Genomic DNA, 138,927 nt, shown 5'->3' on the forward strand with positions numbered 1-138,927 from the left:
TGTTGCGCTTTTTCTTTTCCAAAATATAAAGCAAAAAATACAATAATAATTATCAAAATCAAACTTGATATTTTATTTTGTTTTATTATATCCATTATTTGCTTAATACAACTTTTTTTCTCGCTATTATTCTCCATTTTTTATTATTAATTCCTTTTTTTTAGCTTATACCAATATATATATTTGTTTTTATTCGTATTTAAACGGTTTTAATTATTGTATTTAGATGAACTGTAAAAAAAAATGCAACCACTGCTATGCTCGATTTAATCCCTACATTGCCAACGAATAGGAAGACATATGGAAATGCAAGCATCATTATTTGTTTCTCCTTTCGCTCGACAGAGAAAATCTAATACCGCTCAAGGAAATAACTAAACTTTTAGACGATACAAACAACGATCGAAACACAAACATCGGCGAAAGAGAAATCGAAAGCGCTATCGCTGTTTTTCTTCAAACAGCTGTAAACATTACCGATTTTGTCGATCGATTGAGATGTTGTGCATATCTATGGGGTGTATCAGAACAAATTAAAAATAAATTTAATTTTATCACAAATTCGACAGCATTTAAACGATTACAAAAAATACGATTTTAATATACATTGTAAATATTTATTCTTTTATAAACCAATATTCGTAATGAACAGGTTTTATTCTATTTATTCGTTTTTTCTCTTTCATCTTTTTCCACCATCTTCTTAATCTTTTAAATGGATTTTTAATCGTCATATCTCGATGTATTGATCGATGAAACGTTTGTTGATGTTGTAGAACTTGGTATCACTACAAACTTTTTTTTACTAGGTGATAATTTGTCTAAAGCTTTCTTCACCAAATATCTACAAGCACTTTCGGTAAACGCCAATGGAAGAGGTGATAATATTTCAACAGCTTTGTTGGTTAATTCACCTCCTCCTCTCTGTCTTTTTCTTTTTGTCGCTTTTTTTTTTTCGTTGTTTTATTGTTTAATCCGTTTCCACGATAAGGATAAGGAGGCATGTATCTTCTTCCGCTCATTTTTTTTTTTCAAAATTTATTCTATTAACTAATATATATTATAACTTTATTTATTATTTAGCATCATTATTTTATCTATTTTTAACGGTGTTTTTTTTCTTCAATTAGAGCGCTCAAATTAATTTATTTAATACCTTCTTTTTATATATAGATTTTTTTTTAAAAAAAATAAAAATATGGTTCTTGTTATCCATTTCTCAAAAGATCGAACGATCTGTCAACCGACACTTCTCGAAATTGATCAACTTCCAAATGGTTTGGTTTTTTTTGTTGATGATGAATCGCCACGAATTTCTGAATAATAATAATGTGTAGCTTCATATAACGAATCATCTAACACTTCTTCCCACAACATTTTCAAAGAAAAATTAATATTATATTAATTAATTGAATATATAATATATATTAATCTATTTATATTCTCACCTATATTTATATATTATTCTTTCTTTAACAGATACTATTACAAATGTTATATAAAAGCATTATTTTCATCATTTTTAAACGGTGTTTTTTCATTATTTTACTAACACGTCCGCATATATATTATTCCTTACTTACCCCCGGTTTTTCTTTTGTTTACTTTTCTCTGCAATCTGATTGGTCAATTTTTCTTTTGTTTACTTTTCTCTGCAATCTGATTGGTCGGTTGGTTTTTTTGTTTACTTTTCTCTGCAATCTGATTGGTCGGTTTGTGACCCCCCGCAACGTTTTGTTTACTTAAGGGCCGTCGTTTGTTTACTTAAAGGCCGTTTTCTCTATATATACCGGTGCGAACGTTAATCTGTCATTTGGGCGAAAGCCCCAAAGGAGATCGGACGGCGAAGCTCTACTCAAATTTTTTCCAAAATGGCGTCGAAGGAAGGTAACTTTGTTGTTCATTTTATTTTTTCTTTATTTGTAAAAATGCGCGGTTTAGTGTCTTTGGGGACTGGAAACTAGTAATTTCTCAGAGAATTTCCCTAGTAAAAGTGTGCATTTTTAGTATATTTTAACGGTGTTTTTTTCATTATTTTACACGGTGTTTTTTACATTATTTTACACGGTATTTATTACGTTTTTAAACGGTGTTTTTTTATTATATATTTTATATATATATTTGTTAAATGCATATTTTATTCATTTTTTTCATTTTTCTATAATGGAAGCTGTTTCTGATGTATTTTTATTTTTCAGCTATTCTCTATTCATACATTTGTATACAGAGGATGAAAATGGGCACTTGAGGCGGTCCCTGCATTCTGATTGGTTGTTTCAAATTCATCACGTGATCATGACGTTGTCGTTCCAATCGCATCATCGATGACGTCATCATGTCGTCACGTTCATGGATGAAACAATCATGTTGGGGAGTCGTGCTTGCACGACGACACAACGTGATTGGTGAAATTCATGAACGTGACGACATGATGACGTCATCGATGATGCGATTGGAACGATAACGTCATGATCACGTGATGAATTTGAAACAACCAATCAAAATGCAGGGACCGCCTCAAGTGCCCATTTTCATACTCTGTATACACATCATCAATGGTATTGATAAAATCTAACCCATTTTGGGACCGTCTCTCTAAGCTTGTCAAAAGAATTGAATTTCCTTCCAACGTGATCGGAAAGCTAGAAAGTGATGAAGCTCCATTGTCTGTATGATTACTTTGGTGAAATGTACAATTCATATATAGACGATAAAGACATACAACAAAAAGTGCAATCTCGCCTCGATTTTCTCTTTACACCAGGTATTGGAATAGCTTTCATATTAACGCCCTAAAATTGAATTCGCCAAAAAGATCAAATCTGAAATTGCTGACACTGCTGAGGATGAATTGATTCCTTTTATAGGAGAAATGGCTGCTCTGCCTGAGAGAAGAAAGGAAACAATATTCATGATGAACGCGCTAAATTATTGGAACATTATCGGTTGCGATAAATATCCTGATCTTTACGAAATTGTTAAGCCTATTAACGGAATGATCTGCTCATCGGCTACAGCAGAATGAGCTTCATCGACCTTTCAATTTATTCACTCGCGACTAAGTAATTGTCTTACGAATGAGAGAATTGAAAAGCTGGTATTCTTGTATACCAATAGCGTGCTGATGGACACAAATGACAAGACTGATTACATTCTTGAAGAAGGTGCAATTCTCTACGGCGCCAGCATATTTTTTTTATTACTGCAAGAATCTTTGAAAACTCCTATTGTTACTAATCACTGAATTAATAATAAAGTTAAAATATTACTTAAAACATTTTTTAAGTTGAAAACTTTTTTTCTTGATTTCAAAAAATCGACTGCAAAGCAGTAAATTTTGTCGGCGCCGACGTCTGCCCAGACGTCGGCGCAGACAAATTACACTGTCTGCGCAGACAGTCCGAACCCTAGCAAAAAATGATAAAATTGCGTGTGTCTTTTCAGATTTTCTTTCAACCCTTGCATGGTGGTCTCAATTTTGTTGGAATTTACAGTCAAATTTTCGATGAGTGAGTTCGAATTGAATAAAGCGGCGTTTTCAAAATCGACGATGCAGGAAAGAAAAGGTATTTGTTATTTAAAGAAATAATGACTTCCAAAACTGTCGAAACAAGACAGGTGATCTTTGTCTATTCTCATCAACAAACGCCAGTGTTCTAATGGAACATGTTTTACAAGAGGATTTATGGAAATTCTGCTTGATATATGTTGACAACATAATCATATTTCCCTCTAGATTTAAAGAACAACTTCAACATAATGGTAAAGTATTTCAAAGACTTGCAGAAGCAAACTTAAAAATGAAGGCTAGCAATTGCAGTTTTGCACAAGAATGAGGCACCTTTTTCGGACAGATTGTAACTAGGGATGGTATAAAACCAAACCAAGAAAATTTATCTGCTGTAGAAAGTTAATCGATACTAAAAAATGTAAAAGAAACATTCAAAAGATTATGCCGCAGACTTATTAAGAATTTTAGTAGAATTGCTGTATCTCTTTACAACCTCACTAGGTTAGGAATCAAATTTCAATAGGATGAAAATTGTCAAGAAGCTTTTTGATATTTTAAAACAAAGAGTTGTAGAGGAACCTTTATTAGTCTTTCCAGATTTTACTCAAAAGTTAATTCTCACAACTCATGCTAGTGCATAAGTTGTGATTACCATTAATCGAAGTAGTCAAAGAGTATGCTAAAACTGTTTTGGCACTGTTGTAGACCACTCCTAGACGCACATATTGTTCAAATTAAGATTTATCAAAAACAAATGATGAAAGAATGGGAGACACTTTTCTTTATTCTACAAGAAATGACAAAACTATAACACTAGGTGATCTCTACGTTTCCCAATACTGCTTCGAAATGGATACACCCTGATGTCGTTGTACTAGTACGTACCGTACGTGACGTCTTGCAGCTAGAATAGCGCAAGAACATATCTAATTATATGGATGACAACTAATCCACTATTGTTAAATGATGAATAATAAAAGTATACGAGTAACAAGTATCCGACTATGGATGCTAAGGCAAATATCACGACCCTGCTAGTTTTCTAGTGGTAACCATAGTATTTTTATTATTTTAGCAAAACTTATTTGTAAAAATTTACAAAAAGTAGATGGCCGAAGAAGAACCATTAGTAGCACACGTCAAGAAAATGCGAGAAATAGCAAAGAAAAAGAATTCGTTTCTAGTCGACATAAAAGCAATACGTGTCAACAACCATGATTTTGTAAAAGAAATGGGAATAATGGACATAAGAACTGATACTTATTTCTCAAAACATTTCTTTCCAAGTGAAGATTTTCGAAAACTTTTAGAAAAGAACAAGAAATTACTTAAATTTTGTTTTAATAATGTTCATGGTCTCACTCATTTTCCACGACCTACTACGGAACAACAAACATTCCTCTCTTGTAGTCACGCACCAAGTTACCTTTTTGGAGAATACTCTACCATCTATTACAAAGGAGGACATAAGAAAGGAATTTATGCAACAATTAGGATTAAAATGTTTTGACTTAGAACAAATACATCTACAGTAAGATACTTAACACCGAAATTACCCATTAAAAAAAATTAGTGACATTTACCATCAATACTCTGTACCCACGAAATACAACGGTAAACAACATTAAGAATTACAGAAATTTGTTCACTGTCCGTTAACAGAAGTATACATTATGAAACAAGAAAATTTACAATTAGGGTACTTAACTATAGACAGGACAAATAAATGACAATGACAAGCAGTATTTAATGTGAAATGCAATGTTGAGGTTTAAATTAGTTAATCGAGTTTTGCATTTCACCTTTTTAAAACTTAACTTTTCTCAAGGCACTTTTTCAGATTTTAGACCCAGCTACTCAGTGCCTACACCATATTATTTTTGAGATGATTTGTCTATTTTTTTTCATTTTTTACATTACATTTTCCAGATTTATATTTAAGTATCTGTAAGGGGTAATATATTTTCATAGTATTATTAAGAAACTTAATTGAAGTATATTTAATTGAAGAATATGTAATTGAAGTATATATGTAATTGAAAGTATATGCACGATATTATAATATTGGAGTGTTTAAGAATATATTTACATGGTTTAAAAATATTTATTGAAAACGCGAATCAAGTTTGCTCAAACATTCTCGAAACTTACACGAATAGAAGACAGGCAATGCGAATTCCAAATCTCGAAACCTAGAAGAACAACAATGTAAACTTCAAATCTCGAAGCTTACAAGAATAGAAGACAGACAATACCAACATCAAAGTTCGAAAATTTAGATCTTGATAATCGATACGATAAGCAGTACACACACACCACACGTAAGAACTAACCCTGTAGTCAAAAATCAAGGGACGATTTTTTTCGAAGAATGGAGCTATGTGAGGAGGGAAGATGAGAAAATGGTAAACATTTTATATAAACTTTACCCAACTCAAACACGTTACATTTGAACGAAGAAAAGAGCGAGTCAACCAAAAAAAATACCATGTGGACACAGCGTGTCTAATGGCATAAAAACTGTTTTCGCAAACACGACTTGAAACACAATAATATGATTTTAAGTAGTTAAGTTCTAGAATGTTCTGTATTCTGATATAAAGACAAATATAAAGAAAATTAGTAAAACTTGTTTTAAAGAATACCATGATTCAGAAGTTGAAACAAAAGTACCGAACGAACTTGAAGAAAAAGAAATCAATTGTCTGGCCGAGAATTCAAAATAACACCTGGGGACAGATAGGAAAGGAACGGTTGATAAAATCATTTAGATTTTTTTTAGGGAAGATTTTGATAAAGTGTCTTTATTTTAAAGATAGTTTTGAAGATGTATTAAGAAAGAGTTATGAAAGATTTTAAAAAGGATTTTAAGAGAAAGAAAAAGTTATAAGAGATTTTAAAGAGAAATTTAAGAAAAAAAACTAATAGATTTTAAGAGATTATATGAGAAAAGAATTTTAAGAGATTTTGAAAGAAGAATTTAAGAGAAAAGAGTTTTAAGATATTTTAAAAGAGGATTTTATGAGAAAAGGATTTTTGAAGATTTAAAGAGAATTTAATGAAAAGAATTTATGGAGAATTTAAAGAGAAACTTATGAGAGGATTGTTAAGGAAACATATTTGAGTAATGAGTTAATATTAAGAGAAAATGTATATTGATGAGAAATAATTGAAGATATTTTTTAAGAAAAATATGTAAGAGAAGAAATACCAGTCGTTAGTATTTTTATATTTATTCGCATTTTGATGAAGGCAATATTATTATTAATACTTTCATTATCGCTTTATGCATTAACAATTGTTATTAAAAAGTCTGATGCTCCTATCGCGCTTCTACCATATCTGAGTTGCACACTGACAGTCCTACCTCACATTCGCGCTACCATTACACTCACATCACATTTACCATCATACTTATCTGCGTCAAGCTACTTACATCACTTAAAGAATTGCATAACATAGTAATGAATTAAACAAAAATCCCCGCTCCTTACAATATTCTTTGTAATGAATTTTAGCTCCTAGGTGAATAAAAAATCCTTTTGTTGGTTTAACCTCATTTAAACAAAGTCAACACTTTGCCGTTCTATCATGTTCACATCTATACCGTGTTTTGTCTGAAACTGAAAAAGCCCCAACAAGGAGTACAAATCCTCATTTCTTTCTCATCTATCAGAAATTGTTCTATTTGCTTATTGTTTTTACGTTTTGAGTATTTCTTTTCCATTTTTCTATTACAACAACTGTTATTAAAATTACAATGTTTAAAAATTTACCCCTAGTTGATGATTGCTTAATGGTTTAAAGCTAAATATATACTCGCAATAGAAAAGTTTGAGTATTGATATTTACAGTCCTCCAGCCAATTCCTTGCAGACCGCCTACTCCACTTGAGTTTTTCTCCCCTTTGAAGAGCGGGTGAAAAAAAGAAAAGTATCAGTTTAATACAAGTGAACCGGCATAGACAAGCTTCACTCGATATTAGCCATTAGACCGAGAAGCCAAAGTTTTATAATTTGTAGCATCTAAAGCGCTCTGCGTCATGACACTCTCAGTGCTAATAAATGGTTAAACTGTATCCACTTGCTTGTAGTTGCTCAAATGGTTACAATTTAAAAATTTTGTTGTAATTGCAAAAAAATTTTAAAATTGCATCAATGTGATTATGGTCGCTCACATGGTAGATTATTTTGCCATTTTTCTATAAAAATTTAATAGTCGGATTTTTAACCACTCAAAAAAAACATCCTGGGGATGGGTTTTTACAGTTGGTTCATGGTCAAAAAAGAGGATGAGCCAGTTCCTGTCTTTTTATACTTGTCTTTTATCTTTTCTACATTCTACATTTTATGTCTTTTCTCTTTTCTACATTCATAAATTTATTCATTTTTTTATTCCTCTTACATCTTGTACAAGTTTTACTTTCCATTTTAACTAGCATAAATATTTTTTAATAAGAATATAAAAAAGTTGAACTTTATATGTTCTCTTCACACTTACAAGATAGTTACTATACACAGGTATAAAGGTAGATGACTACTACAGTCAACATTTAAAAGGTAAAGAAGTAAAGGGGTATTTTAAAAGAGAATGAGAAGATTATTAAAATGAGAATAGTGCTAATGTGGATGACACTTTAACCATGAGTGCAAACGTGGTAAGAGAATACTTTGAGTGACTTTTGGTTGCATACTATTATCTGTATTTACAAACATTAAATTAATATACTCGAGTTAAATATTTGAGAGTATTTATCAATTAAACGAGAAGAACTATAAGCGTCATTATGATTTAAAGTTCGGAATTATTTTATAGTTATTGTATTTAAAACTTGTTGTCAAGCTTTAGGTAGGTTTAAAGTATTAGAATAAAGTTGATGGGTTGTAAGGGCAACCCAACAACCTAATCATAAATACCCTAACGTTATCAAAAAAAAAAAACACATTCCCCAAAAACTAAATAAACCACCCTCCTAAACCCCCCCCCCCCCCCCTTACAAAATAGAGATTTATTTAAGTTGGTTTATATTTTGTTTAGAGATTTTATGCATGACTCCAACAAATAGCTTTTTTGGATTTCCATATATGTTAAGATTTCCATAAATAAATTATTGTAGTATTTAGAAATTATGTAACAATTGTGAGGAGGGAAGATGAAGAAAATTGTAAACATTATCTTTAAGTTTTACCCGACTCAAACACGCTACATTCGAACGAGGAAAAGAGTGAGTCAACCAAAAAAAACACCAGGTGGACACACATGTCTAATAACATGAAAAATGAATAAGTCACACCATTAATGATTAAAACTGTTTTCGCAAACACGATTAGAAATACAATGATGTTAGTTTAATTAGCAAAGTTCTCGAAAGTTCTGTAGCCTTGCAGAGACAAAGACTAATAAAAAAAGAAAACTTGTAAAACCTCTCATATAAATAAATGATTAAGCGAAAAAAAGAAGAAGAGTTAAAAATAACGAGTAAAAGGCGTACACATGGAGACTTATTCAACCGGTCATGATAAATAAATGATGAATGAGTAAGGCAACAAAAAACAACCAAAAACTATAAAAAAAGGGGAGACAGAAGAATTAGGGGAGAGGGAGACGAGAGGAAGACGAAGAGGACGAGAAGGAGAAGGAGGAGAAGAAGATTTTAAGAGAAAAGAGTTTAAAGAGATTTTGTGAAATTCTCCTTATAAGAGAATCTGATGAGAAAGTAATTTTAAGAGATATTAAAAAGGATATTAAGAGAAAAAGGATTTATGGAAAATTTAATGAGAAATTTATGAAAAGAATTTATGGAAAATTTAACGAGAAACTTATGAGAAGAATTAAAGGAGAATTTAAAAGAGAACTTTATGAGGAAAGTCGGTAAGAAAATATTTGAGTAACTTTCAATATGCGTTATTATGAGAATTAATGTATTGTTATTTGTATGAGTTAATATTAAGAGAATATATATATTGATGAGAAATAACTGATGCTCCTATCGCGCTTTTAAATTATTCTGCTTCACTCCATCCGCATCACCATCGTCAAATTAATCACAATAATAACATAGTTAACATAAAATATAAAAAAAGAATTAATAAAATCGGCCGCCCTCACTCTAGAGATTCCTACCGAGATCAACTTTATTCACTCATTTCTTCATAAATCAGTGAGATATTTGCACGGTTCACGCTCTAGACTCTTTCATTATAAACTATTTTCAAACATTTAAATAACTTATTTTTGAAACAAAAGGCGAAGAAAAAAAAAAAAATTTTTTTGTTTAAGAGAAGAAAAGAACAGAAAGAAAATTTTTAGAACAAACTGAAACACATTTAAAAAACATTTTAAACATTTTCTTCTTAACACCAAAAAAGTTATGGCGAGTCATTCAGGTTCAGCTCATAGTAACAATCCTAATGTTATATCACTATTTTACTCAAAAACACCATCTGCACCCAACTGTATCACACCGGACATTGAAGTTTTACCAATAGATAATTTTGATCGAGACTCTCTAGGACACAAGGAAAATGATAGGCGAGATGAGTATATTGATAAAATTATAAGTGAAAAGAAGATAGAAAAGGTTGTCAGAAAACTATTAAATTCCACGGCAAAACAAGAAGCCGAAGCTTCTTTGGTTAGACAAAAAGATGAGAGAAACACTCTTAATTGGTTAGAAAGAATTACAAGCTCATTAAGACCAACAATCGATAAGTCTAGTTTACCACAATTTAACGGAGGACCAGATGATGATGTAAAAGAATTTTTCCTTCAATTTAAGAGAACTGCCACATTTAACAAATGGGACAATAATGAACAACTTTGCGCTTTTCCACTTTGCTTAAACAAATCTGCTTCGATATTTTATGAATCCCTTCCAAACAAAATAAGGCAAAATTTACAATTAATACAACAAGCTTTTTAGGAGTTAATTCTAGTTTAAAGAGAAAACTTCTTTTAAGCTAACCGGAAACATAAACACAAGTAGTCAGAATTGCTAGAATGAATAATTCAGTTAACATTGATGATGACGCTCGCATAGTCGAAACCGTGATAAAAACCATGGCAAAATTACAAAGCCAGTCTGCTAAACATAACACTGTATCTTTTGCCGATAGCGACACACCACCCGAGGCTGCGTATAGTGCAACACCTGCGAATTTAGCTAATCCAGAAAATGCGACTAGAGAAGTAGCTAGGCTCAAAGAGGAGATCAGAAAGTTAAAGGTTGGACTACAGAGACAAAATAGTAGTAACTTTGGCCAAAATCAGGATTATAACCCAGCAACAGTAAATCAACCACCCTGCTTTATATGCAATAAGACGGGACATTTGGCAAGACAATGCAGACAAGAATATCAAGATCCTAGGATTCCACAAAGTAACAACTCGCGGAGAGTACGTTTGTGTATGTATCGACAACGATGTATTCATGTTTTGTCAAAAAAATTAACGACACATGCTATCACAACTTTCCTATTTCTATACCAAACGACAACACAACTCGATTCCTTAAAATATTTGATTGGCAAGTAGTTAGAACAAGTCCTATTACCTTGTGTAAAAATCGACCATCTGTAACTTATTTCAGAGACTATAGCAACCAATATTATATGATTACATCCGAAGGTGACGTTTCAACTTTTGCAATACAAGAAAGCTCTTTGAAAGAAACCGCAATGATAAAGTTAAAAGAAATTAGAGGATTTGACAAACGCCTTCTAACACCTGCACCACACTACCTGGAACCGTATACAATGCTAAATATTTTCACATACGTTCACGATGCAATGCAGGAGGTAAAACAACTTCAAACAGATCACGGTGATGGTAACGTTCTACTTGGCATTGGAAGAGCTTTAGGAGCAACCATTGAATCACTAGCTAAAGGAGGAAGTACCATCATAAAGGCAGTTGGTTCTGCTTTAAACGGCATATTAAACGGAGTTGGAAATTTAGACGAGAAGGTTGTCAGTAGCTTTGGTAAAGCAGCTTCCAATATCATACACGCCTCTGGTACAGCGATAAAAGATACCTCTACAGGAGTTGGAAATATTTTTCATGGCATATTAGGAGGAATAGGAGGAATCATAAAATGGATACTGATATTGTTCCTAATCATATCTCTTATATACTTAAATAAGGAACCCATAATGAAGTTTCTACGGAGAAAAACCAAAAATGGCCCTTCTATCGCCGTCCCGCGAATATTAAACATACCCGAAACAACGCAGAAAAACCAAATCAAACCTACTAAACCAACACCTGTAACACTCAAGGATGATAAGAAAGAAAGTAACGAAATGATCAATATACCTGAAACAAACCTACTTTCTATTTCAAAAATTAATTTAAAAGATGGCAGTTGCAGTGAAGTACTACAAGCAATGATCACAATACATAATGATGCGACACAATTCCAAGTAAAGGCATTGATCGACACAGGATCAGTAATAACCATAATCAGTAAAGACCTAGATAACAAATGATGAATCATTGATTTCTACAAACAAAAAATGAATATGTTTAATATCAGCATCTAATCATAGAATACCCATTATTGGAGAAGACGAAATTATTATTCAAATGACAGAGAAATCATTCCGTACCACAGTAGTTATTGCCTCTAACATACCACATGACATGATCCTTGGGTTACCCACACTAGTACAAATGAAAGTAAAAATAGATCTGGAAGAATCAATCTTAACTAGTTTCTCACAAACATGAAACATCATAAGCGATTCAGAGATTTCCAAACCTGAACCTTACAGAAACCGTATGAGTTTATTGTGTTTTACATTAAATAACACGAAAGTCAAAATCACCATGATACTAATGATGCTACTGATTGTTACTCTTATATCCAGCTTCATTACCTACCACTTTATGAGACCCATAAATTACAAGAACACTACCAAACAAGATTTGATAATTACTTCTGCTACAGGACATGTGATATTAAACACGAAGCTATATATCCACTCACACGCCAAACACAACTCCACCAAGGTGATAACAATATTTTTCAAAATACATCATGAACTCCAAAAACGACTTGGATTTCCACAACACCTAGTTTTAGGTTATGTACAAGACGAAAATAAACCAAAAACATTCACAGATGAAGATGCACACGACTCAATCAAACCTTTCACACACGCAAAATGTTGGATGACAACTGATCCACCATTTTCGAATGATGAATAATATAAGTATACGAGTAACAAGTATCCGACTACGGGTGCGCAGGCTTATATCACGACCCTGCTCATTGGCCAGTGATACTCTATTATTTTTGTTATTTTAGCAAGATTTAATTATAAAAATCTACAAAAGGAAAATGGCCGAAGAAGAACCATTAGCAACACACGCCAAGAAAATGCGAGAAAAAGCGAGGGAAAAGAATTCGTTTTTAATTGACGTAGAGGCAATACGTGTCAACAATCATGATTGTATCAGGGAAATAGGAATAATACATTTAAGAACTGATACTTATTTCTTTAAACATTTTGTTCCCTGTGAAGATTTTCATAAACTCTCGAATAAGGACAAGAAATCATATAAACTTTGTTTCAACAACATTCATGGCCTCACTTATGTTCCACAACCTACAACAGAGCAACGAACATTCCTCGCTTGTAGCGACGCACCGAGTTACCTTCTTAACCTAGTTGGAGAATACTCTACCATCTATTACAAAGGAGGACACTTAGAAAAGAAGTTATGCCAACAATTAGGTTTAAAATGTTTTAACTTTGAAGAAATGCATCTACAGTACGATACTTTTAAATTACCCATTCAAAAAGTTAGTAACATTTGCCATCTATACTCTATACCCTCAAAATACAACTGTAAACAACACAAAGAATTACAACAAAAATTCATTCACTGTCCGTTAACTGAGGTCTACATTTTTAAACAAGAACTTTTAGGGTATTTAACTATAGACAAAACAAACAAATGACAATAACAATGACGAACAGTATTTTGCATGAAATGCAGCATCGAGGTTTAAATTAGTTAATCGAGTTTTTGCATTTCACCTTTTTAAACTTAACTTTTCTCATTAATTGAAGTATATGTAATTGAAGTATATGTAATTGAAGTATATGTAATTGAAGTATATGTAATTGAAGTATATGAAGTATAAGAATGTGAGGTAGGACTGTCAGTGTGTAACGCAGACTTTTACCACGTCTGCGTTACACACTGACAGTCCTATCTCACATTCTATCACTCTCTATATTTGCGCTACCATTACACTTACATAGAACCACCACAGTCACATTTAATAATCACATTTAACATAAAAACAAATAAAAAGAAAAAAAGAATTAATAAAATCCGCCGCCCTCACACAATAATAAATAATATAATTCTTTTTTTTACATAAACAATTGAAAAACTAATTTAAAGTATTAGAAGCCTACGAGTGCGCCATAACACCATTGTATAAGCAAAATGCGCATAGTGTCAGAGATAGTCACGTCAATTACAAACATTGACGAGATATTACAATGACAAATTTTAAATAATACATGCTGAATGAAAAGTTTAGAAAGAACAATAAACTTTCCACCCCATCTTCCAGACTCTCCCAAAATACATTACTAAGCGATAGGTTTATTTGTATTTAGGTGAGATAGTATCTTGAGAGTTACGTTGTTTAAAGTAAAGCAAGAATGACCTTTATTATTTTAAGTGACATTTAACCCTTTAACAATTTTTGAAGTTAAAGGAATAGTAACCAAGCGGCATATTGAATTAGAAAGTTTGACCAGTAAATTGAAATCACAACTAAGGTGAAATATTTCGTAAAAGTTGATGATAGCTTAGGTAAACCGACAAACTATAACGTCAATATTCGATCAATATTTTTCAAAATTTACAATACTGAAACTGAACCCTTTTATCGGGCTTAAAACTTTTCGTTAACTTAAATGAAACATAAGTATTATTACTTATGACGTAGCGATAGCGATATTATGGCTAATGGTTAAACTATAAACTTATCACTGTAATAATAGCTATAGAAGGATGGAATTCATAATAAATTGAAAAACTTTACTCAAAAACTTAAATTAAACACATAACGCCATCGTCGTAGCAATAGCTTTATTAAGATAAAATATAGCATTAACGAACAGATCTTTACCCATTAGAACACACAGCTAATCTCAGCTATTATGGTGAAAACATCCACCTCAAATACACGCTGTTCAAGAAAATAAATTTACTTCTGAAATGTATCTTGCTATCTAAAACGTAATACGTTCCTAATATGGCCTCTGAGTTTAGTTTTTATTGAGCCTCGTACTGTAATCGACGTAGCGATATCAGTACTATGAAAAAACGTGGCTATTGATTGTTGTTTAAGGATGATTTTTGATTTGAATAAAAAGCACCCCTGGTTAGAACATTCGTATGTTATTGGCTTATTCAGACTTTTCTCATATTTGATTGGCTAGTTTCCGTGGGTGAGAAAAAAGTTTTCTTTTAATCATGACATCAAATCTGAAATTGGCAGGGGGTGAACAAATAATTCATACAAATTAACGCCTTCGGCTGCTTAAAATAAAATTTATTATTTCTTTAAAACGTTTTTTGTATAAAGAAAAAACTGCAATAAGTGAAACAGTGCAATTCCATCTGTTTTTTGTGTTTTTTTCATATTTCGTCATAAATTATTGAAAAGGCCCTTTATTAAAAATGACTCGAATTCTGCTTTTTGTTCATAATTTTATTTTTAATCGAAGAAACCGTATAAATATTTTGAAAGTTCAAACGAAAAAGTAGAAAATTTTTTTAAATAGATAGTTCTGAAATAACTAAATTAGCGTTGTAAGCGACATGAAAATACGTTGCTTAGAAAGTAGAAAAAAAGTTTTTTTTTTTTTCTTCTCTCCTTTGTTTGTTCAGCGTTATTAGTTTCATGAAAATATGCTGATAAGAAAAAGAAACAAAGCATTTTTTTCTCTTTTGTAAGGTCATCTGTTTAAACAAAATAGTAGTTAATAATAAATCAACAAACAGAAAAATCAAAGGTCGTTTGTTCTTTTCGCTTTTAAAAGATTTTTTTTTTTTTTTTTGGTTTTTTCTACTCCTTTTTGTTGAAAACCTTATTTTTTATATTTAAAGCTAAAATTGCTAACAAATGTTAAAAGATTTCTTGTTTTTTAATTTTTTAGTTAATGACCATGAAGTGATATATTATAGATGGAGTCAGAAGTATATATATGAATATTAAAGTCGGATAGAACCACGGTCTACCATTGTCTGTAACTCATTACCGCTCAAAGAAACACCGGATTTTCGATTCTACTTTTGAATCTCAAAATTTCAGTTTTTTATGCACCAAAGAATATTTCATCTCGTTCATGACAGACAACGTTTTTATTTTTATTTAACTTTTATGAAATTAACTTTTTGATTAAAAAAAAAAAAAATCATAGTTTTTAGAAAATATATTTTCCACTTATGGTAGCGGGTGGTAGATTGATGGTAGCGTGTGCTACTTACTATGTTAGTAATTACACTCTATCGATAAAAAGCATAAAACTTTCTAAATTCTATACAAATTTCATTTTACCGACAAAGTTGAAATTTTGTATATTTTTTTATGATTTTCCACTTTCAACTCAAATCTATATATCGATTTAACTCTAATCTAAGCAATAACAGAAAATCTTTTTTTTCGTAATTCAAAAATTTTAACCCTTTTCAAATAGTGAAACTCAAACGTTCCCCCAGTTTTTCTTTTTCAATTGTAACCTTTTTTTTTTTCTTTGGAAAAATTGAATACAATAAAGACGCTCTAAAGACAATAACATTTTTAACTTAAAACCGTGCTCATTAAATTTAATTGGTGAAGCTTTCATTTTTCATGTTTAAAAAAATTTAATTGCTGAAGCGTTCAGTTTTCGGAGATTTTCAAACAAAAAATGAGAAAAGAAGTTCCTTTGTAATCTCTTTGAATTCATCAAAATCAATAAAAGTATAAAAACAAAGAGCTTTCCTCCTAAATGAAAATGTAAGCGAAATGAATTAAAACGATTTCTTATTTAAATTCTTCTTGGAACCTACAACTTCTACAAGTTTCCCAAATTTTTAAGGGGAAGGAGGTTAAAGTTTTTGTCCCTCACTTGCATTTATTTAATTGATTTGCTCTGAATTTATTTCTATAAAGTATTAGTTTATCAGAGAAGAAAAAACAGGAGTTTATTGCTTTTGTTGTTAAGGGCCCAATAATGTTTATTCTAAAACAAGTTTTAAATTTAAAAAGTATTTAAAGAAACTTTTTTAAAAAAAAAAAGCAAACCAAAGGAAAAACATGAGTAGTAAGGATATTAAAACAAAAATCAATTTTAGCACTTGTACTGAATAAAAGAATATGCTCTTAAGTTATAACTAAAATTTTACTAATTACATAAATCACGATATGACATAACGATATGACATAATGATTAAATAAAAGACGATATGACATAATAATTAAATAAAAGACGATACGGCATAATAATTAAATAAAAGACGATATGATGTAAAAGACAATAATTTACAATACAATTAAGATAAATTGTTGTTTATATTATTTATTTACAATTTAAAAATAAGCTATTAGTTACAAAAGAAAAATAAAAACTCGTATTTAAAGATTCAGCTTGCAACAGACATGGATATTAAAACAACATCAAGCTTAACTGCAATCTAAACTGCCAAAACCACCAAAAAGATTAATTTAGTTTACGAGCCCACTTCGTAAAAACCTGTAAAGATGTGTAGAACCAGACTGTTACTGTTCTTAAGGGTTAAGAACCCTTTACGGTTAAGAAACCTTTGATAAAAACAGGGGTTTGATGTTGTTAAAACATAAAATAAAAATCTCATAAAATTAAACAAACAGCATTTTGATCTGAAGAAAAATGAAAAAAGAGGATCTGCTAAATATTTTGCAAATTAGAAAAATTTTGAGGATTACTTAAAGAAATTGTTTTGGGTCGACACCAAATTTGAAAAACATGATTTGAAGTGGGAGTATAAATGAACAGGTTGCTGTAGACTCGGAACTTTATACTTTCTGTTGTGATTTATCTATCACCTGATTTTTAAAACCAGGAAAACTAGAGCTGTTCATCACGCCCATTTTTTTTGCTAAAGCCGTTTACTTTCTGAATATGCAGCTTTTATCTTCTCAACTTGGATGGAGATTTGTCTTCGTAAGAGAAACCAAAATATTTATTATAATAAACATTTCAAAAATGAAAACAAGGTGATGAAAGAGGTAGAAAAAAAACCTCAATACTGACAAAGATCCACCAAGCTTACCCCCTTTGGTAGATAAGTTTTCTTATCTTATGTTTCGCTTTAGTGGGTTTAACAGAAGAATGGATGAAATACTGACTTTCACTTCCACCGTAGAACTGGCATACACAGTCTATTTTGAAAATTTTTTAAAAAATGCTGAGTATGCTAATTCTACGGTAATTTTTGAAAAATATTCCAATAACCTTATTCTTGTCAATGACAGAAAGAGCCGTCAGCATGATGCAGCAATATATTAATTGTTACAACAACGAAGACGAAAAACAAAACAGATTGGTGTCTGTGAACAATTTTCGTTCTGCTTTCAGGATCTCCGTTAAATCTCCACCGTTCCAAACCAAGAAAAGATTATTAGGTAGTCTTCCTTCTTTAGCGAAGGAACAGAACAAAAAAGACATGATTAAGGAGATAAATTCTAGAAAGAAGCTGAAACCTTTTCATACTATTTAAATCAAATATGCTTATATTTATCTATACCCTCGAAGAAAATTTTTTTTTAAGTATCTATGTTTGCCTTGCCTTCAAGACCCTTAAAGTAAGCTGTTTTGGGTCATTTTCAGGTCCTTTTTTTTCCGAATATGTACTTTGAGGACAATGAAAGAGATTTAATGATGGTGAAATTTTTTAGGAGTAAGTTTAAACATATTTGCTTCAAATCTAGAGGGTTTGATTTTTTAGATTTGAAAACTATTTTTCCTGAACATCCTAAATGTATAATCCCCCAAACTTTTTAAACTGTTATTGAAATCTCAAGTGTTACCTTTTTTTTTTTTTTTTTAATTGTTGCTAATTATTTCTTTCGTCAATCGGCATTTTGGGCAAACATTTAATGTTTACGGTAAGCGAAAGATACTATGACCCACGATGAGGAAATTAAAATATGTTTTAATTATGCGAACTTTGTTGTTACGTCATGCTAATATTAATTAACGTGCGTGTAAACTAATCTTATGTTGTTGTTTTCGTTTATTTCGCACGTGCTTCAAAAGTTTAAAAAAATGCATGAAAGTAAAAGTAAGTTTGTAAGTTTTTTTGTTAAAATAATTATAAGATTGGAAAGTAATATTAAAAAATGTTAAAGCGAGACGTCATTGACATTGACTGAGGGAAGAAAGTAAATAAAAATTAAATAAAAATTAATTAACTTTTTTGTTATTCACATTGCTAATCTGTTCTTAAAATATTAATCCTGCTGCTACTTGCCTTTTTATTTACAAAAGATAAAAAGGAAGTTTAACTTGCTATTGTATATCTTTATACTTAGTTTATTGCTAAATATTTGCTTAATTATATTTTTGAATTCATTTATTATTAGTATTTTCATGGTACAATATAATGGTATTACACATAGTACTACTTATTGTACAATGTAATATATCAATTTCAATATATTTTACTAATATACCATGGTATATAAATAAATTTAAATTGATAATTATATTGTTTGGTATAATGTCATTTGATACTGTTTATTGGTATTATTTAACAATATTTTTAATGGTTTATTGTTATTATTTAATATTATTTTTATATTAAATATATATACTGTATTATTCACTACAGTTCATTTTTATACAACCATAACGTTTATAAGCATATGCAGGCTCAGATTTTGATTTTAAAATAAGCATATTTAAGCATATTCTTGAACCATTTAAATGATTAACAAAAAATAAATTTAAATTTAAAAAATATGTTTTTTTAAATTTAACTATTTAAATCAACAAAATAAAACTTGTACATTTTTATGTTTTACAAAGCAACGACTTCATGAATTTCTAATTTAAATATAGCTTAAGTTTGGTTTGACTTTTTTTTTCCTTTTGTGAGTTAGAAGATGTTAATAACAGGAATTTTTTTATAGCTAAAAGAAAAAGTCATATATTTTTTTATGAAGATGAAAATGAGGCCTTGTGTTACATAAAACAACACGAACTAGAACGCACTGTTCGCTTTGTAGCATGGTTTACACCCAAGGGATTTGGTAACACAGGTTTGAACCTTTTTTTGATTTATTTAATATCAACTTTATGATGCAAATGTTTGAGTTGTCATAAAATTCTTTAACACAAACTTTTGAAAATAATTGAAAATAGTTGGAAAGGTAAATGAAATACATTATAAATTGAAAGTTTATAATGTATTTCATTAAGAAGAGCAAACGCAGTGATGAATTAAAAACTTTAAATGCCTTTTTCTCAGCTTTAAAATAATGTCTCTTACAATTACAATTAAGTTACAATTATTTTGCAGTTATTAATCTTGCTTCTCCTTAGGTAAGAAATTTTTTTAATTTAATTAAATAGTTCATGGCAGACTTCAGATTTCAACCTCAGAATTCAAACATCTTTTTTAAATTTTCTATAAATCAGAATTACTTTCTTTGATGTAAAAAATATGATGTAAATGAAAAAAGTGGCTTCAAAATATAATATTCCAATACATGCTAGTAAAAGTTATACTATAAGCTACTGCTCTAAATCGAACATTTACAGCAGTAGCTTATAGTAGCAACAATGCAATGACATTTAAATATTGTTAATATTTAAATGTCATTGTATTGTCAAACTTTATTTCAATTTCTTTGTATATGGTTCTTTGTAAAATGGTTCTACTTTACTAGAATTTACGAAGTGAATGTTTGAGTTATTAAGTGTTTACTGTAAATCCAATGTTTCTAATTGAAGTTTGGTTAACTTATTGTATCATTTTTTGTATAAGCGCTTTCAGTGTAAAGCAGACCGTGTCACATTTAGATGTACATAGTGAAAATCACAAAGTTTTATGGGAAAATGAAGGATTTTATGCAGACGTGTCTTTCATAGTTTTAGCACTGAAAGTTTTGGATTGTTCACATGGAACAGATCGCAATAATGCAAGAAAGAAAGCATACAAGATTAAAACAAAAGCAAAGGTAAACTCCATTGTTTATAACATGAATTCATAGTTTTAATAAAAAATATTTACCTTACTAAAGTATTGCTTGAATAATTTTAGAAAACTGAACACTCTTTTCAAAAAAGTTATTTTAGTGTGCAAGATACAAAAAAATTCCAATGTCCAGCACAAGTTTCTATGAAGGAAATTATACATTTCAAAGATTATAAGGTAATTTCTAAACAATTTACTCTAATTAATATAAATTTTTACTACTGTCAGCATGAAACAAGCATTATTTATGAATAATACTTATTCTATTTCATTTGTGCATTTGTACATCCATGTAGCAGGCATTAAAGCCCACAATTTTTGCCTTTCTCAATCTCTAACTCAAATAGTCAACTTTCCAACTCGTTTTCCAGACAACCCGAATCATCTTCCTTCTCTACTTGACTTATGTTATGTTTCTGATCCTAGTCAGTGCTCAGTTTCTCCTCACTCACCCTTAGGTGCTTCTGATCACTGTTTGATCTCTTTAAATCTATTATCTCATTCTTCTTCATCATCTAAATCCCCCTATCATCGCACCCTGTTGACAAATGTGCTTCTTACATAACTTCGTGGATTCAGGCTGGCATGGAATCTTTTATTCCCAATCAACAATTCCAAGTCAAACCTCACTCTTCTCCTTGGTTTTCCTCACATTGTGCTGCTACAATTGCCAACCGAAATCATTACTTCCATATCTATCAGCAAAGCAATTCTCCAGAAAACAGACGTCTGTTTTTTACTGCTAGAAACCATTGTAAAAAGGTTTTGTCTAACGCCAAAGCCTGCTATTCTCAGGTCATGAAATCTCGTATTTCATCACAAAAATTAGGCTCTTGTGACTTCTGGAGAATCTTTATTAGTATCAATAATAAGGGCAAATCTGTAGTTCCACCTCTTTTGTATGGTTCAGATTTTGTCACCTCACCTAAAGACAAAGCTGAATTGTTTGCTAAGAATTTTTCATCAATATTGACTTGATTCCACTAGTTACATTCTACCTGATATAGCCATCAAACTGGTTGATCCATTGCTTGGCATTCATATCACTCCAGCTTCTGTATCTAAAGTGATTTCCTGCTTAGACTCTTCTACTGCTTGTGGCCCGGAAAACATACCTGTTATAGTCTTGCAGAAGTGTTCTCCGGAGATGTCATTGATACTTTGAAAACTATTTAACAAGTGCTTATCAGAGTCTTGTTTTCCAGCCTGCTTGAAAGCAACATTTGTTATCCCTATTTTCAAAAATTCTGGAGAGCGATCTGATTTGTCCAACAACCGTCCATTAGTCTTCTTCCTATCATAAGCAAAGTTTTTGAATCTTTAATTAACAAACACTTAATCTCTCGACTTGAATCTAATAACTTACTTTCTGATCACCAATATGAATTTCGATCTTCTTGTTCAGTTACAATTACAGGTGATTTGCTAACAGTAATAACCGATAGGTTTTATCGGGCATTAGATAAAGGTGGAGAGGTTAAGGCCGTTGCTCTTGACATTTCTAAAGCATTGGCATGCTGGTCTTCTCCATAAGCTTTCTTCTTACAGTGTGTCTGGTGACATCTTTAAGATTATTGAATCCTTCCTTTCCAATCGTAGTATAAAAGTTGTCCTCGATGGACAGCACTCTTCTTCTTATTCTGTAACTTCAGGGGTTCCTCAAGGTTCAATCCTTGGCCCTATACTCTTTTTAATTTACATTAACGAACTTCCAGACATTCTCATATCTAAGGTAGCATTGTTTACTGATGATACTACTATTTATTCTTGTCATGATAAGAAGCCAACACTCTCTGATTGCTTGGAGGGGGCATTTGAGCTTGAAAAGGATCTCACTTCTTCTCCAGCATGGGGCTCACAGTGGCTGGTGAACTTTAATTCAGATAAAACTCTGTTTTTTTTAGCCAATCGTTATCTTAATAATTTAGATCTTCCTATATTTATGAACAGTAATGTACTCGATGAGTCATCTACCCTTTTCTTGAAACAATATCCAAGATTTTTTTATATGAATGAAAGAGCAAGTTGTTCAAATTTAAATTAGTTAATTTAATATTTATTTTTTGCTTTTATTTGGATGAATAAAGACATTACTGAATTTAATAATACTAATTTATCCAATCTAGGGTTTATATTGATGCTTTATAAAATCCTTCTAAACCAAATATTTTTATTATGTCTTTGTACAGTCGCTCTTATGTCTCGTCTAATCTGTTTTAACTAAATTTTGAATTAAAAAAAAATGAGTCTCTATAAAACCAAAGATTCAAATGCAGGAACTTCATAAAGTTACCCCGGAGTTTCCCAAACATAATGTAGAAATTAAAATAGATTAGACGCAACAAAAGAGTGGATGTATTAATTTTTGATGACAATATTTTTTTTACTAGAGTATGACAGTTGATTCTACTTTTTATACTTGGGTTAGCAATGTATATAAAAGTGGATTTAAATGCTTTATTGGTTGAAGATGCTGGTTTCAGAGGTGGTATTACTGTTTTTGACAACGTTTTACTTTTTTGATCTGCAGTATCCAGACGAATTGCGAGTAGTGTTTTCGTTACTTGAAAAAGTTTGTGGCATTCCAAAAACAATTAATAGTTCAATCGCAAATGATTTTTTTAGACAACTGAACATTTAGTTAAATTTATAAATAATCAAGATGCAATATAGTTTTTTTTTTTGATAGCATTTTTAGTTTTCTATGGGGTTTTATTTGATTTTGACTTATTTTTATTTTGATAAATTATCTGGGTTATGTAATAAAAAATAAAAAAGTTAAATATTTTTAGTAAAAAGTATAATCATTCATTTTATAAAATTTGTGTTTTTTTTTAATTTTAGTTTCTTTCTTTCTTTTAGGATAACAACTAAAAAAATATAAAGTTCCATTTTTCAAGTTTTAACTGATCACTCTTTATATTATGCATCTTTTGTTGTGGTGGTTTATATTTTATTGATAGTTAATACTAGGGGTGTCCCGGATAGCTTGTTTTAAATATCCGGCCGGATACCGGATAACCGGATATCTTAAAATTATCCGGCCGGATAATTTTTATTTACAAAACCTTTAACAGGTATTTTTTTAAGCCAATTATTCCAAAATATCATAACAGTAAAGATTCTAAAATGACAAGTTTTGTTTGGAAGCTTTTTAAAATAAATGATCCTTCTGAATCGATAGCAATTTGCATTCCATGTGGAAAGCAGATAAGCAGGGGATCTAATAATTCTGGTCAAAAATCGTTTTCTACAACTCCACTGCACAATCATGCCAAAAAGTTTCATTTAAAACTGTATGAAGAGGAAAGAGAAAATAATATTGAACCTTCAGCATCTTCAGTTCCACAAGAACGTTCAAAAGGTAGCATGCTAATTTTAAAGAAAATGTGTGAAATGAAAAAACAAATGTCTATTGAAGATAGTATTTCATCAAAAAAGATATGGGATATTAATAATGAAAAGTCAAAGCAAATACATAAAAAAATAGCCATGATGATCGCTTTAGATAACCAACCATTCAGTATTACTGAAGATGATGGATTTATTGGTTTAATGGCTCATTTACAGCCTAGGTATTTAATCCCAAGCAGACATTTTTTTTCAGAGAATGCTCTTCCTCAATTGTATGATGATATAAAGAAGAAAGTTTTTAATGAAATTACAAAAACACAGTCCATAAGTTTCACTTCTGATATTTGGACTTGTTCCTCATCTAATGAAACATTTATTTCTTTATCAGGACACTGGATAAAAAATACTTTTGAACGCAAACATGCTGTACTCTATGCTTCACATTTTCCAGAATCTCACACAGGAATAATTATAGCTGGGAAATCCATCAATATGTTAGAAAGCTGGGAAATTAATTCAAAAAGAAGACATCTTTTAGTTAAAGATGGTGCTGCAAACATGTCTCTAGGAAGTAAACTTGCTCAAATAACATCAGTTCATTGCACAATTCATTTATTACAGCTTGTGATTAAGGATGCAGTTTTATCCCAAAGATTAGTAATAGATTTGTTAGCTAAAGCACGTAGGATAGCAGGCCATTTTAATCATTCATCAAAGGCATGTACAGAATTTAAGTTATTACAACAACAACAAAATGAAACACCTCTACTTTTAGTGCATGATGTCCCCACTCGTTGGAATAGTGCATACTTAATGTTAGAACGACTTCAGAAACTTAAAAGAGCAGTTCAAATATATTTAGCTGATCATAATGAGCTGCCAACATTCACATCAAATGATTGGAAATTCATTGAAAGTCTATTGCATATTTTGAAACCTTTTTATGAACTTACTAAGTTTATGAGTTCTGATGTTTGTAGTTTGTCAACAGTTGTTCCAAATATATGTACTTTACAAAGATTTTTATCAAAAGTTGATCAAAAAGATGATACAGTTCAAATAACAAAACATCTTTTAGCATCTTTAAATAAGAGATTCTTTTCTCAAGATAATCTAGATATTACAAATGATGAGAGATATGTTTTATCCACCATTACTGATCCTCGCTACAAGCACAAATTTCTTCCTATTGATAAAAGAGAGCAAGCAAGATCAATGCTATTAGAGGCTGTAGTGAAAAATCAACGAAATAAAAATGAACTTTCACCAGAAGTTATTAATATTGCTACTTGTTCCAATAATTTAACACCAAGCGCCAAAAAAAAGAAAGTTGATTTGACAGAAAATGATTTTGATTCTTGCTTTTCAGAACTTGCGGAATATGAAGGAAATGGAGGTAAGAACTTTTTTCTGTTTGTAAGAAATTTTACAACAAACTTGTCGTTTAATAGTACTTAAAAACTAAATAAGAATATCAATTATTATTATTATTATTATCAAAAACTAAATAAGAATATCAATTTTTATTATTATTATTATTATCAAAATTCATTTAATTATTGTTTTATTATAACATATTACTGTATATTATCGACAACAGATGTTAGTGTTATATTTATTTAATACTTCTAAAAGTTATGAAAATTGCTTTGCCAATTTTATCTTATTTCATAAAATATACTTACAAAATTCCTATTTTGTAATTTCATTTGTAATTATTTTTCAGAAAATGATGGTCATATAAATTCAGATCAAGTCTCTCTTGTACAAGTTGCTCAAGAAGTTGATGTTTTCTTTAATCAATCTATTATAGATAAAAACAATGATGCTTTAAATTATTTGAAATATGAAGAAAAGTTTCCACTGCTAAAAGATTTAGCCCTTAAATTATTAGCACCACCAGCATCTTCTGTATTTTCAGAGAGATTGTTTTCTGAATATGGAAATATTTATGAGAAAAAGCGATCAAGGCTGTTACCTCAACGCGGAGAAATGTTGTTGTTTATACATCATAATGCAAATAAATTTACAAATGAGTGATAAAATTGTAGTTCTTGTGTACAGTTAGTTCTTAATTCAATTTGAATGATATTTTATTGAATCATTTTTTTAATTTCATTTAGAATAATTAATTATTAGATTATTCAAAAAGATGAACACATTAAAGTTTGTGTTCTAGGTTCTGTCATTCTGTCAATTACCAAAGGATTTGATCATGGTTAAATTGTGTATCTTTAAGACTGCAGCAATAGCTTATATAATTTTTTTTCTTATTATTTATAAACATGAAGTATCCGGTATAACCAACCGCATAATTTTATTATCCGGCCGGATACCGGATACCGGATAATATACAAATCCGGCCCGGATATCCGGCCGGATAACCTATCCGGGACACCCCTAGTTAATACATGCATTTTCTTGATGCTATATATCTATATTTTGATTGCGTTTGCACTTGTACTTTATACGAGAATTAAAATATATATTAGTACATTAAGTAAACGTACAATAGTAGTTATATAATAAAGTAAGGAAGTTTTACTCAATCCGCTGTCTTAAAATAAAGAAATACTCTCTATTATTCTTACAGGTATTTAATATTTTATTTCTTTATTAGAGGTAAGAGTCAGACATTCTTATTTTCTCTAGTAAAAGTATAAAAAATTAATAATTGTATGTTTGATGTTAGCTATAGGTGTCAACACCTCTGGACCAACCAATACCAAACTTGGCACAGGCACTAAGTAGGCCTGAGCGGTGGTTTTGACCAGGTTTGGGCCACCAGCGGCCCCTCCTAACCCTGAGAAACCCGCGCGAAGCGCCGGGTAATCCAGCTTGATTATATTAAGAAAATTATTACCTATTAATTTCCTTGTTTTAAGGCAAGAATTTTGCTTAAAAATTCGTTCCTTATTTTAAAGGATACTTTTCTAATGTCATATTTCAACTGGGCAAATAATCAACAAATTTTAAAACAACACATGTTAACTTTTTTTTTCTTAATTCAAACACTTAATATTATACTGATTATAAAAAATAATAACGTAAGATGGTAGCTGCTGCTATGGTAACCGATGAAAATAGCTGAAAAATACCAAAAAAAACTGGGTTTACTCTGTAAAAAAGGAAGGAAGAATTAGTAAAGAAGTGACAATGTAACTTAGCAAAACTGTTCTAAATGTGTAAATTTTTAAAAAAAGTATATATGATGAGTCTTAATAGATGAAACACAGTGTAAAGGGAAAAGAAATTGTTAAATGATTTTCTACTAATTTATCAATAACTTTTATTAATAATATTTTTATTTTATTAAAATTTTTTTTTATCTAAAAAAATAATTTTTTAATATAGTTGTTTACGCGTTTTGTTGTTTCATTTATATAAACGCAATTTAACGTTCATTTAACCACCACCCATATTTAAGGTAAATATGTTGTTGTTATTAGTTTCTTGTTTGCGCCTTGATTGTCGCAAAAATTCACGCAACGTTAATTAAAATTAGCATGACGTAACAACAAAGTTCGCATAATTAAAACATATTTTAATTTCCTCATCGTGGGTCATAGTATCTTTCGCTTACCAATGTTTACTTCTTAACTGAAATGCGTTGAGTTCTTAACTTAGCTGCAGCAAATATCTAACTTCTCCAAGAATACTAAATACAAACAAGAGTAGAAAATAATTATTCAAGAATACTCGTCTTGCATGAAGAATTTTTGCACCACCACCACCCTCCCCCCTCCCCCCCCCCCCCCATTTTTTTTTATAGTTGTTATAGAGAATTTTATGCTGATTAGGAATCCTATAAAAACATAGGTTTTAAAATCAATGAAAAGTGCTCTAACCTGAAGTTGAAAGTACAAAAATATACGACAAGTCCCTAATACTCACCATCTTTATATCAGAATTTATAACATTTAATTTAATTTGAATCTTAAAAAATATATTCTGTAAAATTTTTTATAAAATACATTCTACGAAACTTCACAATAATATGTATTCTCATTGCTGAGTCATCGTACTTTTGCTATATATTGTATTTTTGCTATGATTGAAATAGTGGCAGATGATTGAAATCAACTACAAGTTTTAACAGCAAACTACCTGCTTCTTAATGAAGGTTGCGTTAAATGTATCAAATATTTTGAGTAATGTGATTATTGTTTTATTGCTTTTTCTGTAATAACTGTTATTTTGAGAAGTTCTACTTTTTTGAAGTATTTCCATGGTTCAGAATTAAAGGTTTCTTGGCGTCCTATTTATACACATAATTTATTATGTTGCAGAAAATTTTTACCCTTTACACACAGCATTACTATAATAACTTAAGCTCTTAAAATGCCTAATAATTTATTTCTTTTCCTGTTTTTTTCAACAATAAACAGCTAAATTTTAAGTTTATGACAGTGCTGAACTATGACAGAAACAAAAGAAGAGGTTGCTGCACCACCAGACTCTTATGATTACAAGCGTTTACACAGCTATCCTTTACTAAGGGTAGGTATACATTCAAATAAATGTAAAAGTTCAGTCCTTTTTAAAAGTTTTCATTAGTTCTTATCAAAGTATTTAAATTTTTACTGTTAGTTTATTTCTTATCAAAGCACTCAGATATGAATGAAGAAATGCGAGCTGAAGCAATGGAGTTGTGTGTTACAGCCTGTGAAAAATTCCAAAATAATAATGAGGTATTGCAATAGTAGTTGATCTTTTACTTTAAAATTTCTATTCACATAAATCTTAAACAGGAAGTTGTTCTGAAGTATGTGGTTTAGTACTTACACAAAGTATAAAATTTTCTATGGAAATACTTCAAATCTATATTCTAGGTTTCCAAGAAAATGGTTTGATTCATTTAACAAAATTGAATAAAAGTTTTCTTTATAAGTAATTGCTTATTATGAATATAAATGATACATGATAAAATGATTGCATTTATATTACTATATCAGATTTTTTATAATTATTACAATAAACATCGCTTTACTCATTTACTTACTACATTTTTGTTGCTTATTAAAAAGAAACCTAACCTTAAAATCTGATCATTGAATATACACAAAATAAAAATTTTCTACTTCTTACCTCTTATTTAGAAAACAAATTTTTGATTAATGTTATAGAGATTCTTTTAGACATGATTATAATTCTTACTTTAAGGGTGTTGAAAAAATGTTGTGAAAGATAAATTTGCATGTTTTTGTTAGATAATAAAAATCTTTGGAATTACAATATTTTAATATTTTATTTTAAATCTTGTAAAATATTACAGGCTGCTGCTAAAATGATTAAAGAGAGTCTTGATAAGAAGTTTGGGGCATCTTGGCATTGTGTTGTTGGAGAGAGTTATGGGTATGAAATAACCCATGAGCTTAAAAATCTGTTGTACTTATTTTTTGCAGGGTCGACTGCTATAACACTGTGGAAATGTTCTTAAATTTTATTTGAATAGTTTCTGTACATAGAGTTTGATAATTTTGAGTTTAATTGATTTAAACATATTTATTTTAAAGTTATAGATGTTTATATTTCAAAGAAAATGTTAGATATTTTTTAAGCTATTTTTACACAAAAACATGTTGTAGATTTTTCTTATTGGATTTTTTTCCTTTTTGATTCTTTAAAAGTTAATCTTCATCATTTTATTTTAACATAAAAAATTATTTGCCCCAATAAAAATTTTTTAACTCATAATAACAGTTATCACTTGTTGCAAAATCTTCCATTATCTTTGCTCAAGATTTTATCTGTTTAAGAATTTTTTCGTGATAAAGTATCAACTTGTTATATAAATTCAGTGAATTGTTGCAGTCACCAAACTCTGATTGATCATTTACTTCAGTGTTTTTTTTACCTGAATAAAACACCAATTGTATTTTGCAATCTATGCATTAGTCATGACTAAACTTGTATAATTTGAAATTAGATTTTAAAGTTTTGCAATCAGTGCTGTCTCATCGCAAATGTGTCTGAAATGTTTTGTTTTCAAAATTTATCACATATTTTTTATTTCTCAATTTTTTGAAAAAATTTTTGAATTTCCAAAAAGTCATAATAGTTTAGAAAAAGATAGATTCCCCATAATTTGAATGAAGCCATCACTCCCGATGATCTTAAGGCGCTCCTGAAAAAATTCCTTTTACGTGGTTCGTGTTCTCAAATGTTATATCTATGCTTTTATAAACTATGCACCTATGCAATTTAAATAATTGTTTAAATACTAGATACCTAGTTATCTAAATAAATTATGAATATTTTTTCAGTAAAATGCCACTCAAGTACGCTTGAAAAACAAGATGCATGTTATCAGAGCAAATTTAACATTGTAATAAGGTACAAGAAATCTATCTGTTACAATCAACATTGTAATAAGGTACAAGAAATCTATCAAAGATATTGCTAAAGCCAAGAACATAATTGGTATATGACTTAATATAACAGACATAGAATATACAAAGACTCCTCGACATTAGCAGAGATAAATTATGATTTCTTTTTTTCTTTTTTTTTTAGTCACTTTTAAGTACACAAACTGGCAGATATTTACAATTCAGCAAAAAAAAACTCCTACTAGCACATTTAACTAAAGGTAGTAAGATCAAATATGGTCTTTTAAAAAAGTTCGAAAACTTTCCTTTAATATATATATATATATATATATATATATATATATATATATATATATGTATGTATGTATATACATAGGCGCCGAGTTCACGGGGGCAACAGGGGCAGTGACCCCCCCCCCAGAAATTTATACTAATTATATATAATCACGGATTATTACGGAGGCGAATAGATACTCTCGCCCTAATGATTATCTGTGATAATATATTATTAGTACAAGTTTCCAGGGGGGGCCACTGCCCCCGTGAACTCGGCGCCTCTATATATATATATATATATATATATATATATATATATATATATATATATATATATATATATATATATATATATAGAGTTACATATGAAATGGGAGTATCAACTGTAATGCAAACTCTTAGTTTAGTTGCTGCTAAGAAAAGAAAGCAGGTAGGACAAGCTGTATCAGAATGAGGAGAAATGTTTACATTTTGTGCTTAGTTGGAGCAACTGGCAATATATAATATAAAAGATAAAATAGTTAAATTTTAAAATAGGAATAAATAAAAAAATACTATAAACAAAAATGTATTTAAAAAAATACATAATTAAATAACTACTTAGAAATTTGGTTTTAAGAACATTTTAGTCTCTACGAACGAGAGTGTTAAAAGCGAAAATTCTAAATTATCTTACGCCGCCTAGCTGCATGTTTACCAAAACTAGAGTTATTGGTTATTTCAGCTTGTACTATATATTGCAAAACAAAGTAATTAGATAAAATAGTGTTTCATATTTACTACTAGAAATAAGTCTCAAATTAAGCCTGAATTACTCTCAAATTTTGAATAGCCTTAGCCTCTCTTCTCCCAATTCAAAATTTAAGACGCAAATTTTCTCCAGGACAATATATCTCTTGATTGATTCTATCAATTGGTCATTTAACATTACACCTGACACAGCATATTTGATTTTATGTCTGTTTTATACACAAAGTGTCGGATTTATATAAGCATTTAAAAGTTAGGTCATTGATAAAATGGGTAATTACCCAGCTAGCCAGCCCGTAAGGTACCCGGGTGGGTCCCAGCCGGGGCGCAGGACGGGGCCCGTACGGGTAATCCAGACGGATCCCGCCGGATTTTGTCCGCGGGATCCAGACGGGACCCGTCCGGGATATTTGCCAGAAAACGCAAACGGGACCCAGATGGTATTCAGAAGGGATAGCAAACAGAACCCGTTCGGAACCCAGCTGGTATTCAGCTGGGATAACCCACATGGATCCCACAAGGATCCCATGATTATTATACCCACATGGATCCCATGATTATTATATAATAATAAAAATATATAATAATAATGATTATTATTATTATTATTATTATTGTTATTATTATTATTATTATTATTATTATTATTATTATTATTATTATTATTATTATTATTATTATTATTATTATTATTATTACTATTATTATTATTATTATTATTATTATTATTATTATTATTATTATTATTATTATTATTATTATTATTGTTATTATTATTATCATTATTATTATTATTATTATTATTATTATCATTATTATTATTATTATTATTATTATTATTATTATTATTATTATTATTATTATTATTATTATTATTATTATTATTATTATTATTATTATTATTATTATTATTATTATTATTATTATTATTATTATTATTATTATTATTATTATTATTATTATTATTATTGTTAGTATTATTATTATTAGTATTAGTATTATTAGTATCATTATTGTTATTATTTTTATTATATTATTATTATTATTATTATTATTATTATCGCTATGTCACATTTCTAAGTCCTGTAGCTACATTGCTAGCAGATAAGATGCATTTTATTAATTGAAACAATAACACTACCACAAATAATTGCTAAAACTGAGAAGCGATTAACTATATGCAAGAGTCTATTGAAAAAAAAAAGCAATTACAAGTCATAAACTAAGAAGTTTTCAAAAAATGCACCAATATTATCATTTAACATACAAATATATTTACAGGCTGGACAAACCAGTAAAATGTATACAGTGCTTGAAAAACATATCACATTGTGTACTATTTTCAATAAATCATAACTTAGACCATGGCAAACAGTTTGTAAGCTCTTAACTGATGCTAGATCAAAAAACATTGTTCACTGTTTAACATTTGTAACTGCATCATCAGGAACTTGTATTACATTATTGACTTCTGTTGCATTCTTCCCTTTCGGTTTTCGGCTTCCTTCCCCACAATCCCGTGAATTTCAAAACCACGTAGAAAGTTACTTCTCAAGCATCTCCTTGGTTGTGTACTTAGTGGCAAAGTTCTGTTTAGCAGCACCTATATACATATACAACAATTATGTTGATGCCGCAGTATACATGTTAAATTATTATTATTACACCATTTAGCAAGTATTACTTTTCTGGGCTAAATGTTGTGATCTAAATAAATAACTCAAGATTAATATGTTGCTATTAAATGAGGGCATACAATTTTGAAGTGAATACTTACTAAACAAAATCTGAAAGTGTTGTAGTGCTCAAAATTTGATTTTGCTTCGTTGACCAATCAAGCTACACTGTTGCGCTTGCTTAGATGTCATTAAATAGGCCATGTTTTGCTTGATAGATTGTGTTACCTCTAAGTTCTACAATCGAACCAAGAATTAGCCAGAGAGAAACATTTGGGGTGTTAAATAAAGGAATACCATCAATATTTCTGTGAATTGTAAGCTGTGTAATATCAGATGAAATTGAAGATTTATTTAGGAACAAAGATAACCAGTTCTTTATTCCTATATAAAAATATTCACCACCAGCTACAGAAGCAGTAATAATGTTTCGATCAGTTCTAAGAAGTGTTCTAGCATCTTTAGGCAAACCTAAATTTGATTTTTACAAATTCTGAAGCAAATTATTTAAAACACTATGCTTTCCATTCGATGTTATCACTAGATTCTTCAAAACTAATGATAGAGTTAGTAAAAGGTAAATTTATATTGTCATCCGACCAGCATTAATTTTCGGGATTTTTAGGAGAAGACTCGAGTACAAAAGTATTTTTGACAATTGGATTTAGAAGAGTTAAACACTAAAATATTATTCAACAACTCGGATTCATTGCATGATACTTCTTTCACATTTCTTGCTATTTCAGCAGCAGTTTTTCTACGTTTTGTTCTGTCTGAACTCATAATAAGGTTACTTATATCTTTTTAATTTTACAAAATGTTTTTCTGTTATTTTACAAAATTAACAAGCAATAAATAGATAACAATATAATAACAAATAATATAAAAAAAGAACATGGGTAATAAAATCTTATAAGGTTATAAATATTCCCCAATTACCAAAATAGTTTTATTATTATAAATTAAATGAAGATAGATTTTATAAATTATATGCGATAAAATTTATTAACAACGTATGTTACTTTCTCGCGGCGAACGCAACGTTTCAACTCTACATTTTCTCTTCTAATAAGAAAACTCCCATCCACAAAAAATTCGCCTTCAATTTACACTTTACAAATCAACTCAAATATGTCCATAAAAATACCGCTCAAAGTTTGTTTATAAGATTTTAAGGAAACTGCGCAATGTCCACTCTGTAATTGCTTTCGCGCATAGTTTAATTACAGTATCTCAGACAACTAAAAACCAGTGTTTTCAACTTAATGTTTCAATCAATTTGCAAAAATCAACATAGAATTATTTATAAATAGTTATTGCAAACATAACGAAAACATAATGAACTTGAAATACCTAAAATACAGTTAGTAAAAAAATTATCCTCAAATATATTTTACTATAATCAAACAGTAAAAAAGTTATTCTTATCCGACAATCATAATTTGAAAACGGATAACTTTAAGGAAATATTTGGAAAATATATGCAAAAAAATATATACCAATATTTGAAAAAGAAACAACATTAAAGCGTAAAAGAAATATAATATTAACAAAATATCGCAAAAACTTTCACACAACAAAATGGCAATTTCAAACTTCATCCCTGAGGTAAATTCTAAAACAGTCGATATGTGGTGTTAACGCCCGGGAAAACCGTACGGTTCCCGTCTGACTCCCGGTACCATAACCCGGATAAAAACCATACCAGATCCCCGGTTCAATACCGTACGGGACCCGTCTGTATAGGCTAGCTGGGTAGTTTATTTGCTAAAAAAGGAAAGAAAGATAGGCTTTTCCTCTAATTTCCATTCCCTTTCCCTTACTATTCCAAACCTCTGACAATTGACTTTTAATATTTTTTTCCAATACTCCCTCCCTTTAAAAACAACTGTAAACAAAGTAAATGGATGGTTTAAAAACAATAAAATGACTTTGTTTAGCAACAGGATGCACAGGTTTTTTATATAACATGTTTTGTATTTAAAAATATTATTATGTATTTAACATAAATTCCTGGTGAACTAGAAGTTCACCAAGTAGCATTAAATGGATCTGCTGCATTATTGAAACATTCAGATTTGTATAAAGTTTGTTGAATGGCACCTTTCTCATTTGCATAATGGTTAGGGATTATGGTATAAAGCATTTATGTTTTCTTGTTCCAGGAATAGTTGAACAAGTAGCTTAACTCTCTTCTAATTTATAATTTGTACAAAGTAATATAATTGCATAGTTGGAAATCCTTGTACTGAATCCTGAGTTAAAAACTGTAATTTTCACTAATGTCTGGTAAAAAACTAAAAATCATTACATGGTTATGTGATTTTTAGATATTATAAATATGCTGTTTGATTTTCAAGCGTTTTCAATACAATTGTTGACAAGCTTTTTCATTACAATTGTCGCTGGAAGAGTTACTGCAACTAAATCACAGCTTTTGCTACCTGGGCAGTTATTGGAAGTGTGCAGAATGCAGTCTACCGTTTTGAGTTACATTCAAAAATCTCTGTAGTCTGAAATATTGTTTAAATAAAAATAACGTTTTCATTGCGACCCGTTTAGGAAAGGCTGCTCGACATTAAGGAAAGCGAAGTTTTCTCAGAACAAAAGGCTTATAAGAGCTCTGTTTGATAACTTTAAACTCATGGCTTGCAGAACCTTCCCTAAAGTGCATGTTAAATACGAGGACAAATTTAGTGACAACATGGGAGTTTTTTTTTTATTTAGGAAAAACATGTTCATTAAGACGTGATGGACTTTGAACGCCCAATTTATATTCAATTTAATGAGAGTTTGATGGACTCAACTTGGAGGCTAATATGAGAAAGTCCATACAACCACAGAAACAATATAAGAAAGCCCATACAACCACAGAATAAGTATGAGAAAGTCCAAACAACCGCAGAAATAATATTAATTTCTAACATTTTTTACTAAATCTGATACAAGAGTTGTTTATTTCAAAAAAAATCCCTTTCCAAAAAAAAATATACAAATTTACAACAAAAGTTTTTTTAATTTTAAATTCAAAGAAGGTAAAAAAAAAATATTCAACCTGAAACCTGATTGTTTTAAAAATAAATGTTTAAAAATGATGGTTAATAATTAAAGAAACCAATTAACTAGATAAACTTTTACTTTCAAATTGCCATCAATAGATTTAGCACGGAGATATAATTAACAATCGTCACCATTCAAACAGATTTTCTGATTAAATTTCTTTTTAAAGCTGTTATAAGAAGAGAGGTTAAATTCATCAGAGTAATAAAACATGTCGGTAGCCATAAACATCTTGTACATAATGCAATTGCCTTGCTTACCTTCAAAAACAGAGCTTTTGTTGTAAAGTTCTGGAAAAAAATAACTACACAAATACCATCCTTAATATATTTATTTTTTATTTCGCCAGAATATTAAAAAAATAACTAACGATGCATAAAAAGATCGGAGCAAGAAGTAGACGCAAATTTCTCATCACGGAACTCCGCTTTATATTAATTTATTGGAAGAACCGTTTTAAAATATAAAAAAATCGTAAAAAGATATTATCAGAAAACTTTGAAGAGTTAAAGTTAAACTTGGAGATTTATGAATAAATTCGAAAAAAAGATATATTTAAAAAAATATCAAAATCCAAGAAAAAAATTTAGTTTTTAAAAGCATTCAATTTTTTTTGGTTCATTCAAAAAATAAATTTCGATTCAATTTCAAATTAACTTCGCATAGTTTTCGTTCTCTCAGTGTTTAGAAAACTATATCACAAATATGGCCGTCGTTGCATTAAAAAAAAAAAAAAAAAAAAAAAAACATGAACAGCAAAAACTTAATGAACGTTAAGTTGTGCACCCGAGGTGTGTACTCTCCTTTATATATAATCCTGTAAATATGTTTTTGTTGCGCTAATCAAATCACGTTCAACTTATCGTGTTTGGATTGGTTAGTATTGTATTAACAATCAATGTTCCCCTTGGGAATATGTAAAAATATCTTGGTTATGTAAGCATCTTATTTTCTTGCTGTCAACTAACAAACAACAACAGACTCGAGCACTTCATCTACTACTGTCTGTAATCTATATCTTCTTTTTGTTTAATCATATTGTATATCAATATTTAAAATAAATAATTGAACTCGTTTCTTTTTATAAGTAAAACAGCAGTTTTTGCTTTCTACGAAGTTTTTTTGGTTTTATGTAATTAGTCATTGAGCAACCAATTTTACAGCTGGTTAAATGTTCTATTTACAAAAAAGAAAAGAAAAAGCCTTTTACTTTATTCAAAATCGGTTTGGTTTGATTAAAATGGCAATAATTTTAACGATTTTACTTAAAAGTTTTTCAATATAAAACTTTCAGGTGTTCATCAAGTAGCTCTCCTCAAAAGTTTATGGGTTTTCCCTATTTAATGGTGGTGTTATGGATATTTGGTAATTAAAAAGGTATATCATCAACTTTAATAAGTTTTACAAAAGGTTCGTTTAAATTCACCTACATTTATGAGTATTTTGTCGTTTTTAAACTATTCATTTTACTTACATTAAAATTATTTTAAAGAGTTTCGTATCGATCTTGTTTGCGAATTAAATATAACCAATTGAAAAACCAATAATTAAAACATTAGTACTCAACTCTTTAAATCTTCAAAAGGAGAAAATACTTTTTCTACACTTCACTATTCGTAAAAAATTCCGATAATTCACTGGATCTGTTAGGGCATTTTAATCATAAGTAGAGTGGTTTATTTATCAATAAGAAATGTAAGTAACGGTATTAAGCATCTCTTTAACTCCGAATACTTGATTTATCCACGTTAAAAACTCGAATATTTGATTTATCCACGTTAAAAACTCGTATGTACAACAACGTAACTAGTAACGTTCAACATAACAGTGATGAGACAGCATGTAAAATACAAATTGAAAAATATATTTATTAGCGATATTTTGTAGACTGCTTTCCACAACAAATTACACATTAGGACGCACTATTAAATAAAAGGAACGAAGGAACGGAATTTAAAAGCGGATAAAACTAGCAAACGTTAGAACCTATCCAAACGAAAATTAAAACGGAGGGGCTTCTGGTTCTGAAAGGTCTGAACTCATATCATCGTCGTCATCATCTACGTCGTCGTCATCATCGTCATCGTCAACAACATCACTATCATCTGAGTAGTCATTTATTAAGCAATCCTCGGGATCACTCGATGTATCACTTCCAGTGATTCGAAGAGATATTGTTGATCTGTAAAAGAATGAGAAGTATAACAGACTCTTTTCGGTTAACTATGAAATCATTCCAAAGCTTCGTAAAACCGGACTAACTGAATTAAGCCTTACACAAAACAAGAGAAAGATAGAAATAAATTACTTTTCGTTGAAAGACTTTTGATGATCCTAAAACAAAATGAATTTCTTTTTTAAAAAATTTAAGACTCCAAAAGGCAAAAGATGACGCAAAAGTACCACATTTGCAAAAAAACAAACAAACAAAAAAAAACAAAAACAAATCCAAACTTTTATAAAAATTAAGACGCATTCAGAGTTTTTCCCTGTATTTAACTTCAAAGTCAATGTAGAGCTAAAGTTTTGCTGTTGCTAAGTAGGAATAAAAAAGTGTCAAACATCATACATTATACACCCCTGATTTAGACGGAGCGGGAACATTACGGGCATTTTGAATCATATCGTTTGCTTTGTTAGGAAGATCAATCGCCAGACCAATTGCTGCGATATTTCGGACTATCTAAATAATAAACAACTTTACTGAAATGATTTTGTTAAATAAAAGATCAGACTGGTTAATATTTTAACAGCGTCATTGATTGTTTCTTTTGCAACAAATGAGAAAATAATTATTTTGTTGTAATTTTTTTCCTAAGCAATTTGGGGATGCTCATTAGAGAAATAAGCTTTTCTAGTACTGAGGTTTGACCGCGTACACGCATTCCTAGTTCTGAGATTTTACCACGTGCACGCGTTAAATTAACTATTCTATCAGTTACATTAGAGGTTTTCTTGCCAGAACATGTCTCTGAAGTATAAAACTTAATTTTTCGGATGCAGTTAGAGCACCAAATAGTATTTGGATTACATTTAGGGCGCCGAAGGACAATCCTGTTTTCTTTGAAAAAAAAAATTAAAAAAAAAAAAAAAACAACCAGAACGTAAACGTTTTTTACTTAAGTCCATTTATAACACTAAAATGTGATAACCATACGTTGGAATGCAAAAAAAGCTGCGTTTTGCGTTTGCGTTCCGAAATAAAAACTCACACGCAAACTCAAACGCATTTGAAGCAATTTATTGCGTTTAATTACGTAAACGTAAACGCAATTTACGCAAATAACTGCGTTTACGCACGCATTTAATATGCAACTTACTCATATAAAATGCGTTTAAAAACGTAACTCAAACGCAACTTACGCGTATAAATGCGTTTACAAACGGAACTCAAACGGAACGTACGCATATATATATATATATATATATATATATATATATATATATATATATATATATTCCGTATCATAAAATTTACAGTAAGAAAGATCGTGTATATATAGCATATATATGTACGATATATACTAAAGTTACTTACTTTGACTCAGTCTTCTCCCCCTTCGTTCGTTGCACCTTACAGTTTAATTTTTTCATTTCATTTTTTTTAACAATTGTTTTTATTCTCTTCTTTTGCTTTCTTATTTTTTCAAGTTTAGGATAGGGTGGGGCAAGATGTCCATAAAGTCAACATTATTAATTTACCTAGGTCTCACAAATGCGCAAGGGACTTGACTTTAAGAACATCTTGCTCCACTAAAATATACAGAAAATTAGTTGTATTATTTGTGTGATTGTAATAAAGAAATATTTGTTTTGTGGGTAATTTATTCCACAATATTCCAAGTATAAAAACTTTAAAACTCAATCAATAAAACTAGTTTATTTGCAATTAGCTGGTTTTGGATGAAGAAAAATGCCCTTTTATGTGGGGGGCAAAACGTCCTGTGATTATTTAGTGCTTAAAACTTTTAGGTAAGTTTATTTCTTTTGAAACAAAACATAAATAATTAAACTAAATATATACAGGGCGTTTTATACGTAAGAAAGATTGCTTAAAACGGGCAATTAACCACAAAAACACTATGTTATTGGTCAGCGCACGAGCACACTTTAAAAATTGCTTAAAACAAAGGAAAACTCATTTTCCGCTCACAAATTGAACACAATAATACTCAGTTGTATACGGTACTATTATTTTAACCAAAACTATTTTTAGAAAAAAGTATAGCTTAATACCTTTAACTAGCAAGCTCATTTCAATTATTATAAAAATCTGGCTATATTCACTCAATTTAAAAACATAATTCACTCATTTTAAAAGGAGCCATTATAATGAGAAATTAAATATCATTTTTAACAAATTTGATTAATAATTATTTTTTAAATTCGTTATAAAATGACCTAAATACATGTAAAACACGTAATAATTTGTTTTAAGGGATATGTCTAATGGCATTTCCTTATAGCTTAAGGAAGTTCCTATAGGCATTTCCTTATGGTATGCAGCTTATACATAAAAGTATTAAAAAAAATAGTTTAGGAAACAAAACCAAGTTTTACTAAATCGTTTCATAAATATCTAATTTAATATGACACATCAATCTCGCAAGAGTAAAATCTATCATGAGGATATCATAAAGTCTAGTTCAAAAAAGCGACATGAAGAAGATATATTGCAATCACAGCAGTTGCAATTGCAACCTTATTTATCTCAAAGTTCGTCTGCATCTAAATCTGGAGAAGCAATTTCAAAAAGAACAAGATCTGTAAATCCTACAAAAACGACGAAATCTACTATACAGACAACAAGTGCTGCGTTGACATCATTATCGGGAGAGTCTTCGAATAATACTTCAGTTTCCAATATTTCTATTCCTCCTATTCAGCAAGACCCGAGATTAAGGTTTCAGGGTTATAGTCTTTTGGCAAAATTATCTGAAGACTCGTGTAATTTGATAAAGAAAATGCAAGATTTTGGTCAAAGAAACATTTTTCCCAAAAAGAAGTTTATTGTAAATTTAACTGAACGGGTAATTAAATTACTTTTTCTTAGATTTAAAATGATATTAAGAACAATGTAGCGTATGATTTTTATTTATTTTAGGAGTATACTTCTTATCTTCATTTCACTACATCTGATACTCAAATAAATAAATCACAAAATGATGTTGAGTTTTTCTGCATATTGTGTAATCAAAAGTTTACTGCTCGTATTGGTCGAACATCCAACATTAAGAAGAATTTACAAAGAAAACATCATGACATTTTGGGTAAGTGGTTTGACTCATACGATACACTAAACAAATCAAATAAAAAGCGAAACGTGCTAGATGCCGATACTTTGAACGCTATGAAGTTCTTTATTACATCAAACTGCTCGATTAATGCATTTAATAATCCCTTTTTGAGGAAAATAGTCAAAGTTCCACTTCCTTGTGCAAAAAGTTTTAGAGAAAACTTGATACCAGAAACGATGGCAAAATTATCAAACATAATTAACGAAAAATTAGACGATGTCCTGGTTGTCACTTTATTTAGTGATATATGGACATCTCCTGAAATGTTGGACTTTATTGCAGTTGGTGCAACATTAACGAACAGTGATTTAAAAAAAGAAATCATCATTATTGGTATGGAACAGATGACGGGACTTCACAATGCAGAAAATATTAAATTAGGGATTGAAAAGATTATAAATACCTTTACCTTCAATAAATCAAAAATAAATGGTAATTTTTTTAAAACTTTATAGCTTTAATTACTGTAAATACAATGAATTTATAGATTACTTAAGTTATCTTTATTTAATAGCTATTACATGTGATGAAGGGAGCTCATTTGTCAGACTATTTAAGCAATTATTTGAAAAGTCTCAAGAAGATAGAGTTGAAGAGACGAAAGGAGGCGATAGTGCATTTGAAAATGATCCATTGCTGAACCAAGAGGTTGCCCTTTATATTGAAAAACCAGATAATGAGCAGCTAAAAATATGTGAAGATGAAGTCTTAAGTATTGAAATTCAAACCTCTGATGAACTTCTTGAAGTGCTATTAACTGAATCAAGGAAGCTTATTTTTACAAATGTTATTCAGTTAGCCAAAACAGCTGAGGATGTAAACATCACTTATGACTTTAACGAAGATAACGAATACGATCTTCATAGTGCTGAACTAATTAAAGATCTTGAAATTGAATTGGGAACATCGAAACTACCGCGGTTTTCTTGCGCAGCTCATAAAACAAACATCGCTGTACGAATCGCTATTAAGAAACAAGAATGGAGTTACAAGGAAATGGAAAAGAATTTGCTAACTTGTTAATTTCTTCTTTTAAATTAAAGTTTGAGTACGAACTTAACTCAGGAATTTATCAAGTAGCATCACTGTTGAATATCTCAAAGCTTAAATTGTGGTTCTTTAGACCTGATTGTCAATTTATTGTTAAAGGTATTTAGTTATAAGGTTTTATTAATTAATTAAGGCAAAGAAAAAGTTTTAAAATTTAGTTTAAAAAAGAGTTCTTCAAAACCTAATTTATAAGTTTAACTACTTTTATATATTAATTTATTATATTAAAGTTTGTATCGCAACCTAAAATTATTTAGGAGCAGTAGAAAAGCTACACGAAGTTCTGAAATTCTTTACACCACGTAATATTTATCAAAGTGCTTTAGAATCGCAACCAGGATGTGAGCTTACACAAGCGAAAGAACGATTGAGTTCAAATGATCAGCAAACTGATTCGCTCAGCGGATTTATGCTAGATGATAACTATTGCCCAGAAGCTCGGCAGCCTAATTTACAACTCTATTTACTTGAAATCGAAAAAGAAAAACTTTACTTTTTTAAGCAAATTGAAGAGAAAGGACTTGCTGTATCTGTGTATCCTTCTTATGATTTTTGGTTCAAAAATTCTAAAATGCCAATTTTACGAAATCTATTTGTCACCTTACTAAATATTCCATCATCAGCAGCTTTTATAGAGAGATATTTTAGTACTTCTGGTTTTGTATGTGAAAAGAGACGAGGCAACATGACTGCTGATCTGATTATCAGTCGCTCATTTTTAAAAGTAAACTTAAAACTTCTTGAAAGTTTAAATGATTTTTCGGACGACGATGACTCAGATAGTGAAATGTAAACTTATCATATAAAGATAATATATTTTTTGAACTTGAAAAGCACAAAAATAAAATGAATATATAATGCAATAGTTTCAATAGTAACACAACGGTTTAAATAAAAAGTTATATAATATCTTTGAATTAAAAAGTAAAAAGTAATTACTTAACGATTCGCGTTTTCTTAAAAAGACACATTTTTTATAATAGATTAGGTAAGTCGCATTTGTGTCAAGTTTGCAAACCCATTTATTCGCGTAAGTTGCGTTTGAGTTCCGTTTGTAAACGCATTTATACGCGTAAGTTGCGTTTGAGTTACGTTTTTAAACGCATTTTATATGAGTAAGTTGCGTATTAAATGCGTGCGTAAACGCAGTTATTTGCGTAAATTGCGTTTACGTTTACGTAAGTAAACGCAATAAATTGCTTCAAATGCGTTTGAGTTTGCGTGTGAGTTTTTATTTCGGAACGCAAACGCAAAACGCAGTTTTTTTTGCGTTTCAATGTATGGTGATAACCAACAGTTTTGTTTGTATTTTACTGTGGCGCTTCAACTTTCTTATATTAAAAGAAAGGCTAATATTTTCTACACTGATAACAAGAGCTACTGATGAACTAGAGTCACATTAAGTAAATTTCTGGTAAATCGATTTCCATAAATCCTTCATTTCTAGCTTTAGTACTCCGTTTTACTCTGCATACCTTAGGCATTATTGAAAAATGTTTATTCGATAGCAAAAATATATATAACCAGTTGAAATTTTGGACTCGAAAACCTGTTACAATATGTATTTCTATGCAGTAAATATTCAAAGGAAATGTCATATCTAAAAAACTAAATCGAATTTTCAAAAAACGGTTTTCAAATTCGTATTCGGCTATAAATTTCGTGTCCGAAATAACACGAAATTAAAGTTTAAACTATTTTAAGAACTTTGAGGGGTTTTATACCTTAATAGTTAGCCAACTACAAAAGTCTATGACAATTTAACAACAAATAATCTGCTGCTACACTTCTCTTTACACATTTCCTAAAAAATGGTCCATTAAAACGCTTTACACAAACACAAGCTTAAACCAAAAATACCTTCGAAAAACATTTTGTAAGCTTGTCGTCAGAAGCTAATCCAGCCACCAGACAATCAGCCTCTCCCCAATCCTAATTGAAAGTAACAAAATAGTTTATCTTATTCGTTTTTAAACTATGATTTAAAAAACTTCTCAGTTTAAAATATAGTGTAGACACCTGTGCAACATTCTCCACCACAAGAAAAAGTTCCGATAAACCACGAATGACAGGAGATATTAATGTTAGACTAGTGCCTGGAAATATAAGACATGACTTAATACTATACCAAGGAGAAAAGTATAAAATTCTGCATATGGATTTAAAATGTAGAGTTGGAAATGAGTGGCCCACAAAAAATATTTTACCAGAATTTGATTCAATTGAATTTGTATACAAAGTCCAAAGTGGCCGAAGCAAAGATAAATCAGGTCTATTTTTTGGTAAACTTGGTTCCATATCTCGACCAAACAAATATTCATCTCTAAAAAAAAAAAAAAAGAAACTTTTTTATTAGACCTATTGAGATATGTATTATAATATATGTATACTGTACACATTTTAACCACAGCTGAATTATCGATAATAAACAAATTCAAGTACAATCCAACACAAAAAAATACTTTAAAATAATAAAAGTGTGAAAAAAGAGTACCCTGCACAAATCTGTAGTATACGTAGTAGCAGTCCCGTTGCCATTAACCTTTGCTGACCAACTTGGTTGCAGGCTACAACAATCAACCAATTCCATAAGTGTTTTAACGGCAGTTTCCTAAACACAACAAAAAAGTTTTAGGAACTTTTTGCAACATAAAATTTATAAATTTAGTAGTTAATGCAGCTTATCAAGTTTCTGAACCTCTAAACTTCAACTAAGTGTCAAATATCAAGGAGATCATTTGGCACTGTTTTTATGAAATTTCGATTCATTAAATATTAAAAAACCATTTTTTGGAACCAAATTAGTGTTCTTACTTGAAAATTTAACACAATATTTATAAAATTGCATAAATAATACCTAGCTAAGTGCAGATCTTGAGACAGAAGTGCACTCAGAATCATGCAACCGGTCTCAAATCTAGCAAGAATAAAAAGGCAAATCAAATCTAGCAAGAATAAAAAGGCAAATTAGAAACAATAAGAGTAAATCAAAAATATAAACAAAGAATAAGTAAAAGTAAAAAAAAAAAAAATACTGTCAGCAAATAGTCAATAATTATAGTATTATTTCAAGAGAACAATAATATCTTTTAAAGCAACTGATTTTTTTAAATAGCTTTTATCACCTTCCTAACTGTCCACCAGTGACTACAAATTTCCACCCCCAATCATTGTTACTTGAGTCAGAAGTGAATTGGTAATATATAGTATCTCCTAAAGTAAAGGAATAAATGAAATAACTTTTTATAAAATCTAAATGCATCAGATTTAGAGATGTGTTGACAGTTAAAAAACTAAATATGCTACAAACTTATGTATTGAAATATTTTGAAGACTTATGTAAGGATACTGCACACAAATGTAATGATACATATTGATAACTAATTTTTTAAATTATGGTATCAACAAACATAACGAAACATTTTTCAACCTGGCATTTCAAAATCTTGCCAATCCCCAGAACCACTTAAAACTCTTCTATTCTGTTGCAAGTTTGGGGACGTAGAAAGAATTAGTTCATCACAATTATATTCTGTGGAGCATCTATGAACAAAAGAGTTGTTATATTCTGTGGAGCATCTATGAACAAAAGAGTTGTACAACTTGGATTTATGGAAACTGAAACCCAACCATAAAAAGATAAAAGCATATAAAAGGAAACTAAGGTAAATAATAGGAAAAAATAAAAAGCAACAATAAAAATGATGAGCATGAAAACAAAAAGAAAATAGAAAAAAAAGTAACAATAAAAAATGGTAACCACCTTTCATCAAAGCGGACAAACAAGCTTGAAGCTCCGGGGATGCAAACTTTGTCCTTAAAAAGCATGAAAACACAATGAAACAATTCTTAACAATCATGTTTAAAACTTTAAAACTTATACTAAACATTCCAGAATACCTCTATTTTTGAATTATTTTTATATTTATGCTCTGATTCCACTGTGATACTAGGCAATCGAACCTCTCCCATACACTGAACAGCTGATAAAGCAAGGGGCTTGCTGCAACATTGAATAAAATTGAAAACAACCTAATTATAGAAAATAAATAAAAACCAAATTTAAAAGCTTATGAAAAACTACAGAGAAAAAATCAAAACAGCAACAAAACAATGCAATAAATAAACTTAAGAAAAAAAAAATTAAAACTTTAAAGATTCTAATTTTATTTAATTGAAAACTTACAATACCAGGTTTTAGTTTTTAGTATCAGAACATTTATAGTACCAGAGTATTAAAATATATATTTCAAAGTGCTTCATTTTTGTTCTAGCAGTTGAATAATTGATGCAAAAAGAAAAAATGTTACAAATAATTTAATTTCAAACTAAATATAATAACAAAACCTTATAAAAATAAAACGGTAGCAGCAAAATTTGTCACCTTCTGAAAATGTTCTTTGGTTTCATTACTTTGTATGAGGTCAAGCAATCCAACAACTTGATGAGGATCAATACCTCCAAGCATTGGATAAATATCAACATCTTTGGGCCATAGAGCAAACAGCCAACCAACAAGATGCCTAGCATAACCAACAGCTACAGCATGTGTTAACTAAAAAAAGTATACAGTGTAAAAGTGAAAAACGCCATAGAAACACCAAATAAATTACAAATCAATTAAACTTTACAAGCAAAACTTTTACCCTTTTAGAGAACTCATTATAATCAGTTTTTTGTTTATTGTTTAGCTCTTCCTTCAATAACTCTGAGGATTTAAATCTTCTTTGCTTATAGCGGGTCTGCATAAAAGAAATAAGTATGTAAGTGCATAGCACTACTGAATTATTTAAAAAAAGACAAACAAAACATCAAAAAAATTTTTTTCTTTTCTTTTTGAGACTGTTTCTCTCCGATTCTATAACTTGCTCATCTATAACTTGCTCATCTATAACTTGCTCATCTATAACTTGCTCATCTATAAACCATGTAAAAGTAAAGAAAAAAAGACTTGGCCAGCACTGCTTTTAATGGGGAAAAGTGGTTGAAAATTAATTACTGATTTGTATGAGCATTTATATGTGTATACATATATACATAAAAAATCACAATTGTTCAGGAAGACCAACAACAATTATGATGGCCATCTTAAATCCTATTAAAACTTAAGGGAGCAGATGGATAACTATTTAATAAGTAGAATGAATGCTACTTGAATTTTAATTTCAAAATAGTGGCATTTCTCTGATATGTGTGGTTGGTCATAACAAACATTTCAATTAATACATTAATCAACTAGTTGACAACACGAAGTTCATTGGCATGCAGTTTTATGATACTGTTTTGAAAATTTGCAGAAATCTTTTTGGTATTTAACACTTTAAATATCATGCAACAAGATAATAAAAAAAGTTTCTTATATAAAACAATTGCTTATTGCTACTAGTATTATCATCCAAAACTGAGTGATCTCCAATAATTCACAGAAAAAAAATATATATAAATATGCATACCACATTGATTTCTTCTTCTGTTAAAGTTGCAATTAATTTATTTGGATTGTCAAAAGACTCAGGTTTTGCTTGCAAGCCTTTTACTTCAACTTTTTCTGGTTGAAATTTTAGAATTCCAAGATCAAGTACAGAATCCAATGCCACATTTTCACTCTTAGCAGGTTCTGCATTAGGCTCCCTATATGAACATGAATGACGCAAAATTAGAATTTAAATATTTTTATCTCAATATAAAAAAAAAAAAAAAAACTTCTTGAAGGTCAATAGTTTGATTGGCATTTATTTTGATTGGTCAATTACTTGAGGAAATAATAAAGTTAAAACACAAAATCACCATTTCTTTGACAGCTCCAAAATCTCTTCTGATACTGATGGATTCCCACTATCATCAAAGCTAAAAATAGTCATAAAAAATGTACAAAAAAATATTTTAAATTTTTCTCATAAAGTATTAACATGAATAGATGTTTGATGCTTGACATTAATGAGAGGAATAGTAACAGCAACAAACAAAAAATGAAAGTTGATATATAGATTTACTAACTATTAACCACAAAAATTCCATGAAAGAGACTAGTTATAGGCCTTTCAGGTGGGGGAGGGGCAAAAAGCAAACACTGTCTTAATACATGGCTTTAAGTAAGAGACATGACAGTGAAAAAAATGGTAAAAAGGTTTTGCAAAAGAGTTCTAAGTTATACAAAATGACTAGTTCAATATGTGTACAATAATATAAGTATCAAAACAATATAAGTATTAAGTGCATGCCCTAAAATAAATGGGGTCAGGGAATGTACCATAATTTAAAGATGTCAAAGTAATGATGACAAATTGAATGTAATTTACTGTTCTACCCAGTTATTAAAAAAAGCCAGTGATCAGCTTTGCTTTGATTATAATAAAGTACCTTTTAAGTTAAAAAATGAAAGAAAAAGTTAAATTTAAATAGTTTGAGATGGTATATTTAATACAAAACATGTAGCTCTTTCGGTAGAGCGGTGTTCTAAATTGGGCAAAACTTGTCATGAGCGTGAGTTGCTGCGTTCGACTTAAAAATTTAATGGTGGATTGACGAAGGGAAATGAATTGTATTGCTTCGATCTTAAAACATCGAAACTTTTCTCGGTACAAAATGAATTTCAAGGTTAAGTTGACAAAATTTCGGTTACTTCTGTAGACAAATATTAATTTTTGACGATGTCACAATATCAAATTCGAAGGTCATTTCAAACGAAGGTTCCTTGCTTAATGCAGATACATAAGGTGCAATTGTTCTTTTACTTTATGATATTCACAAAAAATGAAAACCAGTTAATTATTTAAAACCAGCCACCTCTATACAAGTAATATAATTAGTATTATAGACACGTTAGACTGAGATGTGCATGTCTGCAAATCAAGTTTCAGTTTGAATCTGCGAAGAGTAATGTTTGGTGACAAGATGAATAACAAAATTGATAGCCAAGACAAATGAACCCACAAACAAAATTGCAAAATAAATATCCTAAAATGTGCTATCTATTGACTTCCTAAAAGAACCAGATCTTCCTACAATTCTTCAAAAAGAAAACACACATTATCATATTTAAAAGTGTGTTAACATAAGGTTTCAAAACCAAAAAACTGAAGTTAAAAATAAGGCCTGCTAATAGTCCTGAGTAAACAAATAAATAGTAATAGCTCACTTAAATGTTTGCTACTTAAATCAAGCACCAATGAATGAAAAAAATTTGTAATAAAGTTTAAAAATATTCTCACAGTATTGTATATATGCATATTATATAAAGATTCATAACAAACCTTCTTTGGACTTCATCTAAAAGTTTTTCTCTATCTTGATTGTAAAAATCATACATTGCTCTAAGGATGGGGTAGGAATAGTTTAGTGCTTCGTGCATTGACTACCATTCAAAAAAGAAAACATAAGTTATAAATTTTAATGTTAACAATTAACATTAATATAAAGAATTAAAATAATTGTAATGAAGACAACGATAACAAAATAAAAATCAATGATGAAAGTAACTTGAAGAATTATAATTCAAAAAATACTGATAAAGCTTCATGAAGTATTCAACAAGTTAAATAATATGAACAATTTAAAACTATGTATTATAACAGCTATGAATAGCTTAAAACAGTTTGAACTGTAAATGAGTCATTAAAAAGAAACTCTGGATGTTGATAAACAAGTTTGCATGTTGCATTTTCATTAAGAATGTAATTAGTTGTATTCATTGAACTTCAAACATGGGTTTTACTTTTTACATTTAATAAACCATTTATTTGTTGCATTTTTAAAATGTATACACAATATAGTTCAGTAAACTTTACCTTAAAAGAAAGTTTTGTATCTTCATCTAAACCATCGAGAGGGGAAGTTGGGATTTTTACTTTATCAGTTGTATCTTGTTTTTTATCAGAGACTTCATTAGATGTGCTCTCTACATCTTGTTTTTTATCAGAGATTTCATTAGATTTGTATAACTTCCAAGTCAAAACCTGTAAAAAAGAAAAAATGTAATATAGCTAAATAAGAGTAAATCACCCATACAAAATATGTTAAGAATCACATTTGAAGTATAACTCTATTCAAGTAACATGATATTTAAACCACTTTTTCAAAGAGCCCCTTTATTTTTTGTGAGTTAAAAAATAAAGGGGCTCTTTGAAAAAGTGGTTTAAATATCATAAAAAAAACTGATAAGTAAAAATTTTCAATTATTAAATCAACATCAATTTTTGTTTCTGAAACTAAGGTTATAAAAATATAAGCAAAAATTTGTTTACCTCCAAGTCTCTAAGCAACCATTGTTTATTAAATCCAGTTCCCTGGCATGCAAGATTAACAGCAAAAGGAACAATTCCACTCTCAATAATTAACATAAGAGTGTCTTTATCTATCCCAGCAATAAGTGAATTCAATAAAGATTTGAAAACTAATCCTAAAGCCCATTTACTTTCAATTGCAAGTGAAGCTCCTAAAAAAAGTAATAATTAACAACTAAATATAGCAAAATTATAAATATTAAACTTTACTAGTATATATTATGATAAAACAAAGTAAATAAATAAATAACAATATGTAAAAAAGCACAATATAAGTGAACAAAATACATTAAAAAAAGAACATGCCATAGTTTACTAATAAACTTTCTTTCACGAAAGCTAAAAGGGAGGGTAGTAGCTCCCTGTCAAGAATTTGGACAGTGTTTGCTTGAAGTTCAATAACAGATTCTTTCACCATTGCTGTCTTGCGTGTTTTAAAGTTTACTGTGTTAACCATCATTTTTTCAACTTGGTATTCTAGAATGCAGACTTGTTTGACATCACTTCCTGGTTCTTTTACCAATGCAAAAGAACCAACCCTGAATATATCTGGAAACCCGGCAACAAACATCAGAGTGAACAAAGCAATTAATGAAGGTTCCTAAAAAATAAACTAATAAATTAACCTTTAAAATCTAGTCTGCAAATAAAATTGGATCTAACAAAAATCGATGATAATTTTTTATTAAAACTGATAACCCTAATTTCAATACTTACATCAGAATTTTGACCTAATTGAGAGAGAATAGAATTAGCTTGCTTTGTTATACTACTATTCCAGTTGTGATTTGATAACAAACTACGCAAAGCAGATTCAACCCCAGCAGCTGCATCTAAATCTGCACTATAAATGGAAATTAAAAGAAAAACTGTAAATTTGCATGATAAATAAAAAGATATAAAATTACAAAGAGTGAAAAAAAAGAAATAAAGCTACAAGAACATTAACAGAAAAAGAAATCTATACAAAAAAGCTACAAGTAAAACTTGAAAAGAAGTCAGTAAAAAAAATTTGTGAAATAATCTTTAAATAAAAGAATCCAGAAAAAATCAAGGTTTCTAAAAATTATATTGAACTCAATTATCCACATAATGATTCATTAATTCACTGAATATTTCATTAAATTTATTCAAAAACAATAAAACTAATATTATAAATTTTAGAATTGCATAACAAAATCTTTGTAACTTTCAAAACTTTTCCTAAACTAAAGAGATTTCTGCAGCTAAAAGTTTTCATGAATTTTTTGGCAGATAGATTTTAGTATGGTTTTTTGGCAGGTTATAGTACATGTATTCATAGTATCAATAAGATGTGTGTATTCATAGTATCAATAAAATGAGTGCATGTTTTGTGTATTTATAAAAAAACAAAAGACATTAATAACAACAGAAAATAATTAAATTAATATGAAAAATGCAATAGACATTAAAAACTAGAAAGAAAATTACTTTTTTAAACACTGGGCTCCTATTTCAAATAAATGAATTACTGTAATTTCTCCTGCTAAAGGTGTTATTTGTAGATTTTTTGCTGCTGCTAAACCAGCATCTACAACCTAAAAATTGCAACACAATTTTTATTAAAATTTTTTAACACAACTATTATCAGTTAATTAGTTATACAATTAGAAAACTATAAGTACCTCTGGTTGAAAGCATCTCAATGTTTTTGTAAGAACCCCAAGAGCAATTGTGTGTAATCTTATTCCAGAAGATTGATCTTCAATAAGTTTAAATAGGGTTGGAATAAGTTTTTTTGATACAAAAGTTGGGAAACCCACAAAATTAGTTAAATCTAAAGGCTAAACAAACAGATAAGATTAAGAATCAGGAAACCTTTTTGGGACTTAAAATGATAAGCATACAAATTTTTTCTTTTTTGGACTTAAAATGATAAGCATACAAACTAACTTCAAGTTTTCTTACATTTCTATTAATTGGCAAAACTGCTCCTATTAAGCATAGAATTTTTTCAATTATATCAGATTTACTATCTTCATTTTTTTTTATATCATCAGAAGAATTTGGTTCGACCCCGATAAGAGAAGAACTATCAATTGATTTATTAACAACTACAGAATTTGACTCAGCAGTATCATTTGGTAAACTCATAGATTGTTCTGTATTAGAAAAAATGCTATTTTCCACATTATTCTCTGTTATTTTGATATTGTTTTGAATATCAAGAGTTTGACTCTCACTTTGGAGAGGAAAATGATCATTTTGAATTGTTTCTAAAACAGCAACTTCTAATTTGGAGTTATTTGCTGATGCCAAATCAGAGTTGTTGTCAATGTTAGTAGCTTCTTGTTGGAACTTTGATGAATCTATATTATCAAAAGAAATGAGAGGAAACTGAGAAGAAATATTGTCTTCAAGACTCTCTGAACCTTTACTTTTATTAAGTTTATCATCTTCATCTTCTTCTAGGGGTGGGGGAAGCTCATCAATAACACCATTGTGTATAGCAAAATATGAATTGGAGTGACCATTTTTAATGTCTTGCTCATGATTAGCAAGTGATACATTATTTTCTACTGAAAGCAAAGATGCTTTTTGTAAATGGTAATTAGTTGCAAATGAATTGCTTGTAATGTTGAGAACAACCTCTTCACTTTCAGATGATTCATAATGCTCAGCTATCGTAAAGCCTAACAATGAAATAAAAAATATTATTTCAAACTGAGATGTTAAGCTAAGAAATAAATAATAATAACAATAAAAATAAATAAAATTGCATTAGAAAGAAGCCTTATTCTAAAATTTTTAAAAATGACATAAGAAAAATACCAGTGGGTGATTCAATGCAACTAACAAGCTTTTGTAAACATGTAGAGAATAAAGATGCAGCATACTTTATGTAAACTGACTCAATACCTGAAAATTTTTTAAGAAAAAGATATTAATTATTTCATTAACAAAAAAATTTCTAGCAAAAAATTTAAGTAATTTCTTTTTATTTTGTTTGATTAACCCAATCATGAAGCACCAAAGATTCCAGCAGCAATCAAGATCTACCAAAGATTCCAAAAAAATTAAATTATTGCAAGTAAAAACAAAAACACTGAGACAGAAGATGACTTTATCTCTTATTATTCTTGTAAGATGAGATCTGTTATTACAATTTATGTTCTAATTGATGAATGTAAATCAAGTTTGATGATGAAACAAAATCTATTGGGTCTTCTTTAGTAAATGAACAAGATCAAAATTTCAGTTGAATCTAAAATAACTGAAATTTCGGTTCAGTTAAACTGTAACTGAATGCAAAAATTTGGCCAAAACCAAACAAATAGAAAGTTGCCAAAACATAATTTTAGGTTTCAGTTTTAGCTGAAACTAAAGCCAAAAGTTTTCATTTAGTAGTCTTCTTTAAGAGATATGTTGAGAATACTTGAGTACTTTACACTGGAAATAAAATGCCCTTTTTGGAGAGAAAGAACAGTAACAAAAAAAAAAACAAAAAAAAAAAGCGGAAAGAAAATTGCAATAATTTCATTTTCAAAGAAAAACATATGCACAAATAAATCATTTTGTGTTCTTTTTTTCACACATTTTTTAAATTTTTTTTTTCACACATTTTTTAAATTTTTTTTTTCACACATTTTTTAAATTTTTTTTTTCACACATTTTTTAAATTTTTTTTTCACACATTTTTTAAATTTTTTTTTTCACACATTTTTTAAATTTTTTTTTCACACATTTTTTAAATTTTTTTTTCACACATTTTTTAAATTTTTTTTTCACACATTTTTTAAATTTTTTTTTTCACACATTTTTTAAATTTTTTTTTTCACACATTTTTTAAATATTTTTTTTCACACATTTTTTAAATTTTTTTTTTCACACATTTTTTAAATTTTTTTTTCACACATTTTTTAAATTTTTTTTTCACACATTTTTTAAATTTTTTTTTCACACATTTTTTAAATTTTTTTTTCACACATTTTTTAAATTTTTTTTTCACACATTTTTTAAATTTTTTTTTCACACATTTTTTAAATTTTTTTTTCACACATTTTTAAAATTTTTTTTTCACACATTTTTTAAATTTTTTTTTCACACATTTTTTAAATTTTTTTTTCACACATTTTTTAAATTTTTTTTTTCACACATTTTTTAAATTTTTTTTTTCACACATTTTTTAAATTTTTTTTTTCACACATTTTTTAAATTTTTTTTTCACACATTTTTTAAATTTTTTTTTCACACATTTTTTAAATTTTTTTTTTCACACATTTTTTAAATTTTTTTTTTCACACATTTTTTAAATTTTTTTTTCACACATTTTTTAAATTTTTTTTTTCACACATTTTTTAAATTTTTTTTTCACACATTTTTTAAATTTTTTTTTCACACATTTTTTAAATTTTTTTTTCACACATTTTTTAAATTTTTTTTTTCACACATTTTTTAAATTTTTTTTTTCACACATTTTTTAAATATTTTTTTTCACACATTTTTTAAATTTTTTTTTTCACACATTTTTTAAATTTTTTTTTCACACATTTTTTAAATTTTTTTTTCACACATTTTTTAAATTTTTTTTTCACACATTTTTTAAATTTTTTTTTCACACATTTTTTAAATTTTTTTTTCACACATTTTTTAAATTTTTTTTTCACACATTTTTAAAATTTTTTTTTCACACATTTTTTAAATTTTTTTTTCACACATTTTTTAAATTTTTTTTTCACACATTTTTTAAATTTTTTTTTTCACACATTTTTTAAATTTTTTTTTTCACACATTTTTTAAATTTTTTTTTTCACACATTTTTTAAATTTTTTTTTCACACATTTTTTAAATTTTTTTTTCACACATTTTTTAAATTTTTTTTTTCACACATTTTTTAAATTTTTTTTTCACACAGCTTTGAAAAAAAAAGTAAAAACAAAATACAATTAAATAACATAGTATAAGTTATTAGCATAAATTAAATAATGGCAAAATATAACTGGAAATTTACATAAATTATTTTTATGCACTACGCACTTTTAAAATTTTTCCAAAAATTTTTCACTTTAAAATTGATAACTTTTAACTACAGAAGAAAGAAATGTGGTAAACATTTCAGTTTCCTAAATGCTCACCTTCCCATTTTCTTTTTTGTAAGCACTCAGACAGATTGAGCGCTAAAGATGAAAACTGAAGCCAAGATTGATGATGGATGTATGCTCCCAATAAAACTGTTGTTGAAGCTTTCGTTGGAAATAATCCTATAAATAAGAAGCAAAAGTTAAACACATTTTAGATAAAAGATAAAAAAAATTTGCAACAACTCTTAAAACTTTATGCTAACAGTATTTATGCTATTTGTAGGTTGGTTATTAATTCATATTACTTATGTGGTGGTTATTTTCAAAGATTCCATTTCAGTCACAAAAACTTTTTGGTCACAACACCTTTTTGCTGTGTAAAACAAGATACTTTGTAGTTACACAATCAAATGTATTAAATACAGTTGTTTCAAAAAAGTTTTATTAATTGATAAGCATTTGGTTTCTATGAGGAATTTTAAAGTGTGCTTAAACTTGTTAACTGTAATTTTGTAAAATAAATTTCTTAAATATGAGATTAGGAATATTTGATAATTATTCAAATCTTGTAATGGTACTGATATTTTTTGCTTACATTCTGCAGGAAATAACAAATACTAAAAGGCAACTCTTGTTTATAATCTTTTTAAATACAATATTGAAAACAAAAAGAATTTCTTGAATAAAATAATTGATATAATTCAAAGAAATTTTATTAAGTTTTTAAAAAATATATACTAAAAAACACCTCCAGGAACAAGACGAGATATAGTAACTTTATGAGAGCTGTGGTGACTAAAGAAATTAAAAAAAAGGAAAAATATATATTAAGAAGATATTTTAAATTAATAGGCTGCTTATTAACTGGTAAAAAATTTTTAAAACTTCAGATTTTTAAGCTTTAAAAAGAAAAAAAATTAATGATAAAAAACCATGCACCCTTTAGGATAAACTTCAGAACGGTAACATCCCAAACATAAATCAAAGTCTTTACAATCATCACAATGTATTCTTGTTTCAATTATAAAAGCATTACAGCTATTGCATGTATACCTAAATATAAACAAAGAAATACTTGTGTTTCTATTGTTAATATTGACGTTATTGTTGCAAGTATTCCATACTGAATAATGCATTAGGCCTGTAACTAATATATTGCATAAAAGATAACAAAATATTTGAAATAAAATTATTTGAAAGAAATACTACAGCAACTTTAACTCCAGATTAACAATAAAACCATTACGTAAGATCTATGAGTTCATGTTGGTCAGTATGGTCATGCACTTTCACATTACTAGAATAGCAATCTGCACACAAGTCCAAATCAGTACAAACAAGACAGCGATACCTAAGCAAGCATATGTAAAACATTTAAAACATTTAAATATACTGACTAGTTGTGTGTTATAAAAAAAAAAAAAACACAAACATTTGGCAAACAAAAAGAGATAAGATTAGCTCATATTACATTACATTATGCAGATTTAAAATTAATGCTGACTTTACTAAAAAGATTTAAAAATTATAAAAAGTGTTTTGAATTATTTACAGAGTTTGTGTTATTAAGAATTTTTGCCTCTTTAAACTTTTACAAAGTTTAAAGAGGCAAAAATTCTTAATAACACAAACCAACTGTTATTTTGCAGTTTAAACCAAACTGATCATTCAAAAAAATGCCACAAAAAATTTTAACACTTGTAGTTCAGCACGATTTAAACACACAAAAATAAAATATTAGACTGCTGAATAAACAGTACCTTCTTCCTTGGACTTCTTTACTGCACCCATCGCAATTGACCATTACTTCCAATACTGATGAGTAACGAGCAATAAATAAATGCATATCAAGTTGTAGTTCTGGTGATGCATTTGCAAGTACCTGCTCATTCCATTTTTTAATTCCCATGCTATTAGCTTCTGTTTTGAACTTTTTATGACGCTCATACATTGCTAATTCAGCTTTTTCTTCATAGCAGTTCGTTTTAAGAGGTGAAGTGCCTTCCAATTAAAAATATTTTCTTATAACAACATTTAGATCATTTTATGTACAGTATAGAACAAGGTAATAATATAATTTCAAGTTTAAACAATTTACAGTAAATACTTGTAATGGTTGTCAAGAAAATTTCTATTAAACACAATCTATATAGATTTTTATTTTCATTCACATAAACACTTTTTTCAATCTAGGTATAAGCAAATAGTTCTACAAGACATCTGGATTAGATTATACATGTTAACAAGAATATGTGATTTATAAATTAGCTCATAAACATAGAGATAAGCCCACTGAATAATGGCAAAACGTCTTATGCTTGCCTTCCCATTAACAAACCAATTGACTTAAAATATATTAATAAAAACTCTGAAATATGGAAGTGGTAGTATTAAGGCTTGAGGTAGTATCTCCTAGTATGGTATAGATCCAAATATATTGCATAAAAGAAATTATGTATAGTTTTGACTACAATCACATATTGAAAAATGTAATGCTACCATATTAAGAAGATAGAATGCCCATCGTAATAGAATTCCAATGAGATAACACATAATTTCAAACTAATTAATGGTTTGGTGATGAATTCACAAAACATGTAATTGAGTGGCTTGTCTCAGGATCTCAACTGTATAGCAAAACTTTGAAAAAATAATGGATGATTCAGTGAAAGAAGGAAAGTCAAAAAATATAGATGAATTAAGAAAATCTATGAAAACTGGTTGATACAAGACTCCAATTAAAACTTAATAAAATTAAAATGAAACAGGTAGAAATAGAAGAAATAAAAAACAAAGGTGAAGCAATTGATGTTAAGTAAAAAGCAATATATTTAGTTAATAATTTCCAGCATCATTATTGAAGTTGTTTTGAAATTCATTTACCATTTTTCCTCTTATGCATATTTGTTTTTGTTGTGGCTAGACTTTGAAAAATAATTTTGTAAATTAGGGTAATTGTAATGAAAATAAAGTTAATGATACAACACATTTTAAGCATTTATTCCATTCAGTGTAAAAATATCACTATATAAAATTTATTTGTATATTTTAGTTGCAAAAATACTTCATAAACTTAAGAAAAATTAATAGCACTATTTTGTGGAAGCATTATGCCATGGGGATGTTTCTTGTCATCTAGTGTTGGTTCTATTCACTTTATAACAGGTTTTATGACAGCTGATACTTATATCAACACACTTGAAGAAAAAATGCTTCTATATGCTGAGGATAATATACTTTTGCTTTAGACATAGGTAAGCAAGATAAGAACCTTAAGCATACGGCTTCTAAAACTAAGTGATGAATTCAACATAATGGTATAAGAATGATATAAGTAACAATTGGATAGGCTGGCAAAATCCTTAGATTTAAATTCTTATAGAAATTTCATAAAAAATTGTTAAAGAGGACGTAGCAAACAAAAGCTTTGTAAAAACTTAAAGTAGTATGCAAAAGTTTAGAAACACCAAATTTTTTCCAGTTTTTAAAGCATAACTTTTCACAAACTTTCTCAAATCAGCTGACATTTTTGCCAAATGTTCTTTATATCAATTTAATTCATAATACAAACCAAAAAATTATAAATTAATGGTTTATTAAAATTCAATTTTTATTTGAAAAGGCTTAGGTGCATAAGTTTAAAAACAACTGAACTTTGCTGAAAATTTATTTCAAAAATTGTTAATTTGTCATTTTTTCAATAAGACAGTATTTGCTGCAATATCCATTTGCCTTCAAAGCATCACAGCAATGAGGCATCAAGTCAACTAAATTAATGAGAACATCTTGATGAATGTTGACCAACATTCTTTAACTAAAGCAAATATATGGTCTTTGTTGGTTGGTTTTCTACCAACTAATTGGTGGTTAATGTACTCCTAAAGATGCTCATGAGGATTGAGAATTGGGCTCTGTGAGGGCCTTTCAAGAAAATTTTGAGTTTTTTTTATTTCAAAAAGTCCTTAACAGATCCAGCAGAAGCTTTGGATCATTATCTTGTTATAAGGTCCATTTGTGAGTCTTTTATTCTTTGTATGTGGCAGCATAAAATTCTTCATGATGTTCATGACCTTTTCAATTGTAACTTTAGGTCTTCTAGTTTAAGACTTGTGAAACATTTTTTTCCACAATTTTTAAAATTTCATTTGAAACTTCCTTAGCCTCTCCCTTGAAATATCATGAAGTACTTGTATTATAAAATTTCACAATTATTTCAACAACTAGTTATACTTCACTGCTTTTAAAAAATTTTAAAGTATTGTTAAATTATTAAATTTCACAAATACTTTGGCCTTTATTTATGCTTTTACTCACAAAATCTTGATAAAATTGCAGGGTATGCGCGACTGTTTCTAAACTTTTACACAGAAGCCTTTTTAAAAAAAAGTTAAATTTTAATTAACTGCTTTAAATTATAATTTTTGTATTATGAATTGAATTGTTATAAAGAACATTTGATAAAAATTTCAGCTAATTTGAAAAGGTTTGAAAAGTTATGCTTTAAAAACTGAAAAAAAATTTTTGTTTCTAAACTTGCACACTACCGTGGATATGTGGGAGGATGTAAAAACAACATGTTACTTTATTCCAGTATCAACATGCCAAAAATTGACCAACAGCAACAATAATAACAATAGCATGGCCAAAAGGCTTCATGCAAAATTTTAAAAAAAGTTAAGGAAAAAAATATTTTTTTTAGATTGTCAATCTTTTAAGTCTTTTGTATATAAAGAATAGATTTTATTTTAAGTTTTTTTCCAATAACTTCTCTCTACTTTTTAAGAAACTATTATTTAGATGAGAAAAACCAAAGAAAACTGAATAATTTTTTTAAAAATTATGATATAATATTGATTGGGGAAGTATTAAAATGTAATATTGACGTTTAAATTATGGTTTTGAACTTCACTGGTTCAAACCAAGCTGAAGATTCTTTAACTTCACAAAAATGCTCAATTACATTATTTAAATTTGGTTAAAGATTTCTTATGCAATGATTTTTTTATGATAAAGGTGTCTGTGATATAATTAAATTAAATGTGTAATACTAAATAATGCATGAAAAGTAAAATCATCAACATTTGTCAATTACTGACTATAAAACGCATTTTTTTAGAATGTATAAGTCATGTATTTAATTATTTTTACACCACTGTACATCACCTAGTTTTAACTTTGATTTAAAAAAAGATGAAAGAACCTTTAAACTAACAATTCTTCTAATTATGAAACAAGTATTAAAATATGGCTCCAATCTTCATAACAAATGAAAACTGTACCTGCTAAAGTTAAGGCCAAAAGGTGTGGAAGTTTTATGCATGATATAAATTCAAAATCATATGGCTTCCATTCAACATCCAACAAATGCAGAAGATAACTTAGCATATATTTAAAATTTGTTGATGACATTCTAAATGACAAAAAAAGTTAATTCAGCAAAAATGTTAGTCAGCCAATCAAATAAAACTATTATAAATAAATTTACAAATCAGCCAATACAATAAATTTAACAAGCAAATAGACTTACTCTTGAGGTTTGTTTATTGCGGAAAAGACTATATTGACTAAACAGTGTATAAATGAATAAAAAGCTTTGCGAACACTGTTTTCTTTTTCCAGACCGCAACCATTCAAGAAATTAGAGTAATGTAATGGAAGATGATCTTGAAACGAAAGTAGGTTTTGCAAGAACAAAATTGTTGGAAACTAAATTAACAAATATTTATTAGCAGATATTAATGTATATATGCATTCATGTAATACTCTCACAAGATCTAGTTAATTATTACAATAGGATGTAAGAACCAAATGGAAAAAGTATTTCTGTCTCTACATCTAAGTAAAATTTAGTACAGTTGAGTAAACAAACCTGGATTTTCTTTTCACTGTAAGAAAGAAGATTTGATGCAAACAAATATATGTTAGCAATTGTAGTTGCATACTTTGATCTGTGCTTTAATAAATCATGAATTCTAAAAAAAGTCATAACTTCACATTAAAAATGATCATTGTGAAATGTACTTCATAAAGAATCAAGTTAAGAAAATTTTAAAAAATAATCACTTCTTATGAGACACTGTAGAATTAGTCACAAAGTCTAAGACCATTTGAAATGAAGGATACTTTTCATGGCTATCTTCATGGTATACTGAATTCTAAAAAACAAAGTTTTTTAAAAAATTGAATTAATAAAAAAATCATCTTCAAAAACTTGTTGTTATTGCTTAAATTACTTCTTGATAATTTTTAAAACTTAATACATATAAAAAATAATGCATATTAAAAAATAATGTATATAAAAAAATAACACATATAAAAGATAATACATAAATTGCATAAATTATACATATATAATACATAAATTATTTAAAAAATGAAAAAGGCTAAGAAAAAATTTCATAAAAAAAGTTACAAAAAAGATTATTACACTGCGCTTAAATTCCACAGGCTCATGCTTAATAATTGATTTTGAACTACGATTTATGATAGATTGCTTGCGCTCTGAATTATGTTGGGCTAGCTAAAAAAAAGAAAAAGTAAATTTTTTCAACTGAAACTTTTGTAAAAAAACTTTGGCATGTATAAGGGGTTGTGATTTTACCAATTTACTGATAAACCTTTGTTATCATTTACCAGTAATTTTTGATGGTAAGTTAGTAAAATTTAGAAAAACTATGCAAAATTTTCAACAAGAACACAATTTTTCACAATTTACAATATCATAAATATTCATATTTATCATAAATATTCATATTTTGATCTTATTTTTTCAACCATAATAGAAATTCTTTGCTGATGATGTCTGAGTATATAACATTATGGTGAGTAAAAAACTGTTTTAACATTTTTCTATTTTTCTTAAAACAATTTGCTGCCTCAAGTTGCCAAATGATGACATCACCAATTGTTAATTAAACATGATTTCCAGATAGAGCACTTCAACAAGAATGCTATTGCTGCTTCATTCCATCAATCTTATTAAAACATCTCCATTAAATTAGAAAACTGTATAGTATTTTTATATTGTTTATTTAGTTTCATAAATATAAATAGAATTTAAATTTTTTAAATAAGGAGACCATTTTTTTTAATGTAAAGAGCATTTTTTTCTTGGCTATTTTAGTTAAAAAACAACTTTCACAAAAAACTTATTTTACCAAAAAAATTTTTATTTTAATTTATTATTAACTTATTTTAATTTATTATTAACTTATTTTACCAAGTATTAAATTTATTTAATTATAAATGGAATGATGCTTTGTGTAATTTTTAAATGATTTTCTACTATTTGCTAAAGTGATAACTTAGTCACAAACAACAAACTCAGAAAAAAAAGTTTTATTTATTGCTCTTCTGACTAGTTTGAAAAAATTATCAAATGTCTGGAAACATTATGAAAAAGATCGGTCTGAAAGAATAAGTAAGATTACAAAAAGAATTTTCAATTCACAGGATCTACAACAGGAGTGCAGTAAGTACCTTGATTGAGAACATAAAATAAAAAATTAATTAACATTACATTCTAAAACGCATGAAATAAAAGCACCACCAAATACTAATTATCTTTTAAGAAGCTCTGGATGGATTTAGCTTTAAAGCTTTAAAAAAAAGCACATTCATCCAGTCAGCAGTTGCAAAAATAAACTTTTTAAAAACCACAAGTAAGCAATTCAGCAGTTAAACTATTTTGCTAGTGTAAAAAATGAGCAGAAAGATCTGTTGTGATTTTAATGTGTCAATAATGTGCCAATAATTAGCTTTGCTAATTATTGACAAGATTCACACGTTGCATAATTTTAATATTATAACGGTTTTTATAACGATTATTAATTGTTGACAAGAGTCACAAGTTGTATGTTTAAATGCTATATATAGCGAACAATTTTTTTGTAACGTTGTCGAGGTTGTTGACAAGTAAAAAAAGATATTAGAAACGAAATAAAATGGCTCTTAAATGCGTAGAACAACAAGATCAACTCAGAAAAAATGGAAAAAATTGGACTAAACTTAGCTGATTGTGTTTTTTGTTTTGTCACTGATGGAGCTTCAATGAAGATTGTTATACTCAGAGTTCATTGGCTTTGTAAACATGCCCAATATTTTGAAAATTAAAAAGGAAAAATCCTAATGAGGAAAATTTCTCCCAACAATGACATTGAAAAAAGTGACAAGAATTCAGATGTTATAACAAAAAATTTTCAACATGCCATCATAAACTGTTGTTTAGAAAATTGCTAAACCCTTCCTATTTAGGCTTGTTCCCTACAAAAAAATTGCTAAACCCTTCCTATTTAGGCTTGTTCCCTACAAAAAAAATTGCTAAACCCTTCCTATTTAGGCTTGTTACAAAAAAAGTTCCCTACAAAAAAAAACTCTTAGATCACATGGAAACTGATAACAGATTTAAAGAAAACAAAGAAAAATTCTCTCTTCAACACAAGCCCATCCAACATTCAGCAATGAAGCAAAGATATAATTCAAAAAAAAGTTTAAGGCTCTGTTAAATAAAATCCTGGTCTTTGAAACAACAAGCAAAAGAGCTGCCAATCTGAACAGTTTGCCAATCCTTTTGAAAACATTCGTCCCATAAGTATTTACTCTGATCACCCATTTTCTACAAAAACTTAATCAAGAAAGAGTGATGAACTGTTCAATGCTGTGCTCCATAAAGGTCTATTTTTTATTGAAAAATGAAAAATTGAAGCTTTTTTTTATTATTTTTTACAATAGGCAATGATTTGGTCAAAATTTATTACTTGGAAAGAATGGAATTTTTTTTAAAACTAATTTTAATTACTTTTTACTAACTTTAAGTAATTAAATATTTTAATTACTAGCAAATTCCTTAATAACTACATAATTACCTGTAAATTTTAGCTGTTAATTTACACCTGGTAAAAGCTCAATCCTAGCATACATATTACATGAAAAATAATATAAGATATATACTAAGGATAAAGAGTTCTATAGCGATAAAAACTATATATAAACTCTAGATAAATCTTGCAGAAGTTCTATATGATTCCCAGTGAATGCCATGACTTTATAGAAATTTAATAAGAATTCTAAAGAGCTGGGCATGCTATGATATTTTTTAGTACCTTCACTTGCTTTCTACTAAGAAACTTTGATAGACCAGCAAACTTGAGCAAGAATAATGCTTTCTCACGACAGCTAATTACTAAGGAAAGAAAAATTGAAATGAATTACTTCACATTTTACTTATATTAAACTGGAGTATTTCATATAGGTAAATTATTTATTCAATATAATTGTTTCAAATGATTAAAAAAACAACCCATACCAGGCGTATCAAGATCAATTTTCTGGCCTCCATTATTTGTTAGTTGCTCCTCTTGAATAACATAATTTTGCCGTTTTAATAGCTGAATAGATATAAAGCTGATTTATTAATACAAAGAAATGTAAAAAGTTTTGTTTGAAAATTTTATTGCAAGAAGATTTTTTGTAAGTATGCAGAAAGGAATATTACAAAACATTCTTAATTCAATATAATTTGGCAGCTTACAAGAGGTCTTCTGATGCTTTCTGCTAATGTATAGGCTGCCACAAAACATGATGGCAAATCTGCAGAAGCATTCTCAATAACTAAAAGCAATACAAAAAATGACTGCATAAAGTTTTTAACAAAGATTGCTAAACTTGAATAATAGAATAATAAACTCAAGAGAACAAAAAAGAACTTAAACAATTCAGAAGAAAGTCTTATTTTTTTTTAAAGATTATTTTGGCTAAACCTACAGAAAGGAAAAAGAAGACCAAACAAACAGTAACACACTTACTAGCTGAAAGCTTTTCACGTAGTTCTTGAGTGTGCCAAATGAGAGCAGCAAATACAGCATTTACTGTAGAATCAATTAGCTCTCCTCCTCCTAAATTTAGTGAATTTGACTGCAGTTTGCACCTAATTAAAAATCAATGAAATTGATTAAGCTTTAAATAGCTGTATCTGCATTTGGAATTTTTGTTGTTTTGTATTACATTAGATACTATAATGACAAATTCAAATTGACTCCAAGCAGAATCTATCAGGTGCAGCATATGTTTTCCAACATTTAAATAATATAAAATTAAAAAAAGAAAAAACATATATTTAAAATAATATTTATTTAATACATTAGACTTTATTAAATAATAGTTAACTATGGTTGTTAATAATAATATCTCTATTGTTTTTTCTATTGAATAGACTCAAAACAGAAAAGTGTCAATTACTTCCCTGATATTATTTTCATTGATTTTTTTTAATTGCTTTTTTAATTTCCTTGATCAAATTTTCTCATATTGTTACTTTCTGGTAATTGACATTCTAAGAGATTTTGTTTGGTACTGAATAGTCCATTAGATTAAATTTGTGTGTTTTGGAGGCCAATTTTCTTTAGGTATATAGGATTTGAAGTTATATTTGCACTAACTTTAAGCCAAATCACTTGTATGCGGACTTGCACTATCTTGTTAAAACGTCCAATCATTGAAAAACCAGTTATCTCCTCTCTTATGAAACTTTAAAACATCAATATACTTCTCTGCATTAAGCTGTTAGCATTTATCCAGATGCAAAAACCATGTATATAGAGTCCAAAAAGGTATGTTTGTCTGCACCTCTCTGATTGGTTGATTGAAGTCATGTAACTGATGACACCAAAGCTGTTTGCAAAGCTGTGTTTGTATAGCTGAGCATTGCTATTGGTTCTTATTAAAAAAGAAAGGCTCTGTGAGGCCATTCCACATTCCATAGCAACCAATACACTTCTAGGGTATTTCTCTTCTTCGAACACGCCACCCATTTCATTTGCATTTTGTCAATCATCAGCCCAAATAATATCATTTTGTTCTTTCTCATCCAGATGCAATTTGAGTTTCTTTTTTCTTTATGATCTGAAGTTAAGTGAACTTAGAACTCAAACTTTTTTTGTATGGATACTTACATAAATCTTTTAGCAGTTATCAAATAGTTCTATCGCTGAATAGCTCAATTGCCAAAGTCTTGTGCCATGGTTCTTGAACTTTTTCAATGATTTTTGGATTTCAGGCAATTTTTGACTGAATTAATTAATCTCTTTGTTCATTTATTACAGAATCATCTGTTTTTTTAAATTGCATGCAATGACTCAGATTGTTGATAAATGACAATTCAGTAAAATATAGTTGAGCAATAAACTTTATTTGTTAATAATTTTGTGATTTCTGGAGCATTTTTTTCCCTTTCTTACAGTGGGAAAAAAGTCAGCTCTTGAAGATCTTTAATCAACTAATTAGTAAATGAGGTAATATGAATGCATACTAATGCATATTATTTAATACAAGTGTATATACTACATGAAATAGTAATAAATTTATTTATTTATTGCAATTATGTGATATTGCAAAAAAAAAAAAAAAAAGTATTGCAAAACATCCTACACCCATTATAAATATTGCTTTGAGTGTGATCAAAAAATCAAAAAAATGACTGAGTGCCTTCCTCACAGGGGCACTCAATCTGAAAACAGTTTTAGAAGCCAATTAAATCAACCTTGAAATAAACTCTTCTGCTTGAGGTGAACTGTTTGTTGCAACTGAATTCAAAAAGGTGTTAACTTCACAATCTGATGGATTATTTTGCTAAACAGAAAAGAAAATATTAGATTAAAAGTATATAATAATAAAACTGTTATTAGATAAATAGGACATATAAATGTGGTAATTTCCCTAAAATTAGTAAAAGCATGTTTTTTTCTATTGTGAAATATGATTAGTTGGAACAAAGTCAATTTTTTTAGTCTTAAAGTCACACTAATTCATTACTATTTCACCACAAGCCTCTTTCTAAGCACTCTACCCTAGTAAAGAAGAGAATTGGATTTCTCTTTAAAAGTATAAATTAATGCATAATCAACAATTATGTTTGCTTATGTTCTTTGGAAACTTATAATCTCAAAATTTTATCTTATAGGGTTTGTAAAAAGATTAAGTAATAAAGAAGTTAAGGAGTCCAATGTGTAACTTATTTACTACTCCCAAGAAAAATTATACTTATTACTTGTATAATCCAACTTATTACTTACAGTGCATGGTTGTTAATCAATTGTATTAATTTTTTCCTTATACAAAGGTAACGCTTTAAAATTTATACAAAGTTATATTTTTAAATTTAAGGATGAATGCAAAAGAAGAAAATTGATCAGAGAATATGTTACAAATGCTGCAACATTAAAGGTAACTAGCATACTTAAACTTAAATGTTTATGGGTTGCAGAGGTCGCTGTTGCTGTAACGATTGCTGCAGAATCAGTGGGATTATCTCTATTTTAGAGACATAAGTTTTAAGGTTAAAATTTCAAATCACTCAAATGATCCAGGTCACATAGTTTAGATTGGCAACTGTTTGCTGCTTAAGCATAAGTATAAGAGGGACATGATGTAGAAAAGTATTTATTTAAAAGCATTTAAAAGCAAAAGATTTTATGTTTTAAAAAAATAAGGAAAGCCTTTTGATAAATGTAGTTGGACAATCTGTTGATTCATTAAAATTAACAATTCAATTATGGGTGGATCCTAGGATTATTATTCTTTCAGACTGTTAGGCCACATGCATCAGAAACTGGTGCCTAGGATGAAGTAAAAACCAGAAAAAACCCTTTTAGGATATAAGTATATGCACCTCCAGGATTTCAAAATTGCAGCAGCTAAAGTCAAAAATCTTTTCAACACTCTCATAGTTTTCAGGAAGATCCAATCAAACTGCAAAAAGGAGTTACTCTTTAACTCCAGTGGCCTTAGATGTTTTGAAGGTCAACAGCTGTTTTTAGCTGAAGATTAATAATGCAGACTTTCAAAAAACCACCTTCACCATCAATACCAAACTTCACAATGTGGTCTTTGCTTATACTTAATTTAAGTGACTCTTTGAAGAAAATCTTTCAGACAATTAACCACTGTTTTGGCTAAAAGTTTCTCGATCTGTGGGAAAAGAAACGTTGGAGATCAAAGTCTTCTGAAAGTCTTGTTGACCAAGTGCAACAAAGTTGGCATGAAAGTTTTTCTAAACAACACATTGATCCAAGACATGGTTTAAAGTAGATGCAAGGCTTTTCATGCCTTTGTTTGATAGGCCAGTATTGACCTGTACTTGAGCCACATTTTAAGCACTGAGGATCATGTTTTAAGCACTGAGGACTTGGGCTTGAAACTTTTATAGATTTTGATGAATCTAAAATTATAAAGGAAAAGAGTTTTATCATATTAATAAAAATAAACACTAAGTATGAGACTAGAGGATGAAATTCTTAAAGATTTGGAAGTTACAAGAGATTGAAAAATGTTAATTGGATGCAATCCAAAACATTAACTTTCCTTTGTTTCTAACCTTATTGCTATTAATATAACTTAAAGTTGACATACAATAGGACTGAATTTACATAATCATACAGTGTGTGCCTTTAAATAACATTATTGCTAAAAAATTCAATTATAAATACCTTGAACTACTGGAAGTATTTTTTCCTGTTCATGATGAAGTCTAATGGTTTCTTGAAGTGAAGAAGATGCATTTGCAATCACATTAGAAACAATTCTTTCATATGCAATCCAACCCCATTCCAACAATTTCAAACAAATTTTTACAAAGAGTTGCCTTTGTGCACTGATGGGGCTCTTATCTGTGAACCACAGAAAAGCATGTTGCACACCTTTTCACTACAATTCTTTCTTTTAGGATTTCTCCTGTTGGGAATATGCAGCGAGAAGATGAGAATGGTTGTTCTTCACCCTTGAAATTCTGCAGGTTAAACACTCACAGGTTATGGTTGTTCTAGTCAATGTTGAAAAGAGATATTGATGTGAAATCAAAAAATTAAGGGAAGATGGGCCTTTTCACCTTTAGAAAATTTTCCAAGTGCGACTTTACATGACTCACTAATTGCTAAAGGAACTCTGGCATCCTCAAAGTCAAAGTTTTTTTTAAAACTGTCTGAAGAATGCTTTTTGATAAAACTGTCAACTTTCTTAAAACTTTTTTGAGGCACAGACAGCAAACAGCTTTTCTTTTATTAGCATGACTTCCTTGATAAGTAGGTATTTTAAAAAATTAAGAATGATAAACTGCAGCAAAGACAAAGCCTTTTATATAAGCAATTAACACAAGGAAGCAAAAATGATGGGTGGACATTATCTAATCAAAAATACTATTATTGAATCAAGTGTGCACCCATCTCATCTGTCAATTTCTACAATCAGATGAGCACTATTTATAGGCCACATGTGACAAATTAAGATGGGGGTCAGGGTGTCAGAAAAGTAAACAAGGGGTTATTTATTTTTAGTTAAAAGTTAGTAAATAATCATTACTTATCTCTTATTACATTACTTGTCTCTCAATGTATCAATGTATTTCATAGAAATTCTGAATTGTTTAAACAGGTTATGATATTAAGCTATCAAATATTATTTACACCCTCTCCCTGTTGACAAGGGGATGGTTTAAAAAAAAAACAACACATTTAAAAACTTTTTAAATTTATATTAATAAAAAAAAACTTTTTCACTAAGTGATTTTTAATATTTTTAGATGTTGTGTGTTACATAATCAGGGAAATATTATATGATTGTCCTTAACTTTTGAAGAAAAAAAAGTATGTATATACTTTTTTTTCTTCAAAAAAATATGTATATGATTAGTAAAAACTTCTTCACTCGAGAGTGCTCAATAGCCTGCTGGCAAGAGCAATTACATAGAAGATACAGCGAAGGATGACAACTTTGTTGGTACTTAAAGTTTCATACCGGCGTGCCGGCAATCATCAGCCAAAATACATAATGAAAAAAACGTTACAAAAAGAGAACATTAAAGAAAAACGAAAAAACCATTAAAAATGTGGTTAAAAAAGAATTGTTCTTATTAATAGCTTCAAATTAGTCTTTACTGTCAAATGACGCAAGCATGTATTTAATCATATGCCTACACTTACTTACCAGCTCTTGCTTTTTATTTAATAAATTTGTGCCTCTATAGATGGCAATTTCAGTTTTTTCATTTAAACATAGAGCGCATCTTCTTGTGCTTGGTTGATAAGGTTGGCATTTCCTGATTATACTCACTGATCTCTATAATAACTGGATAGCGCATCTCTAATATCAAAATTCACGCCAAAATCACCATATTGGAAAGCCCCAGAACAATGAAATCTGATATGTGTGATAAAGCGATAAAGCGATAAGCCGAAAAACAGAACATAAAGCTTACGGGATTAAAATTTTTGGGGCTTTCCAATATGGCGATTTTGGCGTCAAAAAATAAGAAGTTTTGCTCGGAGTTGCGCTATCCAGTTATTATAGAGATCAGTGATTATACTCCATTTAATAAAAGGTTTTCCGTTTTTATCTTTTATGCGCCACACTTCCTTGGATAGTTTGGTGTCGTTTTTGTATTTTACAGTATTGAACGACTTAATGTGGTTTGCATAGCGTAATTTAAAAGGTGGTTCACTTAGGCCAATATATATTTTATCTAAATAGTTCGGAAGGTCTGAAGAAATAACAACTTTGTAAAGTATGTTTTCTGTTAGACAAAGTTGATTTAGGGGACAATGCAACCTGTTGATACAATTGCAGGATTTCTTATTTTGATCTTCAATATCTTCGATGACTTTTTGGTTATGCCAGTTTATTATAGATTTTAAATTCGGCATGCAGTTGTAACTGACTTTCAAAGTGTTTCTATTGAATATTTTATTCAAAATATGCTTAGATGGAAAATGTTTGTCTACCAAATCAAGAAATGATTTGCCAACTTTTGTGATCACATTTTTGCTAAATGGTGGGTTGAACCATATAATGTTACGTTTTCGATTATACTCCTTTCTGGTATTATTAGGAGTATTGTTATATTTTAATTTATGACTATATCTTGCTTTATTTAATGCCTCCTCATAACACTTAATCGCTTTGCCGAATATTTTTTCACTGGATGAAAGTCTTGATAATCTGCGTTCCAATGAAATGGGTATTTGCTTAATAATATTCGGAGGATGGTTTAATTCCTTATGAATATAGTTTATTTGATTCCCTGGCTTGCTATATGGTTGGTAAGTAGAATCGTTTAAGTTCAAAGTAATATCTAGGTAGTTAACGATTTTAAGATTGCATTTAATGGTAATGTTTAATCCATATTCTTTAAGCATTTTTGTGATTGTTTTCTTGACTTTTTCCAATTCTGGGCCACTTAGATTTTCAAAAACTGCCAAACCATCGTCTCTGTAAATACCTATAAAATTTTTATTATAAACGGATGATAGCTTATCTAACAGAAATAGCCCCACTAATTCGCTAACTTCAGCCCCGTCAAATGCCCCCATTGTTACATCAAATAAACCGCATCCTTTTTTCATCCATGTCTCATTTCTATGAAACAGAAGAGATTTTCTAGAGTGGTATACTATTCTTTTTTCTTCAGCTGTAATACAAACGAATTTCTTAGCAAAGGACATCACTATTCTCAACAGTTCTTCACTGATTGTTGGATAAAAATCGTTAATATCAAAAACAACGAATTTCTGCAACTTCTTATTCTGAATGCTTTTAAACCAATCTATTACATTCTGTGTGTTTTTCCATTGATTTAGATTCAACGTGCCCCTTATATTATTGTTTATTTTGTCTAAAATAGATTTGCTTATTTTTCCCAACTCGTTTTTTGCAGGATTTATTAACTGTACGCAAGGGTTATTTAAAAAATTCTCTTTGTGATCTTTAAGTGTTATAAAAGCGCAAAGTTGTCATCCTTCACTGTATCTTCTATATATATATATATATATATATATATATATATTTGAAAATATCTTTTTATCATGTTTACATTTTCAAACTTAAAATCAAATTTTCTTTCTTGGATGTTGTAACCAAATTTCAGCTATAGCATTTTTAGAATCCTGGAAGTAAGTATTTCCATACCCCAAGAGGGTTTTTTTTGGGTTTTGACTTCATCCAACCACAACAAGCACCAGTTTTTGACACAATAAGGCTCTTTACAATAAATTGAGAGACATTCATTTAACAGTTAAACATACAACTAATGTTGAATTCCTACAAAAAAGATTAACATAAATTCTTATGAGATGTTTCAAGGTAAGAGTAAGTAAAATTTGAAGTTTCTTTTAGGGTGTCATGGTGAAATCTTATGGTCTAATCTGGATGAGATGTCTCTTTACTGGAAGTGTTACAAGTTCAATAGTTGTTTGGGTTTAGTATTCAAACATTTAGCACTATGTTTAGGAGATACCATGTGTGATATTTTTATTTCTTAAACAAAATATTTTCTGAAGATTTTTTATATTAAAAAAAATCCATATCTTTAGACAGACTTTCTTGGTTTGGTTTGTAAGATTAAAGAAAAACAATAAGTATTGTTGTTAGTTCTTGCTATTTTCAAATGACTCTGTAAAATGGTTAGCTATTGTCATAACTGTCAGTTTTTAACAAATTGAGTTGGAGGGTATGCATGTGTTTAATATATATTTACATGTCTGCCTTAGATACTTTTGGTCTATTTTATATTTAAAACAAAACAAAAAAAATTACATAAAAAAAACAACAAAAAAAAACAAAAACACCAACAAAAAAATTTACCTATTTAAGTTATTTTTGACAAGATATATTCAATATATGTTAAATATAAAATGCTATCTTACATGAAAACCTGATAATGAACGCTCCAGCTTGCCAACCATGTAACCTCCCCTGAATAATGATGCCCAAAGCTCACTATGCAAAAGTGCTAACTCTTCATTATTGTCTTTTTCTTCATTTGAATTAACTGCCCCCAATGCTTGTGAAAAAGTTTATTGTAATAAATAAATAGTCTTTATAGTAATAGACCAAAAATTTATAGTAATACACCTTGGTTCTTTAATACATTCATACAATTTGCTTCATTTACAGTTCTATACAATTGTATTATAACACACTTTATACAGCCACACTGCAATAACAGTATAGAACAGTTACAGTCACATTGAAATACAGCTTGAAGTTCTATGTAATACAACCTCATTTGAAGTTCTATGATAGTGTATTAAAAGAACTATACAATATTGTCTTCAATAATGGAAAATAGTTTTAAAAAAATAAATAGGCACAAGATTTATTTTTTAAGTTCATTAAAAGAATCATAAGATAAAATCTAAAAACCAAACTTTCTAAAGTTATTTAAAATAAAAATCTTTATGTATTTAAAATACCAACAGGTTTTGGTGTGACAATTTTATATTTATACAAAATTTATTTTTTGAAAAAATAAGTTTAAAAAATTTAATCAAAATAACAACTCTGTATAAATATAATAATAGCGATAGTCTTGATGGGTTAATAATTAACATAATGTCAAGATGGGTTGAAACAAAATAAGAACTAGCATAATGTCAAGATGGGTTGAAACAAAATGTGTATGAGGTATTAAAAAATTTTTTTTCTGAAATCATATAAAACTCTGCAGATCTAAACATAAAAATTTTTTAAAATCTAAGTTCAGTCAAAGCTGGTTGCAACAACAATAAACATCCAAACTGTTTAAAAAACCTCATGTGTTATTTTAATAACCTACGATAAAACGCATTCCTTTTTACAAGGTATGCATCTCATCTACAAAATTGTTGAGTTTGTGTTTTAGTTTTACTAAGAGATTTTATTTGGACTTCTAATATTTCTTTGTCTGTCCAAAATAGATTTAAAGTGATTCAAATCTGGTGATTAAGCTGGCTAGAAAATTGTAAATTTCATTTTCTTCCTGTTATGCAAAAAAAAAAAAAAAAAAATGTCTTGAAAAAAGAATTAAAAGTTTTAATGTCCCTATTTTTTGAAATGACTGAATAGATGCTTTTGATTAGGTTGATCATTTTTGATAAAAAATTTTCATAAAGTATTAAATTGAGAAACCTTTTCTTGAATCTAATGCACTTCCACAAAAACATCCAAAACATTTCCATAAAGTCAACTGCAAATCAAAAATCCAACTTATAGCAAGATCTGGATTTCCAATAGCATACACCTGCAATATTAAAAGTAATCAACTTGGAGGTCATTATAATAAACTCTTTTTTCTTAAATGTAAAAAGGCATCAAGCATAGATTGAGAGACAATTAGGGCATGGCAGATATAAAACATTTTCAAACGGTCTAACCTTAATTTTTTTCTTAACTATACAAAAAAAAAAATTACCTTAAATTTGTACCCCCAGAAAACATTACTTCCATCAGAATGAAATAAAAAATGGAGTTTCTGACCAGCATCAAAGTGTACAACCTAAAGTCATAACAACTAATGCATGGATAAAGTTAAGGGTAAAAAAATTTCAAAAATTCAGCAAAAACGTTTGTTTACATGATAATAATGTGATATTTATAAAATTTGAATAAAAACTTTTACAAACCATTTATAAAACATTACTAAAAGTAACAAAATATTAATAAAACTATAATACCACTTTTACAGGCAAAAAATAATGAGCATTTCAAGTACTTTAACTTGAGATTTCATAATTAAAATCAAACTTTAAATTTTATACTTCTAATCTGAAAAAAAGTTGATATCATTTTGAAACAAAACTTAAGACTCGAAGCATGACTTGAAATTTTAAGTTTGATTTTTGCATTTGAACTAGATTGTGATAGACTTTCATTTTTAAAAAGCTTTTAGTTTTTTTTTTCAGCCTATATCAAGTTTATATGACCAGGACCAAATTTTTTTCAATCTCAACCTAATTAAGTACAACTGGATTTTAAGCTGGTGATTAAACTGACCAGGGTATTAACCTTCTTCTATTTTCTTCCACTTATGCTTTGACTATTTAAGTAATGAGCTGCCAATAATTTTTTTGATCAATCAGTATGCCTGCCAATAAAAATTAAGTAGTTCTTTTACACCTTTAACCATTATTTGATTCAACTTGTTTAGATACTGTAAAGACCTGCAATTTTCCAGAGGATTTAGGTCTGGAAAGTTTCCTTGTCAATCTGTCCACACATTTGCGAGGTTTTTTAATGCGTAGAAACTTTTGCGCCACATTTTATATAAGTTGTTTTTTTTGTTTTTTTTAATATTGCTAAAAACAATAAAAATTCTTGATTTAGTGAACTCCAGTATCATATTACAGTTGTAAAGGAATATTTTCCCTGTCATACTACAAAATAAAAATCACAGCTTTATCATAATATGATATTATATTAACTCTTTTTTATTTCAAAAAAAAAAAAAAAAAAAAATCCTTAAATATCTATCTTGTTACTCTGTATTTTAGACAGAAGTTAAAAATTAGAAAGTTAGAAAAATTTTACTTTATGAAATCTTTTAAATACACACTGACATAAGTGAATAGAAATTAAAAATAACTTACACTAGGCCACTTTTCACTGCCAACTTTTTGATCAAAACGAATCTTGCAACCCAATGAATCAGTAAATTCCAAATAATCATACCTTTAAACAAATAATCATACCTTTAAAAAAAAAAGGCTTTTATAGAAGGAAAATTGAAGTTTGAAATTTTTAAAATTCAGTCTTGATTAAGCCAATATAATAGCCATTATTTAAAATAGCAAATTTTAGTTTTTAAATGATAATCAGTGTTTGCTTTTATTTAAAATCATGTACCTTCTTTCTGTCTCACATAAAGGGTCAAATTCAACTTTAAAACTTGAACAACCTGGACAATTAAATACCTGAAAAATTTTTTTCTTTAATTTTAGTAAAGAAGAAAATTTACAAACTTTAAGTTTCTATCTTATTCAAAATAATGTAGCTATAAATATAAGTTACACTCAACCTTAGAGATAGAACTATTGTTTAAATAATCATGATTTGATTCACACTCCCATTCTCGCAGCACAATATGCTTTGTAGAGTTTTCTGAGGCTGGCATGTCACCTTGCATAAAAAACTCTGGAAATAAATCAGACATCTTCTGAAGTGTATATGCTAATGGTTGGAGTTGATTTAGCAAAGGAATACAGTTGATGTCCATTGTTGAAAACAAATTTAAAAACAGTATCTAAATCGGACAGAAAAACATGTAAAAAGGTTGTTTTACAAATGAAAGTTCAATTTTCATAAATCAACTTAAGATACTATTTTTTTTTTTTACCTACAACATTTTCAAAATAAAAAATATTTGAGATGATTGTTTTTTTTCCACAAATTTCACAAATCTCAAATGTAACACATCTTAACTTGATAGTTTATACAAATTAAAAATAATAATTTTGCCAATAATCTGCAGATAGTGATCAGATTAAATTATGTTTTAAGATTCTTCATTAGACAACTTACAAGTTGACGCATTGCAATAGAAACAAAAGATTGCTCAAGCCGATCAACCACATTCACCTAAAAGTTAAAGAAATATTAAAACTGAAAAGTTTTTCAATGCTAATATTTCATTTTTGTAATATTTGTCATGCATGATTTGCTAAGTAAATTTCACCAGTAATGAATAAACAACAAAATAAAAACCGATGGCTTTAAGAAAAAAAACTTGAAGTAAAACACCTACAATAGGTTTACTTGTACACATAATTTCAAAAACCTTCTTACAATTGTCGCATATCATACCCACATCTAAGTGAATATACATATTTATGATACCAACTGACTTCAAAGGTTGCAAAATTTAAAATGAGATACTGATTACTAAGCATTAAAAAAAAATAAAAAACAAAGATCTAACTCACAGTCTAATAAAATATCAATTGCAATTGATCTTGATATACTGTTGGCACATTGCAAGTGACACCATGCTAAGAAACTTTTTTGTAAAGCACACAACAAGGACACTAAGTTAGATGGAGAGTCATAGTCCCCACTGCTTTCCATCGCAGAAATACACTGCAAGAAAAAAAAGCTATTTCAGAAAGACTTTCTAAGGTACCTAGCAATATTCATGACATTTAAATCAAAGAAGCAAAATTGAAACTACATGCACAACTAACTACCCAAAATTAACCAACTACCTACCCAACTACCTACCCAACTACCTACCTGCTACCTACAAGACTAACTACCCAAAACTAACTACCCAAAATTTCAACAAGCCAGCATCTGAAAACTGATTGCATATCATTTTAAAATGCAATCATTCATAAAACTGTTCAAAAAAATTCACTGCCAGGTTTAATCCTCAGGGCTGATTTGTGTTTTTAATTTTAGATATCACCACATGGTGCTGCAGTAATTTGCTGACTAATTTCAGCAAATTGCTGCTGCACCCTGTGGTGATATCTAAAATTAAAAACTAATTTCAAACTTTTTATTCAGCATTAAATTTATGATTTGAGTATATCATAAACAAAGAGCAAACCATAAAAATGATAAAAATTTTAAAAAGTGTCACATAATTAGCAACTCAACTAACTAGTAATTCTTTGGAAATTAAGAAAATAATCTTTTCACATCTTAACAAAAGAATAAGTAGTCTAAGATTGACTAGAGTTATTAAAAGTCAGCTATTTCCATAGCCACAAATTTCTTTAAAAACTATTAACAATCACTAAATCACAAGAAGTATATAAATATTAAATATTAGAGCACAGATTACAAGAAGTATATAAATATTAAATATTAGAGTACAGATTACAAGAAGTATATAAATATTAAATATTAGAGCACAGATTACAAGAAGTATATAAATATTAAATATTAGAGCACAGATTACAAGAAGTATATAAATATTAAATATTAGAGCACAGATTACAAGAAGTATATAAATATTAAATATTAGAGCACAGATTACAAGAAGTATATAAATATTAAATATTAGAGCACAGATTAATGCAGAAAGTTAAATAAAAAGCTTAATTTGAAATTGTTATGATTATGGTTCCTTAAGTAAAAAAAAAAGAAGAAACAAAAACAATTTCATTAGTCAAGAAATAAGTTTTTTTCACTTCCCCAAAGGTTTTAAGTGTTTGGAATGTTAATTACTAACATTTTTTAAAGCTAATAACATCACAGTAAGCTGTTAAACCTGATGATCATTTCACCCAAGAGTGAATTGCATCAATATTCCATAGGAACATTTCTTAAACATTTTTTAAATTTGTTTAAAAAAAGATATAAAAAAAAAAGTTAAAAAAAAAATTGAAAACCCAATAAATTTAAAAAATCAAGTCATGAAAAAACTTAAAATAGATAAAGGAGACATTTATATAAATAAAATTATTAGAATACCTCTCTACAAGCAACTGAAATAAGTGTCTTCATTACTTGGATCACAGATTCAGGTTGAAAGCTCTCCTTAGGTTCATAGAAGCAAAAAATGCATTAAAAAACAAAAAAAGGAAGATAAAATAATAAAAATTTAGAGAAATAAAAATTATAAAAAGATAAAAAGAAGGAAATAAAATAAAAGATAAAATGATAATTAGGAAGAATATAATGAGAACTTCAACAGAAAAAAGACTATTTTACAAATAAATTATTTAGCCTATATACTTTTGGCAAATGATCTGGCAACCCAAGAAGCCCACTAGCATCTTTATTACTAAAAAATCTACATAATGACTCAAAAGTACATGCAAGTGAAATTGCCTTCCCATCTTCCAAAACTTTATCAACCAGTGATAGTAAATGCACACGTCTTGTTTGTGCATCAGGAAAAAATACTTCAGCACCTTTAAAAAAAAGCTAGGAATTTCAGAGATTATAAATATTTTGTATTACTTAAAAAGACGTTTTCAGACCACAAAGACATGGTTTCTTTGAAGTCATAATGGTTTAATAAGCATTTATAAAAAGTTTAATCTAATGCTTAACTGGACTTTTATCAATATGTAATTATGCAATAATTATATAATGGACATTAATATTAATATAAAACTAATATAGTTATAATCACTAAACTGAGTGTAAAATATCAACTAAGTATATGTAACATTATTACGTAATATGAACATTTTCTCATGTTAAAAATACAAAGCTTTTAATTGGTTAGTGGAAGATATCAAATATCTACCAATCCACAATGTTTTTTAAACGTAATTACTAAACAATCTTATAAAAAAATATCTTATAAAAAACTTAAGTTCTCACCATCTAGAATAACTGCTTTTGCAAATGATGCTAAATTCGGAGACCCATTGTCAACAATATCACATAGGGAGTGGAAAACATCAGCTTCATATTCATTAGGCTGTATAAAAAAAATTTTTTTTTAAAATTTAAAATTATCAGGATAGTGTTCTCCAACTCTCCATTAAATGGTGTTAGCTATAGAGTTGAAAATTTTGGCTGAAAATAACAATATTTATGACTTGCTCAATGCTTTAAAAGTTCTAATATTTGTGTCAAAACCTGTGATCACAAGTAAAAGAACCTGTAGAACATAACTACAACAAATGTAAACAATCATTTTCTGAAACTTTGTTTAAAGTCAAATCAAAATAATCAAAATTAATAATCAATAGTCTTCTGAGAACTATTGTTTAAGGACCATTAACTGTTATTTTCTTGATTCTCTGGTTGAGATTCTCACTCACTGAGATCAACCTGCAAGAATTCTAGGAATATGCCATGAATTATGAAAAAAAAACTAGTAAAAAAATTGTGAAGTTCTGGTTCTATGGTTTTATGGTTCAACTGTCCTACAAAGATAAGTTCTGTAATGTGTGATTGCTTATACCATTGAGGCTACTGTGCAATCTTGGAGTTTAGTAACAGCTAACAATTTTATCACATTCTGCCCATATCCTGCCCAGAAACCAGAATTGGAAGCCAAACAACTTTACCATGTTCTGAACCAAAAAGGTCATCCATTATCTTACTATTTTAATCTAAAGCTAGTGGAACAGCCAGATCAAATATTTTCTTTGATTTCCAAGCTGAAAAGCTTGTGATACTTCATGCAGGCTTGTTTTATAGCACTAGCACTAATAATGACTTCTTCTTTATCTTGGTTTAGTAGTCCTATAGATGCTATTGCAAAAAATATCTGCAGCTTTTCTGTCAGAAATGTTTGTTCTTTAAAGAGCAGCAGCAAATTGTAGAGTCACAATACCCACAGTGACTCTTGCTGTCTGTGTCTTCAGGATAGACCAGCTTCAAGTTCAGCATCTAAACGGCAGTAACAAATTCTCATCATTAGAAATAGCATTTACAAGTGATTTCATTTGATGAATGCTTTACAGCTTCTTTTTTCTGTTTTATTGCTTGTACTTCCTTCAGTGCAAGTGCTTTGTCTACAATACCCATTCTACTCCCGCAATTATTCTCAAATAAAGCAAAAAAAACAATCCTCTTCAATCTTTAAAGCTGAGATGGCACCTTGATAGCCAATATCAAAAAAACCATTTGTCGTTCAAAGAATTTCTCTTAAATAGAAAGATTTGTTGCTGAATTCTGGTTGATACTCTTCTTGAGATGCTGCCTTTTAATATGATGCAAAAAGAAAAAAGTTGACTAAAATAATAAATTTTAGCAATGTTTACAAGCAAGATGATGGCTTTTGTAGGTCACATGACATAACAACTAAACACATGCATATTCACAAATTAGTTGTAAAATATGTATTTGGTTAAACCATTGATTAAAAAATTTGTTAAACCATGTATTTTGAACTCTAAAACATTTTGAGCAAGTTCTGAATATTAATTTAGTTAGAGAATATTTTGGTTACAGAATTTTTATAGGATGCATCATCAAATAATTGGGTTGGTAGAAAATATATATATATATATATATATATATATATATATATATATATATATATATATATATATATATATATATATATATATATATATATATATATATATATATATATATATATATATATATTATATATATATATATATATAAAATATATATATATATAAAATATATATATATATATAAAATATATATATATATAAAATATATATATATATTTTATATATATATATATATATATATATATATATATATTATTATTATTATTATTATTATTATTATTATTATTATTATTATTATTATTATTATTATTATTATTATTATTATTATTATTATTATTATTATTATTATTATTATTATTATTATTATTATTATTATTATTATTATTATTATTATTATTATTATTATTATTATTATTATTATTATTATTATTATCATTATTATTATCATTATTACTGGTTTGTTCATTAAACTGTTAATAAGCAGAAAAAAGCAAACCTCTTTTTCAAATTTCTCAAGATTTATTTTTTTTGACTTTAGAATTGCTTTGTTTTCTCTCAGTCTCTGTGCACTAGGCTTTAAACAAGGCAGAACAATGTGAAATAATAGTAAGAGTAACTCTTGTGCCACTACTAATTCTTCAGGGTATGATGAACTAAAGTTAAAAAAATTCCATATAAGCAAAACTATTAAATAAAAATATATAGCGTATAAGAAGAAACTTTACAAATTTTCAAAATTTAAAAAAAGGAAAAACACATTTCAAAAATAAAAATTTTGATTTGCTGGAACAATTAAAAATTTTCTTTCAACTTTTAGTTTTAGTAAAAATCAATCACAGATTTTGACTACACTGGAGTTAGAAAGATTTTATTGTATGTTTAAGAAGACCTTTGTAGAATGTGAATACCTACATAATAATTTTAACAATAGTTACAGAGAAAAATGAGGCCCTTGGCCTTGAGAAAAACTCATACAGCATTGAGAGTGCTGGACCTTTAGCTTTCTCCCTCAAAGTTTAAGCCGACAGCTTTAAGGGCAATAAATTTCATGCACTTGGAGTTAAAAATATTGATTTGAAAAATTTGATGGTATTGCATATATGTAGACACTTTAAAGATAGAAACTGTAATCTTATCAATACCAAAATAAAACTTCAATAAACAAATTTATCCCAATATAAATTCCATGGTCTTATAAATTAATATGACTTTAAATATGAAAATATACAATTCTAAATTATTTATAATTATTTTAAGAAAATATTAGTTTACTCGTCATGGCCTCCTAGTTAAAAACTACAATTACAAAATAAAAAAGGATTCACCAGTTGAGTTTGATAAGGTTAAAAAACGATAAAAAAAAAAGAATAACCAATAAAAAAGAAGCTAGAATAAATACCTTTGTTTTACGAGTTTATACAAGTTCCAAATCTGATCCATGGCTACATCATTTACATCAATTATGCAGTCCTACCAATAACAAAAAAAATTGAAAAAAACTGCATAAGTAATCCATTTCTTTAGCCCAATTCCTTTTGAGAAACTGTACCTTTACTTCAGTAGAGTCCTTTATTTTTTGTTTTACATAAACCTAAAATAAAAAAAGAGATAATAATAATTACAACCAAATAAAAACTCTATTAAAAATTTAACTTTTGTCAATTCTAAAGAAATAGTTTTAAAATTTTTAATAAGAAATTAATATAATTTTAAGAGTTTAAAATTTTAATTTTATTTTTCTAAATATTTGAGTAAAAAAAAAACATTTAACTTTTAAGAAAAAGACCATGGCCTTCTTCTTTAAAGTTACTTTCTCCTTTTTTTTATTTTTTTATTTTTTTTTATTTTTTTAAATACCTTATACTTTATTTTTCTAAAAATTTGAATAAAAAAAAACATTTAACATTCGAGAAAAAGACCATGGCCTTTTTCTTGAAAGTTAAATGTTTTTTGGTCATTTTTGGCCATGGTCTTTCTACCAATTAACTAAAACCATTTAAAATCAAAATTAAAAATCTGAATGACCAAAAAAACAGACATACTGCATCTTTAGACATGATGTGTAAGAAACTTAACACTTGCAAAAACACTACCACACCAGGCACTGCAGCATCATCTTCTTCTGGCAAGGAAACCAACTGATTATTCTGGATTACATAAATAAATATACATTGTCGTAATTAATTTTTATAACTATAGACAAAGAAGCCTGGAAAGTAAGCTCTTAGAAGAAAAATATATATAAAAAAAAACCATGCCAGCTTTGTGAGCTGCTGAAAAGAGTTTTCACTTTGCTCATATCCATACAGACAAATGCTAACAATTCCAAGACATTCAGCAGTATCTTGACGTGGACCCAGAAACTTTATTGTAACACACTAAAAAAAGAAATTTAAAAAAATTTGTTTTCAACGTAATCACAATAACACAACAGTAGCATTTAAAATAAAAAATAAGGGTTTGTAAATGATGAAGAAATTTAAAAAATTATTTCATGTGTCACATTACCTCTGATTTTACATTGCATATTACAAATCGATGACTTGATGTTTTCAGTCAGAGAACAACTTTAAGTTTGACATGAAATATCTGCATTTTTTACTTCATTGTTACCAACTATAAATGCTTCCATATATTACCACCTTTTATTGCTACCTAATATTACCCTATTACTACCAGAAGTAGTTAAATTATTACTACCAGAAATTTACTTAAATTCTTAAAAATTTACTTAAATTCTTAAAAATTTACTTAAATTCTTAAAAATTTACTTAAATTCTTAAAAATTTACTTAAATTCTTAAAAATTTACTTAAATTCTTAAAAATTTACTTAAATTCTTAAAAATTTACTTAAATTCTTAAAAATTTACTTAAATTCTTAAAAATTTACTTAAATTCTTAAAAATTTACTTAAATTCTTAAAAATTTACTTAAATTCTTAAAAATTTACTTAAATTCTTAAAAATTTACTTAAATTCTTAAAAATTTACTTAAATTCTTAAAAATTTACTTAAATTCTTAAAAATTTACTTAAATTCTTAAAAATTTATTTAAATTCTTAAAAATTTATTTAAATCCTTAAAAATTTACTTAAATTCTTAAAAAAGATCCAGTGATTATTTAAGGATTATATGCTTCTCTTTTTTTTCAAAAACTTTTTTAAAAAAATTTTTAAATTGTATTATACATTGGTTTTTTTTTTTTAAAAAAAAAAACCAATTGTTTTAAAGGTAATAAAAACCACACCAAACAAACATCAGGCTTCAAACTTCTCTTAATTTTAACTATTTATTTTTGTAATAAACTAAAAACTGTTCATTTGACTGAAACCATCAAGAGTAAATGATAAAATATAGATTGGGAAGAAATGTTTATAAAATTACTTACGCTTCCTGTTTTAATTTTGTCAACTGGTACATCCCAATCAGTCCTGTAAAATGAGGATCATTTTATAACATAACATGACAACCTATTTGTAAAGGACATTGAAAAGAGCTACAGTAGGTTTATCAAAAGAGGAATATAGGAGTTTATGTGCACATGACTTAAAATAAGATTGTGGCCTTAACAAGAACTAAACATGGTTAGCCACTTATTTACATCTTAAGTGTATGGGTCACCAGTCTCAATATCCCTAAATCTGTAGAACTTAAGAAACAATAATAAGAGACAAAAATACTGAACACATCATATGTAGAATGATTGCTTAGTAAAACATTCTTAAAAAATTATAGCTTATACTTTTATAATGAAATATTACTTTTAATAATGATTAAAAGTGAAAATGATGAACCAGAATCAAAACAGCTTAAAGTAAATAAGCAACTGAATTATGTTAAAAATTTAAAAACTTAATATTTCATACTAAATGGTGTAATTATTAAAACTCACCAGTCTTTGTCTATGTTAAAAAAACCAACTGGATCATAGGGAGATACTTCTTCATCATTAAGTCCTCTAAAAAATGGATTGATAATTTAAGCAAGGAAAAAAAAGAAATTTTAAATTGTAAATAATTGTAATAATTGTTAACTAATTACTAGATTTTTAAACAATCCATGAATAGCCTCAGAAGGAAGAGCAATTTCTGTAAAATTCTTTAAGTAAAATGAATTAATTTCTTTAATTTAAGTTAAATGAGTTATTTTCTTTAATTTAAGGTGTTTCAAAAAATTTGCTACAAGCAAAATTAGAAACTTCAGAAAACAAATGTTTTAAACCAAAATCAAAGAATCCATGTAAAAATGATTTTCATAACGCACATATGCTTTGAGCAATTGATTTTTATAATGCACATATGCTTTGAGTAACATTTCTAATAATTGGATTAAAATGAGTACAAAAATATAGGCTCATTAAAGCTTCTAAGATCTTGCACTGTAATAAGCATAAGGGATCTTTTTGTACAAGCAACAAAGCTCAATAGTCAATGGTAATAGGATTACTTTTTAAAAGTATGTAGTGCATTTTTTTTGGAATGTCATATTGTGTAGGTTTTAGAATCTTGTGTGTTTATTTGGGTACTCCCTAATCATGAAGCAAATTAAAAAAGCTACCTAAAATGACATTTGCGTTAATTATTTACTATTAGTGTGATTTTCATGTCAACGCCCTAGAACATTTCCAACCTGGCAAAAATGTTTGGTTTTAACTAAACCAAATCAGAACTAAAGATTGATCACAACCTTTAATTCTAATTCAGCTTCAATTGAGGAGTTACTTTGCTCTCCTTGTTTTCTTTACTTTGCTTTAAAAATCTTTAAAATTTAAAAGGCTGTTATAGACGGAGAGTTCCTTGTTGTTATGATTTAGCTTATGATTGTTTCTCCAAGTAATTCATACCAATTTCCACAAGAGAAAAAAATGGGGGGATAAGTTTAGAAGAACCCCTGAAGCTTTAATACAATGTAAGGTTGTAAATGCTTCACTTAGCCAAGATTTAACAACTTAAATTTAAGTTTTTAAAGTTAGTTTCAGATGCTGAATGCAAACAGCATTGTATCATAGCTAATCACTAGAAGACTTTTTTTTCTTTTAGAAGCACTTTTTAAAGATTTAATATTAATTCATTTCATGATTAAAGTTTAAAGGTTTAACATTGACATCGAAAACATAATACATTTAAGTGCTTTTTGATGCATAACTAAAGTTAAATGTTACAACAACCAATCAAAAGAAAGTAGAAGCAAGAATAAGATTTGATGATAAAGGCTCTTATCTTAAGAGAATTAAAAAAAGTCTAAGTATTTAAAAGAAACTTAAATACATTTTTCAATTATAAAACTGCAAAAAACCTTTAAAATTTATTTTAAAAAAACTTATTTTCATACTTTTCAACAAGTCATGTTTTAAAATACTTGATCTAAAAGATTATACTAAACATTAAGTACATGAAATGAGATGAGTTTATTGTTAAATGTGCTTTTATTATCATGAAAAAAAAGTTATAATCAGTGCAAAATAATCAGTGCAAAAGAAGATTTTAAAGAATTTGTACCTTTCCTTATATTTCTTGTACTCTTCTTCAGTACAACTGTCGTACTTCTCTAATGACTGGAAAAAAGTCTCTCCATTTTCATCTTTTCTAAAATAAAAATAAAAAATCGTAACCAAAATTTAATTGAAAACCAGCAACAAAGATAAAATCAATAATAATTAAATATAACTTCTGAAAGGTGTTGTCTCCAAGTATTTGTGGGAAATAACATTTCTTACATATTATCTGCATCAAACACAAATATGAGTCCAGCTTTTGGGCACCAGGCTCCTTTAGAAAACTAAAAAGGAAATAAAGATTTTTTTGAGTTCTTAAATATGTTAAAAAAAAAAGAAAAATACTTTGAACTCAATACAAGAAACCAAAAAATTATTTAAATTTAAAAAGAATTTCAAATCCAAAAGAGAAAAGAAAACTATCAATCAGCTTCAAAAATAAAGTTTAAAACCAGAAATTTATAAACAGGAGCAACTGGAAATATTTTTTGGACTTATGAGACAAAAAGCAAGAAAAAATATGTAACTATAACTATTATATGCAGATTGCAGAATTTAAATATTTTCAAAATATTTTCCCATCATTTTTGTTAATCACTTAATAAACTGACAAAAGATTATTTTCTTGAATAATAGTCATAGTAACATAAATGTCAATGATAAATAGCAGTACAAATTAATCAGATCTGTTACATTAATCAAATGATTGCTGTTTAAATTTCATGTTAACTTTTTTCATAAGAAAAAAGGCAAATAAAGAGAAAAAGGAGAAAAGGAGAAATATTCTTTAAAGTAGAATACTCAGTTAAAAAAATAACCAAAAGTAAGGTAAAAAAAAAGTAATAAATACAAATAAAAACATTGAAGCAACAAACAAAAAAGAAAAAATGGTCAGAATCTTTAGTGTTGTGCTACTACTTCTAATTTCACAATCAAAATCTAAAAACCAAACTCAAAAAGGTCAAGATGGAGTAGGGCTACCAAAAAGAAATAACACATCAAACTGTGCAGAGACACACAATTGTGAAACTTGTTTAATCAAATCAGATTGCTATTGGTGTGAAGAAATAAAAACATGCCAAGCATTTACACATCTTTTTCAAGGTGAATGTGCATACAATATAAAATATCACTGGACTTGCCACATACCTGATGTAATATTATTGGCAGTTTTACTGTTTGCTTTACTAATGGGATTAGTGGCAACAGTTTTATATCTTTACTGGTGCATATATAGAAAGTATGAGAACAAAAAAAAGAAACGCAAAGAAGAACTATTAAATGAAACAATCTTTTGACTAAAATGGTGGTATCTCAGTATAAATATTTTGAAAATATTTAAATTAGCATTTCTATAACGTTTCTATAAGTGTAAATTATCTTGGAGGGGATTAAATTTAATGAGTTATTAAAGATGAAAAGGTTCTGTAGTTTTATTATTAGCTAGGGTTATAATTCAAAACAGTTATGTTGATTGAATTTTCAATGTTCGATTGCATGTTTACTTACTGCTTACTATTGTTATATTCAAACTATTGTTTATTTATACTAATAATTATTGCTTATTTGTACTAATAATTTTATCAAATGATTTAATTTCTTATGCAACTTTAAGTTCAATGAAATCTCATAAAAAATTATAAAAAGTATTCCACCAGCTTTAAATTTTATTTTAAAGAAAAAAAGTATTTTTACTTCATAATCTCAATAACTTAATTAGTGTTAGGTCTTCACCTTTAAAAAAACTCGAGTCAGCTGAATTAAATTTCCTGATTTCAAACCAAAGGTAATGTTACACTTTGTCTTTCCATTGGATGTGAAGTATGCTAAAAAAAAAACACTTCTACTATGCATATATTATTTGTAATTATTATATATGCACACACACTATTTTTTATCACTAAACTTATAATTTTAAATATTCTAAATTTTAAAAGTGCTGAGATTTGTTAAAACACATAAAAAATTTCAATTAACAAAGGTTACAACCATAAATTATACTTACTATCACCAGACTTAGTGTTTTCTTGCAGAACAACAGAAGGACCTTTATCTTTAGCACCACCATCACAGCATAAAACAGTAACAGGAAGCTTCTGACCTTAATAATTGAACTAACTTTATTTTCATATTGAACTAAATTTATATTTACTTTATATTTATTTTGTATTTTATATTTGTATTTATTTTGCATATACTTTATTTGCTATCTTTTACATATATTTTATATTTACTTTTAATTCATACTTCTTTTATATTTATTTTAGGTTTGTTGTAAATTTGTTTTATATTAATTTTACATTTATTTTTCTGTAGTGTATTGCAGCATTTTGTGGCAATGAAACTTACCAAGTACCAAGTTTTAACTTAAAAAATTAAATTGACAGTAGATCTGATAAAATTTCATTAAAGTTAAAATAAGTCTTTTTAGCACTTCATTAGTAAAAGTGCCAAAGTATTCAAAACATGGGTGCTGATGCAATAAAACACGGGTATTGATAGATTAATATATAACATCTGAAGTTTATATAAAACTTAAAAAATTTGAGTTTTTCAACAGTTTTCTTAGAGAATTTACCTAACAGTGAAAAAACTGTTCATAATTTTTATGAGGTAAAAAAAAAAAAAAATTGTAAGTTTTAGCGCTTTTTTTCAGCATCATTTGTTGAAAATTTTATTAGGTTTTAAAATTTACTTTTATTTTTACTCTAAAACTGTAAGTAAAATTTTTTGAACCTTAAGAAAAATAAAGTTATTCTTTAAAAGTAAGTCTCATTTTTTACAAGTAAAATTCTTTTATTCATTTTTTAAAATTATCTATTTTATACAAACCAGTAGTTCATACAAAATAAATATATCATTAAAAAATTGGCAAAAAAATTTTTTAACTAGCAGTGTGTTAACAACAACTGATTTGTTTTTAACAACATTTATAATTCTAATTAAGACATGTAGTTATTAAGCCTGACACTTAAGCTACGCACATCACACAAACAACTTAATATTACCATGTTTAATTATAGCATGCTCTTCTGCTTCTGACAAACTTCGAAGTAAGGGTACAGCAGGATATTCTAATGAAATTTTTTCTAAATTTATAAAGAAACAAACATCAGTTAAAATATTTTTAAAGAATTTATTGTCTATTTAGTTTTATATTTATAATTATCTTTTTACTAACCAAAAACAAGTCTAAGCACTTCCAAAATACTTCCCAGACTTCCACGAGCAACAGAGAACTGAAGTAAAATAAGCAGTTCTTCAGGTTCAACAGAGTCATGAGAACTAAAAAATAGAAAAGAATTCTGTTCAAAAAAATAAGTCCAACTAAATCATTACAATGATTAATTCAAAACATGTGATCTTTTAGTTAGGGACATTAAAACAATATAATTAAGAGCTAAGAAGAACTTAAATAAGAAATGATTTTATTTCTTGCTTATTTAAATCCTTCAACTAAAGCTTAACCTTTATAAGAAATCAATTGGCTATAAAAAATTAACAAACCAAATAATAGTATGCAAAAACTTCTCCATTTGTTCCATAACATTGTTTGATAAGAAGCCAGGTCTTTCAATTGATGATATGGATAAGGACAATGGATCCATGTGATATAATGAAGATCTATGCAAGACAAAAAAACATGAAAAGAAATAAAGTAACAAACTTCCCTACTTTATTTATGATAATACATATGCATAATACCTTGTTTACATTTTATTAGGAAAGGTATATTACCTTGTATGCATAATTATAGCCTCACGTAATTGAGGTGCAATAGGAAGTGCAGCTTGAGCTGTTGAGGCTAAAACTGATAAATACCACATTGCTGTTGCATCCATCACACTAACTCCTTTTGATTTGATTACCCTTTAAGAATAGAACTTTATAACTGATCATAAATTCAATACAAATAAAAAATAGTCATTACTTATAGAAGGATTTAAAATGCTCAAATAATTAAAATCTTTTTTTCTTTACTTTTGATGGCCACTATTATTAGGCAAAGCAGCACTATAAGTCTCATAGTTTATTTTATGCTTTTTCTTATTTTCTATCATTTTTTTAGTAGACAAATTGCAAGAACATCATCAAATAACACTAGCTAAAGCCTCATCTGCCAGATAAACATATTTTAAAATGAGTAGATATGACAAAAATACACATAAATGATTGTTGAGTTTTCAAAAATAAACCTGTTTACACATTTAGAAAAGGGCAATTTAAAAAATAACTTTTTACCATTGTAAATATAATTTACTACTTAAATATACTATCATATATATATATATATATATATATATATATATATATATATATATATATATATATATATATATATATATATATATATATATATATATATATAATTGAAAGCTACACAAAACAAAGTGTTAAACTCAGTTGATATCCAGGGAAAGTAACTGCAGGTTTATGAAAATATATTTTAACATAAAATGTTAACACAAAATAAAGCTAGTACCTATAGCCAACAGCCTTAATTTGCCTCACTCTAGTGTCACATCCATCACTATGGCAACGCTTGATTGATATTTGAATAACTAAATGATAGTATTTCCAGATTATACAGGTTTCAGTTACAGGTTTTAGTTAAAATACAGGTTTTAGTTAAATTTCAAAGATTTTTTTCAAAATTTCCTAAAGAATTGGAGACACACTGTTTAGTTAAACTACTAAAAGCAAAAATAAGTCTGCAGGAAACCCTTTGGGGGCATTTAAGAAGAGGCATTGAGGGTTCAAAAAATGTTTTTAGAAATCATCTGCATAATTGTCTTCAGCAAATTAAATTTTAATATTCTCCTTTGCATTTTAGTGCTAAAAAACATCGCAAAAATAGTTTTTCAAAGAACAGTTTCTATATTCTTTGATGATAAACTCATAGTACAAAACTTTTTTTATCATTGATTGACCTGACAAAATGATCAAATTTCTGTAAATTTCACCATTCAAACACATTTTTCTATTTGTTTTACAATTCTAATCACTTTGAATTCAAGACAATTTTCTGTTTCAATTAAAAAGCACAAAATGATTTGTTTCTCACATGTATTACAACCTGTGAATGACTAAATTTTCACTGACAACTATTTTCTTCAGTCCTGAAGAGTTGTTTACGATTGCAGTCAACAACACAGTTTGGAAACTGTTTACTTTAAGTGAGATGCCTTCTGTTTATATCTTTCTCAGTAATGTCAGAAGTTTAAATGCAAAGCCTCAGTTACTTACTGACTGTAGACTCTCAGAGAAGTTTTCTTTTTTCTGTTGAATTGTTAGACATGGTAAAACACAGCATGTGCTTTTTGACTGGCAAAGATGTTGAGAGAAAGGTATGTGTTCTTGAAATCAACAACTTTGTTGCTGTATGTTCATCAAAGGTAATTGCAAAAAAACTTGGCAAAACCAATCAGAATTTTCTGAAAGTTTCAACACGACACAAAGCTTGGAAAGCACCAGAAGTAGATCCACATTTTATAGAAGTTTGTAATAATCATTTCCTACAAAGTGACAACCATGATATGGCTGATCTTGAATGTGAAGCCTTTTGGGACATTGTCAAACTCTTTTGCTTTCGACAACTGACCTCCAGAAGCAATGAAGTTGTGGTGTTATCTAAAAGTGTAGTAAAAAACAATTCCTTGCACAATACCAAAAAATATGTTACCCTAAACACAGTCATATGGTGTCCCTGCATAGTCATTCTTGTAGTTGTCAACAATAAAGTTAAAAAATATTTACATTTTTCAAAGATTATTACTTTTGTTTTTTACAAATTTAAACTTTATAAACCAGAAAATCCACGGTGCGCAGCTGTTGAGCTCAAACACTTTGCCTTTCAAACTAAAGAGGTTAATACTTTTGAATGGAATAAGTTGAAGGTTTTTTTAAAATGATTGGGAATAAGTATGAGGTAAGTATGAGGGATAGGGGGCCATAATAGAGTGTTAGGAGTCATAATAGGGGATAGGAAAATTTTGTAGTGGACTGCTAATGCCAATACACTGCCCTTAAGGCCTTCTCGAAACTCTTCTTTTCCCCTAAAACTTGTTCCCAATAGTTTAAGAAAAATGTCAAAGTCATTTTCACTTCAACTTTTCTATCGCTTCTTTCAAAAATTTTAGTTATGTCTTACTGTTGCTAGAGGAACTTACCATGAAACCTTTAAAAGCCATGTACAAAATAGTCTTGTTTGCTTCATTTTATTGCCTTTTTAAGCAAATTTTTTAATGTAATGTAAAAATATGCACCAATTTGTTATTTGCTGATGCTTTATTTTTGATTATCTTTAATCAATGGGACAAGATTATTTTGCATGAAACTGTGAAATTTGATTTTTCTTGATAAAATAGGAAAAAAAAACCAATTTTTTTTTTAGACATCTTTGAAAAAAATGAAATTTGAATTAATAGTTACACACCAAAAAAAGTATCAGCTACATTTAAAAATTTTCCACAGACAATTAAATATGATTTTAAAAAATATATTTTTTGAATCCTCCATGCCTCTAATTATGTGTCCCAAATGGGTTTCCAGCGGACGTTTTTTTATATAGCAGTCTAACTGAACAGGGTGTGGAGAGCAAAAAAGAATCAAATTTAAGTGGGAAATAAGCCACCAACCTTGATAAGGAACTTTGAGATTTTCTAGTAGCGTGAAATCTCCAGTAATATGACTAAAAAAGAGTTTTGTAGAAATTTTAAGATATGACTAAAAATTCTTTTGTAGAAATTTTAACTTTTTAACAAATAAAAAAAAAATAATGTAAAAAATAGTTTAACGAAGCTCAGCACTGCTAAATAATTGTACATTTCTAATTTCCCTGCATTTGCAAAATAAGTCTGTATAATAAAAAGCATCAAAATTCATTAAACTAATAATCCAATACTGAACCTTCCGGATGTAAAAAAAAACACTATATATTTAAGAAAATAAAACTTTAATAAACATCATTTGAATTTTTTAAGGCTACTCTAAAAACCATTTAAACATTTGATAATTAATTATCTAAGGAGTGCATTTCATCATGGTAACACCTCTTCTTAAAATCTATTTCTGCTACAAAACACCAAGATAAACAAGACTGTTTTAAAATATGGGTAAGGTATTTGTAAACAAAACAGCAGGTGGTTTATAAAAGTGATCACAGCAATTGCATTTGATAGAGTTTTAATCTCTAAAATCTATACAGATAACAAATACTGAAGGAAATAAACTGTTAGATTGTGAAGTTGATAAGTTAAGTTGTTATTTTCATTTAGCAAATAATTTCTCTTAACTATTACAATTGTTAAAATAATCATGTAGTAATTTATGCAACGGTATGTGCAATAAATAGAAATGTCTATAAACCTAAAAAGGAAAAGAAAATGACCAAAAACAAGAAATGATAAAAAAAATAATACTTGGGGATCTGCACATCATTGAGTTCACGCAAGTTGGACTCAGAACTTCCACCATATACTACAACATGATGTGGCATGTAACTTTGATCAGATGAGCCAACATACATTGATAAGTGCTTTATAACAACATTAGGAGGAATTCTTAACCTGAACATTTTATAAAATATGGTAAAAACAGAAGATTAGAGGAAATTTGAGCACTTAAATCATTTCGTTATCAGCCTTCATTGCAGAAGAATAACAAACAAAACTTTTATTAAGAAGGTTTGAAAATAATTTAGAGTTAAAAAAAGAGAAAAAAATAGTTAAAGAATGATTACAAAAAAATTCACCTTATCCAATGAGAGCGAGCCGGTCCATCTGACTGCCAATAAGTTAAATTATCATTATCAGTTAATCTAAAAAATGAGGTTTGAGTTAGGAAAACAGTAGTTTTAATTTTGTTAAAAAATTTTAAAATAATTTAAAATTTAGAAAAATTAAAACATACTTAAATGCACTATTTTTATTGGTAGAAACTTCGACACTTGTAAAGCATCGACCAATAGGTTTTAAAATTTCATCAGCTTGTAATGTTGGTTCTTGCCTTTTGCTATCTGCTTCTTCTTTTAATCCTTTTAAGTGTGCAGTCAAAACTTTCATACGCATATCTGTCTTTGTAATAAAGCATTTTAATGCTGGAAGGGGTAAAGATTGACTTGATGCACGATTGTGAGAAAGGTACTATAACCAATAAATATGACTAAAATAGTATCAACACCTACAGCTTTTGTGAAAATAAATTATTCAAAATACAAAACCTCAATAAAAAGATTTTTAATAATCAAAAAATGTTTGCTGTGTATATAATGGCAATTCTTACCTTATAGAGCCTTTGGCTGTGATTGAGTTGCTCTGTTTTACTATCTGTGAATGCATCAATGAAGCCTTATATAAAAAGATTTACTAATAAAAATGGGGGAAAACGGACATTGTTAACTAATATATATATAAGAATTTTAACATCAAGTTTTTTAAAACATCTAGAGAATACTGTATATAAAGAACACAGAATATTTATTCAAAATGTTTCACACAAAAGATATGAACTTTATTTCTGGATGAGAAAGAGTCCATTTAACAATTAAGGCACGACATTGTAAATAACTTCTAAGAATTCTTTAAGCAATATTTATCATAGGAACGCACATAATGGCTGACATTATCTTCTTCCTTTTTTTGGAATGTTGTACTGCTAATCATTTACAGCTTGGAATATATTACATTAAAATATATGGAATATATATATATATATATATATATATATATATATATATATATATATATATATATATATATATATATATAATATATATATTCTTTACATGAGAGTGCTTATTTTCAAACAGATTACAACTAAGTGAAAAGAATTAAACAAAAAAAAGCCTAAAAAATACCTGGAGCCAAGTAACAGTTTTGTAGCAGCTTGTTCACAGTTTTCAAGTCATCTTTTACAGACAAAAATCCAGAAAAAGATCTGTTGGACAAGTCCAGCATCTAAGACATAGAAAAAAAATCTCAAGTTTTGAATTCACAAAAATAAACAGAAAGTTAGACCTAAATATAGTTTTTATGTATAGAAGAACTAGTTTAGTTCCAATTAACAAAATAAATATACAAAGATAATTTTAAAAATTAAAACTACTCTTTGTATTTTTACAACCATTTTAATGTTTTTGATTTCTCTATTATTTTGCTTTATTATCCTTTCACATCTTATAAGTTGTATTAAAAATAAAACTTCACAATATCTTTCAGTTTCATTTATTTCATTTCAAAAATACATTCACTGACTAAAAATATTCAAATGATGTAATAACAAAAATATGGCACAATTTCCATATTTATTTTCAAATAATAAACAATGTGAAAATAGAAAACCAACTCAAAGAAAAAATCATTTTTAGAATTCAGACCTCATGTAAGTAGTCAAGGTCAACAACTCCATTTTCTTCAACATCAAATTGTTGAAAAATCTAAAATAAAATCGTTGTGGGAAATTAAAATTTGTTGTGCTGATTTTGAAGTAAATGTTTTCCCTAATCTCTTACTAATGCATGCCACATATAATAGTCATTTTTAAGAATATCAAACAGTATAGATAACCTCAGTTGCAACTTCTTTAGTTGCCCCTTTGTTCATGAAGGAATCTACAAATTGCATTAATGTTACTGTTTCCTAAAAAAAACAAGTTGTACATTTATGACAAATTGAGTTTCATGAAACAGTTGACACTAAAAAAATTTCTATAAATAACATTGTCTTAATCCTTGGATCATAACTACAAACAAAAACCCAGAAATAAAATTTAAATGCTTTTTGTTTTTTTAAGAAATTTTTTTACCACTTTGAAATGCAAGTCTAAAAATCTCTATTTATTTAATAAATACCCTTAAGAAATTGACTTCTTCATAAACTGAATAAGTTTCAACAATAACAGGCAGAAATTTCATATTCTTTTCAACTTTGCAATTATGCAAAACTTTCTTTTAAGCATAAATTTCACAATCACACATATAATTAAATTTTTTTTCAGAAACTTTAACATTTTTAAGCCAATCAAAGCTAAAATTCAAACTCACCATTCCTCGTGATCGTCTTTCTTCTAACCATCTTATCAGAGATGAATAGTGCTTCTGAAGTGTATTGACACAGGTATCTTCTCTGTAAAACAATACAACTGGGTTTAGTTAAAGCAACTTTTAGTAAAAAATTTTAAGTAAAAAAATGAACTTGAAATTCACAAAACTAAAAGAATATTTTAAAACAAAGTGATTTGTGATCCTTTCAGAGCATTTATTGTAATTCTAATGCTTCTATGTAATTGAAATAATTCTAGGCTTCAGCTCTTATTAAATAATATTCTCTTCTTAAGTTTTCCAACAAATTTAATTTGCACATTTTTATAACTTTATAAATTTTTGCAATTGATATCATTATTTTTAAGATTAGAAATAGTAAAATTGCTATTTTTTTTTTTTTTTTGGTTTAAGCATATTTGTGTGATGCATTTCTTTTTTATTTAAGCATATTTTTATTACAGTAGCCAACCATAAGGAAACAGCTGTTTTAATCAGATATAACCTTTCTTTACATTTGTCACCTAATTTTCTGAGGTTATGCAATAACATAGCATGAAATCCATTTGAAAACTCTTGACATCCATCTTTCAATCCATAAAGTACAGTGGGGAATTACTGAGCAAAAAATACCACATTCAATGCTTATTATGTTCATCTGTTGAGATTTTTCGATGTATTAATATTCTTTGTGCTGCTGATTAAATATTCACAGATGCACTTTACTTGATAAGGAGTTTTTAAAATCACTGCTGATTGTTAAGTTATTCAAGATGCAATATTAATTGATGTAGAAAAAAAATATTTTTAAAAAAAAACTTAGGTGGCTTACTAGTGTCAGTATATATAGTCTTAGTCTAAAAACTGAAAGCTAAGTGTTAACCTATATTATGACATAATATAGCTATTTTGCTTTTGTGCTTGTTCAGTGCAAATTTGATGTGCCATGTAATCTGTTTCTTTACAATGAGTTGTACTCTTGTACAAAAAAAAAGTGTTGGACCATTTATGGTTTTTTTTAAAAGACAGGCCACGTAATATGCCTTTTACATAAAATATGATTTCTAGGAAATCACATATCATGGAAAATTTGTCAGAAACTCTTTTGAATCAACATACATGGAAAAACTACCTAGTCTGAGAGTGAAAAATTATTGGTCCAAGTATATATAACTTACAAAAAAATATTTTTGTAGCAAACAATAGCACAGAAAGTAACTGTACAAGAAAAGCTATGTGTATTACTTTATAAAATAAATAAAGTTTTTATCTATTTTCTTAAAATATATTCAATACTTATTTGCTCCTTCTTTGCTTTAATTTACTTCTACCAGATGTTTTGGCATTGTTTTCACTTGACATTTGATTTGATTGTTGTCAAAATTAGACCATGAATCAACAACAACAATTTTAAAATCTTCTCTTTTTGGTAAGTGATCTATCACCTATTTTTTATTTAATGTTTATAAATGCTCCATTAGATTTTAATCAGAGATTTGTGCCAGCAATTCTAAAACATCCCAGAATTTTCATTAAAAAAGCTAGAATTTTTTAGCAGCATGTTTTGGATCATTAACTAACTTTAGGTTTTTTAAGATGAAAAATTTTTAACTTTAGTCCAATTCATCAGTAAACAAATTATTACTCAAGGTTTCATTTAAAAATCCTATTTTACCAAAAACATACCATGTCATGCATCACCAAATCTTTACATTGTCAATACCATGTTTAAATGTTCCTCTCATGCAACTCAAATGAAAAGCTTTTCCCCTATTTCACTAAACTCTTTGTGTTTCCATTTAAAAACTTTTAAGTTAAAATTTAAATTAAAGACATTCTTCCAAAAAGATTACACCATTAAACAATACTTTTTTTCAAAAATAAGTTGTTAATTAATATGATATTTTGATCAAAATAGTTTCTTAAGACATTTATATATTCACTAAACCCATTTTATTAACTATTTCTGGTTGATATAGGTGAAGTTATAGTTCTGTGAGATTTTTCAGATTAATTGCAATATTTTTTTCATTTTTAAATTGATTTTTACAACTCTTAATACTACTCTATCATCTCTTAAAGTTCTATTTGGCTTTTGTGCTTGTTCAGTGCAAATTTGATGTGCCATGTAATCTGTTTCTTTATAATGGGTTGTACTCTTGTAAAAAAAAAAAGTGTTTTTTTTTTTCCCAAAAAATAAGATTTGTTGCAAAAAATAAAACATAAATAATAAAATGGATATTTGATAAGTTGGAAATATCAAAAACATTCATTTTCATTACAAACTATCAACAAAACAACTTTGTACAATTTATTGCTTGAACAAAAATTAACATCTGTCCAAAAACAATAGCAAAAATATCATAACAAACAAAAATTTTATATTTTAAGGGACTGCTAAAATAAACTTTAAAAATATCTAGCTGTAGTTATTTAAAAATACAATATGCATATATATATATATATATATATATATATATATATATATATATATATATATATATATATATATATATATATATATATGCATATATATAATATATATATGAAAAAATATACTTTATTTTTTCTGAAACTGTTTATATATATAATATGTATATGTATGAATATACTTATACATGTTTATACATATATAAATATATACATTTATATATATATATATATATTTACATGCATATATATATATGCATACTTATATATAAACATACATATGCATATATATCTATGTGCATATATATACATATTTATAAATATATACATATATGTAAATATATTCATATATACATGCATATATAAATATATATAGTTGTGTATATATATATATATATATATTTATATGTATATATATTTTTGCATATATATTTGTATATATACATATATCCATGTATACATACATATATACCTATATACATATACATACATATTTATATTATACATATTTATGCATATATATGCATACTTATGTATATACATATACATGAATATACTTATATGAATTATATATATATATATATATATATATATATATATATATATATATATATATATATATATATATATGCATATATATATATATATATATATATATATGTTTATATATATATACATATATATATTTATATATATATGCATATAATATAAATATGTTCATGTTTATATATACGCATATATAACTATATTCATATTTACATGAATAAATTTATATGTACAGCTTTTAAGTTAATAAAATAAATATGTAAAAAAAATATACTTTATTTTGTCTGAAACTGCTTGCAGTTGTTTAAGATCAAATAGAATGTTCAAATCCAGAACTCCATCATCTTCAACTTAAAAAAAAAAAAAAAAAAATAGATAAAGGAAACATATTTTATAAATACCTCTCTAGAAGTACAGCACACTTTGTGTCAATGCGTAAATTAATTCTGCTTGATAGAAATTTAAGTACAATAATAAGTACCATTGATAAAATATTATATTACTTTATTTCCAGATTGATTACTGAAATAAGTATAATTAAAGATTTTCCTCATACTGCAGTGTCCACTAAAATGGTACTGTTTACATGTAACAATTTTAAAGTAGAGGCTGTTTTATTGTTAACTCTGCTTGAGATTACATGTCAGTAAATTTTAGTACAAAAATATAAGGTATAATTTTCCAATAAAAGATAAATGGGAAATTTTGATGGAAATTGCTAGTGCATTGCATACAACACTTTAAAATTGATGAAGTAGGATTTTAAGAAGTGGTCTGAAAAAATTTGAAAAAAAAAACTCTTATTAAATTACAGCCAGGATACCATTATAGGATTTACTTTAATTCCAGTTCTTGTGGAATAAAAAGTTTTTAAAATCTAATCTTGGGGATTTAGCACTATATATTCTTAGGTCAATACACTTTGTTAAGTAAATTATTTGCTAAATATTTCTAATTTAACTCTCAACTTAGTGTTAACTAATGTTCTTTTGTTGTACAAGTAAAAATGATTGTATCATTTTAGCATTTCTTATCTTTTCATTAGGCTTATTCAGCAGGTTTTCATAACAATATTAGGCTTATTCAGCAGGTTTTCATAACAACAAACTTTAAATAAATGCATAGATTTTCAGCAAACTTTAAATTTAGACAATGATTTAATATTTAATAAATGAAATCTTGTTACCAAATAATAGTGCAGAATATTTATCAATTATTAGAAATAGAAAATGTATTACTACTCATTAGAAATCTGTACAACATAATTAAATTTACCAAACTCTTTTTCTAACTTTTCATTGCTTGGCTAAAAAAAAAAGAAACCAATAGCATTATTAACAATAAATACAATTCTTATACCCAAACTATTGATATTTATATTCATGCCAATAATACGTTTTGTAGTTACTTTATATAGTACAGAAAATTACAATTTTTAAAGCTAGGACATGCTGAATCTTACAAAGCCATTGTCAAGTATTTAAACAGTTAATAATATTATACTAAAAATATAACAAGATATATTTACTTTGACTTTTTTAGATAATAAAGCTAAAGAATTGTTAATTTGAAAGTTACAAAATCTTGTTACCTCGGTAATAGGTTCATCCTCAATTTCATTGTTTGACTGAGAACCACTGTTCCCCATAATACATCGAGCTTTTTAGTGTAATTTTACATATAAATATTTAGCATGAACAGCTCTAATTTTAAAATCAAACTTCCAATCATTTACAAGCCAGAAAATTTTAAATTTCGTTTAAATAATTGTCAACTTTGGAGCCACAGAAATGAAATTGTAAGAGTTTTTCTACAACAAATCACAGTGAAGCCCAAAATTCTATGAGAAATAAAAAGGTCACATTATTATATCAAATAGGAAATTAAAACTGGAGTACTGTATTGTATGATAAAAAAATAATAATAATAATCCTATACGGTGTAAAATAACTTTTAGTGTCTAAACCATATTTTAATGGCGTGAAATTAGAATGGATTAACTAAAGGATTGAGCTTATACTGTTTATGTTGTTATACTGTTTTACATCCTCGAGCTTTTTGTATCTTTATAAGTTTTGTTCTTTAACGCCTTTTTTTTAAAATTGATATCAATAGCTAAAGACGATTTAGCTAATGATTCTAACATATTTACCATATAAACTTTGGCCGGAAGCAAAATTATTATCTTTTTCATTTATAACTTTACATGCCTGTCAATTATGACTTTTTTTTTGGTGCCCTATTTGGCAAGAGGGCATTAATATGCCGAGCAGAGCGGAAGCTATTCTACGGACGTGAGGTTACAGGGAAAAGAGGGCGCGAGTAGGCGAAGAAACAGAACTTTATGTTGCCAAAGAACTTATATAAATACTTTAGATGTTTCAGATAGAGCATCTAAAAATAGTTAAATGTAATGTTGATATGTTATGATACATTATGTTACACAATTTTTGACACCTCTCCTCCTCATAACAAGTTGTGATGTATTTGCCAATCCCCTTTTATAGCACGTTTCAAATTTTCAAACTCTTTTCCCATTTAAGTTGTATTTTATTATTTAAAAAACATTAAGATCACTTCTGTTTTAAATATATACATATTAATCTGTGTCTTTATTCGGCATCAAAGAAGTGCGTAAGTTTCAACCCAGCGAACGAATAACAAGGAAAAGTTGTTTCCAAAATCTTGATTGCCAGTGAATTAAGCATTAAAAAAATCTAACTCATCTCTCTTAATTAAATTAATGTATTCCCCATCTTCTTTAGTCAAAATGATTTCCATAAAATTAAACTGTCGTCATGCTGCTAAACGACCTGACATTAGTGCGAAACTCATCCAACAATTTCTGCAGCAACGGATCTGAAGAAAAGATTGCATAGATGGGCAGTAGATTGTAGGTACTTTTATACCCCTGTGTTAGAAGTGAGATAATATTATCTAATTTTATAACTCATTCAACAAAAAGCGATGGGAGCTAGTCATTCATGTGATCCGATGCATTGAAGCCCTGTTTCCGGCAATGAGGAGGTATTATATTGATGGTTGAAAATGGTGTAGTAGGATTCAGCCGTTTACATGTCAATTCTTGCATTGGCCATTTGAAAAAAATATTAATTCATTTGCACATAATTTATGCAACTTCATTGTGTGCAAATAATAAGGAAACGAGCTGATGTTGTTGGCTTTTGGAGTTCCGAATTTTCTAGGTCTACATATTAATAATAGGTCTACATATATATATATATATATATATATATATATATATATATATATATATATATATATATATATATATATATATATATATATATATATATATATATATATATATATATGTATATGTATATGTATATGTATATATATATATATATATATATATATATATATATATATATATATATATATATACAGTATTGGACCAAAACATTTGCAACCAACATCGAACAATGCTAAAAAGTGCTCCTAATTTTACATGTCTTAAAAACGAAACGAACTATACTACCACAGCAAACAGTTCAGGAGTCTGGAGTCATAGCATACCATGACATGAGCAATCAGCTGACAAGTGACAGCACACAGGCAGAATTTCGTTGACAAGTGCCATTTTGCAGCGGACAAAACAAGTGCAACTTTTTTGGTTTGTTTCATTTTCTTAAGTCTGGTCCGTTTTCAACGTCACGGAAGTTTTTTAATAATTAAAGGAAGTATCCAGAAGTTTCCAGAAGCATGCAGAAGCTTCCAGAAGTTTCCAGAAGAAGCATCTGGAAGCATCCAGTAGCATCCAGAAATATCCAGAAACATTCAAAAGCATCCAGACGCATCCAGAAGCTTCTAGAAGCATCGAAAAGAAGCATCTAGAATCTTCCAGAACAGGTTCACACAGGTTCATTTTACTATATAAGAGACATGTAAATCGACATGTAATTCAGTCAGTATATAGAATTCAATCAGTCAGTATTATCAAGACAGTTTATCGAAGTGGTTTTTATCAAAGTGTTTTATCGAAGAAAATCAATACAAGAAGTGAAATACAACAAGGGTTTCATTACATCAATACAGTCCACATCCAACCAAGACGTTGTGTTCCACAGAGCATTATTGTATCATCACAAGGTAAATGTAACACGGTAAGCCTTGAGAAGCGTGATTATTTATTTTTATGACTTCAAGTGCAAAAATGGCTCCCAACAGTCTTGGATTGGAACTAAGAAAGAAAATTTTTGGCGATTACGTAAGTTGAATGTCACAAAAAAGTATTTGTGATAAATATCGCGTGAAAAAATGGACCGTATCAAGACTATGTTCCAAATATCGTTCTACGGGGAAGTTGGCAGCAGATACCAAAGGTGGAAGACCGCGTTCCACCACTTCTAGAGAGGATTCTATGATTGTCAGATCCGTAAAGAAGGATCCCTGGATATCATCAGTCGAGATACAAAAGCAATTAGAGCTGCCTGTATCGGACCGAACAATCAGACGACGTGCTGTTGAAGCCGGATTGTTTTCTCGACGCCCTGCAAAGAAACTGCTGATTTCACTAAAAAACCAGAAGAAAAGACTCCTGTTTGCTACATCTCATATTGACTGGAATGTGCAGAAATGGCGAACTGTCCTGTTCAGTGATGAATCGAAATTCAACATCATTGGGAGCGATGGCATTTGCCGTGTACGTCGACTGGCCGGAAAACGCCTCGATTTACGTTACTGCCATAAGACCGTGAAGTATGGTGGAGGCAATGTAATGGTCTGGGGGTGTTTTTCTCCTAACGGTCTAGGTCCAATACATCGAAACGATGGAATAATGGACCGTTTCATGTATAAAAGTATCCTGAAAGATGTTATGTTACCTCATGCTGAATGGAATATGCCAATAAAATGGGTTTTTCAGCAAGACAACAATCCAAAACACACTGCAAAAGTAGTCAAGCAGTGGTTTCAAGACAATTACCTATCGGTGATGGATTGACCGCCTCAATCTCCGGATCTCAACCCTATCGAGAACCTGTTGGAGATCGTCAACCGCAGAATAATTCGTGAAGGTGTTCGTAATAAGGATCAACTGTTTGAACAAATCCAAAAGACCTGGGCAGCGATTCCACAAAGTTTCATTGATCACCTGATCGAATCTTTGCCTCGAAGATGCAAGGCTGTGATCGACAACAAAGGATTCGCCACAAAATATTGATAGCGAAATACAGCTTAGTCAACATTTTGTCGAGTTGCACTTGTTTTGTCCAGAAGGAAATCAACTTTTTTTAATACTTTTGATTAATTTATTAATTTTCGTGTACAAATAATGAACTTTGTGATGAATAAAACTTGAAGAACTTTGTCTCTAAACAGTTACATAGTTATTTCTCTAAATTGAAAAAATGCAGCACTTTTATATAAAGAAACTAAATTAGCATTATTTGGTTGCAAATGTTTTGTCCAATACTGTATATATACATGTGTGTGCGTGCGTGTGTGTGTGTGTGTAATGTATATATACAACATATATATATATATGTTGTATAAATCTAAGAGGTGTTGCATCACAAAATTTGATACGCATCCCGTCAGTCTCGTGACAAATCATCACAAAAACACTTATTCCTCGCTCGTGCTCAACGCGTGAGATAATATATGAATAACTTCTCTTTAACTTTTTATTGCTTTACACTTTTAATACCTTGTGAGTCATTGTCATGGCCGCCGAGAGAGGGTGGTGGACGGGGAAGATTCCCGGGGCCCCGTGTGTGTACAAATAATTTTTTAAAATAATTTTTAAAAGATTTAAATAGTTTTGACTTTTAAAAGATTTAATTAACTTTCATTTTTAATTTTCAATGATCAGAGTACGCTTCTATAGGTCCTAGGTAAATAATTGATCATAATGAGGGCCCCGTAAGAAAGCTTCCCCAGGGCCGAAATTTCTCTCTGTGGATATGGTCATTGTTAATAATATTAACGTTATATTAAACTTATTCTGTTAGGTTGATAAAACCCTTTTCACTCGCACAACGTTTCACGCTTTTACGCATAAAGTACAGCTAAATAATATTTGATACATGACAACTACGACAAGTTAATCCATTCGCTGTCAAGAGCTGGAAATGGTAAACTTGTAACTCTTATAGATTTTTACAACAACTATTAAAAGTGTTACCTAAATAAAACAACATCTTTGAAATCAAATTTTTAATTGTAATCTTCCTAAAAATTTATGACGTGCAATATTTATTAACAAAATAAACTTAAAAAAGTTTATTTTAGTGTTGTTAAGATTATTTTTTAAGCTTGTCAGCTCAAAACATCGCATAGAGATCAAAACTTAACAAAGAAACAAAATTGATGTGTCTTACCTTTTTTTAAATATTTCAATGTCGTCTTTTAATCGTCAAATTATCGTAAAATTTAAACGTCAAATAATCGTCTTTTAAAAAGTTAAATCACGCCAAGTTCATTTTTACTTACGTACATTTGACCACGATTATTTTTCCATAGATTAAGAAACCTGTTTAGTAATTACAATCAAATTGACTAATTGAGCTAATTAAATTGACTAATTAAAAATATATCTATTTTTCATACATAACGATGGCTCCGCGCAAAATCGGACTATCTGCAATCTCCGCGGAAAACAAATTTGGCATATCTGCAATCTCCGCCAAAAACAAAATTGGCATATCTGCAATCTCCGCGTAAAACAAAATTGGACTATCTGCATTTTTGCCAGATACATTTTTGGACTATCTGCGTTTTTCGGGTGCATAAATTTTTGGTGGTGTTTCTTTAAATATTTGAAGTTTTTTATAAAATTCTACAATTTTTTAAATAATAGCGATTATTTAAACATTTATTAATAGCGATTATTTAAACACAAAATCTTGATCATAACTTGATTAAGTTTGTGAGTAATCAAGTAGTTTTAGTTAAGATAAATATGTTAAAAATAACTTATGTTATTGTTAATAATAATATAGCATATGTAACAAAACATTGTTATGTTACATACTAATTGCTAAATTCATCATACATACTTTGTCAATTTTATTTAGCCTTGTTGTTGTGACTAATAAGTTTAGATCAAATTAAATTCTTGTTATGTTATGTTGCAATGTTGCTAAGTGGTCTTTATACACAAGATCTGCATATAAATATATACAGGATGTCTGCGAAATCAGGGAAATGCCAGGGAATTCGGATATCTTCAAAATAATCAGGGGATTATCAGAGAAATTAGGTTAAATTTTAGAAAAATCAGGAAAGATGAGTCTTTATCAAACTTATATAACTTAAATAAGTTGTATATAGTTCACGTAATCTAAAAGTTTATTTGGCAGATAGTTTTATGAACTTCTCTTGATATATTTAATGTGGGTTGTATTATTGTTTATATTTTTGCAGTTGAAGAGCATTTTTCTAAACGAGAAATAGGTAAATATCAGGGAAAAGCTAGGGAAATCCAACTTATAATATTGGCAGACACCCTGTATATATATATATATATATATATATATATATATATATATATATATATATATATATATATATATATATATATATATATATATAAACTATGTTAGTGTATTCTATAAATAGAGTGCTCAATGGTCTTAAAGAGCAGAGCAGTAATAAATTAGTAAAAACACTTATCTAATTTTTTCTTCCACAACTTGTTTCACCATCAATAAGTAATCAGGAAGGTTAACAAATTAATCATTAGTTAACATGTTATATATTAACCTTATATATTTATAAACTTATCTTTCACCATCACTAGGTTCATCAGACTTCCTGATGAACCTACTGATGGTAAAACAAGCTGTCAAAGAAAAAATTAGATAAGTATTTTTGCTAATTTATATATATATATATATATATATATATATATATATATATATATATATATATATATATATATATATATATATATATATACACACACATATCACAATAATTTTGTGTATATATAAATATGTGTATGTATATATATATACTATACGTGTATATATAAGTATATGTATGTATAAATATATGTATATATAAATATATGTATATATATATACAGTGGCGGCCGGTGACATTAAACTTTGTTGGGGCCAGCAAATATTAACCAAAAAATATCGCAAATTTTTGAACTTAGCGATGTTTTTAAGGTTCTTTTCTTTAAGGGCCAGTTCAATGAGGCCCTGCGGTGCGTTTTTTCGTCCCATCTGAAAGCACTACAAATTCTGCGCGCGCATCAAAAATAATATTACTACAAACAAAATAAATAGGGCCAGTAAAAATCGGCCCAGCCGTTATTGGCAATGAATTAAAATAACGCTACAATACTTTGAATAAATTGCAAATAAACATATTACTTATAAAGTAATATAGTTTAAAATTAGAACTAACTTAGAACTATTTATTTTTATAAAACCTGTCTGCAAATAGTTTAGGCTAATAGTTGCATGTTTAGATATATATAAATACATAATTACATTACCAAATACTTTATCTTAAATAAATATAAGTGGGGCCGGGCCCCTATGGCCCCTATTGACGAGCCGCCACTGTATATATATACATACATATATTTATATATACACATATATATACACACACGCATTTATATATATATATATATATATATATATATATATATATATATATATATATATATATATATATATATATATATATATATATATATATTGTAACCTAGATCATAACTAACAAAATTATTGTTATTAACCTATTTTTGTTCATTAAGCAATCAAGCTATGTGGAGTTTTCTTTGTTGTCTACTTAAAACCATTCTTTTTTGGAGATGCCACTTAACTGAACACAAACTAGTTAAAAACTCATGCATGAGTATTAAACATTATGGTTTCCAACTTTTCTTAAACTTGGTTTATCAATAATTAGGATCAAAATCAAACTGAACCTAAGGTTCAGTTGGATTTGAGCTCTAAACCATTAAATATTGGTTTAATCAGATGTCACCTCAACTGCAGTGATGATCAAACAACTTTGGTCCAATTATATTTGATAATTTTTTTATATCCAAGACTTTGGGATGTAATGATATATAAAAAAGGGTTGTAATTTTTTTACTATGATAGTAATAACTATGATACAATCAAAAATAGCTGTATTTTTTCTATAAAAGAATAATTACAAAATAACAAAAAACTGCTGTTTTAAATAAACATATCCTTAACTTGCACATTGATCTGAATATCAGGCTTTTATTACTTTTACAGTATACCCAATATAATAAATTATCACATTTGTAATAGACAATATTAATTACTTGAATTTAAATTATAGTCACATTTAGGTAACTTTTAACTTTAGAAATTATAATTTAACATACAAACACAACTTATCTAAAAACATCTATAATTTTGTAGTCCTAACATATTTTTAAGATCTAACATATTTTATTTGACGATAGCAGTTATACACTTGAATTAATTAATTTTGTAAGCTAAACAAACCAACTTGTTATTTTCACATTTAACCAAAACATGACTGACTGCTATATGCTATATAGTATACCTATATAGTATAGATAACACAGTAACACTACTTTTTTTTTTTCTGTTGAAAATAGACAAACTTGAAAAACACCAAACAATGTTTCGAATAAGCCTCGTAGAACTGTAAAACGTTTTCTTAATCCAGCAGCATTTTAATTTCAAATTAAATTTGAATACATAAAATTGGTTTTGCGATCAGCTACACTTTGATCAATTCATGATGTGTATACGCTTACTAAGTTCAGACTTGAGATTAAAGTAGATGCAGACTGTTCTTATTTTAGCCGCTAAAATGATGTTCTAAAAATATTGTAAATTTTTCATTTGCATTAACATACCATATGTCATAACTATTTAAAATAATTACTTCTAAACAAAATCAAATGTGGCAAGTGAAACTTTGTGTTAAAACTTAAACAGATTTATATCTCAGGAATAGATGGAAAATAATGCAATTACTGTCTTCTTATTAACAACTTATTTCATGAGATCTGCCATTTGTAGTGAAATCACATTTTGACATAATTTCATGCAATAAAAACTTTGAACGCCCGGAGAATGCAGATAGTTCAAAAATAAAGCTGGCGGAAAATGCAGATAGTCCAATTTTGTTTTACGCGGAGATTGCAGATATGCCAATTTTGTTTTTGGCGGAGATTGCAGATAGTCCGATTTTGCGCGGAGCCATCGATAAGTTTTGGTTTATTCTAAAAAAAATTTTTTTTAAGAATAAATAAACCGGGTAGCATGATCTAAGCGGCAAATCGCCTTTGCAAACAAGTTGCCTAAACTTTGTTTTTTATCACTTCTTTTTTCAATTTACTGTGATTTATAATGTAAATTTAAATCTTTATATAAAATTTTCTAGAAAATGGTTTATTATCATTCTGTAACACGGGTTGTTAAAATTCACATTAAATGCTTATTATACAATGGATTTTTTAAATTAAATGTTCGCTTTTTCAGGGTTAAATAGGTTTTCAGGATGAAAACGGTGTTTAAACTAATCAGAATCAAAACAATTTGTCAGATTAAAGACAAATTGAAAAAAAAAAAAAACTTGTTGGTGAAAAAAAAAAAAATTGGAAGTGATTTTGTTTCAAAGGTCGGTTTTATATAATCGACATTTGAAACAAAACTTGATTGTTTGTATGAAAATATAGAAATATCTTTATAAGAAGAAATTCCAAAAAATAGCGAGATCTGAAACTGACACACCCCACAGAAACAACTGCGTCTTCAAAATGTTTTAATACGCATTAACATTACGTCAAGCTGGGATTTCTTTTGTCTTCAAGTTTTATAAATAGGCATTATGGGCGTCTTTAAAATGTGTCTTCCATAAGTGCGTCTAAGATGTGAGTTTGGGCTATTGCCTAAAATAATACCGCCTTAATGCTGACGTAAGGTGCTTTTCTCGAACATTTGTGCATGCTTGAGCAAAAGTTTTAAATTTCCCATGTTGGCCACATTTCGGAACATGCTAATAGCTTGCTTTCTCGATCTTGAAAACTGTATTAAAGAACGAGAAAATAAAGGAATTTAAAGATGCTGGGAATTTTTGAGTAAATAGCTAAGCCAAATGAATCCACTTTTGAAATTATCAAAAGATCTTTACAAACTAGACAAAACCTAACTTTTGATAATATTGGGTTGATAATTTTGATAATATTGACAAAACCTAACTTTTGATAATATTGGGGAAAAAAAACACTTAATTCTTTGACTCTATCGAATAATTGACATTGTTAAAAAAGATCCTGAGCAACATGTAAAATGTAAATATAATTTTATTAAATCTCATAGAGGTTGGAGTGAATTTTAGTGACCCGAAAAGGGATTGAAGCGAATATTGATGCTTCAGCCAGTAAAACCCCGATGCATTGAAATTCAAAGACCAAAATCCGACCAAAGCATACTTGTTATTTTATTTTTTTGGAAACATACGGGAATGGGATGGAGGAGGGGGGTAAAAGTCCACATCCTTAGACAAATAACTAAAAGTTTAAAAATTTTTAAATTCTCTTTTCATGCAAAGTTTAAAAAAAAGCTTTATTTTGGCATAAGATAAGATTTAAATATTTGTACTCCTAGTGTGGAATTTTTCCAGCTGAAATATGGCGCATTTACAACAGGCCTCCATTTTTTATACAGATTGTAGGTATACAATTTGTTTTTACTATCTATCATTATTTTGTTTAACTTTATCATTAATTGATATTCCTTAAATGTCTCTCTATTTTTAAGGAGTTGAGCTAATTACGTCACTATTTAATACCATTATTTTGTTTTTATTTACAGGCTTTAGAGAGAAACGAAGCATCAGTAACTTTATGGATACTGGTAAAGTGCATAAACAAAAAAAAAATATGTCTTCCAAATACAACTTATATTTTTCTTACGGTTAATTTATACTGCCAACAAAATTTTCTGGCCTTTTTATCAGCAAAATTTTTGATAATAGCTGAAAAACATAAATTTTCTGCAAAAACATTTCAATGGATGGAGTTCCAAACTAAAAAGTCTATCTTATGAAATTGTAGAGCACAGATAAGTTTTTTCAATTTAGAAAAACTTCTTTATTCAAATGCTATATAATAAAAATTTTTAGTAAATTTCGCATTGTAATCAGTATATTTGGATATAAATCTTGCATTTTATGCAAATTTATAAAGGTTAACGTAATGAGCGAACTACTTTAAGTAAGTTAGCTGATAAATAAAATAAAAAATCAATAACTAGCTATGATCAATTTAATAAATATTTATTTAAAAATTTAGTCTCTAGTTTTATATAGTCTCTAGAATTTGTGGAATTAGTAGTTCAAGCATTAAAAGATAAATAGACAATTGAATGAATGCAAACCATAGACATGTGGGACTTGTGTTTGTTACTGACCCCTTAAGCCATAAAATGATGAGCTGAATAAGGTATTAGTAATCTTCCCGAAGAAAAAAAATAACAATCAAAGTAAGTATAGAGAAAAGACTGAGCTTCAAATTGTCTGCATGCTAACCATCCTATAATTTTCCTCGTGTAATTCTCTAGTGCGTACAATTACCATTCCACCAAGTACTGTTTGTGGTAGTTGTATCAAATGACAGGAATTCAGCCACATCAAAATCTTGACATTCGTCCAGGATTTCTTGAAGTGCTTTTGCTGGTCAACAGGAAAAATTAGTTCAAATATAATGAGTGAAAATAAATGCAAATGCTCAGTGAGATTAAGAAATCATTAATGTTTGCTTCGTTATTATCTATAATTGAAGACGGTGACTGCAACATCCTTCCCAAAATTCTTTTAGTATAAGAAGAGGTATGAAGTCAAGACGCCCAATTTTTTTTGCGGGAATAATAATATCTTCATTATGTTATTTAACTTTTTTTTTTTTCAGTCGATTAAAAATTACCTTTTTCTTTATCAACAAATGTTAGTGAAAGATTTAAAGGATCAGATTCTTTCGCCTAACTTCTGTCAAAGTTTTTTGTTTATTAAGTCTGATTTCACGAACATCAATCACAATAATTTAATTACGGTCAGCAAATTATATCGATTCAGTTCACTATTCTCACTTAGTTTAGAATTTTCAAATTATACCACCATGTTGATTAACAATTATGTCAGATTAATTTGTAATAATAAGCGTTTCCATTTTGCATTCAAGCTGCGTAATTTACTTTTTATTTTTTTCGTTTTTTTGCATTGAAATCACAAAAGAGTAGAAGAAATCATCACAAAGCTCTAGAAATGTAGTGAATATGACCATTTCAGACTACTTCTAGAAATGGTCATATTCACTTCATTAAATATGTCCTTACACAAAATACTTAAAAAGAAATTCTGAATAAGTTAATTAAGAAAAAATTCTACGAACAAAACGAGATCGACTAACTAATTTAAACTTAAGGCGTGTAAAAGATGGAACAGCTTATTTCTAATAGATTGCTTGACACTGCGTTTATTATTTTAGCATGGACTTTTAAACCTCATTATGCTCTGTAAACCTTTTTATGATTATGCTTTATAGAACATTTTTAAAAATCACATGACTATTTTTATTTTTACTTTTGGCATTTGATGCAGACAGACCTCAATTCTCTTGAAATCTTATAAAAATCTTATCAATCTTGAAAAGCGACATAAGGGTTTTAAAACTAAAATAAATTAAATAATTAATTTCGATTTAAGGAATATTGGCTTTAGTGACCTCTGTATCTAATTCAATAAACAATATCAAGTAGTGTAAAATTTAGCAAGGGGTTATGTGAGACAATTTTTATGATTTAGCTTGTTAAGGTTTTTGATGATGTAATGGGCTAATACATTAAAATATTTTGATGCTAAAAGAATTCATTGAAGATAAATATTTTTCGTTCCTTAGGCTATGACATGCCTAGATTTCTACATGAAAGAACTTAGATGCACTGACGCAGTGATTTTGAGCCCAAGAATGCTGTAACTTGTTAATAATTGAAGGAAAGACTTATTAGCTTTTACATAAAGCGTAAAGTAATTGGTTTATGTGAATATAACATATGGTTAAGTTAAGGAGCAATCAAATATTATTATAACAAACAATGCCTAATGTTTGCACGTTTAGAGCAATATATATATATATATATATATATATATATATATATATATATATATATATATATATATATATATATATATATATATATATATATATATATATATATATATATTATTTCGCACTTGCGCTTTAACAGGTGAGTCATATGATATAAAATGTCAGATCAGAAATCCCATATTCTACAGTGTATCTTATATTCCAGCTCGGTCAATCTGGTGGTGAGGCCGAATATAACATATGCCAAACCCTAGGCCAAGGTAGTATTGCTAAATGCATTGGACAAATTTAGTTTCAAAATTTTTTTTCCAATGACCTCCAATTCAAGGATTGTCCGAGGTCTGGTCGAGCAACTAAAGTTGATTCTGAACTGGTGGAGGAGGATCCAAGACTCATTAGCCGCTGTACATGTAGCCGCTGTCTCTACATTCCGATGTTCTTACACTTAGTGCTGCACTGTCTTACATTCATTTTGAAGTTGGGGATTTAGGTTCCACACTATTGTTCCAATGATTAACAGTTCGAGGACTGTCTAAAGTCTGGTTGTCCAGCTGAAATTGATTCTGAAGCGGTGTACAAACCGGTGGAAGACCCAGTAGCCTCTATTGTTATGTTTCCAGAATAGTACATACCTAAAAAAAATCCCAGTAATAAATAATTAAGCATAATTAAGAATAATTAAGCCTAGTAATCAGCCAAAATTTCATAAATAAGTGATGCTTGATGATGAGGATAAGTCAATCAAAAGAAGAATTTATACTATCAATTATTGGACTATCTTTTCTTATTCTCATTAATAAGAATCTTGGAAGTAAGAGCTACGTATTATATAATTTTTCAATAAACTTGGATTTTCTCCTAAAACAAAAATTAAAACAATTATAAATTATAAATTTTAAAGTTTAAAATTTTTAATATCGTTATAAGATTTTATATTGTACAGAACTGTGACCAAAAAATATTCTATTACACGCATATAGAAAGCATACAAGACGGATAAATGTTCCTAATGAACCAGAAATTTTTTTTGATTGAGTATTTAATTGCTGATATAATTGTAAGTAATTCAACTAAAAAACTAAAACTTAGACAAAGTAAAAAGACAATAAAACTTAATAATGGCATAGACAAAAGACAACACTTAATTAAAGGGATAGTTTTATTAAAGTCTTTTTAGTATTTCATTACACTAGAATGAAATCTTAAATAACAAAATTAGTGAACTAAAACCGAAGGCTATCATAATAAATAATGCTCCTATTATTCCTTCAATACAGTTAGAAAAGATCCCTATAGTTATTAGATCATATGTGAAATAGATGCATAAGCGATATGTAAAATAGAAGTATAACCAATTAGGCGTTTTATATCTTTTTGACAAGTAGTGGCTCCATATATAGCTATTATGCTTATTAATATAATAAACGGATTGTAAAAATTAGTAGCTGTAGGTAGTAAGGGATAACAGCCTAATTAAACCATAGCCCTCTCTCAATTTTCAAAGTATCCTTGCTAGTTATGAAGATCCAACTTTAGGTGTTTCAACATGGGCCTAGGGTAACCAAAAATGAAAAGGCATGATTGGTACTTTTACTGCTAATTCAAATAGTTAACCTTGAGACAATCAGATTTGAATTTTATTAAGATTTATTAAGCTTTCATAATTACTAGATCCTGTGAATAATCATGTAATATGTTAACTATGCTTAAAAGCATTTGTAAGGAACCTATAGTCTAAAGAAATTAAAGTCTAAAGAAATTAAATGAAATGTTGCTTTTATTTTTTCTTCTCTATAGCCACATATTCCTATCAAAATATTGGAATTAATGTCGCCTCAAAATCATAGCACAGAAAAATTAAAAATATTTTTGTCATTTTTTCTTTTAGGATTTATTCCAGTAATAGCTAATATATGGATAATATAAATAAATATTACATACATAAAATATAATTATTATTCAAAACTAAGGTTAGATTTAAAGGTAAGCTTTATAGGAAATACATTAGTTGATTAAATCTTAAAATATCAAAAATATTAATTATATAAAACTTTATATCATTTTTATTCAAAAATCTGATGGATTGCTGAAAATGTAAAGAACTTCCATAAAATTTATACGAGAATATTCTGTAAAATTATAGGCATTGTTACTTATGTTTATTGTTTTCTTCGTTTTTATCATATCTAGTATCATTATAACAAATAATGATAAAACAACTATAGCTTCAACATAAACCATAATTAGACATAAATCATAAACCATAATTAACAGAATTACATAAACCTATAATAAAATTATTACATAAATTATAATAAAACAACTATAGCTTCAACATATTCAGTATACCAAAAAGCTAATTAATAATATAAAACATAAACCTACCCCTTCTCAACCTTTAAAAAATTGAATTAAATTAGCACTGGAAGCTAGCATAAAACTACTTACTAGCATAAATAATGTAAATAAAGATAAATACGCTATAAACCTTAGTAAATGAGGTTTATTATTCATTTAATCATTAAAAAAAAAAAATGAAACTAGTATAATTATATTAAATGTAATAAAAAGTCAAATTTAAAAGAAAATGAACAACTAAATAATACCAAATTAAATCAAATTTAAAAAAATATTATTATATTTAAATAACTATTAATATTACTTTCATGAACGACAATTCAAGAATTGACAAAAGTAAAAAGGACAATTGTGAAAAAAAAAAATTAACACCTTTTATACATAAAAAGCTTCCAAAAAATCCAAATAAAATACTCAAAGGTAAAACAACTTAGTAAATTCATTAATAACAATTAACTAAAAAATTTGAATTGAGTTATTTTGGATTTATCAAATAAAATAGTAAGAGATAATGTTTAAAACATAAAACATGATTTTTTACATTTGAATATTTAAAGTTATCATATTTTAATGATGTTATTTCAAGAAATAAAAGTATTATAACTTTGAAAATTTTTTATTTTTTTCAACCTTAAAAGCATATGGAAGTTATCATTTATACAAAAATTAATTAGTTGAAAGGAGATGAGGGTAAAGGGGGGAGGGGGTAACCCTGTAATTGACAATATAAAAATCCCCAAACCAATTAATACCATTCAATTCTTAGAACAATAGTTACTTAATTCAAAAATTTAGAAATTGAAGCTAAAACCTCTGTAAATAATCAGCAAGAAACTTTACAGATATCTGTTATATGATAAGGAAAAGGAGAATGTTCTATTTTAAATAACAAAGACAAGATAAATAAAATGTGACCAATTGAATAAAAATCATAAGCACTATTAAGTGAAAAAATAAACTTAAGATCAATAAAGGAGAAATTTTAAATAAAAATATTTTTCATATAAAATACTTCTGAAATAAAATATTTTTAGAGTTGATTTTAGACTTCCTATATTAGTTTTTAGAAAAAATCCAAATAAAAAGTAGGAAATAAATCAAATAAATAAATAAAACAAATAAAAAGTAAAGAAAGAAGTTTGAATTTCAATACATAAATATAATAAAATTAAATTTTCAAAAAATATTATCATGTAAATAAAAAAAAAATTAGAAAATTATATAATATCTACTTAAGAATTTAAGCTAAAATGTTTATAAATATAAAACAGCACAAAGTTAATAAGAAAACTAAATTAAATATTTTGACAAAACAAAATGTTAGTGTTAAAAATAGTAAAAAGAAAATAACTTTTTTTTTTTTTAATATTGAAGTATAAGTTAATTGTAATAAACACTACAATTGTATTTAATAAAAAATAATTAACCATTATAGATTAATAACAGTTAAAAAAGTTGAATTTTTTATTATAACAATCTGTTTATTTTATAAACCTTACCAATGTGCTAACATATAAAAACAATTCAAAAAATTACAAATTTTCAATATCTTGAAGCTGTCTCAAAAGTAAAATAGAGAGAGTTTGTAAAATCTTAATAATATTGTTAAGAAAAGTCCTTATGTAGCTTGTTTCTTATATTTTTCTTTTGATTTATTAGCTCAAGTAATCCTGACACCTGAAGATTAAATTATTATAGTGTTTAATAGAGGGACATCCCAGCAAACACACAATGTTGAAACAACGTTGAAATGACGTTGATCAATGTCGATCAACGCCATTTCAACGTTGTTTTAACGTTGTGTGCTTGCTGGGATAATAAGGATTTAAAGATGTAATTTCTTAAGGAAGCAAGCTAATTATATTTTCAACAGAAGGTGAAAAGGCTTTTATGAACAAAAGCTTAAAAAAAAAATAATAAAAAAAAAAAAAGTAATTCCTCAACATGATAAACAAAATAAACCCTAATTTTAATCCCAGCATAACTATTTTAGTATCCAGTACCAAACAGGCTAAACAGGCTTAACACTTTGCAGTTAAATAATTTCGAATGAACTATTTTACCTTCTTAATTGGCTTCTGAAAACATATAAAAAAAATCAAAATGTTACAAGTATAATTATGATGATACTGCTTAATAAAAAAGATGCAATACTCCTTTATGAAAATAAGCAACAATATTTTAAGTTAAATAAAAAAACTCCAAGAGAAACGCAAAAGGGTCTAGGACTTGGGATAACTAAATGAAATGGGTCAAAAAGCATTTTACATAAATTTAAAATTATTTATAAATTAAACATAAAAGCATAAAAACATATGATTGAATAACAAAAAATGTATTCAAAAAATTAATCATGAATTTAATAGTAAATATGGGAAATAAATTAAAACAAAAAAATAGAAACATTGCATTTTTGAAAAAAAAAACCAGATAAAATTGCTAAGAAAAAATGAACAGCTGTTAAGTTAGCACCTAAACATATTCCTAAAGGTATTGGTCTAGAAATATGACAAGTAAGTTCTATAAAAACTAACAAATTTTAATGTAACAATAAATATTATTATTATCATTATTAAAAACAGATAAAAATCAAAATTAAAAAAAAAAAAGAGAAAGTTTAGTAACTAGAAAATGATCAAGATAACAAGTTATTAAAAATAACAAGTTATTAACAAAAATATAACAAATATTTTTAAAATGTTTAATAATTTTACTTCCTTAAAACATGTTAGGGATAATCGTCTAGTTAAGACACTTAATTTTTGTTAATAACTCAACAAACTTTTATTGAGAAACAAAAAATTTACCAGACCTAGTAATAATAAATTTAATTTGATTCATCCATCTGGGATTGCATCTACCTCAATCTCTAAAAATCAATAAGTTCAGCAATGAATAATATCTGGACTTGATGCAACTAAATTAACTTCAGCATTAACTTGTAATATTAAATCATTATCTGTTAGTAATAAACTAAAACCACCTTTATCTAAATGTTTAGTAGGAATCTTATATGAATAAAATTCTATGTTAGGAGAGAAATTAGAATACTCATAAGAAAAGTACTATTAATGGTCTTTAATCTTGATTATAAGTGATTGTTTTATATTTTCATCAGTTGAATATAAAATTGAAAAAATAACAAAAATTTGTCAAAATTTTAAAAAACTTTCATTGGCAAGGGATTTTAGATTAGAAACAATACTAATAATTTTGAAGATTATATGAAGACAATTTGAAGATTATTTGAAGATTATTCAATGTACTTAATGAATCCATTTAAATTAAATAATCATGCTAAATTTTATTCAAAACTTTAATGATAGTTTATTTAATTAACTAGATCAAACTTTATTTCTTTCGTACTGAAAGTTATAAAGTGACTTTATAGCTATAAATAGAGACTTATGACAGAATGAACTCAAATCATTTAAAATTTTAAAGATCAAACAGACCTACCTTCAATAACTACTGGATTATTAGGATATCTTATTTCAACATGACAAAATTGTCCTGTTGTCCCTTAAGTAGCTTTTATCAATTAATCATTAAACATACCTTATAAAATTAACAGGTCTTTATATAATTATGAAACAAAATTATTAATTTGCATATATTTATTATTTCAAAAATCACCTGCCCCAACTAAACTACTTCGTTTCTATATATAAATAGATTTATTGATATCTTAAACTAAAAATTTGTAGTAAAGCTCCATACAATTCAAAATAGCATCTTAACTATTATTTCAAACTTTTCTAAGACAATTAAGTATTTGTGTGACCATTTGTTCTCACCTTCTCAATTAATTGACAAATAGTTATGCTTCTTTATTACAGCCAGAGTAAAGGAACCCATTGATTATTAATCAAATTATGTTATAAATATTTTTATATTATTTGACCACCTTTTATGAATATAAAGGGAAATATTTTTGGTAAACAGTCAATATTTAATTTTACTGAATTCTTTTTAAAAAAAGTTAATTTATCACTTATCTAATTTGATTTAGATTTTATAAAAATTATTTCAAAAATTGTGTAATAGTTCAATATATCCCTTTTTTGATGAGAAGCTGTATTACCTTAATCATTAATTAAATTATGAATAAACAAGGATAAATTTAATTTTACCTATACTGATATTATTGTACTTTTTAAATTTCCAAAAAAAGAAAAAATTAAATTTTATTACTATTTTCCACAAAATAGTAACAGCTTTGTTGTTAAAGTTACCATTTTTTCAAAGTAAAATTTTTTATAATCCTAATAATGCTGATCCTAAGCTTATTTACCTTTTGTTTCAATTATAAATTTGCTTATAAATACCATATAAAGCTTAATACTTTTAAATAAAAAGTGTTTTTACTTGTTATATAATCTTTGCATTAAGTAACTGCTTTTTTTTAAAGTAAAAATTTACTTATAAATTTCATGAAAAACCAGCTATATCTTAGTTCGATTAGTTTTTCACTACCAATTCTAAATTATCCAAAAAAGTTCATAAAATTGTCCACAATCACACAAAAGGTATATAAATTTCATTTCTAATTCTAAACTATAACACTAAGATGGTTCAGCTCATTTTAAAATTAATCATTTATGAAAAGACAAAAGCAAGTTTTATTTTTAAAGTCTTTAATTAGTCTATTCTTGTAATTTTAAGACTTAATGTTAATAAATGAAGGAAAATATACTTTATGTTTTGATCATGAGTCAAATAGCTTTTCATTGGTTTTTCTCTCTTTTAGAACTAAATAAGATAAGTTTTTCTTTTTAAATAAGCTGGTTACTTCTCTCAGCTTTTATCTTTTTTTTAAAGTTCTTCCTTAGTAGAACAAGGAGTTAGTACTAGATGGGCTGAATATCCGCCTTTATCAGGTCCATTAAATCATTCTGGAAGTTCAGTAGACATTAGAAATTTTCATTCTCAACTGCGCAGGATTCTTACCTATAGCTAGTGCTTTTTGTTTTATCACTATAAATTTTAATCTGAGAGCACCTGGACAGTCTTTTAATTGCCTTTATTTGTTTGATCCGTTCTAATAATCGCTATCTTACTTTTATTGTTCCAACATTTAATGGCTGGCGCAAAAAATTTTGGATATTCCATTGATTCAATGATTGAATAAAATTTACGGAAAAACATTTTTGAATAATTTTTGTTGGAGTTAATTGAGCTTTTTTTTTTTTTTTCACTTAATTTCTTGGGATTATCCGGGATGCTAAGAAGATATTCAGTTTGCTTGATTCTCTGATCACCTGAAGTTTCAGAAGCTTATTGGGATCAACAATTTAATTAATAGGCATAATTTGATTAACATTTTTCTTTTTCTATGCCTGTTACAAAGAAGAAAAACTCATTAATTGTAACAATATTATTTTTTATATTTTAACAAATTTTTATTTTTTCTATATTTTTTCATTTTTTTATCAATTTTAACACTAAAAAGATCGATAATTTGTATAAGATTCTATCAACCCCCCACCTCACCCCCCCCCCCCCTCAGCCAGCATTTTTTCAATATAGTATCTTTTATAAAAATCCTCTCCCAAAGGTAGTAGAGCCTCACACATACCACCCCTATGTTCAAGATTTTACTTCGTTCACAAGATGAGGCTCTTTTATGTTATATATCTTGATATATTTATGCTCTATATTGTTTTATTTAAGCTTATGCTGCTAAATTTTCATTCTGTGACACGAAATGTACAAATTTCCCACTGAATACATATTGTACAAAGGGTTTTTTAAATTTAGTTTTCGCTTTTTCAAGATTATGATACGATAAAAACGTATATTTATAATTTGCATGTTTAAATTAACCAGAATCACATCAACTCTTTGGAATAAGGACAAAATTAACAAATGAAAAAACATTTGAAATAAAACTTGCTTGTTTGTATGAAAATACATATTTTAATAAGAAGAGATTCTAAAAAATAATAAAAATTACCATACAAAAAAATTCTTTAGTAAGAGCGGTTAGATTTTTTGCATATCAATCAAATTTAATCTTAGTTATATTAATCATATTAATCTTAAAATTTTAATCATAATTTATTAATTTTTATAATCATAATAATATTTATAATCTTTATAATCATAATAATCATAATTTGTAAATAGTTATAAATAATTAATTACTTAATCATATTAATCTTAAAATTTTAAATATATTCATGAGAGATTTTTTTCCATATATATATATATATATATATATATATATATATATATATATATATATATATAAAGAAAAAGGTTCCCGGAGTATATATTAACGAGATCTGAAACTGACCCACCCTACAGAAATAACTGCGTCTTCTAAATGTTTTAAATACGCCTTAAGATTACGTCAAGCTGGGATTTCTTTTGTCTTGAAGTTTTATAAATAGGCATTATGGGCGTCTTTAAAATGCGTCTTCCAAAAGTGCGTCTAAGATGTGAGTTTGGGCTATTGCCTAAAATACATACCGCCTTAATGCTGACGTATGGCGCTTGTATCGAACATTTGAACATGCTTAAATGAGCGTCTTGAATTTTGCATATTGGCCACATTTCGGAACCTGCTAAAAAGTTGCATTCTACTTTGTCTTGAAAACGTGCATATAAAGCATTTTCGTATTAGTTACAAACAGTGTACTGTTCTGATATTAAGGAACGAGAAAATGAAGAAAATTTAAAAAAGCTGGGAATTTATGAGTAAATAGCTAAATCAAATGAATCCACGTTTGAAATTATCAAAAGATCTTTACATACTAGACAAAACCTGATTTTAATGTTTCAGCTACATGCTTTTAGATAGTTTGAATGGTTTAATAAAAATCATAAATTAACAAGGCTAGCTAAGAAAGAATAATTGGACAAACCTTAACAAGCAGATTTGGGAGCAGAAACTGTTATAACAGTAGTGAGATAACTGTTATAATAGTAAGGAGGAATTTGAACAAGTGCTACCAAGCCATTGATGAAAAACTGGATGGAAGAAAAAGAACATTTCTTTAAGATAAGGTGTTTTGGAAAGTTATGGTAAATGGTAAATATGAAGCTTTATTGTATGAAAGGCTGTAACTCAAACAAGAAGAGATTTTTTTCCAATAAACTCAAGAACAGCTTATATTAGAGCAAGAGCAATGTTATCCACTTGTTTAAAATATTCTTTTATGCATTAAAAGTCAATAATAAGCTAATGTGCTCAACTAAATAAAAGAGTTGTTTCCATGTAAAATGTAAGTTTCATATAAATGCTTGAAAATCAAACTAACAACTGGGACTAAAATAATAATTTTAAGTAATTTTAAAGTACTTGAATGTGATTGACCCACATGAGTAAGTACTGGCTGAGCCAAATTTGGTTACACAATATGAATTTTTAAGTATTTTGTAAAAGTACTTCATTAGTTATGTTAAAGTTAACTATTCTAATTATCCACTACACAAAAGCATTAGCTTATCTTAACCTTCCTCATGATAAGTACAAACCTCTTTAACTTTTTTTAAATTATTTTGGTTTGCTGCATCTCCATTTCTGTGTAGTGAATACTGCAAGCCATATTGAATATCCATATCTGTGTAGTGAATATACTTGCTATCTTTTAGAAATCTAGGACTGCACCCCCTTGGTGTTTACCTTCAATTAGGTATATATGCAAATATTCTAATTAGAGGAATAGCCATTTAGTGACTTAATGGTTCTAGTATTTTATATTTAACTTAACATTAGTTTAATAATTTCTAACATTTGTTTTTACTTTTATTTATTTACTTTTTTTCAAATTTACTTCTTTAGTTTTAATACACATACTTAATTTATTGCATAATTAGTTTTTAGATTGTAATGATATCAATAAAATACTGTAGCAATATATTTTGAAATTATGTTATATGTATCTCTTATGCAAAAATTTTGTTAGTTTTCATAATTTACTTTTGGTTATACTCAAATTAATTTAATAATTTAAATGTTTTGTGAATTTTATAATTTGTTATGTGAAAGTTCGTATTAAGTGACAAAATTATTACATCCGAGCTTCCTTAAATTTACTACTTAACTTGGAGTTAACTGCAGATACCTTCGAAGTGTGGCCTTTATGTTTCCTTATGGTTTTTTGCTAAAAAATAAACTAATCATGGTTTTATAAGATAGTTTTAAAAATATTTTATCTCTCCGATATGTGCTTATAAAAAGCACAGCCATTTTTTGAACATCCTAGTAATTGTCGATAGTTTCTTTGAATTACTTGACATCATATTCAATTTGACCTGAATAAAACTATTTTGATCTATGCTACCATCTTAAACGTTTTTTGTGTTCAGCGAACTTTGAGTAATTTTTTATTTTTAGAAAAAAAGTGATTTCAATTAAAAAACAGATCTTGTTAACAAAATTGTAGATCTAACTAAATTAATTTTCAACCGACGAAAGTAAATTGTAAATTAAATAATATATTAGTAAGAATAAAAAGTAAATATAATAGATTTGAATAAAGACAATTTTCGGTCGATGACAAAACGCAGATCACTAAATTGCTAGAAACAAACTCTGAAAATTAACAAGGAATTAAATTTTCTTGTTACAAAATAAATATTCTGGTAAGTGAATATCATAATGACAATTCTGAAACATGCCGGCCGTAAAAAAAAGTTAGAAAAAATTACAGAAAGAGGTTAAATTTATATGAGTGTTTAATATTTATAAATTAATTGTATTCCATCTTGTCTAATAAAATAGTCATCAAAAAGTTTTTCGAAATATAAGTTTAAGCAAAAGTCTTTATGTGAAAAATTTAAAACAAATAAAAAAAGCTAGTTAAAGTTAGTTAAAATGAAAAATTTACTGAATTAAAAAGTTGCTAAATAAAAGATGGGTTTAAATAAAAAAAAATTATGGAAAAATATTTTCTTTAAGGATTCAGCTAAAGAACACTACCCCTATAATTAGCTAAAGAACACTACCTCTATAATTAGCTGAAGACCACTATTACCTCTATAATTAGCTGAAGAACACAACCTCTATAATTAGCTGAAGAACACTACCTCTATAATTAGCTGAGAATAATGAAAAAGTATTCCGGGCATTTGCGATAAGTTAATGATTTTTTATTTAGTTTATAACATGTCAAGATATTGATGCAGTTTTCTGCCCAATACTGATTTTTTTTTCTCTTTAGGAAATGCATCTATACTCCGACCGAACTTCGTTAACCGCGTTTAAAATGATGACGCGTTAAGATATTTTTTAGATCTTTACCCAAGCAAAGTTTTTTATTTATTTGTAAAACCTTTTTCATTAGCCTAAATTATTCGTACTCAAACTTCACTTCTGCTATTTCTAATTTCGATTCTTGCCAAGGTGAATCTAGAAGGTTAATCTATGTAACGAGTTTAAATGATTATTAAGTAAGTTTTTTTCTATAAACCAGCACTTGATATGAACTTTTTAGAAATGTTTGGTTGCCGCTAATAAAGTAACGTGATTTTTACTTAAAACTATATTTTTTGTTCTTATCTATCTTTATCCTATCAGGTTTTTTATCCTCTCAGTTTATAAACGAGTAATTGATGATGTTTTTTTTTTTAGGAGTAAATTTCTCGTATTTGGCTTCCTGAGTTGTATTAGTCTTAACAACTTTGAGTTTTTTTAAAATTTCATCTTAATGGATTAAGACTGAGATGTTTAAAACATAAGCAATATTAAAAAGAAGAAAAAAAAAAGATCCACAAAATAAATATTACACCTCAAAGTTCGGTTTTAAAATAGATATATTATGTCACAAACTTATATTAACTACCACAGTACTGGTTAAACGCAGAAAAATATTTTGTTCCACAAACGTTTAAAAAACGCAACCACAAATTTCCTGGCACCATTTAGATAGGCTCCTCGTAGGTGATTTTATTTAAAAACTCATATTCGAATTTACGGACATCAGAAAATCGCTGCGAATATGAGTTTGCATCTTTGGCAATGTACGTATACAAATTATTGCTTTAGAATATTAAAATTCTCATTGTTTTTTAAATTTTTCACAAAAGGCCAGGAGAAAAAAAAAAAGAGAAAAAATAACTTTTTATATTCTTCAAGTTTTTGCTTCAATTGTAATAAAAAAAAACCAATAAACGATTTTATGGCTAAGTTCTGGTCAGCAGTATTTTTATAACTGGAATGCTTTATTTTAAAAGGAAATGTTAAAGATAGTGCAAAAAAATCAATCAATCCAAAAGAAAAGATTAACTGTTATTGAGAAAAAAACTTGATGACAAAATTGTGAATTAGGGAAAGCGCTCTACCTAATTTATTGTATTATTACTTAGAATTGAAAAGCATGTTAATAAATGAAACGTATTAGTAAAATAAGACCTTTAGCTACTCCAGGAACAATTATACGGCGTTTTGAGTATAAATAATGCCCCTTCTTCAAAAGCTTTAGCTGGGGTCATATTTGTTACATTATTAATTGTAATTTTAGCAAATTAACCAAGACCCACTTACTTTATTTTACAAATTAAATAAATCAAGGCTGTATTTTTTAAGAAAGTTCGAAGTGAGTTCTTCAGATTACGAAAAAGCGAAATTTGCTAAAGGGAAAAGTCTGAAATAAATCTTTACATAGTTTTTCCATATAGGCGTTGCAGCTTTGTTTTAAATGACGTCAAAATAATCACTTTCAAGAAGTTTTTACGTTAGTAAACTTCTATAAGGTAATTCGTAAGTATTATTGATTATTAGTTAGTGTCCAGGCCTCTGCCACAAAAACTCTCACTAATAAGTTAAGATTTAAATTTTTCAATTTATGTGGCTCACAGTTGTTTTCTGGCTACTATTTATTGCTTAATTAGGTTTTTGATAAAAAGGTATTCGAACTTTATTTTCATTTTTTTATCAAACCTTATGATCAACTTCAATTAAAAAACTAAAAGTCTTTTTTTTTTTTGCTTTTTTTTTGAGTTGATTTGGTTAAAGCCATTTTTATCGGCTACCAAGTTACAATTAACGCAGTTATGATTATAAATCAAAGTATAACACAGTCGTACTTAACGAAACGCATGAAGTTTTTTAGTTTAAGCGCTCAACAGGCTTTCGAATATAAAATGAATGATATTTGTTATTTTAATACCATACGGAGTATAGCTTGAGTTTCTACTAAAACTATAGAAAACTTCAAATGTCGTAGATTTTTGTTTTTAATGTGAACTATTTTTAGATATTTATAAAAAATTAGAAAACAAGTTTATATGATGTTTTTTAAAAACTTAGAATGGAAACATCAATAAATCAATTCAGCTGGTATTTATATAGAGAGATGGCGAAAGAAGTGACAGCAGCCGACAACGTACTCTTTTCTCCGCTGAGCATCTACTTAGCGTTATCAATTGTTTTTGCTGGATCACGTGGGAAAACAGGTGATCAGATAAAATCAGTTTTAAAGATACAAAGTGATCCCGAAAGTCAAAATCATCATTTTAAACTTATGAAGGTATCAGTACCCTCTTCCCTACTATCTTTTGCTACTTGATTTTCATTTGTATTACTTCATTTTCATCAATCAAAACGTTAGGTTTTTTTTAGAACTTTAAGTAACCGTTTTGAAATCATTTGTGTTACACAAGCGTGTTTTTAAATTTAATTTTAGATTATTGATAAGTTGGAAAATGCATCTAACAAAGATGTAAGTGTTGGAAATAGCATTTGGGTTAAAAATAGTTATCCAATTAGAAGTGAATTTAAAGAATTATTGCACAAGTTTTACAATTCTGAAACGAGGAATGTCAATTTCCAAAATAATCCTTTATACGCAGTTTACATGATTAACCAATGGGTAGATGAAAAAACTCGTGGTAAAATTAAAAAAATCATTAAAAACGATGTCATTTCTGCAGATACTCAAATGATTATAGCAAACTTTATTTATTTCAAGTTGTCATGGAAATATTCTTTCAAAAAAGAAAACACTAAGCTTCGCTCTTTTCACATTTCAAAAAACTCTGTCGTAGAAGTACCATTGATGCACCTGCAAAAACAATTCAGGTTTTTAGAAGACCGGGAGTTAGATTCTAAATTTTTGTTAATGCCTTACAAGGGTGGTGCAATAGGAATGATGTTTATCTTACCGAATGCAAAGGATGGTCTTGATGTCCTCGAATCAAAGTTAGAACCCGAGATGGTAATAAAAAAGTATGAATCATTAAGAAAATCTCCTGAAGAAAAAGTAGATATTTACATCCCGAAGTTTAAGTTCTCGGTAACGAACAACTTAAAGACGTCCCTAATGCATCTGGGAATTGTGGATCTATTTTTACCTTCGTCAGATTTGAGCGGCATAAGTAGCACCAATAATTTATTTGTTTCTGATGTTTTGCACAAAGCATATATGGACGTAGACGAGGAAGGGACAGAAGCATCTGCCGTTACTATTGTTAATATCGCATTGAGGAGCAGGCAGATGATACGATCTTTTAAAGCTGATCATCCGTTTCTTTTCTTGGCTATTGATGGTGCCAGTCGGTTGGTATTATTTTCTGGAAGAGTTTGTAATCCGGTCATGTAGTTTACTTTTGGAGGAACCTTTATCTGAATATCTTTTTTGTTTTAAAAAATATTAATAAGTCGTAGCTTACAAAAAATAATTTCTTTATGATCACATGAATGAATTTTATTAAAAGTATTTATTTTATTAAAACGTAAAAGAAAGATTTCTTGAAATATGTTTTTACAAATTGTGCTCTTATTGTTATTACTTTTAATTTGCTTAACAGATAAATATAAAACTTTCGAAACTTAGTTTCATTTTTGTTAAGTACTATATCAAGGAAACCAAGTCGGTTTTTTAAGTAATTTTTCAGCAAACTTGTGAAGTTCCGTGCCGAAAATCCAGTAAATCAAACATTCTACTTGAATGCTTATAGAATGCAGCTAAAAGAAACAGTTCCAAAAAATTTTAGAATAATTTTTTTTTTCCTTATTTTCTTGAAAGATTAAACTTAAAAAAAATCTAAAAATGGACTTTACAGAGCAGTGCTAAAAAGTAGTTTCAAACTGCATAATAACTGTGCATAATAAATGTGCAATTGCATAATAAATATTAAGGGTCTGCGTATCGTTTTATTTCCATATCGTTATCATTCCAATATGATATCGGGAAAAAAAAATCATTGGAATGACGAGAGCTCCGGTATATCCCGAGATTTAAACTAACTACAATACTGGGGCCAATGCTATAAACATAAAAAACGAAGTTTTTTCCGTAAAACACGAAGTTTTTACCGTAAAAAGCGAAGAAAAAAAAAGTCCATTGCTATAAACATTCAAAAAACTCCGTTTTTAAGATAAAAACTTCGCTATTAAATCCAATGCTATAAACGAACAAGGGAATCGCCTTTTCAGATAAAAAATGCGTTTTTTCGAAAAAAAACTTCAGATAGATTTTTGATCTCAATTTTAGATATTTTCTTCGTGATTTTTGGCGGCCATTGTTGGAACAACGTTAGCGCTTCAAAATCATTGAACATTCTTTGTTTGTGTTTTTATGCAGATATTTTATAGATAAAGCTTAAAAGGATTTTGGTAACTTCATAATAAACTAATTACTTAAAATCTGCATTTAATCGATTATTCAGTTCCTTGTTGTGCTTCGTTAACAATGCATGCATGAATTTAAAATTCCATACTTATTTATGAAGGTTTTCGATAGTAATTCTGGTTAAACAAATTTTTCATAGTGTTTGACTAAAGAAAAGTATAAAGAGTTGATAAATATGCCATATAATACACAAATACACAACAAAATAATACACAAATACACAACAAAATAAAATGCTGGGGCCAATGCTATAAACAATTCGAAGTTTTTTTCGAGAAAAAAAATCTTTCGTAAAAACGCAATTTTTCACGTACGAAAAAAAGTTCGTAATCTCGAAGAATTTATCGCTGTTTGTATTTTTTTCGGCCATTGCTATAAAGCATAAAACGTATACGTCACTAAAATTCACGAACTTTTTTATCCGTAATACATAGTAGTTATATAATAGTAATTTTTATTGTAATTTTTATTTATTAGGCCTAATTAATGAATTTTATTAGTCATTAAGTATGCTGTGCTGTCTATTCTACTTTTATGAATATTTTTACATTCTAGTATTTGGTGTTTAAAAAAGCTGTGTAAAATTAAAGTAGGAACATGAATTTAATTTTTTCGGGCGAAGACTTAGATTTCGAAGTTGCAGAAAATTAGCTTCGCCACCGATTGCCTCGAGAGGTTGGTGTTTAAAACATTACTTAAAATTACTATATATATATATATATATATATATATATATATATATATATATATATATATATATATATATATATATATATATATTTAATGATTTTTTATCGAACAAAATCAGAAATCAAACTAAATAGGCGCAGAAATTATATTTTTGTTTTGTTTTTCAATATCATTTTAGTTTAATGGTCGCTTTTTTAACGAAGATGATTCTGACAACGTTTTTCGAGAGCAGTATCGAGTCTCAAGAGCTGTATTAGATTTTTTAGAAACTAGGCTTAAAGATGATTTGCAACATTATACTAAGCAATTTGCAACATTATACTAAGCATTTCTTCATTTTATTGGCACAAATGTTTTTTTTCATGTTCTCAGAGACTGTCATGGAATCTTTACCAACACAATTTATCGTATTATACAGTGTAGGAGAAGCTATTTTCAATGTTAGTGCATTAAGTTAATAAAACTATTGGAAGTATATATATATTTACATATATATATATATATATATATATATATATATATATATATATATATATATATATATATATATATATATATATATTTAGATATATATAAAATTGATATATACTATACATTACATCATGTTATCACTGTTAATTTTATATACTGTAATATATCTCTGCTGTTTTTGAATAGAATGATTAAATTGCCATTATTATTACCCTTGTTATATATCATTAGCACTGTTAGTAGCTTACTTTACATTAGTTTATAACTATTTGTATATAAACTCGAATGTAAAATCTTTATTTAGAAATATGATTGATTGATTACATACTTATATTATGTTAATATATACTATATATTACATACTTATACTATAACATTTGTAATATATATATATATATATATATATATATATATATATATATATATATATATATATATATATATATAAAATATAATGTAGCAATACATATTTTTATTTAAATAGTTTGCTAATTAAAACATACTAAGCTTCCCAAGAAGAACCTCTTTGTTTTCTCTGATCTTTATTGCTAGTAACATTTTAAGTTCTTTAAACAGCATTTTATTTTGTTGTGTATTTGTGTATTATTTTGTTGTGTATTTGTGTATTATATGGCATATTTATCAACTCTTTATACTTTTCTTTAGTCAAACACTATGAAAAATTTGTTTAACCAGAATTACTATCGAAAACCTTCATAAATAAGTATGGAATTTTAAATTCATGCATGCATTGTTAACGAAGCACAACAAGGAACTGAATAATCGATTAAATGCAGATTTTAAGTAATTAGTTTATTATGAAGTTACCAAAATCCTTTTAACTTTATCTATAAAATATCTGCATAAAAACACAAACAAAGAATGTTCAATGATTTTGAAGCGCTAACGTTGTTCCAACAATGGCCGCCAAAAATCACGAAGAAAATATCTAAAATTGAGATCAAAAATCTATCTGAAGTTTTTTTTCGAAAAAACGCATTTTTTATCTGAAAAGGCGATTCCCTTGTTCGTTTATAGCATTGGATTTAATAGCGAAGTTTTTATCTTAAAAACGGAGTTTTTTGAATGTTTATAGCAATGGACTTTTTTTTTCTTCGCTTTTTACGGTAAAAACTTCGTGTTTTACGGAAAAAACTTCGTTTTTTATGTTTATAGCATTGGCCCCTGTTTAAAGAACTTAAAATGTTACTAGCAATAAAGATCAGAGAAAACAAAGAGGTTCTTCTTGGGAAGCTTAGTATGTTTTAATTAGCAAACTATTTAAATAAAAATATGTATTGCTACATTATATTTTATATATATATATATATATATATATATATATATATATATATATATATATATATATATATATATATATATATATATATATATATATATATACAAATGTTATAGTATAAGTATGTAATATATAGTATATATTAACATAATATAAGTATGTAATCAATCAATCATATTTCTAAATAAAGATTTTACATTCGAGTTTATATACAAATAGTTATAAACTAATGTAAAGTAAGCTACTAACAGTGCTAATGATATATAACAAGGGTAATAATAATGGCAATTTAATCATTCTATTCAAAAACAGCAGAGATATATTACAGTATATAAAATTAACAGTGATAACATGATGTAATGTATAGTATATATCAATTTTATATATATCTAAATATATATATATATATATATATATATATATATATATATATATATATATATATATATATATATATATATATATATATATATATATATATGTAAATATATATATACTTCCAATAGTTTTATTAACTTAATGCACTAACATTGAAAATAGCTTCTCCTACACTGTATAATACGATAAATTGTGTTGGTAAAGATTCCATGACAGTCTCTGAGAACATGAAAAAAAACATTTGTGCCAATAAAATGAAGAAATGCTTAGTATAATGTTGCAAATTGCTTAGTATAATGTTGCAAATCATCTTTAAGCCTAGTTTCTAAAAAATCTAATACAGCTCTTGAGACTCGATACTGCTCTCGAAAAACGTTGTCAGAATCATCTTCGTTAAAAAAGCGACCATTAAACTAAAATGATATTGAAAAACAAAACAAAAATATAATTTCTGCGCCTATTTAGTTTGATTTCTGATTTTGTTCGATAAAAAATCATTAAATATATATATATATATATATATATATATATATATATATATATATATATATATATATATATATATATATATATATATATATATATATATATATAGTAATTTTAAGTAATGTTTTAAACACCAACCTCTCGAGGCAATCGGTGGCGAAGCTAATTTTCTGCAACTTCGAAATCTAAGTCTTCGCCCGAAAAAATTAAATTCATGTTCCTACTTTAATTTTACACAGCTTTTTTAAACACCAAATACTAGAATGTAAAAATATTCATAAAAGTAGAATAGACAGCACAGCATACTTAATGACTAATAAAATTCATTAATTAGGCCTAATAAATAAAAATTACAATAAAAATTACTATTATATAACTACTATGTATTACGGATAAAAAAGTTCGTGAATTTTAGTGACGTATACGTTTTATGCTTTATAGCAATGGCCGAAAAAAATACAAACAGCGATAAATTCTTCGAGATTACGAACTTTTTTTCGTACGTGAAAAATTGCGTTTTTACGAAAGATTTTTTTTCTCGAAAAAAACTTCGAATTGTTTATAGCATTGGCCCCTGGTTAAAATTTTTATAACGATATTACGTCATAATCATTCTGATGACACTTTTTTTTCCGAAATCATATCGGTATATACCGATATATCGGAAAAAAAAGTGTCATCGGATGCGTATCGTTTCATTTCCATATCGTTATCATACGTATGATAACGATATGGAAATGAAACGATACGCAGACCCTAAACAAATATGCAACTGCTTAATTAATGAGCAGCTGCATAATAAATTTGCGAACTTCTTTAATTTCAACAGTATTTTTATGTCTTGCGATTTCAAATTCAGTTTTATTATCGGTAACCAAAAATGATAATAATAATAAAAAAAAAAGACCTTTCAAAAACAATAATATTGGTAACAATTGTAACTTTATTTTGCTATCAGTTCTGTTCTCTTGCAGGCGTGAAAATCTTTTGTTAGAGCTCGTTAAGCCAGTTTTTTCCACTTAACAGTAATTCTCAACTTGACAACCCAAACTACCTTCTCTGTAAAATGCTACAAAATTCATTTTCTGTTTGCTCTTAAAGTTCCTTTGAGAAAAACGCAAAAAGAAAAGTTCTAGGTTTTAAAAAATGGCAAAAGCAGATCGTGATTTGGAAAAACGTTTTCTATAAAAATTTGTTAACAAAAGAAGGCGTGGCATGCATAAGATTAAAATATTGCAAGGTTGAAGAATAACGATGTAATGGGTTGAAACAGATCATGCAGAGACATGATTGAAACAGATAATGCAAACAAACAAAAAAAAGCATTTAAGAGGTGGTGATAAAGTTCCTTACAAAGCTAATTACAATTGGTTTTTTGTTCAAGAACTCAGAGTATTGCTACGGCAGGATAAATATAAAAAAATCGGCTACAGCTTGTTAAAGATTTAAAAAAATGAATAACATCTGGTTTAAACCCTTCGATTTAAATCCTGATTTCGTGACAGGTATATATAACAATGCATATTGAAAAAAATCTGTAGTGGAATTCTTTTGCAATTTCCTTCCGGAGAAAACTCTGTGCCTAAAATCAACTCTTCAATACTCTTGAAAAAGTAGTATTTGAAATAAAAATGGAAGAAGGTATGTTTTTTGAAAAGTAGGAGAATTAGATTGGAAATTTAACTGGAATGTGGTGTTATTTGCTGACAATTACGTTTGGATGATCAAAGATATGAAAGTGATTAATTTGGTTCAACACCTAATTCTCGCTCGAAGCCATTTTTTTTTTCAGAGTTAATTTCTTTAAAATGAAACGAAAAGTTAAGAGACTGATTTTAATTAATATTAGTAAAAAATTTTTTCAATCACCTATCTATCTACCTATCTATCTATTTATCTTTGTTTTTATTAATATTAAGTTATATATATATATATATATATATATATATATATATATATATATATATATATATACAGGGGCGTGTACAGGAATTTTTTTGGGTAAGTCGCAGTTTTAACCCCCCCCCCCCCCCCAAAAAAAAAAAAAAGTTAAATTTTAGCATCCCCCTCCCCCCCTTCCTCATTCACAAACGCATATATGAGGTAAGACGGCTTAGCAATCGCCCGATATTTTATCGCACATGATGCTAACCATTATCAAACATCATCGCTTCGCACGCTATCTATTTTTAGAAGAAAATGATGATAACCATAGTCAGCACCAACGCTTAACAATTACACACGACCTATTCTTATATGAAGCAAAAAAAAATTGTTGAAAAACTGTCTAAACTTTATGTTTAAGAAATGTTTAATAAATACTCACTAAACAGGGTGTATGTACCAAGGGAAGTCCAAATTTTATTTTTAATGTTTAAAACCCTTTCTTTCTTTTTATATTTTTTAAAATGCAAGTAATTAAAAAGATACACAGCTTTGTATAAAATAGTTGGGGATGTCCATTGATATATTTTAATATATGCTTGTTGTTAATTACAGTCTTCTCCTCCTGATGATAAATATCAATAGAATTTGACTAAAACTTTACTCAGGGTGTAATTGAAAAGGGAAGTCCGGAATTTGTTCTCTAAGAAATAATTACTTTTATTTTTTTTAAATTAACAAAAGAAAATATTTAAAAAATGAAGTACCTTATAACTTAATAAAAAAAGGTATGTCCATTCAAGTTTTTTATTAATTTGTTTAAGTCAAAAATTAAAACAACCTCCGTTTAAATATATAAATCGTTTTTTTTTTTTTTTAATAAACTTTAGACCGTTCTCGATTTGACAAGCACTATGCGCGAGGTTAGAATTATTTAATTCTATCTCCTATTTTAAAAGTTGGGAGAAAATGAGTTATTAATTTTAGTAAGTAATGATTACTTCTAAAATGCGCTCTATTTTACAAGTTTTTTTCTAATTTGTTTAAAAATAAATTATTTAAAGCATAAGTTATTATTTCTTTAAAAATTAAGACTAAGTTTTTAAATAATTATTACTTTAAGAAAAAAATCAAAAACTTTCTCCCAACATTTAAACTTGGAGATAGAACAAAATAATTCTAACTTGGCGTATAATAAAATACTGAACCGTAAATCTAACTGTTATCCCGGATTAATAACTTCTTACCATCCGTTCGAACAGTTAACCTTGTATAGTTTGCTTAATTATTGCTTTAGTTTATTATAATTATTCGCTCTGTTTGCTTTTATCTACCGACGCATCATATTTACTTAACGAAATATTGAAGTTGTGAAAAAATATGTATATATACATATTTTGGGTATGTCCAGCGACGTAGCAGACATCCCCTAGACACGCCCCTGATATATATATATATATATATATATATATATATATATATATATATATATATATATATATATATATATATATATATTACTTTTATTTTTTAATACTTCGTTGTTTAAAAAAATTAGATTTTAACAAAAATGATAATTAGTATGGCAGCAAACATTTCTGCATATATTTATAGACGGAGGCGGAAAATAAAAATTCCACAAAAGCCACTTAAGATTGATTTATGAAAAATTGATATGTTAAATTTTAAATAGGACCTAAATCCGAAACATTGTCCGAATTGACAATTTACTAAGAAAGTCATTTCAATAATTTGGTAACTTTCACGGAAATAATAGCCAGAAAAAGCATATCCCAATCGGTTCGATGGCAAATCATCGGTATGTTAAAAGCTGGTAAACGGAACTGTGAGGTAAGTTAAACGCTCAATTTTTCGAAGACTTGCGTTCGAACTACAAAGAAAAATTAAAAGACGACCAATAGTGCCATAGAGTTACCAAGGACCTGCAGACCGCCTAAGAAAACAGACCAAGACGCAAGTTATCTCTTTTAAGTGGTAAGAAAAAACCCTACAAATAACAACAATAAACTTGCAAGTGATTTTAATAGCAAATTTAAAAATGTTAATGTAAGTAGGGGAACAGTTTAAAGAAATTTAGATTAAAAAAAGGAATCGGTTAATATAAAGCAGCTAGAAAACTATTACTAAAATACATAGGTTTAAAAGGCGAAAATAATATAGAGAAAGACTTCAATGGACCGTTGAAGATCGGAGCAAAGCCATCTTCAACGAAAAATAGAATTTTGAGGTCTTCAATAGTTAATCAAGAGTTATGCTTATAAGATTGTGTTCCAAACGATAAGTGGACCGATTCATTATACCAAGGTTACAAGGAGGAGGTATCTAGGATTGCATCTCCTACAAGAACACTGGATGATGCAAAGTGTATACGGGTTGAATTAACCAATTTACCTACAATAACACCTTTAAAAATAAAGTTTTACCATCTGATAAACTTTTTTATGGTGAAAGCAAGGCATGGAAATTTTCCAGTAGGACAGAGTTAAAGGTCATAGGGTATTTTTCTGTCCAACACTGGTTCAAAGAGCAGCAAATTGAGAGCTTTCCATGGTGTGATCTCCAGATCTGAATCCTACCGAGAACATTTAGTCTTATATAAATGTCAAAATTGTACCAATCCAGAAAACGTCAATAGAGCATCTTAAACGAGTTGGAGAGAGTTTGGTCCGAAATTCCAAAAGACGTTTGTATAAAGTTAATCGAATCGATATTAAACGCGTTAGAACCAGTTATATTGCCAAAGGAGGCTACTTCAAATACTGATTTGGCATTTGACTATAAATACAGACCAAATAAACATTTATTAAAATAGAAATTTAGAAACATAAAAAAAATTTACTTTTTAAGTTTAAAAAAATAATGAACAAAAAAAAATAACTTTTTTTATCAAATGTCTTTTTGGGTTTATTTATTTTTTATTTGTTTTTTTAATGCTTTTAATAAATTTGTATTTTTTCTATCAAAGTTAAAAAAAAGTTAAAAACAACATTTGACCTTATCTTAAACGTAAAACTATCCATTTGTTTTATATATATTTGACCTTATCTTAAACGTAAAACTATCCATTTGTTTTATATATATTTGACCTTATCTTAAACGTAAAACTATCCATTTGTTATATATATATTTGACCTTATCTTAAACGTAAAACTATTTATTTGTTTTAAAACGACCAAAATTTTAGGATTTAGAACTGTGTCAATTTTCTGTAAAGATACCACCTGTACAGTGGGTCTGAGCACTACACTAAAAACTACACTAAAAACTTCGGATCTCAACTCCCAATACATCCGGATATACTGCCATTGACTGCTTAGACTGACTTTATAAAAACCACCATCTAAATCGTAAACTAAACGAAATTTGCAAAAACTTTTAAAATAACAAGTTTAACTAATAAATGAATTGTTATGTTTACAGTATATATATATATATATATATATATATATATATATATATATATATATATATATATATATATATATATATATATATATGATCGAAAAGTCAAGAAAGTCAATTTACTTTAACAATGGTTTAGAAATAAATGCATTACAATTAAAACTTAAAGT

The 138,927-nt window shown here is 27.8% G+C and overlaps 7 protein-coding genes, 1 long non-coding RNA gene and 1 pseudogene across 14 annotated transcripts; 7 read left to right on the forward strand and 2 right to left on the reverse strand.

Annotated features, from left to right (window-relative positions):
• The first annotated feature begins 18,728 nt into the window (after positions 1 to 18,728).
• Positions 18,729 to 23,585, forward strand: LOC149878797 (uncharacterized). 4 transcript variants are annotated; one of them, XM_090072255.1, is made up of 5 exons: positions 18,729 to 18,847; positions 19,698 to 19,826; positions 20,590 to 20,747; positions 20,831 to 20,941; positions 23,155 to 23,585. In XM_090072255.1, the coding sequence occupies exons 1-5, from the start codon at positions 18,784 to 18,786 to the stop codon at positions 23,230 to 23,232; spliced, it is 540 nt and encodes a 179-aa protein (XP_089928381.1). In that variant the 5' UTR covers positions 18,729 to 18,783; the 3' UTR covers positions 23,233 to 23,585. The 4 variants fall into 4 exon arrangements, with proteins under 4 accessions (XP_089928381.1, XP_089928382.1, XP_089928383.1 ...); XM_090072256.1 differs by having other exon boundaries at positions 20,659 to 20,747; XM_090072257.1 differs by lacking the exon at positions 23,155 to 23,585 and having other exon boundaries at positions 20,857 to 20,941.
• On the forward strand, positions 20,978 to 23,165 carry LOC149878798 (uncharacterized; annotated as a pseudogene).
• Positions 23,586 to 23,724: 139 nt separating the features above from the next.
• Positions 23,725 to 26,158, forward strand: LOC149878799 (zinc finger BED domain-containing protein 4-like). Its single transcript, XM_090071228.1, has 2 exons — positions 23,725 to 25,514; positions 25,845 to 26,158. Exons 1-2 carry the CDS (start codon positions 23,894 to 23,896, stop codon positions 26,156 to 26,158), a joined length of 1,935 nt encoding a protein of 644 aa, XP_089927354.1. The 5' UTR covers positions 23,725 to 23,893.
• A 1,946-nt stretch (positions 26,159 to 28,104) lies between these two features.
• Positions 28,105 to 30,067, forward strand: LOC149878800 (dynein axonemal light chain 4-like). 2 transcript variants are annotated; one of them, XM_090071724.1, is made up of 3 exons: positions 28,105 to 28,618; positions 28,726 to 28,809; positions 29,394 to 30,067. In XM_090071724.1, exons 1-3 carry the CDS (start codon positions 28,538 to 28,540, stop codon positions 29,556 to 29,558), a joined length of 330 nt encoding a protein of 109 aa, XP_089927850.1. In that variant the 5' UTR covers positions 28,105 to 28,537; the 3' UTR covers positions 29,559 to 30,067. The 2 variants fall into 2 exon arrangements, with proteins under 2 accessions (XP_089927850.1, XP_089927851.1); XM_090071725.1 differs by having other exon boundaries at positions 28,478 to 28,618; positions 28,709 to 28,809.
• A 7,847-nt stretch (positions 30,068 to 37,914) lies between these two features.
• LOC149878801 (zinc finger ZZ-type and EF-hand domain-containing protein 1-like) lies at positions 37,915 to 102,347 on the reverse strand. Of its 2 annotated transcripts, none has more exons than XM_090072180.1 (81): positions 102,236 to 102,347; positions 101,675 to 101,923; positions 101,359 to 101,389; positions 100,358 to 100,433; positions 97,111 to 97,192; positions 96,635 to 96,706; positions 96,445 to 96,504; positions 95,926 to 96,025; positions 95,352 to 95,416; positions 94,980 to 95,212; positions 94,822 to 94,887; positions 94,490 to 94,636; positions 93,707 to 93,759; positions 91,552 to 91,630; positions 90,807 to 90,938; positions 90,576 to 90,692; positions 90,250 to 90,353; positions 90,077 to 90,157; positions 89,074 to 89,169; positions 88,803 to 88,894; positions 87,291 to 87,352; positions 87,073 to 87,159; positions 85,467 to 85,532; positions 84,963 to 85,005; positions 83,833 to 83,952; positions 83,617 to 83,721; positions 83,124 to 83,165; positions 82,974 to 83,044; positions 82,071 to 82,227; positions 79,959 to 80,058; positions 79,362 to 79,540; positions 79,098 to 79,163; positions 77,603 to 77,756; positions 77,425 to 77,489; positions 77,202 to 77,258; positions 76,699 to 76,923; positions 76,527 to 76,594; positions 76,271 to 76,352; positions 75,097 to 75,180; positions 74,814 to 74,925; positions 73,571 to 73,707; positions 67,420 to 67,508; positions 65,687 to 65,808; positions 65,413 to 65,492; positions 65,188 to 65,269; positions 64,985 to 65,064; positions 62,311 to 62,403; positions 61,947 to 62,038; positions 61,753 to 61,855; positions 61,411 to 61,589; positions 61,163 to 61,293; positions 57,644 to 57,884; positions 57,130 to 57,234; positions 56,823 to 56,936; positions 56,632 to 56,678; positions 55,938 to 56,063; positions 53,635 to 53,721; positions 52,771 to 53,495; positions 52,488 to 52,646; positions 52,294 to 52,400; positions 51,559 to 51,685; positions 51,148 to 51,442; positions 50,803 to 50,993; positions 50,347 to 50,514; positions 49,813 to 49,913; positions 48,347 to 48,406; positions 48,013 to 48,190; positions 47,206 to 47,301; positions 46,944 to 47,114; positions 46,460 to 46,591; positions 46,323 to 46,375; positions 45,990 to 46,102; positions 45,685 to 45,772; positions 45,417 to 45,476; positions 45,054 to 45,170; positions 44,767 to 44,882; positions 44,579 to 44,655; positions 44,420 to 44,491; positions 38,782 to 38,895; positions 38,521 to 38,546; positions 37,915 to 38,394 (listed from the first exon to the last, which is right to left on the reverse strand). In XM_090072180.1, exons 2-81 carry the CDS (start codon positions 101,729 to 101,731, stop codon positions 38,214 to 38,216), a joined length of 9,123 nt encoding a protein of 3,040 aa, XP_089928306.1. In that variant the 5' UTR covers positions 101,732 to 101,923; positions 102,236 to 102,347; the 3' UTR covers positions 37,915 to 38,213. The 2 variants fall into 2 exon arrangements, with proteins under 2 accessions (XP_089928306.1, XP_089928307.1); XM_090072181.1 differs by having other exon boundaries at positions 102,104 to 102,257.
• LOC149878802 (uncharacterized) lies at positions 40,802 to 42,381 on the forward strand. Its single transcript, XM_090072009.1, has 4 exons — positions 40,802 to 41,137; positions 41,317 to 41,941; positions 42,024 to 42,325; positions 42,376 to 42,381. The coding sequence occupies exons 1-4, from the start codon at positions 40,802 to 40,804 to the stop codon at positions 42,379 to 42,381; spliced, it is 1,269 nt and encodes a 422-aa protein (XP_089928135.1).
• On the forward strand, positions 42,162 to 43,352 carry LOC149878803 (uncharacterized). Its single transcript, XM_090072010.1, has 2 exons — positions 42,162 to 42,658; positions 42,817 to 43,352. Exons 1-2 carry the CDS (start codon positions 42,490 to 42,492, stop codon positions 43,350 to 43,352), a joined length of 705 nt encoding a protein of 234 aa, XP_089928136.1. The 5' UTR covers positions 42,162 to 42,489.
• Positions 102,348 to 114,313: 11,966 nt separating the features above from the next.
• On the reverse strand, positions 114,314 to 121,671 carry LOC149878804 (uncharacterized). Of its 2 annotated transcripts, none has more exons than XR_016446919.1 (3): positions 121,606 to 121,671; positions 119,358 to 119,414; positions 114,314 to 114,819 (listed from the first exon to the last, which is right to left on the reverse strand). It is a non-coding gene; the product is annotated as an uncharacterized LOC149878804 (long non-coding RNA). The 2 variants fall into 2 exon arrangements; XR_016446918.1 differs by having other exon boundaries at positions 121,496 to 121,636.
• A 5,616-nt stretch (positions 121,672 to 127,287) lies between these two features.
• LOC149878805 (serpin B4-like) lies at positions 127,288 to 129,289 on the forward strand. Its single transcript, XM_090071229.1, has 3 exons — positions 127,288 to 127,399; positions 127,803 to 128,022; positions 128,179 to 129,289. The coding sequence occupies exons 2-3, from the start codon at positions 127,804 to 127,806 to the stop codon at positions 129,091 to 129,093; spliced, it is 1,134 nt and encodes a 377-aa protein (XP_089927355.1). The 5' UTR covers positions 127,288 to 127,399; position 127,803; the 3' UTR covers positions 129,094 to 129,289.
• Positions 129,290 to 138,927: the final 9,638 nt, after the last annotated feature.

This window comes from Hydra viridissima, unplaced genomic scaffold, assembly GCF_058129835.1.
Source record: "Hydra viridissima isolate aposymbiotic clone 2 unplaced genomic scaffold, HvirCarnegie_v1 scaffold_14, whole genome shotgun sequence".
Taxonomy (NCBI): Eukaryota; Metazoa; Cnidaria; class Hydrozoa; order Anthoathecata; family Hydridae; genus Hydra; species Hydra viridissima.

Coding starts and splice junctions, on each gene's coding strand:
- LOC149878800 (XM_090071724.1), top strand. CDS start 28,538: ATGACAGAAACAAAAGAAGAGGTTGCTGCACCACCAGACTCTTATGAT. Junction 28,619..28,725: donor ACAGCTATCCTTTACTAAGG/GTAGGTATACAT, acceptor TTCTTATCAAAG/CACTCAGATATGAATGAAGA. Junction 28,810..29,393: donor AATTCCAAAATAATAATGAG/GTATTGCAATAG, acceptor AAAATATTACAG/GCTGCTGCTAAAATGATTAA.
- LOC149878803 (XM_090072010.1), top strand. CDS start 42,490: ATGGAGTTACAAGGAAATGGAAAAGAATTTGCTAACTTGTTAATTTCT. Junction 42,659..42,816: donor TTGTCAATTTATTGTTAAAG/GTATTTAGTTAT, acceptor AAAATTATTTAG/GAGCAGTAGAAAAGCTACAC.
- LOC149878799 (XM_090071228.1), top strand. CDS start 23,894: ATGACAAGTTTTGTTTGGAAGCTTTTTAAAATAAATGATCCTTCTGAA. Junction 25,515..25,844: donor GGAATATGAAGGAAATGGAG/GTAAGAACTTTT, acceptor ATTATTTTTCAG/AAAATGATGGTCATATAAAT.
- LOC149878801 (XM_090072180.1), bottom strand. CDS start 101,731: ATGGGGAACAGTGGTTCTCAGTCAAACAATGAAATTGAGGATGAACCT. Junction 91,631..93,706: donor TCTCAAAGTTCCTTATCAAG/GTTGGTGGCTTA, acceptor ACTATCATTTAG/TTATTCAAATATCAATCAAG. Junction 56,937..57,129: donor CATGAACTCATAGATCTTAC/GTAATGGTTTTA, acceptor GTTTATATTTAG/GTATACATGCAATAGCTGTA.
- LOC149878797 (XM_090072255.1), top strand. CDS start 18,784: ATGTTGTTGTTTTCGTTTATTTCGCACGTGCTTCAAAAGTTTAAAAAA. Junction 18,848..19,697: donor AAAAATGCATGAAAGTAAAA/GTAAGTTTGTAA, acceptor ATTTTTTTATAG/CTAAAAGAAAAAGTCATATA. Junction 20,748..20,830: donor AGATTAAAACAAAAGCAAAG/GTAAACTCCATT, acceptor GAATAATTTTAG/AAAACTGAACACTCTTTTCA.
- LOC149878805 (XM_090071229.1), top strand. CDS start 127,804: ATGGAAACATCAATAAATCAATTCAGCTGGTATTTATATAGAGAGATG. Junction 128,023..128,178: donor ATCATTTTAAACTTATGAAG/GTATCAGTACCC, acceptor ATTTAATTTTAG/ATTATTGATAAGTTGGAAAA.
- LOC149878802 (XM_090072009.1), top strand. CDS start 40,802: ATGACACATCAATCTCGCAAGAGTAAAATCTATCATGAGGATATCATA. Junction 41,138..41,316: donor TTCAGGGTTATAGTCTTTTG/GCAAAATTATCT, acceptor TATTTATTTTAG/GAGTATACTTCTTATCTTCA. Junction 41,942..42,023: donor CAATAAATCAAAAATAAATG/GTAATTTTTTTA, acceptor TTTATTTAATAG/CTATTACATGTGATGAAGGG.